This window comes from Myxine glutinosa, chromosome 5, assembly GCF_964187855.1.
Source record: "Myxine glutinosa chromosome 5, kmMyxGlut1.1, whole genome shotgun sequence".
NCBI classification, from domain to species: Eukaryota; Metazoa; Chordata; class Myxini; order Myxiniformes; family Myxinidae; genus Myxine; species Myxine glutinosa.
This window is the reverse complement of record NC_136265.1, coordinates 109,917,911-110,053,260: the sequence shown is the minus strand read 5'-3', so window position 1 is coordinate 110,053,260 and position 135,350 is coordinate 109,917,911. Positions and strand designations below refer to the sequence as shown.

Here is a 135,350-nt window from a genome sequence, read left to right as displayed (position 1 = left end):
GGCGGATGTGTTGCCTTGGCGGATGTGTTGGTTTAGCGGATGTGTTGCCTTGGCGGATGTGTTGGTTTAGCGCAGCGGTCAGGAACCTATGGCTCGCGAGCCATATATGGCTCTTCCGGTGACGGCATATGGCTCCCAGACAATTTTGAGTTGAAAAAAATTTTAAAAAAAAAAAATCAGTTTGGAACTGATTTTAAAATACTTGTGATATTTCTTAATAATACTGTGTCATTTTAAAGTAAACAGAAATTAGTTTTGAAGATAAATTTCACGGGTCACGGGTCACCCGTGGGTCGGGTCGGGAACCAATGGCTCGCGAGCATGTCCGCGTCATTGTAAAGGTGAAGAAATCAATTTTATCAGATAGCCAACTAGTTTATCCGCTTCAACCCTTGTAACGGAAAAGATGGCGAAAAGAAAAAAAGACGATGATTACCGTGCATTCCAGGCTGCGTGGACAGAGGAATTTGCATTTGGTGAGAGAGCAGGATCTGCGGTATGTCTAATATGCAATGATAAAATTGCATCGATGAAACGGTCAAATATAAAGCGGCACTTCGATACGCACCATGCTTCATTTGCATCGAAATGTCCAGCGGGGGACAGCAGGAAAAGGGCATGCGAGGAGCTACAGCGGAGAGTGCAGACGAGTCAGCAGCAACTACGTGTGTGGACCAAGCAAGGTGACGGGAATTCCGCTAGCTTTGCGAGTGCTTTGGCAATAGTAAGGAATGGAAAGCCATTCACAGATGGCGAGTATGCCAAAACATTCATGCTTGATGTGGCCAATGAACTGTTTGATGACTTCCCAAATAAAGACAAGATAATCAAACGAATAAAAGACATGCCCCTGTCAGCAAGAACTGTGCACGATCGTAGCATCATGATGGCAAATCAAGTCGAGGAAACACAAATTAAGGACATAAACGCCGGGACATACTTTTCTCTCGCGTTAGATGAGTCAACAGACGTTAGCCATCTATCTCAGTGCAGTATAATTGCCAGGTATGCTGCAGGTGACACACTGCGTGAGGAAAGCTTGGCTGTTTTGCCAATGAAAGGGACAACAAGAGGAGAGGATTTATTCACGTCTTTCATGGAGTTTGCTAAAGAAAAAAAACTACCGATGGATAAACTTATTTCTGTCTGTACTGATGGTGCACCCTGTATGTTGGGGAAGAACAAAGGGTTTGTAGCGCTTCTCCGTGAACATGAAAAGAGAGCCATCCTAAGTTTTCATTGCATCCTGCACCAGGAGGCGCTTTGCGCTCAGACGTGTGGCCAGGAGCTTGGTGAGGTGATGTCGCTGGTCATTCGAGTGGTCAACTTTATTGTTGCCCGAGCTTTAAATGATCGCCAGTTTAAAGCTCTGTTAGAAGAAGTTGGGAATCATTATCCCGGTCTGCTTTTACACAGCAACGTGCGTTGGTTGTCAAGGGGGAAGGTGCTCAGCCGTTTTGCAGCTTGCCTGAGTGAAATCCGGACTTTTCTTGAAATGAAAGGCGTCAAGCATCCTGAGCTAGACAACACTGACTGGCTCCTGCAGTTTCACTATCTCATGGACATAACTGGCCATCTGAACCAGCTCAATGTGAAAATGCAAGGTATTGGAAATACAATCTCATCCCTTCAACAAGCAGTGTTTGCATTTGAAAGCAAGCTGGAAGTCTTTCTCAGGGACATTGAAACAGGTCGTCTTCTGCACTTTGAAAGACTGCAACAATTTAGAGATGCATGCTTAGCAAGTGACTCCACTCAACATCTGGATCTCCAGCAGCTAGCTGGCTTTACGTCCAATCTCCTGCAGTCATTCAAAGCACGTTTTGGAGAATTTCGTGCGCGCACTGGTCTTTTCAAGTTCATCACTCATCCACATGAGTGTGCAGTGGACAAAATCGACCTGACATGCATCCCCGGGGTCTCTATCAGAGACTTTGAGCTGGAAGTTGCTGACCTGAAGGCATCAGACATGTGGATGAGTAAGTTCAAGTCACTTAATGGAGAGTTGGAAAGTCTTGCGCGACAGCGAGCAGAGCTGGCGAGGGAACACAAGTGGACAGAAATGAAAAATCTTCAACCTGAAGACCAGCTGATTCTTAAAACTTGGAACGAGCTTCCTGTGACATACCACACAATGCAGCGTGTGAGTATTGCCGTATTGACCATGTTTGGCTCTACATATGCATGTGAGCAGTCATTCTCGCATATGAGGAACATTAAGACCAACCTACGCTCACGTTTAACTGATGGAAGCCTCAACGCCTGCATGAAGCTCAACCTCACCACGTTTGAACCAGACTACAAGGCCATCAGCAAAACCATGCAGCACCAGAAGTCGCATTAAAAGTAAGACATATTTAATTTATTATACGTTAAAAATACTATATGGCTCTCAATGAAATATATTTAGAAATATTTGGCTTTTATGGCTCTCCCAGTCAAAAAGGTTCCTGACCCCTGGTTAGCGGATGTGTTGCCTTGGCGGAAGTGTTGGTTTAGCGGATGTGTTGGTTTAGCGGATGTGTTGCCTTGGCGGATGTGTTGGTTTAGCGAATGTGTTGGTTCAGCGGATGTGCTGCCTTGGCGGATGTGTTGCATTGGCGGATGTGTTGGTTTAGCGGATGTGTTGCCTTGGCGGATGTGTTGGTTTAGCGGATGTGTTGGTTCAGCGGATGTGTTGCCTTGGCGGATGTGTTGGTTTAGTGGATGTGTTGGTTCAGCGGGTGTGTTGCCTTGGCGGATGTGTTGGTTTAGCGGATGTGTTGGTTCAGCGGATGTGTTGGTTTAGCAGATGTGTTGCCTTGGCGAATCTGTTGGTTTAGCGGATGTGTTGGTTCAGCAGATGTGTTGGTTTAGCGGATGTGTTGCCATGGCGGATGTGTTGCCTTGGCGGATGTGTTGGTTTGGCGGATGTGTTGCCTTGGCGGATCTGTTGGTTTAGCGGATGTGTTGGTTCAGCGGATGTGTTGCCTTGGCGGATCTGTTGGTTTAGCGGATGTGTTGGTTTAGCGGATGTGTTGGTTTAGCGGATGTGTTGGTTTAGCGAATGTGTTGCCTTGGCGGATGTGTTGGATTAGCGGATGTGTTGGTTTAGCGGATGTGTTGGTTTAGCGGATGTGTTGGTTTAGCGCATGTGTTGGTTTAGCGGATGTGTTGGTTTAGCGGATGTGTTGGTTTAGCGGATTTGTTGCCTTGGCGGATCTGTTGGTTTAGCGGATGTGTTGCCTTGGCGGATGTGTTGGTTCAGTGGATGTGTTGCCTTGGCGGATGTGTTGCCTTGGCGGATGTGTTGGTTTAGCGGATGTGTAGGTTCAGCGGATGTGTTGCCATGGCGGATGTGTTGCCATGGCGGATGTGTTGGTTCAGCGGATGTGTAGGTTCAGCGGATGTGTTGCCTTGGCGGATGTGTTGCCATGGCGGATGTGTTGGTTCAGCGGATGTGTAGGTTCAGCGGCTGTGTTGGTTCAGCGGATGTGTTGCCATGGCGGATCTGTTGGTTTAGCGGATGTGTTGCCTTGGCGGATGTGTTGGTTCAGCGGATGTGTTGCCTTGGCGGATGTGTTGGTTCAGCGGATGTGTAGGTTCAGCGGATGTGTAGGTTCAGCGGATGTGTTGCCATGGCGGATCTGTTGGTTTAGCGGATGTGTTGGTTCAGCGGATGTGTTGCCTTGGCGGATGTGTTGGTTCAGCGGATGTGTTGCCTTGGCGGATGTGTTGGTTCAGCGGATGTGTAGGTTCAGCGGATGTGTTGGTTCAGCGGATGTGTTGCCGTGGCGGATGTGTTGGTTCAGCGGATGTGTAGGTTCAGCGGATGTGTTGCCTTGGCGGATGTGTAGGTTCAGCGTATGTGTAGGTTCAGCGGATGTGTTGCCTTGGCGGATGTGTTGGTTCAGCGGATGTGTAGGTTCAGCGGATGTGTAGGTTCAGCGGATGTGTTGCCATGGCGGATCTGTTGGTTTAGCGGATGTGTTGGTTCAGCGGATGTGTTGCCTTGGCGGATGTGTTGGTTCAGCGGATGTGTAGGTTCAGCGGATGTGTTGCCTTGGCGGATGTGTTGGTTCAGCGGATGTGTTGCCATGCCGGATGTGTTGGTTTAGCGGATGTGTTGGTTTAGCGGATGTGTTGGTTCAGCGGATGTGTTGGTTCAGCGAATGTGTTGCCATGGCGGATGTGTTGGTTCAGCGGATGTGTAGGTTCAGCGGATGTGTTGCCTTGGCGGATGTGTTGGTTCAGCGGATGTGTTGCCATGGCGGATGTGTTGGTTCAGCAGATGTGTTGGTTCAGCGGATGTGTTGCCATGGCGGATGTGTTGGTTCAGCGGATGTGTAGGTTCAGCGGATGTGTTGCCTTGGCGGATGTGTTGGTTCAGCGGATGTGTTGGTTCAGCGGATGAGTTGCCTTGGCGGATGTGTTGGTTCAGCGGATGTGTTGCCATGGCGGATGTGTTGGTTCAGCGGATGTGTAGGTTCAGTGGATGTGTTGCCTTGGCGGATGTGTTGGTTTTGCGGATGTGTTGCCATGGCGGATGTGTTGCTTTAGCGGATGTGTTGCCTTGGCGGAAGTGTTGGTTTAGCGGATGTGTTGGTTTAGCGGCTGTGTTGCCTTGGTGGATCGGTTGGTTTAGCGGATGTGTTGCCTTGGCGGGTGTGTTGCCTTGGCGGATGTGTTGGTTTAGCGGGTGTGTTGGTTCAGCGGATGTGTTGCCTTGGCGGATGTGTTGCCTTGGCGGATGTGTTGGTTTAGCGGATGTGTTGGTTCAGCGGATGTGTTGCCTTGGCGGGTGTGTTGGTTTAGCGGATGTGTTGGTTCAGCGGGTGTGTTGCCTTGGCGGGTGTGTTGCCTTGGCGGGTGTGTTGGTTCAGCGGATGTGTTGGTTCAGCGGATGTGTTGGTTCAGCGGATGTGTTGGTTTAGCGGATGTGTTGGTTCAGCGGATGTGTTGCCTTGGCGGGTGTGTTGGTTTAGCGGATGTGTTGGTTCAGCGGGTGTGTTGGTTCAGCGGATGTGTTGGTTCAGCGGATGTGTTGGTTCAGCGGATGTGTTGGTTCAGCGGATGTGTTGGTTCAGCGGATGTGTTGGTTTAGCGGGTGTGTTGGTTCAGCGGATGTGTTGGTTCAGCGGATGTGTTGGTTCAGCGGGTGTGTTGGTTCAGCGGATGTGTTGGTTCAGCGGATGTGTTGGTTCAGCGGATGTGTTGGTTCAGCGGATGTGTTGGTTCAGCGGGTGTGTTGGTTCAGCGGATGTGTTGGTTCAGCGGATGTGTTGGTTCAGCGGATGTGTTGGTTCAGCGGGTGTGTTGGTTTAGCGGATGTGTTGGTTCAGCGGATGTGTTGGTTCAGCGGATGTGTTGGTTCAGCGGATGTGTTGGTTCAGCGGATGTGTTGGTTCAGTGGGTGTGTTGGTTCAGCGGATGTGTTGGTTCAGCGGATGTGTTGGTTCAGCAGATGTGTTGGTTCAGCGGGTGTGTTGGTTTAGCGGATGTGTTGGTTCAGCGGGTGTGTTGGTTCAGCGGATGTGTTGCCTTGACGGGTGTGTTGGTTTAGCGGATGTGTTGGTTCAGCGGGTGTGTTGGTTCAGCGGATGTGTTGGTTTAGCGGATGTGTTGGTTTAGCGGATGTGTTGGTTTAGCGGATGTGTTGGTTTAGCGGATGTGTTGCCTTGGCGGATCTGTTGGTTTAGCGGATGTGTTGCCTTGGCGGATGTGTTGGTTCAGTGGATGTGTTGCCTTGGCGGATGTGTTGCCTTGGTGGATGTGTTGGTTTAGCGGATGTGTAGGTTCAGCGGATGTGTTGGTTCAGCGGATGTGTTGCCATGGCGGATCTGTTGGTTTAGCGGATGTGTTGCCTTGGCGGATGTGTTGGTTCAGCGGATGTGTTGCCTTGGCGGATGTGTTGGTTCAGCGGATGTGTAGGTTCAGCGGATGTGTTGCCATGGCGGATCTGTTGGTTTGGCGGATGTGTTGGTTCAGCGGATGTGTTGCCTTGGCGGATGTGTTGGTTCAGCGGATGTGTTGCCTTGGCGGATGTGTTGGTTCAGCGGATGTGTAGGTTCAGCGGATGTGTTGGTTCAGCGGATGTGTTGCCATGGCGGATGTGTTGGTTCAGCGGATGTGTAGGTTCAGTGGATGTGTTGCCTTGGCGGATGTGTAGGTTCAGCGTATGTGTAGGTTCAGCGGATGTGTTGCCTTGGCGGATGTGTTGGTTCAGCGGATGTGTAGGTTCAGCGGATGTGTAGGTTCAGCGGATGTGTTGCCATGGCGGATCTGTTGGTTTAGCGGATGTGTTGGTTCAGCGGATGTGTTGCCTTGGCGGATGTGTTGGTTCAGCGGATGTGTTGCCATGGCGGATGTGTTGGTTTAGCGGATGTGTTGGTTTAGCGGATGTGTTGGTTCAGCGGATGTGTTGGTTCAGCGAATGTGTTGCCATGGCGGATGTGTTGGTTCAGCAGATGTGTAGGTTCAGCGGATGTGTTCCCTTGGCGGATGTGTTGGTTCAGCGGATGTGTTGCCATGGCGGATGTGTTAGTTCAGCGGATGTGTTGGTTCAGCGGATGTGTTGCCATGGCGGATGTGTTGGTTCAGCGGATGTGTAGGTTCAGCGGATGTGTTGCCATGGCGGATGTGTTGGTTCAGCGGATGTGTTGGTTCAGCGGATGTGGTGCCTTGGCGGATGTGTTGGTTCAGCGGATGTGTTGCCATGGCGGATGTGTTGGTTCAGCGGATGTGTAGGTTCAGTGGATGTGTTGCCTTGGCGGATGTGTTGGTTTAGCGGATGTGTTGCCATGGCGGATGTGTTGGTTCAGCGGATGTGTTGGTTCAGCGGATGTGTTGCCATGGCAGATGTGTTGGTTTAGCGGATGTGTTGCTTTAGCGGATGTGTTGCTTTAGCGGATGTGTTGCCTTGGCGGATGTGTTGGTTTAGCGGCTGTGTTGCCTTGGTGGATCTGTTGGTTTAGCGGATGTGTTGGTTTAGCGGATGTGTTGCCTTGGCGGATCTGTTGATTCAGTGGGTGTGTTGGTTTAGCTCATGTGTTGCCTTGGTGGATCTGTTGGTTCAGTGGTTGTGTTGCCTTTGGCGGATGTGTTGGTTCAGCGGATGTGTTGCCTTGGCGGATGTGTTGGTTTAGCGGATGTGTTGCCTTGGTGGATGTGTTGGTTTAGCGGATGTGTTGGTTTAGCAGATGTGTTGCCTTGGTGGATCTGTTGGTTTAGCAGATGTGTTGGTTTAGCGGATGTGTTGCCTTGGTGGATCTGTTGGTTCAGCGGGTGTGTTGGTTTAGCTCATGTGTTGCCTTGGTGGATCTGTTGGTTCAGCGGATGTGTAGATTCAGCGGATGTGTTGCCTTGGCGGATGTGTTGGTTCAGCGGATGTGTTGCCTTGGCGGATGTGTTGCCTTGGCGGTTGTGTTGGTTTAGCGGATGTGTTGCCTTGGCGGATGTGTTGGTTTAGCGGATGTGTTACCTTGGTGGATCTGTTGGTTTAGCGGATGTGTTGGTTTAGCGGATGTGTTGCCTTGGCGGATGTGTTGGTTCAGCGGATGTGTTGCCTTGGCGGATGTGTTGCCTTGGCGGATGTGTTGCCTTGGCGGATGTGTTGGTTTAGCGGATGTGTTGGTTTAGCGGATGTGTTGCCTTGGTGGATCTGTTGGTTTAGCGGATGTGTTGGTTTAGCGGATGTGTTGCCTTGGTGGATCTGTTGGTTTAGCGGATGTGTTGGTTTAGCGGATGTGTTGCCTTGGCGGATCTGTTGGTTTAGCGGATGTGTTGGTTCAGCGGGTGTGTTGGTTTCGCAGATGTGTTGGTTTAGCGGATGTGTTGCCTTGGTGGATGTGTTGGTTTAGCGGATGTGTTGGTTTAGCGGATGTGTTGCCTTGGCGGATGTGTTGGTTTAGCGGATGTGTTGGTTTAGCGGATGTGTTGGTTTAGCGGATGTGTTGCCTTGGTGGATGTATTGGTTTAGCGGATGTGTTGGTTTAGCGGATGTGTTGCCTTGGCGGATGTATTGGTTTAGCGGATGTGTTGGTTTAGCGGATGTGTTGGTTTAGCGGATGTGTTGGTTTAGCGGATGTGTTGGTTTAGCGGATGTGTTGCCTTGGCGGATGTATTGGTTTAGCAGATGTGTTGGTTTAGCGGATGTGTTAGTTTAGCGGATGTGTTGGTTTAGCGGATGTGTTGGTTTAGCGGATGTGTTGGTTTAGCGGATGTGTTGCCTTGGCGGATGTGTTGGTTTAGCAGATGTGTTGGTTTAGCGGGTGTGTTGCCTTGGCGGATGTATTGGTTTAGCGGATGTGTTGGTTCAGCGGGTGTGTTGGTTTAGCGGATGTGTTGGTTTAGCGGATGTATTGGTTTATCGGATGTATTGGTTTAGCGGATGTGTTGGTTTAGCGGATGTGTTGCCTTGGCGGATGTGTTGGTTTAGCGGATGTGTTGGTTTAGCGGATGTGTTGCCTTGGCGGATGTATTGGTTTAGCAGATTTGTTGGTTCAGCGGGTGTGTTGCCTTGGCTGATGTGTTGGTTTAGCGGATGTGTTGGTTTAGCGGATGTGTTGCCTTGGCGGATGTGTTGGTTTATCGGATGTGTTGGTTTAGCGGATGTGTTGCCTTGGCGGATGTGTTGGTTTAGCGGATGTGTTGGTTTAGCGGATGTGTTGCCTTGGCGGATGTGTTGGTTTAACGGATGTGTTGGTTTAGTGGATGTGTTGCCTTGGCGGATGTGTTGGTTTAGCGGATGTGTTGGTTTAACGGATGTGTTGGTTTAGTGGATGTGTTGCCTTGGCGGATGTGTTGGTTCAGCGGGTGTGTTGACTTAGCAGATGTGTTGGTTTTGCGGATGTGTTGGTTTGGCGGATGTGTTGCCTTGGCGGATGTATTGGTTTAGCGGATGTGTTGCCTTAGCGGATGTATTGGTTTAGCGGATGTGTTGGTTCAGCGGGTGTGTTGCCTTGGCGGATGTGTTGGTTTAGCGGATGTGTTGGTTTAGCGGATGTGTTGGTTTAGCGGATGTGTTGGTTTAGTGGATGTGTTGGTTCGGCGGGTGTGTTGCCTTGGCGGATGTGTTGGTTCAGCGGGTGTGTTGCCTTGGCGGATGTGTTGGTTTAGCGGATGTGTTGGTTCAGCGGGTGTGTTGCCTTGGCGGATGTGTTGGTTTAGCGGATGTGTTGGTTTAGCGGATGTGTTGGTTTAGCGGATGTGTTGGTTTAGCGGATGTGTTGGTTTAGCGGATGTGTTGCCTTGGCGGATGTGTTGGTTTAGCGGATGTGTTGGTTTAGCGGGTGTGTTGCCTTGGCGGATGTATTGGTTTAGCGGATGTGTTGGTTCAGCGGGTGTGTTGCCTTGGCGGATGCATTGGTTTAGCAGATGCATTGGTTTAGCGGATGTGTTGGTTCAGCGGGTGTGTTGGTTTAGCGGATGTGTTGGTTTAGCGGATGTATTGGTTTAGCGGATGTGTTGGTTTAGCGGATGTGTTGGTTTAGCGGATGTGTTGCCTTGGCGGATGTGTTGGTTTAGCGGATGTGTTGGTTCAGCGGGTGTGTTGCCTTGGCGGATGTGTTGCCTTGGCGGATGTGTTGGTTTAGCGGATGTGTTGCCTTGGCGGATGTGTTGGTTTCGCGGATGTGTTGGTTTAGCGGATGTGTTGCCTTGGCGGATGTGTTGGTTTAGCGGATGTGTTGGTTTAGCGGAGGTGTTGCCTTGGCGGATGTGTTGGTTTAGCGGATGTGTTGGTTTAGCGGATGTGTTGCCTTGGCAGATGTGTTGGTTTAGCGGATGTGTTGGTTTAGCGGATGTGTTGCCTTGGCGGATGTGTTGGTTTAGCGGATGTGTTGGTTTAGCGGGTGTGTTGCCTTGGCGGATGTGTTGGTTTAGCGGATGTGTTGGTTTAGCGGATGTGTTGCCTTGGCGGATGTATTGGTTTAGCGGATGTGTTGCCTTGGCGGATGTATTGGTTTAGCGGATGTGTTGGTTCAGCGGGTGTGTTGCCTTGGCGGATGTGTTGGTTTAGCGGATGTGTTGCCTTGGCGGATGTATTGGTTTAGCGGATGTGTTGCCTTGGCGGATGTATTGGTTTAGCGGATGTGTTGGTTCAGCGGGTGTGTTGCCTTGGCGGATGTGTTGGTTTAGCGGATGTGTTGGTTTAGTGGATGTGTTGGTTTAGCGGATGTGTTGGTTTAGCGGATGTGTTGGTTCAGCGGGTGTGTTGCCTTGGCGGATGTGTTGGTTTAGCGGATGTGTTTGTTTCGCGGATGTGTTGGTTTAGCGGATGTGTTGCCTTGGCGGATGTGTTGGTTTAGCGGATGTGTTGCCTTGGCGGATCTGTTGGTTTAGCGGATGTGTTGGTTTCGCTCATGTGTTGCCTTGGCGGATGTGTTGGTTTAGCGGATGTGGTGCCATGGCGGATATGTTGGTTTGGCGGATCTGTTGCCTTGGCAGATGTGTTAGTTTAGCAGATGTATTGGTTTGGCAGATGTGTTGGTTTGGCAGATGTGTTGATTTGGCGGATGTGTTTGTTTGGCAGATGTGTTGATTTGGCGGATGTGTTGATTTGGCGGATGTGTTGGTTTGGCAGATGTGTTGGTTTGGCAGATGTGTTGGTTTGTTGGATGTGTTGGTTTGGCGGATGTGTGTTCATTTGGTGGACGTGTTGGTTTGGTGGATGCGTTGATTTGGCAGATGTGTTGGTTTGGTGGATGTGTTGGTTTGGCAGATGTGTTGGTTTGGCGGATGTGTGTTCATTTGGTGGACGTGTTGGTTTGGTGGATGCGTTGATTTGGCAGATGTGTTGGTTTGGCAGATGTGTTGATTTGGCAGATGTGTTGATTTGGCAGATGTGTTGGTTTGGCAGATGTGTTGGTTTGGTGGATGTGTTGGTTTGGCGGATGCGTGTTCATTTTTTTTTTTTTTTTTTTTTTTTTTTTGTATACAAGATCGAGGCTCGTGAAAGAGCGAAAATTAATCACACAGAAAGACAAACAGACACACAAAACAAATAACATCGGGAGCGGTAGACAAGATGGGGAGAGAGGGGGAAGGACACAAACACAACATTTGAGAGCAGGGACCGAGAGACATGGAGACATCGAGAGAACTGTGGGAGGGAGAGGGCTTTGGGGGGGAGGCATGGGAAGGGGGGGGGGGGTGGGAGAGGTATAAAACATATGGACACTGTCAAGACTTCCAGGAAAGAAGTTGGAATTTCAAACAAGGTGGATCTGGGGTGAATTAGTGGGGGTAGAAAAGATCAAGGTTTTGGATGGGGGAAGATAAGAGATGGTGGTGAACAGCTGTTTTGAAGACCTGGAGGGAGGAGTGTGATTGAAGTGAGTGTGGGAGTTTGTTCCAGAGGCGGGAGAAAAGAGGAATGAAAGAGTGAAGGTGAGCAGAGAGCCGAGATTTCGGCAGTTTAACCATCAGAGGGTGGCTGGCAGATCTTGTGCGACCTGTAGGAATATTTGGGGGACAGAGCACAGAGAGAGCTGGGGGAGCAAGGCCGGAGAGGAGTCGGTAGAAGACAGAAAGACCACCTACCTGCCTGCGGTGAGTGAGTGAAAGGCCCTCAGAGATAGCTTCATCGCGGGAGATTCCAATGATTCTGAAAGCTTTGGATTCAACAGCGTGAAGCCGAGCCAGGTGTGAGGCAGGAGCACCAGCCCATAGGGGAGAACAGTATTCCATTGAGCTGCGGATGAAAGCCTTGTATGTGGTGAGGAGCTCAGGTGTGCCTAGGAAGGACTTCACACGACGGAGGATGCCCAGTCGGCGACTGGCTTTGGAGGCCAGCTTGGAAATGTGGTTTTCCCAAGAAAGATCATGGCAGATGGTGAGACCCAAAAGCTTGAGCGACAGAACTTCTTGGAGAGGATTGTTGAGAAAGTAGATGGGAGGGTTGTCCAGTCGATCTTTTCGGAGAGACATAGCAAGAGTGTGAGATTTGTCAGGATTGAAAGACATGTTCCACATGTTTGACCAGTCTGTGATTTTGTCCAGGTCTTCAGAGAGTGAGGAGGCTGCAGACTGCCGATCTGAGGGAAGAGGAATGGAGCGGCAGAGAGTGGAGTCATCAGCAAAGAGATACAGAGGATTTTCCAGAGAGTCGGAGAGATCATTGATAAAGACCAGAAAAAGCACAGGGCCCAGCACACTGCCTTGGGGAACTCCAGCCTGAACGGGAAGGGGAGATGAGAGAAATCCATTCAGGGCCACACGTTGACTACGACCAGAGAGGAAGTCCGCAAGCCATGCATGGAGATTTCCATGGATACCATAGGAGGAGAGTTTGGTGAGCAGAGCTGGGTGCCAGACCGTATCGAAGGCACGTGATATGTCAAGGGAGACAGCTCTGATTTCCTGTTTGGCATTGAGGACCTCCATCCATTGTTGAGACAGCAGAAGCAGCATGTCCAGAGTAGAGTGACCTGGTCTGAAACCAAATTGATGATCAGAGATCAAGCCATTGGAGAAGAGGAAAGATTTCATATCCGAAGCAATGATGGATTCCATGACTTTGCTGATAATTGGGAGCAGGCTGATTGGTCTGTAGTTGCAAGGATCTGTTTTTGCACCTTTTTTTGTGTAAAGCGGTAATGTTTGCTGATTTCCAGGATGCTGGCAGATGACCTTGAGCAAAGGATAGGGTGAAAAGAACAGAGAGAGGGTGAGATAGAGCGGCAGAGCAGGATTTTAGGACCCGTGGGCTGATGCCATCTGGTCCAGTTGCAGAATCAGAGTCGAGGTTTGACAAAAACTCCTCCACCTTGTCAGGAGAGAAGGTCACAGAGTCCAGGAGCAGTTTGGTTCGACTGGGAAAGGTGGGAACAGAGAGAGATGGGTTTGGGACTAAGGATTTTGAGGCAAACACAGAGTTGAGGCATTCGGCTTTGTCACGTGCGATGTCAACTGTGTGGCCATTTGAGGTAAGGGAGGGGATGGAGGGGGAACAAACACCAGAAACGGATTTGACCAGACGCCACCAGGATTTGGAGGAAGGAGACAGGTTTGAGAGTTCATTCTTGAGTGAGGAGAGATAGTGCTTCCTGGCACTCCTGAGGGTAGACACACACTTGTTCCGAGCTTGGTGGAAGGAACTGAGATTTCCTTCAGTTGGATTAGCCTTCCAAGAGGCAAAGGCAAGTTGTTTCAGGGCAACTGCCTCACCACAAGATTCAGTGTACCATGGACAGGAGGAAGGGTAAGACAACTGAAGGCGTGTTGGTTTGGTGGATTTGGTGGACGTGTTGGTTTGGTGGATGCGTTGATTTGGCAGATGCGTTGGTTTGGTGGATGTGTTGGTTTGGCGGATGTGTGTTCGTTTGGTGGACGTGTTGGTTTGGTGGATGCGTTGATTTGGCAGATGTGTTGGTTTGGTGGATGTGTTGGTTTGGCAGATGTGTTCATTTGGTGGACGTGTTGGTTTGGTGGATGCGTTGATTTGGCAGATGTGTTGGTTTGGCAGATGTGTTGATTTGGCAGATGTGTTGATTTGGCAGATGTGTTGATTTGGCAGATGTGTGTTCATTTGGTGGACGTGTTGGTTTGGTGGATGCGTTGATTTGGCAGATGCGTTGGTTTGGTGGATGTGTTGGTTTGGCGGATGTGTGTTCATTTGGTGGACGTGTTGGTTTGGTGGATGCGTTGATTTGGCAGATGCGTTGGTTTGGCGGATGTGTTGTTTTGTTGCAGGTGTTGGTTTAGCGGATTTGTTGACTTGGCAGATGCGTTGGTTTGGTGGATGTGTTGGTTTGGCGGATGTGTTGGTTTGGCAGATGTGTTGGTTTGGCGCAGGTGTTGGTTTGGTGGATGTGTTGATTTGGCAGATGTGTTGGTTTGGCCGATGTGTTAGTTTGGTGGATGTGTTAGTTTGGTGGATGTGTTGGTTTGGTGGATGTGTTCGTTTGGCGGATGTGTTGGTTTGGCAGATGTGTTTGATTTGGAGAATGTATTGAATTGGCGAATGTGTTTGTTTGGAGGATGTATTGGTTTAGCGGATGTGCTGGTTTGGCGTATTGGTTTGGCGGATGTGTTGGTTTGGTGTATGTGTTGGTTTGGCGGATGTGTTGGTTTGGCGGATGTGTTCCTTTGGCAGATGTGTTGGTTTGGCGCAGGTGTTTGTTTGGCAGATGTGTGGGTTTGGCTGATATGTTGGTTTGGATGATGTGTCAGTTTGGCTGATGTGTCGGTTCGGCGGATGTGTTGGTTTGCCGGATGTGTTGGTTTGCCGGATGTTTGTTTTTGGATGTGTTGGTTTGGCGGCTGTGTTGGTTTGGCTGATGTGTTAGTTTGGCTGACCTGTTGGTTTGGCGGAAATGTGGTTTTGGCTGTTGTGTTCATTTGGCGGATGTGTTCGTTTGGCGGATGTGTTCGTTTGGCGGATGTGTTAGTTTGGCAGATGTTTGGGTTTGGCTGATGTGTTGGTTTTTCGGCTTTGTTGGTTTGGTCGCAGTGTTGGTTTGGCGCATGTGTTGGTTTGGCGCATGTGTTAGTTCGCCGGATGTGTTGGTTTGGCGGATGTGTTGGTTTGGCAGATGTGTTGGTTTGGCAGATGTGTTGATGTGTTTCCAAGAGTTGCAGAGGAGAAAATTCATGCTGATCTCATCAAGCATTGTACTTGTCGAATTATGACGTCATAATTAAGGCACCGATAACATCATCATTAACATATCTTATTCCCCAAGCCGAGTACTTGACAATGAGCCATGTTTAAATTTTTTCCATGCAGCGGTTTCGGAGATATAGAGATGTAAATTTTTCCGATTTTACCAAGATGGCGCCTGTACCACGTGACCGATAACGTGATAATTATCATTTAAAAAATTCTGCAGGAGGAGCGGCACATATTCTGAAAATTTCGTGTCCGTCAGACTTACAGGTGCAGAGGAATTTTTTTTTTCATACAGATCAGATCAAGCGTTGTACTTGTCGAATTATGACATCATAATGAAGGCACCGATGACATCAGCATCAATATTTCTTATTCCCCATGGTGAGTACTTGACAATGAACCATGTTTCGATTTTTTCCATTGAGCGGTTGGTTTGGAAGATATCGAGGTGCAACGTTTTTCCAAGATGGCGTCCGTACCACGTGCCTTTGACGCCATAATTATGAATAATAAATTCTGCTGGCGGAGTCATTCATATGGTAAAATTTCGTGCCATTCGGACCAACGGTTGCCGAGAAAATGCATTATAAAAATGCAGACACGCACGCACGCACGTACACCACACGAACGTACCCGAATGCTTAACCCCGCTTTTCACTTCGCGAGCGCAGGGTACTGCTTGTCCACTTGGCTACAACAATTTGAGGTCACACCAACATACCATGGTCACACCAACATCCAAAATGCAGGACACGCACAAATAAAATATTTATTCCAAAGTGGATAAAGTAATCCTTTGTGATGAGGAACCAAAACAGGTATCCCTGAAACATCGTCCTTGGAAAAGGGAAGATGACTTTAAATCTTTAGTCGACACTTCAATGAATCGTCTTCCAGCAGGAAAGTCAAAACCTTTCAAACGGAAACGGGAAATGCACAGTGGGGGAAAGAGCGGGGGCAAGTTTCTATTTGATGCATTTGTTTACCCATCTTTGAGATTCCAGGAAAGAGGAAATGAAACCGAGACTCATGTTGTTGTTTTTTTTGTTTTGTTTTTATACAACAAGATCAAGGCTCGTGTAAGAGCTAACATTGATCACAAAAAGGCAAACTGACACAAACAACATATGATAAAGGGAGCAGGAGACAAGATGGGGGGAGAGATGGAAGCACACAAGTACAACATTTAAGAGCAGGGACATCGGGAGATCTGTGGGAGGGAGAGGGCTTGGGGGGATGAGGCATGGGAAAGGGGGTGCGGGGTGGGAGAAGTATAAAACACATTGACACTGCTAGGACTTCCAGGAAAGAAGTCGGTATTTCTAAAAAGTGGATTTGGGGTGAATTAGTGGGGGTAGAAAAGATCAGGGTTTTGGATGGGGGAAGATAAGAGATGGTGGTGAACAGCTGTTTTAAAGACCTGGATGGAGGAGTGGGATTGAAGGGAGTGAGGGAGTTTGTTCCAGAGGAGGGAGAAAAGAGTAATGAAGGAGTGAAGGTGAGCAGAGAGTCTTGATTTTGGCAGTTTAACCATAAGAGGGTTGCTGGCAGATCTTGTGCGACCTGTAGGAATATTTGGGGGACAGAGCACAGACAGAGCTGGGGGAGCAAGCCCCGAGAGGAGTCGGTAGAAGACAGAAAGACCACCAACCTGCCTGCGGTGAGTGAGTGAAAGGCCCTTGGAGTTAACTTCATTGCAGGAGATTCCAATGATTCTGAACGCTTTGGTTTCAGCAGCGTGAAGCCGAGCTCGGTGTGATTCAGGACCAGCCCAGAGGGGGAGAGCAGTATTCCATTGTGCTGCGGATGAAAGCCTTGTTTGTGGTGAGGAGCTCAGGTGTGCCAAGGAAGGACTTCGCACGACGGAGGATGCCCAGTCGGCGACTGGCTTTGGAGGCCAGCTTGGAAATGTGTTTCTCCCAGGAAAGATCATGGCAGATAGTGAGACCCAAAGAGCTTGAGTGACAGAAATTATTGGAGAGGATTGTTGAGAAAGTAGATGGGAGGGTTGTCCAGACGATGTTTTCGGAGAGACATAGTAAATGCCTTAAGAGCACATGTGCCTCAACATGTGCCCCTGCATGTGCCCCTACATGTGCACATCGTCCAACATCTTTTCAAGAACCACGTGCAACTGTCCATATATTGGTTCTTATTTGTCCGACACCTTTTGAACTTTTCTACACTTCCTCTAGACAGGGACATGATGGGCACATACAAATGTTGCAACTACAGTCATGTGAAAAAGTAAGTACACCCCATGTAAAGTTTTGACTTTTTCAACATATTTCAACATACAGCTATTTGATCTTCATTTCAACAATATTGATAGATAAAGGTGATATAATATAACAAATATCATGAAACATTTACATTTTGTAGTCCCTTGTATAATTTAAATAAACATAAATGCAAATTTCGCATGTGGAAAAACTAAATACACGCTTGGCTCTAACAGCTGGTATTGCCCCCTTTGGCAGAAACAAGCTCAAGTAGGCGTTTCTTATAACTGTCTACCAGTCTCTGACATCGACTGGGAGAAATTTTTGCCCACTCCTCCATGCAGAATTCTTTGAGCTGTGCGATGTTTGAGGGGTTTCTTGCATGCACAGCTCGTTTCAAATCCCCCCACAACATCTCGATGGGATCGAGATCCGGGCTTTGACTTGGCCATTCCAGAACCCTCCATTTCTTTCTTTTCAGCCATTCCTTGGTGGATTTACTGGTATGTTTGGGATCATTGTCATGTTGCAAGGTCCACCTTCGGTTGAGCTTCAACTTCCCGACAGATGGCCTCACATTATCCTCAAGCACCCTCTGGTACAATGAAAAATTCATAGTGGATTATATGATGGTGAGCTGCCCAGGCCCTGATGCAGCAAAGCTGCCCCAAACCATAATATTTCCACCACCATGCTTTACAGTTGGTATCAGGTTCTTGTGGTCAAATGCTGTCTTTGGTTTTCGCCAAACATGTCTTCTGGTACTGTGGCCAAATAGCTCTACCTTTGACTCATCTGTCCAGAGCACATTGTTCCAGAAGTGCTGGTCTTTGCCTGGGTGTTCATTGGCAAACTTTAGTCTTTCCCTGATGTTCTTTCTGGACAGCAAAGGTTTCCTCCTGGCACATCTCCCATGTAGATCAAATTTGTGCAGCCTCTTTCTCATGGTAGACTCGTGCACTTTGACATCAACAGTGGCAAGAGCTACCTGTAGGTCCCGTGATGACATTCTGGGGTTCTTAGGGACTTCTTTCAGCATGTTGCGGTCTACTCTCGGGCTGAACTTGCTGGGGCGGCCTGGCCTGAACAAGTTGGCAGTTGTTTGGAATCTTCTCCACTTGTAGATGATCTTCCGGACAGTCGAATGATTGATTTCAAATTGTTTGGAGAACTTTTTAAATCCCTTCCCAGACTCGAAGGCATCTATAACCTCCTTTCTGAAGGCCTCAGAGAGCTCTTTTGATCGAGGCATGGTGACGCCACACACTTCAACAACAAAGAGCAAACCAAACTAAATGTCTGAGGTTTAAATAAGCCAGGTTCCTCCAAGATCCTCTCTAACGATGTTCTAATCATTTGCACCTGAGCAGGTGCACCTGATTCTAATTTTAGGTATTTGAAGTAGTGATAAATGTAGGGGTGTACTTACTTTTTCCACATGCGAAATTTGCATTTATGTTTATTTAAATTATACAATGGACTACAAAATGTAAATGTTTCATGATATTTGTTATATTATATCACCTTTATCTATCAATATTGATGAAATGAAGATCAAATAGCTGTATGTTGAAATATGTTGAAAAAGTCAAAACTTTACATGGGGTGTCCTTACTTTGTCACGTGACTGTATTCTGGATTTCCCTCGCTCACTGTAACCGCACAAACCCTTGTAGACCTCCAGCTGATGCCTTCATTGAGCAGATATTGTTTCTCGTCATCTTCGATTCACCGAATTCAGTACGAAACGCTTCCTCCTCACATTGTGAACAAAAAGTGAGGAACTCATCTGATGGGACAATCAGAGATCGGAAGTTGGACTTGGATGTGGTATTCCCTGTTGTGAATGAAGAGCAGGGCGGGATCATCCAATTGAGCAGCACTTCTTAGAGGATCTTTTCTGCAAACCAGACACGATGACAACAATTCGTGCCCACTGAGGATTCTGTGACACAGGTAACCAGAGATGTATGCAGGTGTGTTCTGCTGAGGAGGCCTGAGTTGAACATTCGGAATTGCAACATTTATTCTACCTGTGCTGAACAGGTGTGACAACCTGCACTGATGGACTCGTTCTTTTCCTGTTGGTGAAACTCTGCAGCCTCAGAATGAATTTGTCCGAGTCTGGTGATCAATTTGCTCCAGCAACCGGTTTGATGAATTCAGCGACCATCACCATCCTCGACGCACACCTGAATTCCTGTGCACATGGATTGTCTCTGCACTCACCTGTAGCTTTCCTCCTTTTATTGTTGAGGAGGTTCTCTACGACTTCCTGGTTCAGATGAAAAGTGGATAAATATTTCATGTCAAAATCTCATTGAAACTGCTCCCACAACTGTGTTACACAAGATATGACAACTTATTATTATTATGTGTTTTTGTGGATGACTTGGCATGGAGATTGAGATTCTAACTTACATTGTCGGCATCGACATTCACCAGGTACATTTCAGGTGGGGGGGGGGGGATTTAAAGGGGGGCACAAATTGTGTGACTTGTCCTGTTGAAGCACCCAGACATGAAGTTCACAAAAATGATAATTAACAACTTTTTGCTGAAGCATAGATAATTCGGTAAATTCTATCCTACTAAAGTGTATAAGAAGGAATTTGCACAATTTTTTGTGACATTTTACATTAAAATCGCGTTTTAAGGTGGAGTGTGCAACACATAAAAGTCGGTTTACATGTTTCAGCGTCGGGGAAAATGGGGAGAGATCCGGGGAGGGGGGGCAGATCTCCCACAATCTCCCCTGTGGACGTCCATGATTGTAGGCAGACCTGTACCTGTAGGGTCTCATGTGGTGTCATTCCCAGCTCTAAACTGGCGTGGCTTGCTCAGTTGATTACTAAAATGGCGGCCGAGCACGCCCATTGGATACTTCTCCTTCACGCCGAGTGGTTCATCTTGCTTTGCTCTTGTGTTTGCTCCTCAGCACAGTTCGTCCACGTCACTACCGGTTACACCACATCCTTTCCGGTTCATATATACTCATTAATATTCATGTAACTCCCAATACCACACACCCCAAATCCACCTTTTTCAAACCATTTTCTTTCCTGAAAGTTCCTGTGGGTCCATCTTGTTAATCTCCTGTACTCCTCCTCCCCAGCTCTCTCCCATCCACAGATCTCCTGATGTCCCTGTTGTCTATTGTTGTTGTGCTTTCCTCTCTCTCCCCCTCATGTCTCCCACTGATTTATTATATATACTGTGGCGGGCACAAGGGGCAATAATTCCACGCACCAGTGGGTGACGCGAGCGTCCAGGCGGGGGACGAAAGCACATGCCCCGCCTTTCGACCGATCAGCCACGCCCGGGGACTCGGGGTGGCCTCGGCACATATATGCGGGCTCTAAGCTCGAGCCCGCCCAGTGCTGAAGTACGAGCTTTGAATAAAGACTCTTTGTTATACAAACGAGTTGTGGCCTACCTCTCTGGCAATCGAGTCGTGTGTGCGCAGCACCACACTGGTGACCCCGATTGGTTCAGCCGTTGCTGACCACCGAACGCGCCATGGCCACCAACGCCGTCGCAGTCCAACTCCCGGAGTTCTGGGAAGCGCAAGCCGACGTTTGGTTTTTGCAGGCCGAAGCTCAATTCCAACTCCGAGGCATAACGGTGGACGAGACCAGTACTACCACGTGGTCGCCGCCATCGGGCCCGGAACTGCCGCCCGAGTCGTGTCCATCCTTCGGCGCCCGCCGGGCAACAACAAGTACGAGGCGCTCAAACGTCTCCTCATCGCCACGTTCGGGCTCACGGAGATCGAACAGGCCGACCGCCTCCTGGACCTTCCCGCCCTCGGCGACACACGACCATCCGTCCGGATGGATTCCATGCTGTCCCTGCTTGGCGACCAGCCCCCGGATTTCTTATTCCGAGCACTTTTCCTACGCCAGCTACCTGCACAGGTACGCCTCGTGCTGGCCGGTTCCAAAATAAAGGAACCCAGCGCCCTGGCCGTAGAGGCGGACAAGTATTTCGCGGTCTGCGACACGCGGTTAGTGTACGGTGCTGCCGTCGTGGATCCCGGTGCGGAGGCTCCAGCACCCCCAGTTTCCCTCGTGGCCGCTGCTACGCCCCGTCCACTACCGCCACCGCCACCACCACCGCCGCCGGCACGGCCACCGCGGCCGTTACCGCCGCAAACCTGGTGCTACTACCATGCCACGTTCGGCCACCAGGCTAAAACGTGTCGCCCGCCGTGCTCTTTTGACGGGTCGGGAAACGACCGGCGCTCACTTGCGGCCATGAGCGTCGGCCATTCCGGCAGCCTCCTTTTCATCACGGACACCTTGTCCGGGTGCTGTTTTCTTTGTGACACAGGAGTGCAGGTGAGCGTCCTCCCCGCCTCCACGTCCGACAAGCAAACCGTGGGCCGGGGCCCCGCTTTGCTTGCCGCCAACGGTACACCCATCCGCACATTCGGGAAGCGTTGCCTCTCCCTGCGGTTCGGAGGGCAGCGCTTTCAATGGTCGTTCGTGACCGCCATCGTGCCAATGGCACTGCTCGGTACGGACGTCCTATGTGCGAATGGGTTGTTGGTCGACGTGAAGCGCAGACGGCTCGTCCAGGCCGAAACCTTTAGCTCGCTCGCTTGTTCGATGAGCGGCTCGTTGAGCGGCTCACCGAGCGGCTTGCTGGAAGGTTCCGTCCAGGCGAGTTTAGTTTGCACGCTTCCGGCAGCGGACGACTGTACCCGCCTCCTCGCCAGTTTCCCGGCCCTCACGCGGCCCACCTTCTCAGCGGTGGCCGTTAAACATGGGGTGGAGCACGATATACCCACGGCCGGGCCGCCGGTCTATGCCCGGGCACTCCAACTCGAGCCCACGAAGCTCGCGGTGGCGAAAGTGGAGTTCGCCACGCTGGAGCGGCTGGGGATCGTACAGCGCTCCAACAGCGCTTGGGCTTCTCCTCTGCACATTGTGCCGAAGCCCGGCGGGAGATGGCGGCCGTGCGTGGACTACAGCCGGCTCAATGATGCCACCACCCCCGACCGCTACCCGGTCCCACATATCCAGGACTTTTCCACCCGGTTGGCAAACACGACCGTGTTTTCCAAGATGGACCTCATCCGGGGCTACCACCAGGTCCCCGTCCAACCGGACGACGTCCCGAAGACGGCCGTCATCACCCCTTTCGGCCTCTTCGAGTTCCTGAGAATGCCTTTCGGGTTGAAGAATGCAGCCCAGGCATTCCAGCGGCTTATGGACAGCGTCTTGCGCGACTTACCTTTCCTGTTTGTCTACCTGGACGACATCCTAGTCACGAGCGCGTCCCGGGAGGAGCACCTGCTCCACCTCCGCACGCTTTTCGAACGCCTGGGCCAGCATGGTTTCATCATCAACCCCGCCAAGTGCCGTTTCGGCGTCGCCACCATCGACTTCTTGGGGCACCGCATCACCAGGCACGGGGCTGTCTCTTTACCGGCCAAGGTGGAGGCGGTCAGGGATTTCCCGCGGCCCCGCATGATCAAGGGGCTCCAGGAGTTCCTGGGCATGGTAAATTTTTACCACCGCTTCGTGCCCCACGTCGCCCAGCTCCTCCGCCCCTTGCACCCGGCCCTCTGGGGCAAGCCGGGCAAAGGTGACATCGCCTGGTCGGAGCCGATGGCCGCGGCGTTTGAGGGCGCAAAGCTGGCCCTGGCCGACGCCACCATGCTGGCGCACCCGGCACCCGATGCACCGATCGCCCTCACCACCGACGCGTCGGACTACGCGGTGGGCGTGGTGCACGAGCAGTGGGTGCGTGGTGCTTGGCAACTGCTGGCGTTTTTTAGCCGGCAGCTTCGCCCGCACGAACGCCACTATAGCACCTTCGACCGCGAGCTGCTCGGGCTCCACCTGGCAGTCCGACACTTCTGCCATCTGCTGGAGGGCCGCCCGTTCACGGTTTTCGTCGACCACAAGCCCCTTGTGTTCGCGATGGCCAAGGTCGCCGAGCCATGGTCGGCACGGCAGCAGCGTCACCTCTCTGCCGTGTCCGAGTACACGACGGACATCCGTCACGTGGCGGGTAAGGACAACCCGGTGGCGGATTGCCTTTCCTGGTCCGTCGTGCACGCGGTCCACCTCGGGGTCGACTATGCCCGGATGGCGGAGGACCAGACCGCCGACCCTGGCGTCCAGGTCTTGCGGACCGCCGTCACAGGCCTCCGCGTCACCGAGGTGCCGTTCGACGCCGTGGGCGCGGCCCTCCTATGCGACGTCTCCCTCGGCCGGCCTCGCCCCATCGTGCCCGCTGGCTGGTGGCGCCCCGTTTTCGACACCATCCACGGCCTGTCCCACCCGGGCACGAAGGCATCCCAGAAGCTCGTTGCGGCGAAGTTCGTCTGGCATGGCCTCCGGAAGGACGTCCGCGACTGGGCCAGGACGTGCCTCGCGTGCCAGCGCGCAAAGGTCCACCGCCACACCCAGGCCCCGTTGGCTCTGTTTGCAGTGCCCGAGCGTCGGTTCGACCACGTGCACATCGACTTGGTGGGACCTCTGCCCCCCTCACGGGGGTTCATCCACCTGCTCACCATGGTAGACCACACCACACGGTGGCCGGAGGCCGTCCCATTGGCGGCGACGTCTGCGGCTGATGTGGCGCAAGCCTTCATCGCCACTTGGGTTGCCCGGTTCGGTGCCCCCTCAGACATCTCGTCCGACCGCGGCCCTGTTCACCTCGGAGCTCTGGGCCGCGGTGGTGCAAGGGCTCTGGGTGAAACTACACCGCACCACGGCCTACCACCCCCAGGCCAATGGCCTGTGCGAGCGCTTTCATCGCTCAATGAAGGCCGCGCTCCGGGCCAGCCTCCGCGACGGCGGCTGGGTCGACAGACTCCCCTGGATCCTGCTGGGCCTCAGGACGGCGCCCAAGGACGACCTGCGCGCGTCCTCGGCGGAGCTGGTCTTCGGGCAACCACTGCGGGTACCGGGTGAATTTATCCCCGACTCCACGGCTCCTTGGTCTGCGGCGCAACAGTGCTCTGCCCTTCAGGAGACCGCCCGGAGGTTCGCCCCGGTGCCAAAGGCACACCACAGTTGCCCGCCTTCCCACGTCACCCCGGAGCTTCGCACGGCAAAGTACGTCTTCGTCCGGCACGACGCCCACCGGGCACCGCTACGGCCCCCGTACGACGGGCCCTTCCGCGTGCTGGAGACCGGGGACAAATTTTTCACCATCGACATCGGCGATGCCCCGGATCGCATTTCCGTGGACCGCCTCAAGCCGGCCCACCTCGATCCGGACCACCCTCAAACTTGTTCTGTATCTTGTAATAAAGCCATACAATTCAATTCTTTATGTTCGGGGAAAAAAAGTCTGGAAAACCACAGGTGGGACGGACGGACAGACAGAGTGAGCACAACCCTGTAGTGCAGGGTAAAACCGGTTTACCTCCGGCAAAACCAGTGAGGGAATAATAAACAAGACCGATCGTCTAATAATGGCGTAGCCGGGCTTGTTTTATACATTCGTTGAAGAGGATAGGATAACCTGGGTGGGGATATCAGTTACCAGTGAACAATTAATGTAAATATATCCGTGAAGCCAATGGCAGCATGATAGGGGAGGTGAAAAATAGGGAAATATTCAGCTGTTTTGGATGAGATAATGGAGAAATATGTAATGATCGGTGAGAATGCCGAGGGGGAAGGCGAAGCAAAGATGGGAGAGTTGGGAGGAGGAGGTTTAGGGGTTGTGGTTAAGCGGGAAAGGGGTCTGGGGTGGGGAGCATGGAGGCTTAGAGTGGGGAGGGCATGAAAATCTCAGGGTTGGGTGGGGGAGGTTAAGTGGGAAAGGGGTCGAGGGTGGAGCAGTAGGAGGCTTGGAGTGGGGAGGGCATGAAAATCTCAGGGTTGGGTGGGGGAGGTTAAGTGGGAAAGGGGGTCGAGGGTGGAGCAGTAGGAGGCTTGGAGTGGGGAGGGCATGAAAATCTCAGGGTTGGGTGGGGGAGGTTAAGTGGGAAAGGGGGTCGAGGGTGGAGCAGTAGGAGGCTTGCAGTGGGGAGGGCATGAAAATCTCAGGGTTGGGTGGGGGAGGTTAAGTGGGAAAGGGGTCGAGGGTGGAGCAGTAGGAGGCTTGGAGTGGGGAGGGCATGAAAATCTCAGGGTTGGGTGGGGGAGGTTAAGTGGGAAAGGGGGTCGAGGGTGGAGCAGTAGGAGGCTTGGAGTGGGGAGGGCATGAAAATCTCAGGGTTGGGTGGGGGAGGTTAAGTGGGAAAGGGGTCGAGGGTGGAGCAGTAGGAGGCTTGGAGTGGGGAGGGCATGAAAATCTCAGGGTTGGGTGGGGGAGGTTCAGTGGGAAAGGGGGTCGAGGGTGTAGCAGTAGGAGGTTTGGAGTGGGGAGGGCATGAAAATCTCAGGGTTGGGTGGGGGAGGTTCAGTGGGAAAGGGGGTCGAGGGTGGAGCAGTAGGAGGCTTGGAGTGGGGAGGGCATGAAAGTCTCAGAGTTGGGAGGAGGAGGTGGAAGACTTGGTCACGTTTTACATTGTGTGGATGTTCCGTGGATCCCTGGTGGTCTTTCGGGGTTCTACCATCTCTCACCTTTAAAAGGGGGGGGGGGGGGGGGACTTAGGTTGAGAAAAATACAATATAAAAAAGAGAAGGGCAGTTGAGAGGAGAAAGGAAGTTTAAAAAAAGGAAGTCACATGGCAGTGAGGTTAAAAACAATTCCACCAGATTTGCAAACTTCATCAAAGCTTTTGCAATGGATAAGTTGGTCAGTCGGATATTCCACAATCAGAATGTATTGGACATCGGTGAACATAAGCTGGAGTTCTGCTGCATTTGTCCAGTCTCCGCTGGAATTGTCCAAGTCGGAAGGCATCCAAGAGTTCCCTCATTTATTTCCTTCCTTCATGTCAAACTTTTCTTCAAACAATGTTTGGAATGGAAGCTCGCTCCCACAAAACTACCTGAAAAGGTAAGAACAACGACTCAAAAAGAGAGTACTCTTGGAAAGTTCATGTATTCCACGACGACCTTGACAGGGGGCCATGCCACGGACCATCGGAGAGCTAGTAAAAATACAAACACGCAGGTGAGACATGAGTGCTTTTATTATTTTTCAAAGCTTTCATCCAGGTACATCCCTGCAGCATGAAAACACATTGACAGGTACACATTCAGGTCCTAATGGATTACTCTAGTCATCAAAACATTGGATGAGGAAAAAAAAAGAAGAGGAAATCATGGAAAAATGTTCCAATTTCTTGAAACAACTTTAAAGCTGCGAGTGTTGTTTGTGCACACCTTGCCTTTGAAGGCAAAACAAACACCACATCCTAAAGCAAGGCCGAGGTCCTCGTTCCGACGACGTGCGCAAAGCCAGCATCGAGGATCCACCTGACAGTGGAAGGAAAATATCCACCTGTCCAGCAAGCGCACCGTCCTCGGTGCTCACGGTTTGTTTCAACTGTGCCTCGCGAACTACCCGAGATTCGCTACCGTCTGGTGCCAGGTAGGTGCAACCGGTGTCCACATTCAGAGCCCCAGAGCATGTCTGGTGTGTACCTGGACGTGCCAGTCGCGATCATAACGGCACGAGCTACCAACATCCGATCGTCGTCAAACACGAAAACCCGCTAAACTCTGACGGAGGTTCAAGGTGGGTCGTCATCACAACACCCTCATGTGACAAAATGGCGCCCACGTTGGGCAATTTGCCATTCCTATTCACAGGTAAACAGAGCTGCTGGGTCAAACCGTTAATGAAACTTACAAATATGGCTTCATTTCAAAAGAAGAAAGAACAAGCATTACGTGGTCTGGAAGTTTCTACACAAACATCACTGAGGTTCAAAAACGAACGAGGGCCGATGCATCCTGGATTAGCAAAAGTGGAAACGTGCACAACTCCACCCTGGATGTGTCTACCACTCTAACCTGGGCAACCTGCTGCCCGAAACGACAGCATTCTGCGACGGAGGTGTTCACCTCTGCAGAGCTCAGCCTCAGCCACAAAAAAGTTATCGACTTCTACCGGGTAACCTGCGATTCCTTCCTGGAGTTCGGGACTTGCAGGCCCAAACCGATCGGGTCATTTGTTTGTTTAATCTTCGATCGGTGTGACGTCACTAACACCAAGTACCAAATGTTGGTCGATATTCCACGTAATATTCACATTCTTCCTTCACAGTGAAAGTTTCGTGGCGGCTCCTGGTCTCTCTCGAGTCTGAACCTTTCCAAGACGTCTCGGACTGCTTTGATGGCCAAGAGGAGCTTTGGGCTTTCCAAACAGAGCAGAATGGAAAGGTGATACTCGTGTAATAAAAAATCCACACCGTACCTACCATACCCGAGTATTGCACCAAAGGCAGGAAATGACGTATTGTCCAAAATGGCGCAACAAGACAGGTTCACTCGGCGCTCGCTTGCAAGTGCAGGAATACATGGCCCCACAATTTGGCAGGAATAATTTCAACTTTTGGAATGCTGTTCCGATACTTTTGGTAATAGTGCGTGTGTGTAGAAATGAGGAAATAAAAAGAGAAGGGGAGGATAATAAGAACAAAATGGAAGGTGGGGCTGAGATGGAAAGGAAAAAGGGACGTATGGGGAAAAAAGGGACGCGAGAGTGGAGCTGTCAAATATTTACACACAGAGTATGTAGATGATCCCTCAGATGATGATTTGGGGGGGGTTTGGTCAGAGAAAGATGATGTATTGTTACCAACAATATGACATAGTTATGAGAATGGGGCTTTCCATTGCACAGGTGAAATGAAATGGATTCAAGATGAGCCAAATAAACATGGATTCAAGATTAGCCAAATAAACATGGATTCAAGATGAGCCAAATAAACATGGATTCAAGATGAGCCAAATAAACATGGATTCAAGATGAGCCAAATAAACATGGATTTAAGATGAGCCAAATAAACATGGATTCAAGATGAGCCAAATAAACATGGATTCAAGATGAGCCAAATAAACATGGATTCAAGAACCAGCGACATGCCCTTAAATTATGCCGAACGTGCATCCTACTTACATTATTGTGCTAAACAACAACACAACAATAAAACGAAATGATAATATTTCAAGTCAAATGGAAAAACCAACAACCTACGATATGCATAAACGTGCGTGAGCATAGGCCTAGTGAAAGAGGCCAAAGATGGAAAAGGAGGCAAAAGCGGCAGCAACAACGATCACGAGGATGACTGCCGGGTGTCTCAGCAGTGCTTCCAGTGAATGCAGAGGACAGATTGTCGAAGGACTGGAGGAACCTGTGTGCGAAGAACATCACAAACCTCAACAAGTGACCTTATGCTTTACCGTGCCGGGTGTAAATACCACCCCAGCTCGAGCCGTTGTATAAAGTACGTACTATTCCAATGTGAGCAAGTCTATAAAGTACGTACTATTCCAATGTGAGCAGGTCTATAAAGTACGTACTATTCCAATGTGAGCAAGTCTATAAAGTACGTACCATTCCAATGTGAGCAAGTCTATAAAATACGTACTATTCCAATGTGAGCAAGTCTATAAAATACGTACGACAGTATTCCAATGTGAGCAAGTCTATAAAGTACGTACTATTCCAATGCGAGCAAGTCTATAAAATACGTACTATTCCAATGTAAGCAAATCCATAAAGTACGTACTATTCCAATGTAAGCAAATCTATAAAGTACGTACTATTCCAATGTAAGCAAGTCTATAAGTACGTACTATTCCAATGCGAGCAAGTCTATAAAGTTCGTACTATTCCAATGTGAGCAAGTCTATAAAGTACGTACTATTCCAATGTGAGCAAGTCTATAAAGTATGTACTATTCCAATGCGAGCAAGTCTATAAAGTTCGTACTATTCCAATGTGAGCAAGTCTATAAAGTACGTACTATTCCAATGTAAGCAAATCTATAAAGTACGTACTATTCCAATGTGAGCAAATCTATAAAGAACGTACGATTCCAATGCGAGCAAGTCTATAAAATACGTACTATTCCAATGTGAGCAAGTCTATAAAGTACGTACTATTCCAATGTGAGCAGGTCTATAAAGTACGTACTATTCCAATGTGAGCAAGTCTATAAAGTACGTACTATTCCAATGTGAGCAAGTCTATAAAATACGTACTATTCCAATGTGAGCAAGTCTATAAAATACGTACTATTCCAATGTGAGTAAGTCTATAAAATACGTACTATTCCAATGTGAGCAAGTTTATAAAGTACGTACTATTCCAATGCGAGCAAGTCGATAAAATACGTACTATTCCAATGTAAGCAAATCTATAAAGTACGTACTATTCCAATGTAAGCAAATCTATAAAGTACGTACTATTCCAATGTAAGCAAGTCTATAAGTACGTACTATTCCAATGCGAGCAAGTCTATAAAGTTCGTACTATTCCAATGTGAGCAAGTCTATAAAGTACGTACTATTCCAATGTGAGCAAGTCTATAAAGTACGTACTATTCCAATGCGAGCAAGTCTATAAAGTTCGTACTATTCCAATGTGAGCAAGTCTATAAAGTACGTACTATTCCAATGTAAGCAAATCTATAAAGTACGTACTATTCCAATGTAAGCAAGTCTATAAGTACGTACTATTCCAATGCAAGCAAGTCTATAAAGTTCGTACTATTCCAATGTGAGCAAGTCTATAAAGTACGTACTATTCCAATGTGAGCAAGTCTATAAAGTACGTACTATTCCAATGCGAGCAAGTCTATAAAGTTCGTATTATTCCAATGTGAGCAAGTCTATAAAGTACGTACTATTCCAATGTAAGCAAATCTCTAAAGTACGTACTATTCCAATGTGAGCAAATCTATAAAGAATGTACGATTCCAATGCGAGCAAGTCTATAAAATACGTACTATTCCAATGTGAGCAAGTCTATAAAGTATGTACTATTCCAATGTTAGCAAGTCTATAAAGTACGTACTATTCCAATGCGAGCAAGTCTATAAAATTCGTACTATTCCAATGTGAGCAAGTCTATAAAGTACGTACTATTCCAATGTGAGCAAGTCTATAAAGTACGTACTCTTCCAATGTGAGCAAATCTATAAAGTACATACTATTCCAATGTGAGCAAGTCTATAAAATATGTACTATTCCAATGTGAGCAAGTCTATTAAGTATTAAGCATGTACTCTTATGAATGCAAGTACATCTGTGAAGTATGTGTATTAAGAATGCGGATGCATTTATAAAGTACGTACTGTTAAACGTGTGCAAGTCTTGAGAGTTAGACACGTTTATTTTATTTTTTTAACCAAGTACGTCTATAAAGTATGTACAATTAAAATGCAAGTACGTCGATAAAATATGGACTATTAAAATGCTAGTACGTCGTAAACGTTTTCTGACAGTTTTAACTTTATCTTTGGGTTCTGACAGGCAAATGCAATTTCAAATTTTGGGTCATGGACAAAAAACATTTGGGACCACTGCTTTAGACCCCTTAGACATTAAGATTTAGCCTATTGGAATGTATCATTTAGACATTAGACCCAAAAGATTCCTTATGACCTTATACACCCTTTGGACCCCTTAGGCTTGCACAGGCTTTCAACCCCTTTATATTGTCAAGTCCCTGGCGGATGAACACCAACCTTGGACGAATAGCCAGACGGTCCTTAATTCCAAGGAGCGCAACCGAAATTATGGCGGTTGGTCCGTCATGCGAGGGTAAAGGAGCCAAAGTGCTTACCTGCACGGAGCTCACGGGGCCTATATGCAAACCCACAAACACAGAAACACAACAAATGAAAAATGCCACAATAATAAATTTAATGAAAGTTAAGCACGTTGGTTTGTTGGTTGGGGCAAAGTAAAGGTTGAGGTAAAGTAAATCCTACAGTGAGCCGTCTCCATCAGACACGAAAACACACAAGGAGAAAGATTTTTAAAAAAAGAAGTTTTTAAGCCGGTCGGCACTCAGATTTGCGTCTTAAATGGCCACTAGGAGCCTGGTGGTCATTGGAAGTCCGTGCAGCCACCCATGCGGGAAACGCTTCAACATATGTCGCCGAAAATGCCCAGGCGTGAGCAAGCAGCCAACCGGACCTTCCTCGCTTCCACCGCCAAGGGAGACGCGGCTGTCTGCTCCCCCAAAAGCACCGAGTCAAACAACAGCCCCTCCTTCAACGTGACAAATGCTCCACAAAGTCCCAAAATGTTCTCTTCAAAGGCGCACACGAGACAAAAGCGACCGCCTCAGATCAAAGCCAGAACAAGAGAGAGACAGTTGGTGCGATTCTTCTTCCTCCTAGCTCTGGAACCTTCTCGCTCTGAGGTCACGCCGACCAACGGCAGAGCGCTATTGGATTACCCCATCTCCACGACCAATGACAAACTTTGGGGCATGGCCTGCTGGCTTTGCTTGGTGTGAGCGTCATTACGGCATAGCTTACCTGCCTATAGAGAATGTTCGGGCTTCAGGGGACGATTGTTGTTGTTGTTGTTGTTGTTGTTCTTGTTGGCGAAACGAGGGTTTTTATGGCCGGCTTTGTTATAAAAAATGTAGGGAAAAACCACAGGGGGCAATCATACAGGGGAAACTAATCTTAACCCCTCTCTAGATAACACAAGCTCCACCCCCATGTAAAGACACATAAACAATCTTAAGCTCAGTTTTCCCCTAATTACAGACTTGGCATTTAATATGGAATATTTTTTTGGTGGGGGTGAACTTACTTTTCAAGATGTCTTAGAACCAAAAGTTCATTGGAATTATGTTGAAATTATTCTAGATTTTGTTAATGTGACCTTTAAAAGAAACAAAAACCACATTTGACATTTCGAAACAAATAAATTGATCCTTGAAAGTGATGTAAACTGATATCTAACTCAATTCATGGACAGTACTGTGTTAAACTTCTGCACGTTTTCCAGAAGTATCTCTTTATTTTGCACATTAGTCAATTTTTTTTTTAACAAAAACAAAAGTTAAATTACGACTGGGATTACGGACAGTAAAATTACAGTTCAGTACTTCGTGTAACCCCCACGAGCATTCAGGAGAGCACGTACACGTTGAGGCATGCTGTTCACGAGATTTGCCAAGGTTTGGACAGGAATGGCTTGCCATGCAGTGACAATAGCTGCTGCAATTCACACACAGAGGTCGGCTGCTGGTCCAAGTGGTCGATTTGACGCGTTAATTCTGCCCACAAGTTCTCTATCGGATTCATATCCGGGGACATGGCAGGCCACTCCATATGCTCTACACCACGGTCAGCAAGAAAGTGTTGGATCATGCGAGCATGATGAGGCCGTGCATTGTCATCTTGGAAGACAAAGTTTCCTCGACAGGCTGCACGAGCAAATGGAAGCAATGTTTCTTCCAGAATGGCCCTGTATTTGAACTGGTTCAGGTTTCCATTCAGAACAACCAGGTCAGTTTTGCCCCCTGCATGAAAAGCAGCCCAAACGGTCACCCCACCACCTCCAGCTTGGACTCTTGGCACTATACAATCTTTGTTGTAGGCTTCATGCACTTGTCTGCGCACTCGGACGCGGCCATCTTGACGATAGACCAGAAATCTGGACTCGTCACAGAAGATCACGTGATTCCAGTGTCCTGGCTGCCATTGACGGTGCTCTCTGGCCCACTGCAATCGGCGCTGGCGGTGTTGTCTGGTCAGGCGTGGCTTTCTCAGGGGACGCCTGACACAATAGCCTGCTTGAACCAGTCGTTGGTTGACTAGCCTTCTGGATACAGGCACATTTGTCAGTTGCTGCCACTCAGCCCCAAGCCGATTAGCTGACTTGGTACGGCCATTGCGGACTAACCGGGTTTAGCTGGCGATCATCCCTCCTTGTGGTTCTGTAGGGACGTCCTGGCCTCGGTATTGGTGTAGGGACACCCCTCTGAGCATTTCGTTTCAGGATCTTTGACACCTGACCTTGAGTGATGCCATACTGCCGAGCAATAGCACGCTGTTTCATGCCGTAATTTCGTAAAGCCACCACTCCATGACAAACAGCATTGTCGAGTTGACGGACCATCTCCAGAGGAAGCGGCAATAACTTTTGGAGACGTGCAGCAGTTGTTTTCCACTAATACAGAACGCAACAACCCTTGTACACCCGACTGTGAAGCCAATCATCAAATGCACCTGTCCGTACATTTTGCCATGCCACCTGTGATATAATCCTGTTGTTGACTTCTTGCTGCGACAGACAATCAGTGACATGGTTTTTTAACAAATAAATCACCAAAGTGTGAAAGAAACTCACCAGATTGATATACTGAGTAAAGAAAGTAAACCAAAGTCCCAAAAAAAAAATCCATATTAAATGCCAAATCTGTAAATACATCGAGATTGGCTTCTGACTCGCATAGGTCCATGCTATCCTACACAGATATATCTCCACTATAGTACTTCATCACCTACCCCCACAAACATAAGAATATATTTCAGACCCTTCAAGACATTTACACCCTTTAGACTGCTTATACCCTTATGCATTTTAAGGGCATTTTCCCTGCTAGAGCAGGGTTTAGCCTTGCGGTCCCCATGACAATCTTCTCCATTTTGCCCTATTTTCTGCATCTCTCCTTGTTAACCCCCTTGCCCGCATTTCTTCTTCCACCATCTTTAGCCAAGTCTTTCTCGGTCTTCCCCGTCCTCTACTTCCTTCGACATTCATTTCCATCACTCTTCTCAACCAGTCACTTTCATCCTTCCTCAACACATGACCAAACCAACTCAACCTGTTCCTCTTCACAGCATCCATCACAGGCTCTATTCCCATCAACTTTCGCAATTCATCATTTGTATTCCTCTCTCTCTCAACGATACTCTGCACATCCACCGAACCATTCGCATTTCCACCCTTTCCAGCCTTCGTTGCTGCTCTACGTTCATTACCCATGTCTCGCTCCCATAAATCATAACACTTCTCACACATGCAGCATACACCTTTCCCTTCAGCTTCAACAACACTCCCCTCCTCATCAGCACGCCACTCAGTTCCCGAAACTTCTTCCATGCACATATCACTCTAGCAACCGTTGCCGAGTCCGATCCACCTTCTCCATTCAGCATGTCTCCGAGGTAGCAAAATGTTTTCACACCTTCCAGCTTCACGCCGTCTCCAAGATCTAACTCAACATTTCCTCCATCTGCTTATACCCTTATGCATTTTAAGGCCATTTTCCCTGCTAGAGCGGGGTTTAGCCTTGCGGTCCCCATGACGATCTTCTCCATTTTGCCCCATTTTGCCCTACCGAGCTCAAAATCCTTAGTCCCAAACCCATCTCTCTCTGTTCCCACCTTTCCCAGTCGAACCAAACTGCTCCTGGACTCTGTGACCTTCTCTCCTGACAAGGTGGAGGAGTTTTTGTCAAACCTCGACTCTGATTCTGCAACTGGACCAGATGGCATCAGCCCACGGGTCCTAAAATCCTGCTCTGCCGCTCTATCTCACCCTCTCTCTGTTCTTTTCACCCTATCTTTTGCTCAAGGTCATCTGCCAACATCCTGGAAATCAGCAAACATTACCGCTTTACACAAAAAAGGTGCAAAAACAGATCCTTGCAACTACAGACCAATCAGCCTGCTCCCAATTATCAGCAAAGTCATGGAATCCATCATTGCTTCGGATATGAAATCTTTCCTCTTCTCCAATGGCTTGATCTCTGATCATCAATTTGGTTTCAGACCAGGTCACTCTACTCTGGACATGCTGCTTCTGCTGTCTCAACAATGGATGGAGGTCCTCAATGCTAAACAGGAAATCAGAGCTGTCTCCCTTGACATATCACGTGCCTTCGATACGGTCTGGCACCCAGCTCTGCTCACCAAACTCTCCTCCTATGGTATCCATGGAAATCTCCATGCATGGCTTGCGGACTTCTTCTCTGGTCGTAGTCAACGTGTGGCCCTGAATGGATTTCTCTCATCTCCCCTTCCCGTTCAGGCTGGAGTTCCCCAAGGCAGTGTGCTGGGCCCTGTGCTTTTTCTGGTCTTTATCAATGATCTCTCCGACTCTCTGGAAAATCCTCTGTATCTCTTTGCTGATGACTCCACTCTCTGCCGCTCCATTCCTCTTCCCTCAGATCGGCAGTCTGCAGCCTCCTCACTCTCTGAAGACCTGGACAAAATCACAGACTGGTCAAACATGTGGAACATGTCTTTCAATCCTGACAAATCTCACACTCTTACTATGTCTCTCCGAAAAGATCGACTGGACAACCCTCCCATCTACTTTCTCAACAATCCTCTCCAAGAAGTTCTGTCGCTCAAGCTTTTGGGTCTCACCATCTGCCATGATCTTTCTTGGGAAAACCACATTTCCAAGCTGGCCTCCAAAGCCAGTCGCCGACTGGGCATCCTCCATCGTGCAAAGTCCTTCCTAGGCACACCTGAGCTCCTCACCACATACAAGGCTTTCATCCACAGCTCAATGGAATACTGTTCTCCCCTATGGGCTGGTGCTCCTGCCTCACACCTTGCTCGGCTTCACGCTGTTGAATCCAAAGCTTTCAAAATCATTGGAATCTCCCGCGATGAAGCTATCTCTGAGGGCCTTTCACTCACTCACCGCAGGCAGGTAGGTGGTCTTTCTGTCTTCTACCGACTCCTCTCCGGCCTTGCTCCCCCAGCTCTCTCTGTGCTCTGTCCCCCAAATATTCCTACAGGTCGCACAAGATCTGCCAGCCACCCTCTGATGGTTAAACTGCCGAAATCTCGGCTCTCTGCTCACCTTCACTCTTTCATTCCTCTTTTCTCCCGCCTCTGGAACAAACTCCCACACTCACTTCAATCACACTCCTCCCTCCAGGTCTTCAAAACAGCTGCTCACCACCATCTCTTATCTTCCCCCATCCAAAACCTTGATCTTTTCTACCCCCACTAATTCACCCCAGATCCACCTTGTTTGAAATTCCAACTTCTTTCCTGGAAGTCTTGGCAGTGTCCATATGTTTTATACCTCTCCCACCCCCCCCCCCCCCTTCCCATGCCTCCTCCCCAAAGCCCTCTCCCTCCCACAGTTCTCTCGATGTCTCCATGTCTCTCGGTCCCTGCTCTCAAATGTTGTGTTTGTGTCCTTCCCCCTCTCTCCCCATCTTGTCTACCGCTCCCGATGTTATTTGTTTTGTGTGTCTGTTTGTCTTTCTGTGTGATTAATGTGCGCTCTTTCACGAGCCTCGATCTTGTATACAAAAAAAAAAAAAAAAAAAAAAAATCTGCAGGTCCCTCTGTGCACACCTTACATTTGAATGTAGCTGCCACACTGGTTAATGACCCTCTCAGACCACTGCATTTTTGATGAACCCACTCAGCGCACATTGTACATTGAATGGAGTTCACTCCAACACCCTTCCGGCACACAGCCACTTCCCAGTTCTTTCCACCTCACAACATGCTTTACCACTTGCCATCACCTTAATCTTTCCGATATTCACCTTCAGACCTTTTGTCTCCATACATTCCTTCCACTTGTTAACTTACGGGGCATTCGCCTAGCAGGCTGAGCTGAGTCGGTCGTCCTGTGTATTTGATTGATTCTGTTGGATTTAGCGTGTGCTGTCGTGTTGTGCTTTGTGTGAACGATTGTGATGGATCCCTGTTTCGTTTCCTGGCTTATGTCGGCGTGTCTGCCCATGACATTTGCAGTACTTTGGTTTTTACTCGCCACCAAGTTGAAAATTTCGAACTGTAAGTACCCGCCATGTTTTTTCGTTGAGCCTCATGCAGCCCCGATGTGCGCCTCTCAACAAGACAGTTCTTTTCCCCGTCTCGCCCCATCGCTCACCCCATCGCTTGCCCCATCGCTCGTTCCACCGCTCGCGCCATCGCTCATCCCACCGCTCATCCCACCGCTCGCCCCACCGCTCGTCCCATCGCTGGTCCCACCGCTCGCCCCACCGCTCGTCCCATCGCCCGGCCCATCGCCCGCCCTACCGCTTGCCCCACCTCTGCACGCACCGCTGCATGTACCGAGCTCGACTATCCGCTCTAACTCCTCTATCCCAAGGCCTATTCGCAACACCCGGCAAAAACTTTTGTCTTTAAACAACACCACTCGATTGACTCCTGGACTCGTGTCAGGCCTCAGAGAACTTGAAATCGGTGTTGGTCTCCCAAGAAAACGCACAAAGCGAGGCGGGAGGAGAAAGCAGAGAAAAATACCGATTGTGATTTCTCTTTGCGACCAGCGACGGCCCGGCCCACATTTTAATAATTCCTGCGAAAAAGTGTCCCCTGTCAACTTCAAAAACCTCATCTATCCCTGTAGAACATACACAGCACCAAAACACCGTTCTGACCTGTATCTCACCTTATTCAACGCTCAGTCTGTAAGTAGTCCTGACAAGCGAACCAAAATTACCTTTTTTATTCAACATAACGATATCGACGTGTTTTTTCTGACTGAAACTTGGCTCCGACCCAGTGGCGACGAAGCGAGATGTGCTGATCTCACCCCACTTGGATACACCCTGCAGTCATTTCCTCACTCCTCCAGGGGTGGGGGCATGGCTGTTATTTACAGAGACAACTTCTCTCCCTTTGTCTCCTTCACCACGACTTTTTCGTTCGACCATTCATCCTACGAGCTAGCCCATGTCACCTTCACTCTGTCAGAAAACACTCTTCATTTCTTCTGCCTCTACCGACCTCCACCTAACCGGAAAAACAAGCTTACTGACTCTGTTCGTGACCCAGCTTCCTAATCTGCCCGACCACTGCAATACTCTTCCTGGTTTCGTCTTGATTCTTGGAGATTTCAACGTCCACTACAACCACCCACAACATCCTCTCACTTCAAAGATCATTGACCTCCTTTCTACTTTTAGTCCGTCTCAGTCTGTCTCCCAACCTACACACGTTAAAGGACACATCCTGGATTGGTTAGTGCACAGATGCGATGATCAGTTGGTGCAGTCCATGTCAGTGACCTGTGCTATCACCTCGGACCACTTCTGTGTCACCAGCCACCTGAGTATTGCTGTTCCTCGTCTTCAGCCCACCTTCATCACTGCCCGCAACATTCGTGCCATCGACCGTTCCGCCTTTAAAGAGGACCTTCACACCGGTCTCTCTGGCCGTTCCTATGTCACTGCAGAAGACCTCGACTGTTGCCTCCGCACAGCGTTGGACTGTCATGCTCCAGCGACACGGCGCGCCGTTCCCAGACGCAGGAGTACTCCGTGGTTCAGCGCAGTCAGCGACGAAGTCAGGGCTGCCAAAAAGGAACGACGACGTGCCGAGAGACAGTGGCTGAAGACTGGCCTCACAGTCCATAAACAGTTGTATAACATAGCTAAAAGACTCGTCATAAAAATCATTCTGAAAGCAAAAACGTCATATATTTCTGATCGGATTACTAGGAGCTCCTCCTGCAAGCAACTGTTCAGCATTACCAACTGCCTGTTTGCCACCAAAAATAAATCCGTTCTTCCCACTGTATTTCCTCAAAACGAACTACCCCAGCGCTTCCTGCATTTCTTTCACAATAAAATTCAGTCAATAAGAAACAATCTTGACAAGCAGTCACTCCTTTCCTTCGATGATGCTGAACACTGCTTTCACGGACGACCTCTTAGTTCGTTTACTCCTGTTACTGAGGAAATTGTCAAATGTACAATCCTCAAGTCAAACACAAAAACATGTGATCTCGACCCCCTTCCCACCGATTTGTTTATTGAGTGTTTGGACACCCTCCTCCCATTTATTACTGCAGTTATCAATGATTCTCTGACTACGGGTTCATTTCCGCTTCTCTTTAAGCAAGCTCTTGTTAAACCACTTCTTTAAAAGCCCACCCTTGACCTTAACGACATGAAAAATTACCGTCCTATCTCCAACCTGTCTTTCCTGTCAAAGATCACAGAGAGAATTGTGCTATCACAGATGAATGACCATCTAGTTTCAAATAATCTTTTCAATTCTCGCCAGTCAGCATATAGACCAGGCCATAGCACCGAGACCACTCTCCTAAGAATAACCAATGATCTTCTGACCTCTCGACTGTGGTAAGGTTTCCGTTCTTGCTCTTTTGGACTTGTCTGCCGCCTTTCACACGATTGACCATAGTGTCTTAATTCGTCGTCTTGAAATCACATTTGGTATAACTGGTACTCCCCTTTCTTGGATGATGTCCTATCTTACTGATAGAGTGCAAACAGTTCTTGTCAATGGCCAGAAATCAGCCCCTTCTCCGCTTTCCTTTGGCATTCCCCAGGGCTCAGTCCTGGGACCTATCCTCTTTCTTTTGTACACTCAGCCTCGATATGATCTTGTTGCCAGACATTCAGTTGATCACCACGCCTTTGCGGACGACAATCAGCTGTACAAAGGAAGCACGATTCAACAAATCGTGCCCACTGTTGAAGTGTTAGAAGGCTGTATTGCCGACGTGAAGGCGTGGATGACCCAAAACAAACTTCAGCTGAACGATGCTAAAACAGAGTCTATGATTGTAAGATCGCACAGATGTCCTCTACAATGTTCACTTCCTACCACTATTCATGTTGGTGAAACCGATGTAAACTTTGTTTCGTCGGCCAAGAACCTTGGTGTGGTTTTCGACTGTAACACGACATTTTCCAAGCAAGTACTTCAAACTTGCAAATCAGCATACTTTCAGCTGTGAAAGATCGCATCCATTCGCCACTTTCTTACTCCTCAAGCTGCTCGAGCTCTGGTCTGTGCCCTTGTCCTCACAAGGCTAGACTATTGTAATTCTTTGTATGCTGGCTGCCCTCAGTTTCTCTTGGATAAGTTACAAAAGGTTCAAAACTCTGCCGCTCGTCTTGTCTGTAAGGCGAAGAAGTCTGACCATATTACTCCGCTTCTTGAATCTTTACACCGGCTGCCTGTCTCTGCTCGTGTGCAATACAAAATTTGCACACGATGTTATAAATCATTGTGTGGAACGGGACCTCACTATCTCTCTGATTTGCTCACTCTCTATGAACCTCGGCGACGGCTTCGTTCAAGCGACGACTCTATGACCTTCGAGCCGCCGCGCACCAGCACCAAGTCATTTGGTGAGAAATCCTTTTCCTTTGCTGCACCTCTGCTCTGGAATGACTTGCCTTCCTCTGTTCGACATGTTGACTCTCTTCCTGCCTTTAAAACCTCCCTCAAAACCTATCTGTTTCACAAGTCTTTCAAAGTCTAAGTCCTGTTTTCCCTTTGGTTTGAGGTGGGACAGAGATCGAGAGTATGTCTGTGTACATGTGCGGGGGGAGGGGAGGAGGAGGGGAAGTACACATCTGTGGGTTTTGAATGGGGAGGGAGAGGCATAGGGCAAGAGTGAAGGTGTGTCTGTGTGTGTGTATTTTTGTGTATGTGTGTGCGGTGTGTGCGCGTTTGCATGATAATGTAAAGCGCCATGAGGGTCGTTTACTCTGCTTGATGGGGCTATATGAGACTCCTTTATTGTTATTATTATTGTTCATCTTTTCCTTCAATCCATCCATACTTTCCGCAATCAACACCAGATCATCTGCACACAACAACTTCCACGGTAAACCCTCCTTTACATTCTGAGCCAGCACCTCCATCACAGCTACAAATAGTAGTGGACTTAGTACCGACCCCGGATGCACTCCCACCTTCACCTCAAACTCACCACTGTTCCCGTCCTTCGTCCTTACAGCTGTGCGCGCTCTTTTGTACATTGCCATCACTACTCTGAACAACCATTCCTCCACTCCTAACTTCCTCAATGCCCATGTCAATACTTCACGTGGAACCCTATCGAATGCTTTCTCCAGATCAACAAACACAAGAAACAACTTCTTCCTCCTCTCCATGTACTTCTCCTGCAACTGCCTCACAATAAAGAGCGGGTCTGTTGTTCCTCTTCCTGGCATAAATCCAAACTGAATTTCGTCGATCTTCACCTTCTTCCTTATCCTCCTCTCCAACACCCTTTCCAATACCTTCATTCCATGCTCCAATAACTTTATCGCTCGGTACAAGGCACAGTCCAGAGGGTCACCTTTCCCCTTGTATAGAGGGACATGTGTACTCAGTTCCCAATCCACTGGAATGCGGCCTTCTTTCACCACCAGATTACAGATCTCTGTCATTCTCTTCACACCCCAACTTCCTGCTGCCTTCAACATATCTCCCACAACTCCTGTCGGCCCTCCCGCTTTTCTCCTCTTCATTGCTTTTATCGCTTCCTCAACTTCCTTCTCAGTTATCTTCTCTGCCGGTCCTAAAACTGGGTTACTCTCTATGTTGCCATCCCATTCATTCTCTGTATTCAACAGCATTTCCATATATCTTTTCCATCTTCCGTTAATTCCATCTGGGTCCACAACGATTTATCCCACTTCATCCTTCAAGCAACTCACCCCCATCACATCACACCTCTCTTTCGCTATCTGCTTTGCAATCCTGAATACCGCTCTCTGACCCTCTTCCGAATCCAAGCGTTCTCCGAACATTTTCCTATATGCCTCCTGCGCCTTTGCTACCTCTTTCTTTGCAGCCTTCGTGGCTGCCTTATAACTTTCATGCTCTGCTTTTTCTGCTCCCATACCCTTCACCTTCTGCCACTTCTTGAACTTCTTCCTCTTCTCGTCAATCCTCTTTCCAACTTCATCATCCCACCACCATATTTCCGAGTGCCTCGGTGGTCCTTTTGTCCATCCACATACCTCACCAACGGCTCCCAACAGACTATCTTTCATTGACATCCAACCACTTTCAAGCTCAACCACATCATCCTCGACCCTACTCAGCCTCTCTTTTAATGCCTCCCTTACTGTCACCTCTTTCAACCTCCACACCTTCATTCTCGGTTGGTACTTCACCCGCCGAGCTCTCCTCGCACCTTTCACCCTTATGTCGCAGACAACCAAGTGGTGCTGTGAAACAGCCTCCTCCCCCGGGATCACCTTTGTGTCTCGGAGGTTCCCCCTGTCTCGCCTACGCACCATCAGGTAGTCAACGGTTGTCGTCGACCCACCTGACGTGTATGTAACAAGCTTATTATCCTCTTTCTGGAACTGAGTATTACAAATCAACAAATCAGCTCCATCAGCAAACTCCAAAATCCTTTCACCTTCTCCATTTCTCACACCATATCCGTAACCCCCATGAACTCCCTCAAAACCGTCCATACTCCTTCCCACATGTCCATTTAGGTCTCCTCCTACCACAACAACTTCCTCATCTTTCACGTTTTCCATCAGCTTCTCTATCGCACACCAGAACTTGTCCTTCTCTTCATCGCTCTGACCAACCTGCGGAGCATATCCCGAGATGACGTTCACCAAGAGCTTTCGAATCATCAATTTCACCATCATCAACCTATCACTCACTCTAGTCACACTCACCACACTGTCTACAAACTCCTCAGAAAACAGGACACCAACACCATTCACACCCTCCAGACACCCTTGCCACACAAACTTGTATTTCTGTCCCTGGCTACCCTTCACCATTCTCACACCACTTCCCTTCCATCTCGTCTCTTGCACACAACATATGTCCACTCTTCTTCTGACCAATACTTCCACCACTTCTCCTGATCTCCCTGTCATTGTCCCTACATTCCATGTTCCAAACCTCAGAAACCTATCTCCACTTCGGGCTGTACCCTGCTCATATGTAGTTGTAATTGTCATGGTTCTCTTGTTGAGGCAATGTTTTCATGGCCGGATGCCCTTCCATGTGCATGACACATGTGCACACAAAATAATTTAATTTAAAACTAATTAAATAATGCAATTATCACAGAAATGGTTATATGGCTGAAAAATAATATTTATGGTATTGCAGAAGTTAAAAAACTTCTGCAAGCCAGGGTAGGCAAGTTATTGCATGGCATTCAAATTCGAACTTGTCCCTGATCCTCTAAATTAATAAAATGTATTGTAATGACAATGAAATAGATTTGAAGAATCTTAACACTTCAGACAAGGCCAGCGAGCCTCGCATGCAGAGGCAGGCATTCAGGTCAAGCTGTAATGCTATCTACTTTTATAACCACGCAGCAAAATAAGCTCAATTAAAGAATAGAGAGAGATAGTCCTTGTTAGCCTGATATTGTATAATAGTACATGGTGTTATGTAGAATTATTATATGTAAGTGCAAAATTTGCTACACTAGTGGAACCAATGTTTTTTTGCATCTATATACCCTTGGCAACAAGACCTGAGTTGGTTCCATTTTTTTCAATGGCGTCTTCGTCCCTAACCCCAAGCCAAGTAGAAGTCCACGCTATGAAAACTTTCAACTTGGTCAGTATCAAGATAAAGTTGTTAATGCAACACAGCAAGACTTTGCATGGCTACTTTCACGGTATTCACAGAGGCACCATGAAGAGACATCAGACGGTATACCAGTTTGGTCAGCATACAATTCTCGTGTGTGCACTCCAGAAGAGAACAAGACACCCAACCTTGATCAAGATCACACAATGCCTATCATTAAGGCACCAGCTCATGAGTGGACAACACTGGTGACAGTTCTTGAGAAGCTTTCGTACCTCAATAGTGTTGTGTGTCCAGAAAACACTGGAACGATCTTAGTTACATTTGACATGGATCTTTACAAGAGGGCCCTAAAGTTAGAATATCTTCATGACCAATATGCTGGGAAATGGATGGTATGCCCTGGTGGTTTCCACACTGTCTTGTGTGCACTAAGGTGCCTTGGGAGGACTGTTGAGCACAGCGGGCTTGATGAAGCTTGGAGCAAGGATCTGTACAGCACTGTGACAGTAAATCAGATACTCAATGGGAATCACCACAATCGTGCTGTTCAAGCTCATGAGCTCACATTAGAGGTATTCTTTGATCGCTGGCTTTCAGAATTTCTGAAAAAGAAGCCTGCAGTTGTAGAAGCTCTATCTGCCTGTATGGATAACTTGATAGAAGCAAACAAGAAAGAGGTAGGCATTCAGGAAGCCCATCACCAACTTCTAATGGAGATTGAACATCTAAACTTGGAAAAGCAGGTGAGTGATTTTGACAGGAGCCACAGTAAATTCCCAATGTATCAATGGGCACGAATGTACATGAGGCAAGTGTTGGCGCTGATTAACTTCACACGTTCACTGAAGCAGCCAGATTTCTTCCTGTACTTGGCGTCTCTAGAAAATTTGTGCATATACTTCTTCAGCTACAACCCACTAGATTATGCTCAAAACAAGTTGTTAGCCAAAGATATTTCTCAAAAAACGTATGTTAACTGGATATAAGTGGTCTGGTGGATTTTCTGTACAAGGAATGACAAAAATGCCAGAAAAAATGGTTAATCAAAGTGTTTTATGTGAAAAGATACAAACAAAATTGCAAAAAATGGCCGCCAAAGACGCCATTGAAAAAAATGGAACCAACTCAGGTCTTGTTGCCTAGGGTATAAGGATTCCAAAAAACATTGGTTCCACTAGTGTAGCAAATTTTGCACTACAATGACACAATGAGTACCAGTTCACTGGTAATTCCCTGTTTGTCGTTAAAGGCGGCAAAAAGGGTTGGCGTCAGGAAGGGCATCCGGCCATAAAACATTGCTTCAAAAAGGGGACCGAAAAACAACAACAACCACGGTTCCCGAAAAAGGCCAACCCCCACTTTGCGGGGAAAAATGGCCTCTAAAGGTGGTTTTTTATATATAATGACACAACACCATGTACTATAAATAGTATAGTTATATATGATATGACTTTTCATACGACACCTATATATATATACAGACTTGGCATTTAATATGGATTTTTTTTTTCTTGTATATTGTTGCGGATTCGGGGGTCGGCTCTCCCCTTATGAAGGGGGGGTTAATCCCCTTGTCTTTTAAGCTGGCCGTCCATCTTCTAATCCCCCAAATTTGCTGTCTAACTTCCCAATTTGGCTTCCCACTTGCTCTTCAAGTTTATTACTCTGAGCATCAATTTTGTTGTCCATCTGCTTACTACTCTTTGCCATCTCCATTTGTATGACCGCCTGTAGCTGCGCCATGAGGGCCTGCATGTCAAAGCCCGCTGGTACAGCGGGCTCGGCTACCATGGCCACGTGCGAGGCGCCATCATCTTGTGCTGCCGCGACCACATGCGAGGTGCTGCCGCGACCACATGCGAGGCGCCGCCATCTTGTGCGCCTGCAACCCCCTCTACCGCACCTTCTTCAACCTCCTCCTCTATCTCCCCCATCTCCTCCCTGGGGTCCTGGGTCGACTCTAACTCTTCCTCTATCTCCCCCACTGGCATCCGACCGCCTTGACCATCCATGGCACGATTATAATTTGGATATTATACTAAAATTTCGGCCGCTCGTAATTTCGACCAAATTTTTCAGATGGTTTAAAAATTTGGTTCGGGTCCAATCCCACTCCCCGAAACCAATTGTTACTGATCTCAGATCACGGCACTCCGCTTACCGAGGGGGGTTTAATCCCCTTGTCTTGTTAAGCTGGCCGTCTCCGGTCCTGGAACTATCCCGCTCTTTGCGGGATGAGATTGGCCAGGGTGATTGCTCAAAGGTTTCCCAAATACCTTCACCAATCTCTCCGCAAAGCAGGGAGATGAGTCCCTGCTCGAACCGCGGATGTGATGGTAATTGCCGAGAGGTCTAGCAATCCACGATCCGAGCCGTTAGCAAAAAGACTAACCCGATTCTGAGCGGTTCCTATATCGTGACACCGATATTCAATGGGGAAAAGACAAAGACGATCGGACGAGAGGAAACCAAAGAATAAGAAGGGTGGAGGAAGAACAAATATGGTTTATTAACTATCTAAAAGAGGAAACGAAAGAAGGGAATATACAGAAGAAAGGAAATAAAAGGACATAGGGCAAGCTTATACACTCTTATATAACACGCCCATGACGATCCAAACACACTTACACAAAAGGTATCTGGTAGGGGAGGAATGTCCAGGCAGATGGTTCCAAGCTCCGGGTCTGCCGCAAAGAATGGCAGGTAGCTGGCGTCGTTGGCGCACGACCGGACCTTACAAATGCGAGGGGCTGGAATGCGCGTACATATAAGCGTGCCGAACGCTCTCAAAACCAACGGCGGTTCGTGTCAAAACCGATCGTCCCAAGTGATCCGCCGCGCAATGTTCTTATATTCATCGCCTCTGCGCTGTTCTCTCATGTTGGCCGATCTTCTCTCCTCGCATCTGCTGATCTCCCCCGCATCTGCTCTCTCCCCCGCATCTGCTCTACATGAAAGGGCTTCGCGCTCGCGCTTTTATCGCAAGCCTCACGTATCAAGCCGCGTCCGCTTCTCTCCGCCTACCGGTGAACACGCCTCGGCCCGGATGGGTCACGAGGGTTCATGGTTACCTTACCTCGTGACGCGTCGATGGGGCCACGCCTATGTTCCTGGCCGCTCCTCCCTTCTTCTCCAACTTGACCACGTGCGTAATGGCGGCGGACAGGAACAAACCAAAAGGCAGCGACGACGGCAATACGGCTACTGGGACTTTGGAGAGAGAGCGAGAGAGAGCGAGAGAGAGCGAGAGCGAGTGAGAGAGTGAGCAAGAGAGAGAGAGTGAGAGAGAGATAGCGAGAGAGAGAGCGAGAGAGAGAGCGAGAGAGAGCGAGAGAGAGAGAGAGAGAGAGAGAGAGAGAGCGAGAGAGAGCGAGAGCGAGAGAGAGCGAGAGAGAGCGAGAGAGAGCGAGAGCGAGAGAGAGCGAGAGCGAAAGAGAGCGAGAGAGAGCGAGAGAGAGCGAGAGCGAAAGAGAGCGAGAGCGAGAGAGAGCGAGCGAGAGCGAGAGCGAGAGAGAGCGAGCGAGAGAGAGCGAGAGCGAGAGCGAGAGAGAGATTGGGGATAATTGAAGGGGCCTAGGTTATTTGATTAATACAATGCAGATTCAACTATTGGAAACAGATCCTTACCTGAAACACATATTAATGAAATAACTGAAAGGTTCCTATGGTGTCCTACGTGTTGCACATGGCCTAACTAGGGTGCGACCTTTGCCCTTTAGACCAAAAATGGGAGTATTTACAGGGGATTATTTACAAGGGAACATTTACAAGGGAACATTTACAAGGGAACAATTATAAGGGAACAATCTGTAACAATATATATATATATATATATATATATATATATATATATATATATATATATATATATATATATATATATATATATATATATATATATATATATATATATATTGTTATATATATATATATTGTTATATATATTGTTATAGATTCGTCACTTCCTTTGTTGTGGTTTTCATCCACTGTGAACATTGTTGGTTCCATGTACTATTATTGTTGTCGTTTAAGGGAAATAGAGATTACTATTTTCAAAAGGTAAAAAAGTTAATGTTTTAAATGAAACCGGAACCGGACGACGACGAAGAGGAAGAGGAGGAAGAGAAGGCGGAGCAAGTGAGTCGGACAAGAAGCCGAGCTGCTTCAAGGTCCTGAGCGAACGTTGGCGAACGAGGGTCACGTGTGAACTTTGGGTTTCCTGGGAAAGGGATTCCTACGACAGAGTTGTTATCGCTGTGACAGATAAACCTGCGTGACAGGTTTTGCGGTCGATTCCGAAGAGAATCATCGAAGTGCTGTTACGCCACGAGAACGGGCTGTCGGCCATTTTGACTCACGCGCTTTGCGCATCACTCAAGATTTTTTTCACTTCGCTTCAACCATTCTCACCGCATCCAGACGTTAATTTGGTGTGTGTGTGTGTAACGTGGCTTCTGAGTGGGAAATCTGCGGTTCACTGATTGAGAGCCGTCAAACGTCCATACCTGAAGGTGTGATTTCCCCGTCGCTTCTCGAGGACACCTTCGCCCATCTTTGGCAGTATAACCTGCCAACCCAACGGGATTCTGCTCTCGATACGACATCGTACGGACGATCACTGGAGTGGATCGACTTTGGCTTGAAACCGGAATCAACTTTGGCTTGAAGCCGGGAATAGAGACATTGGGAATGTTCTTCTTTTCGCTCACTTGGAGCACGGTGAGTTATATTGTACGAACCTGATGGTACCATCATAGGAAATATATATTGGTTGTACAATTGATTACTATTGTTTTTGTGTTGTTATTCTTGTGTGACCTAAATACAATATTTGTTTGTTGGTAACAATTGGTGTGGTTTCACCATTTATCTTTGACACAGAATAACACATCTTTCTGCCGTGACTCCTCTCGGGGCTCGGAGGTACACCGTGACCGGGGTTTGGGGAGGAGCACGTAACAGAAATTGGGGGCTCGACTTTGCTGTTTAAATTCCCTAACATCCTCGTCCGGGATCGAATTCCCTAACATTCCCAAAATTCCCAAATTTGGAATTTTTCTAACATTCCAAATTTTTCAAAAAAAAAAATTTGAAAATTTTTGTGTGTAGGTTAACAGGTGCAAACTAATAGTCACCATGGTGTTTGACGCAGAAACGTTTGCGGCGTCCCCGAATGAGGCACAGTTCCAAGCGTTAAAAAGATCGGAACTCTTGATATTGGCCAAATATTTTAACTTGGAGGTCCGAGTTAATATGAAGAAAGCAGAGATGCAGACATTGGTGGTAGAATCTCTGGTGGGACAAGGAACATGGAAAGAGGTAGCCTTGGATTGGTTACCCGAGGAAAAAGAAAATGTGGAGCTCCGGAAAATGGAGATGCAACTGCAGAGCCAGGAAAGGTTCAAAGCAGAGGAAAGGAGAGCTGAAAAGGCACTTGAGGAAAGAAGAGCAGAACAGGAACGAGAACTCGAGGAGAGAAGAGCAAAGGAAAGGAGAGCTGAAGAAGAAAGAAGAGCAGAGGAAAGAGCAGAGGAAAGGAGAGCTGAAAGGGAGTTAAAGGAACGGGACATGGAGTATCAGAAGGAACTTAAACTCAAGGAGCTGGAATTACTGGGAGAACGGAAAGAAGTAGTATCCATGCCGGCTAGTTCGACAACTAGTCAGAACAGTTGGGATGTTGGTAGGCATGTGAGGCTGGTTCCACCCTTCAATGAAAAGGAGGTAGCCAAGTTTTTTTTACACTTTGAGAAAGTGGCTCAAATGCTAAAATGGCCTGTGGGGTCCTGGACTATGTTAGTGCAAAGTGTTCTGGTGGGTAAAGCTCAAGATATCTATTCGGCTTTACCGATTGACCAATGTGCAGATTATTTAATAGTGAAGAAAGCCATTCTCAAAGCCTATGAATTGGTCCCTGAAGCTTACCGGCAAAAAATCCAGAATGCCAGGAAGAGGGAGAGTGAGACCCATGTGGAGTTTGCCAGAATGAAGGAAACCATGTTTGATCGGTGCTGTGACTCGAAGGGGATTTTTTTTTTGTTTGTTTTTTGTATACAAGATCGAGGCTCGTGAAAGAGCGAACATTAATCACACAGAAAGACAAACAGACACATAAAACAAATAACATCGGGAGCGTTAGAGAGAGGGGGAAGGACACAAACACAACATTTGAGAGCAGGATGAGCAGATGTTGGTAGGCATGTGACATCTTTCTGCTTAACGATTTCTGGATTTGGAAAGACTTCAACCTGTTGCGAGAATTGATCTTGGTGGAGGAATTCAAACTGTGTCCACGCGGACATTAAAGTACATCTGGATGAAAAGAAAGTACCAGAGTTGTATGAGGCAGCAACTGTGGCAGATGACTATGCCTTGACACACAGGATGGGGTTCCACAAACCTAACTTCCTGCCTAGAGTTAGCCAGGGGAGTTATGGTAAATCAGGGGCGGAGAACAAATATTCATGGAGGCGGCCTAGAGATGACTATGGGGACAAATCTGATACCGCGACTTTTAGGGATCAGAAGACTACAGTTCCAAGACAGACTTATCTTCCGGGGGGCCCGAGGCAGACCACGAGTTTTTCCTCCGGGCCTACTTGCGTTTTTTGCAAGAAACCTGGGCATTTGATGTCCCAATGTTACGCCCTGAAAAGGAAAAATCAGGAGCGGAGTCAGACTAGTACAACTCCGAATGCATTGGCTAATGCGAGAAATCGTCCTTGGAGGACAGTGCCTTGTGAAAGTTCCCATGCCAAAGTTACGGCATCACAGAATGCCCTTGTTCAAGAGGGTTACAAACCTTTTATTTCAGAGGGGTTTGTGTCACTGGATGGAGACCTAACGAACCAGGGTCCTGTTAGGGTATTGAGGGACACAGGAGCACATCAATCTTTGATGCTTGAGGGCATTTTGCCATTGTCAGAGAAGACGGCAACTGGTGTTAGTGTTCTTTTACAGGGGGTTGGTGGCTATGTTAAAGCTCCACTTCATGTCATCCATTTGAAGTCTGATTTGGTGTCAGGACCGGTCACCGTAGGGTAGGAAGCGCTCTGAAGAGGAGAAGGTACTGACGTCATGCTTTGTACAGACACCTCTTGTCGAGTACCTTGAAACTAAGTGTCAGCACACACAAGTCATGGATGGAGGCAATGTTGGAAAGCTCTTTGTAGGTGGACTGAACTTTGACACAAGTGAAGATGTTCTGGACTCTATCTTTGGCAAATATGGACCACTCTTGGAAGTGCTGCTGATAAAAGACAGGGAGACGCAAAAATCGAGAGGGTTTGGCTTTGTCACGTTTGAAAACACAAAGGACGCCAAAGATGCAGAAAAGGATTTGAATGGCAAGGATTTGGATGGTCGGACTATAACAGTAGAGAAAGCAGGCCATGGGCGTCGAGGGGGATACAGAGGAGGAAAACGTGGAGGTAGTTTCAGGGGTGGCTATGGCTCCCGGGGTGGGAGTAGTAGTTTTGTTGGTGGCCGCAGTCGTAATTACTATGGAGGCTCCCAGCAGCAGCAGCGCAGTTTTGGCAACTCTCGACGGGATGACTATTACGGTGGTAGCCGAGATGGGGACCGCTACTCACATGACTACAGCACCCGACTCTACAACCGTGATTATGATTTTTATGATCAAGAGAAGAGTTGGAAGCACTGAGTGCTCAGGAGCAGCCGAGCCAAGATTCCTACGCGGATTAACCCATGAACTCCACGTTACCTAAATGCGTCCATGCAGTGAATACTTCCAGGCCTCACCACCCAACCACCATGAAACCTGGCTCTCAGCTCGGCCTCCTTCAAAAAGTGCTATAGATTTGCTTTGCTTTGGATTTTTGATCATAACCCTTAACCTTCATTCAAAAAATGAAAAATAAAAATCAGAGGTTGATGAGATGGAGTTTGGCTTTGCAGGAGTTCAACTTGGAAATTGAGCATGTAAAGGGCAGGGACAATGTCGTTGCTGATGCTCTATCCAGAGTGAACTAACTTTGGAAATTCCTGTAGGTTGTTGGAAGTGTTGTTGCTTTATTTTGGGGAATATTAATTACTAGCGGGGTCACCCGTGGGAATCCCACGGGCATGGATGTGTGTGACATTTCGACATATTGAGTTAGATGCTGCACCTGCACATTCAGTTATATAAAATGGTTACTGGCAATTGATCACATCCACAAATGATGTAATCCACACAATTTATGTACTTTACATAACGTTAATAGGAATACATGCCCGTGTAGATGGGAAATACAGTTTGTTTGAAATAAATCACAAATATCAGAAGAAAGTTTTTAAAATTCAGAACTATTCTCACTCAGAGTTAAACATCACCGTAATATTATGCGGTTGCTTCAACGTTTTCGGTGAATTATATGTCATTCCCATCTACACGGGCATGTATTCCCATTAACGTTATGTAAAGTACATAAATTGTGTGGATTACATCATTTGTGGATGTGATCAATTGCCAGTAACCATTTTATATAACTGAATGTGCAGGCGCAGCATCTAACTCAATATGTCGAAATGTCACACACATCCATGCCCGTGGGATTCCCACCCGTGGGAATCCCACGGGCAATGATGTGTGTGACGAATTTTAAATATATGTCGACTGTTATTTTAGGCGGTGTATTTTCGTTTATCATCATGGCGCGATTTAAAAAAATATATCTCTGCATTTTCCTCTCCAATACCTCCTCACACTTTACACACACACCGGCCCATGTTTACATATATACACACACACACATATATACACCCACACACATATACACATACACGTACATCGACACACATGCACACACACACACGTATGCACATTATACACATATATGCACATTATACACATATCTACATCCACACACACACACACACACACACACACACACACACACACACACACACACACACACACACACACACACACACACACACACACACACACACACACACACACACACACACACACACACACACACACACACACACACACACACACACCAACAACATGCATTTTAAGGCCATTTTCCCTGCTAGAGCGGGGGTTAGCCTACATACACACACACACACACACACATATATATACACACACACACACATATGCACGCGCACGCACGCACGCACACGTCCCACATGTATATATCCCACATCCCACATGTATATACATGTTTAAAGTGTACGTGCCCTTCCCCCCTCCCCTGCCCTGCAGAAGCTGGGTACTTCTGCTGGTAACTAATAAAATAAAAACGAAGAAATATCTCTCGGTTTCATGAAACTCGGTGGAATTGGATGAAATTCGCTCGGTGAATTCACTCGGTGTATTCGGTTCGGCTCGGTTCACTCGGTTTAAAGAAAAAGCGATAATGTCGACATGTTGCTGTCTGTGTCATGTTGGGCGGTGTATGATACTTGTTGGCTGTTGGGTGGCGATATGGTGTATGGTGATATGGTTTTTTTTTTTTTTTTTGTTTTTTTTTTTTTCTATACTGAATCGAGGCTCGTGAAAGAGCTGACAACCGCGAGGGAAAGACAAAAGACAGCACATGGGGACCACGAGGGAAAGACAAAGACAGCACATGGGGACCACGAGGGAAAGACAAAGACAGCACATGGGGACCACGAGGGAAAGACAAAGACAGCACATGGGGACCACGAGGGAAAGACAAAGACAGCACTGGGGGACCACGAGGGAAAGACAAAGACAGTACAGTGGGACCACGAGGGAAAGACAAAGACAGCACATGGGGACCACGAGGGAAAGACAAAGACAGCACATGGGGACCACGAGGGAAAGACAAAGACAGCACATGGGGACCGCGAGGGAAAGACAAAGACAGTACAGGGGGACCGCGAGGGAAAGACAAAGACAGTACATGGGGACCGCGAGGGAAAGACAAAATCAGCACATGGGGACCGCGAGGGAAAGACAAAGACAGTACAGGGGGACCGCAAGGGAAAGACAAAAACAGCACATGGGGACCGCGAGGGAAAGACAAAGACAGTACAGTGGGACCACGAGGGAAAGACAAAAACAGCACATGGGGACCGCGAGGGAAAGACAAAGACAGTACAGTGGGACCACGAGGGAAAGACAAAAACAGCACATGGGGACCGCGAGGGAAAGACAAAGACAGTACAGGGGGACCGCGAGGGAAAGACAAAGACAGCACATGGGGACCGCGAGGGAAAGACAAAGACCAAGACAAAAGACCAAAGATGGTTTAAAATATATCTCTGCATTTTCCAGGGTTGCTGACACCGAGTCGTTCTTCATCAACTGTGTCATTCATTTTGGAAATGGAAGTTTCCACGCAACGCATGAATTGTCACGAGTCAAGAGGAAGTCTCTCGTCATCATCAAATGACAAATATATTACATTGTGAAAATTAAAGATTTCAAATAAACCTATTTAAAGTGTATGCGCAAATAACTAATAAATAAAGAAACGAAGAAATATCTCTCGGTAATTTCCTGAACCATATTTTACTTCCGGCTAATAATGTTGAATGAAATAAAAACGAAGAAATATATGTCGTTTTGTGACGACTGTCATCAAAAGTAAACCGTGAATTCACTCGGTTTATTCGGTTCGGCTCGGTTCACTCGGTTTAAAGAAAAAGCGATAATGTCGAAATGTTGCCGTCTGTGTCATGTTGGGCGGTGTATGATAATTGTTGGCTGTTGGGCGGTGATATGGTGTATTTTAAAAAATATATCTCTGCGTTTTCCCACGTTTCTGACACCGAGTCTAAAACCATGAATAAAAATGAAATCAGATGGTGAGTTAGATTGGAGATAAAGGCGTGAGAGAGACTCAATGGCCTTGAAGTTACAGGCCTTTGAGAATTCATTTCGTTCTATAAACGGCAACTTTCATCGGATTTTCTTCCCGTTTTTTTTCAACCGAGTCTAAAACTATGTTAGCGACTGTGAAAAATGAAATGATATATCGAATTTTTAATATATATCGACACGTTGCCATCGGTGTCATGTTGGGCGGTGTATGATACACCATGACGCGATTTTTAAAAATATATCTCTGCATTTTCCCGCGTTTGTGGAATGTTCTCAATTATTGCCGACACCGAGTCTAAAACCATCGATAAAAATGAAATCAGATGGTGAGTTAGATTGGAGATAAAGGCGTGAGAGAGACTCAATGGCCTTGAAGTTACAGGCGTTTGAGAATTCATTTCGTTCTATAAACGGCAACTTTCATCGGATTTTCTTCCCGTTTTTTTTCAACCGAGTCTAAAACTATGTTAGCGACTGTGAAAAATGAAATGATATATCGAATTTGATTTGAAATAAAACTGGGAGAGAGAGCAAGACACCACGGGCCAACAAAACAGGCCTCAAAGCTATGCGAGTTAATAAAATGGTGGATATTTGTTTATAATTATATGAAGCCTCTCCCAGAATGGGTGGAGCTACTCTGCAAACCGAGTAAGCCACACCCCGGACAGACGCCCAACAGACAGACAGAATCATCTACGGCTATTATAATATAGACTAGCGGGGTCACCCGTGGGAATCCCACGGGCATGGATGTGTGTGACATTTCGACATATTGAGTTATATGCTGCACATTCATTTTTACAAAATGGTTACTGGCAAGTCATCAGATCCAGAAATGGTGTGAATTTAGTTATTTCACATAATATGTGACCCCTCACTCCTCTCCACCTGACACTCTCCTGTCTCCACCTGACACTCTCCTGTCTCCACCTGACACTCTCCTCTCTCCACCTAGCACTCCTCTCCTCTCCAAACCCTCACATCCCTCTCCTTTCCAATCCCTCACCTCTCCAATCCCTCACACTCCTCTCCTCTGCAATCCTTCACACGCCTCTCCAATCGCGCCTCACACTCCTCTCCAATCGCGCCTCACACTCCTCTCCAATCGTGCCTCACACTCCTCTCCAATCGTGCCTCACACTCCCCTCCAATCACTCCTCTCCAATCGTGCCTCAAACTCCTCTCCAATCACGCCTCACACTCCTCTCCAATCGTGCCTCACACTCCTCTCCAATCGCGCCTCACACTCCTCTCCAATCGCGCCTCACTCGCCTCTCCAATCGGCTTTCCCCGTCTCGTTTCTCTCCCTTTTCTCCCGTCTCGTTCTTTTTCTTGCTCCAAATCGGCCCGTCGGAATCGGAAATCGGCCCGTCTCGCCCGTCGGCCCGTCGGAATCGGAAATCGGCCCGTCTTGCTTTTGTGCTTGTGCGTAAATAAATTGTGTTCATGACACCATTTCTGGTGTTGGGCTAGCGGCTAGGGTGCCGGCTTAGGATCCTGGGTTCGAATCTCGGTCGATCGCCGAATTAATGCCAGGGGGGTTGACTCAGCCTGTCATCCTTCCGAGGTCGGCTAATTGAGTACCAGTTCACTGGTAATTCCCTGTTTGTCGTTGAAGGCGGCAAAAAGGGTTGGCGTCAGGAAGGGCATCCGGCCGTAAAACATTGCTTCAAAAAGGGGACAAAAAAACAACAACTACCACGGTCCCCGAAAAGGCCAACCCCCGCTTTGCGGGGAAAAATGGCCTCTAAACGGTGGTTTTTACACCATTTCTGGATCTGATGACTTGCCAGTAACCATTTTGTAAAAATGAATGTGCAGCATCTAACTCAATATGTCGAAATGTCACACACATCCATGCCCGTGGGATTCCCACGGGTGACCCCGCAAGTTTGCATTGACGTTCGTCGATGGACTCGTTCGCCCGTCTCATTCGTTTTCTTGCTGCATCCTGTTCAAGTCTGCGTTCTTCATCGATCGTCTCATTCATTTTGGAAATAGAAGTTTCCACGCAGCGCATGAATTGTCACGATCCTCAAGAGGAATTTGTCTCGTAATCATCAAATGATAAATGGCAAGTAAATTATATTGTGGAAAATTAAAGATTTCAAATAAACCTATTTAAAGTGTATTCGCACATAACTAATTTTAAAAAACGAAGAAATATCTCTCGGTAATTTCCTGAAACATATTTTACTTCCGGCTAATAATGTTGAATTAAATAAAAACGAAGAAATATATGTCGGCATCATTGTTGACGTTTTTGTGACGACTGTCATCAAACGAAAAAGTAATATATCTTAACGGAAAAGCAAAAGCGAATTTTTAATATATATCGACACGTTGCCGTCGGTGTCATGTTGGGCGGTGTATGATACACCATGACGCGATTTTTAAAAATATATCTCTGCATTTTCCCGCGTGTGTGGAATGTTCTCAATTATTGCTGACACCGAGTCCAAAACCATCGATAAAAATGAAATCATATGGTGAGTTAGATTGGAGATAAAGGCGTGAGAGAGACTCAATGGCCTTGAAGTTGAAGTTACAGGCGTTTGAGAATTCATTTCGTTCTATAAACGGCAACTTTCATTGGATTTCCTTCCCGTTTTTTTTCAACCGAGTCGAAAACTATGTTAGCGACTGTGAAAAATGAAATGATATATCGAATTTTTAATATGTATCGACACGTTGCCGTCGGTGTCATGTTAGGCGGTGTATGATACACCATGACGCGATTTTAAAAAATATATCTGCATTTTCCCGCGTGTGTGGAATGTTCTCAATTATTGCTGACACCGACTCTAAAACCATCGATAAAAATGAAATCATATGGTGAGTTAGATTGGAGATAAAGGCGTGAGAGAGACTCAATGGCCTTGAAGTTACAGGCATTTGAGAATTCATTTCGTTCTATAAACGGCAACTTTCATCGGATTTTCTTCTCGTTTTTTTTCAACCGAGTCTAAAACTATGTTAGCGACTGTGAAAAATGAAATGATATATCGAATTTAAAATAGATATCGACACATTGCCGTCGGTGTCATGTTGGGCGGTGTATGATACACCATGACGCGATTTTAAAAAATATATCTCTGCATTTTCCCGCGTGTGTGGAATGTTTGTGGAAAATTAAAGATTTCAAATAAACCTATTTAAAGTGTATGCGCACATAACTAATAAAAAAAACGAAGAAATATCTCTCGGTAATTTCCTGAAACATATTTTACTTCCGGCTAATATGTTGAATGAAATAAAAACGAAGAAATATATGTCGGCATCATTGTTGACGTTTTTGTGACGACTATCATCAAACGAAATAGTAATATATCATAACGGAAAAGCAAAAGCGAATTTTTAATATATATCGACACATTGCCGGCGGTGTCATGTTGGGCGGTGTATGATACACCATGACGCGATTTTAAAAAATATATCTCTGCATTTTCCCGCGTGTGTGGATTGTTCTCAATTATTGCTGACACCGAGTCTAAAAGTAAAACCATCGATAAAAATGAAATCATATGGTGAGTTAGATTGGAGATAAAGGCGTGAGAGAGACTCAATGGCCTTGAAGTTACAGGCCTTTGAGAATTCATTTCGTTCTATAAACGGCAACTTTCATCGGATTTTCTTCCCGTTTTTTTTCAACCGAGTCTAAAACTATGTTAGCGACTGTGAAAAATGAAATGATTTATCGAATTTGATTTGAAATAAAACTGGGGGAGAGCAAGACACCACGGGCCTACAAAACAGGACTCAAAGCTATGCGAGTTAATAAAATGGTGGATATTTGTTTATAGCCACTCCCAGAATGGGTGGAGCTATGGGTGGAGCTACTCTGCAAACCGAGTAAGCCACACCCCGGACAGACACCCAACAGATAGACAGACAGACAGACAGAATCATCTACGGCTATTATAATATAGATTGTTGTTCACGTGAATTGATAATTTGGGTGTGAGTTTTACTTTTGTTTGTTAAAAGAGTTTATGCCTGCAAAGAAGGTTTTCACCATGTTCAAACTTTCTTTCTTGAGGGGGGGGAAGTGTTACGGATTCGTCACTTCTGTTGTTGTGGTTTTCATCCACTGTAAACATTGTTGGTTCCATGTACTATTATTGTTGTCGTTTAAGGGAAATAGAGATTACTATTTTCAAAAGGTAAAAAAGTTAATGTTCTAAATGAAACCGGAACCGGATGACGACAAAGAGGAAGAGGAGGAAGAGAAGGCGGAGCGAGTGAGTCGGACAAGAAGCCGAGCTGCTTCAAGGTCCTGAGCAAACGTTGGTGAACGAGGGTCACGTGTGAACTTTGGGTTTCCTGGGAAAGGGATTCCTGTGACAGAGTTGTTATCGCTGTGAGAGATAAACCTGCGTGACAGGTTTTGCGGTTGATTCCGAAGAGAATCATCGAAGTCCCATTACGCCACGAGAACGGGCCATCGGCCATCTTGACTCGCGCGCTTTGCGCATCGCTCAAGGTTTTTTTCACTTCGCTTCAAAAATTCTCACCGCATCGAGACGTTAATTTGGTGTGTGTGTGTAACGTGGCTTTTGAGTGGGAAATCTGCGGTTCGCCGATTGAGAGCCGTCAAACATCCATACCTGAAGGTGTGATTTCCCCGTCGCTTCTCGAGGACACCTTCGCCCATCTTTGGCAGTGTAACTGCCAACCCAACGGGATTCTGGTCTCTATACGACATCATACGGACGATCACTGGAGTGGATCGACTTTGGCTTTAAGCCGGAATCAACTTTGGCTTGAAGCCAGGAATAGAGACATTGGGATTGTTCTTCTTTTCGCTCACCTGGAGCACAGTGAGTTATATTGTACGAACCTGATGGTACCATCATAGGAAATATATATTGGTTATACAATTGATTACTATTGTTTTTGTGTTGTTATTCTTGTGTGACCTTAATACAATATTTGTTTGTTGGTAACTATTGGTGTGGTTTCACCATTGATCTTTGACACAGAATAACACATCTTTCTGCCGAGACTCCTCTCGGGGCTCGGAGGTACACCGTGACCGGGGTTTGGGGAGGAGCACTTAACAATATATACATATATATGTATACATATATATATATATATGATTTAAAACAATGATGTATTACCCTCACCGATTTGAACTTTATCCAACCCTGTTTTTCTCTTAGTAGATTGAGAAACAGAACCGATATCTGGAAAAGCAGAAGGCTTTGTTTATTTTATAAGATGTTTGAAATCTCTGTTTTCTCGATGACTTGACATTTTATGGCTGGGAGAGTTGGATATGAAGAAAGAAAAGAGCTGATCCAAGGAGTTGAAGAGTCACGCAAGACTTGCTATCTCTGTGAACCTTGTTTGACCTACCGTCTTTGATCTCTGACCATAAATAGCCATGCCACAGCTACCTCGGGGAGCTCTTGGTTCAGTTGTAATGTATTAAATGTAGTGTGTTGATCTGTGTTGAATGTAGCGCAGTGATTTCGTTTTATTCGTGGATGTGTAACTCAAACGGAAGTGTTTTTCTGTAAATATTGTTACGGATCTCGGGGGTCGGCGCTCCCCTTATCAAGGGGAGGTTAATCCCCTTGTCTTTTTAGCTGGCCGTCCTGAGTCCTGGGGGTTATACCGCCCTTCCCGGCGCGGCGTTAGATAGGGTTTGCTAGGCCTAGGGGTTCACTACTACCAAAGTACCAACGCCAGCCGGAAACGAGGGAATAACTCCCGCTCGAACCACGGATATGTTGGAAAATGCCGAGCGGTTAGCAATCTGCGACCCGAGCTGTTAACAATGACTAAACCCGATTCTGAGCGGTTCCTAATCGTGCCACAGGTACTCAATTGAGAAAAGACGAAAGCGAAGGGATTAAGACAAAACCAGAAAGAACAGGTGAATTTATTACAAACAAAAAGAGGAAAGGAAAGAATGTACAAGAAAGGAAGAAGAAGAAGCAGGACACAGGGCAGTCTGAAAGCAGTCTTATTCTATACCCCAGACAAACATACACACTCACACGGGGATTGTAGCTGGTAGGTGGTCAGGTAGAGGGTCCGGTGACGGGGTCCAGGCGAGGCTCCAGTCCAAGCTCCGGTTCAGCGGGCGAAAACCCGGCAGGCAGCTCCGCGCGTAGTTGGACGCGAGCGGACCTTACATATGGCGGGGGGGGGGGGGGGGGGGGAGGCTGGTGTCCCATACGTGTGCGCTCCTGGACAAGTCCGTTAATAAGCGCGTCTCCAACCAAACTTGTGCGCATTTCCCAATCAGACTCGTATAAGCGCGTCTCCAACCCGAGTCCTTTTTACCGCCAACCTTCCACTCGAGTGCTGCCGTATCTCCTCCTCAAAAGAAGTCCGTAAAAGGGCTTTGCGTTCGCGCTTATATAAAGCGCCACGCGATCACTACGCGGCCCTCAAGGCCACGCCTGTCGGTGATGTTACATCAGCCCTGGTTGGCTGGTGAGGGCTTACCGGCCACGCCTTTGACGGCTGGTTGACAGGCCACACCTTCTTCTTGGCGTTCCGCCCCCTTTTTCCTCGGGCCTGACCGCATGGTTCATGGCGGCGCTTGAGCGAACGCTGAGGCACCGACTGTAGGGGCGCATAATGGCGTCGCTTGGAGAGGGAGGTCGCAAAATGGACGGAATGGGCCTAATTTTATTTGATTGACGCAACACAGATTCAACTATTGGAAACACGGCCTTATCTAAAACACATAATAATGAAATAACTGAGTTCTATGATGGCCTAAGTGTTGCTTGTGGCCAACTAGGGGTGCAACCTTTAACCTTTTAATAATGGGATATTTACAAGTAATATTATTTACAAGTGAGGGTTCTAAAACCGCAACAATATCTTTGGTACCAGTGAATCAAGTACTCCCATGTGTCATTAAATTATTCTTCTGATCATTATTATTCTGATTCATGTGTCAATTGTCTTCTGAGATGAGTGTGGACATTTAATTCTCTTGGGTCTTGTCAAATCATTTAAAGGCTAAATTAATTAATTAAAATCCACCACAGTATTTACGGGGAACTATCGCAGACGGGAACTTCAGCTAGTTCAATTAATCAACTCTCCAGCACTCCACCCATCCTTCAGCGTCCTCAAACGTATTTTTGACTCGAAGGTCTCAAGAAACTCATTTTGCAATAAATGTTCATTTCCCATTAATCGTACACTTTTCAAAATCCAATCTCACCCCTCCCCTCCAAATCTTCCCCATCACCCCTTCCCTCCAAAACCTCCCCATCACCCCTTCCCTCCTAAACTTCCCCATAACCGCTCCCCTTCAAAACTTCCCCATCACCCCTCCCCTCCAAATCTACTCCTTGCCCCTCCCCTCCAAATCTCCCCCATCACCCATCTCTTTCAAATATTCCCCCTTGCCCCTCCCCTCCAAATCTTCCCCATCACACATCCCTTTCAAATCTTCCCCCCTTGCCCCTCCCCTCCAAATCTTCCCCATCACCCCTTCCCTCCAAAACTTCCCCATCACCCCTCCCCTCCAAAACTTCCCCATCACCCCTCCCCTCTAAATTTACCCCCTTGCCCCTCCCCTCCAAAACATCCCCATCACCCATCCCTTTCAAATCTCCCCCCTCGCCCCTTCCCTCCTAAACTCCCCTCACACCCCTCCCCTCCTAGACTCCCCTCTCACCCCTCCTCCTCAAAGCGTCCTCCCCGCTTCTTCCCCCTTCCAACTTTCACCTTCATCTCCCTCAACCTTCTGCCTCACTCTTCCCCCTCCTCAAATAACACCTCACTGCCCCTCACCCAATCACCATCAAACCTTTTGTCCGCCCCATTCTTCCCTTTATCCAAGCTATTCTGAAATCTCTGACACACCTTCAACAGCTCTCCCTACCTCTTCCACACCTTACCCTACCGCACCCCCCCCCCCCCCACCTCTGTTCTGTATCCGATGCTCCCCCTTCCTCTTCTTTAACAGTATGGACCTCAAACATCCGGGGCTTTCGCTCAAACTTGACTGATCTCTCCATGCAGGTTGCTTCTGACAAACCAGACGTGATCTGCTTAACAGAAACTTTCCTCCTCCATGATGTCTCTGATTCCTTGGTATCTCTCCCAGGTTACTCCCTCCCCCGGTATGATAGACCTGAGCCTCGTCCTGGAGGTGGGGTTGCTATCTTTATAAAAAACAACTCTTCCTCACTCGCCCTGCACTGCCCTCTCTCCACCTCACCCCCAGGAATACCTTTGGCTACGGCTTCCCCTTCGCTCCCACCTTTTGTTCATATGTGTGTTGTACCGTCCACCAAACAGTAATGACTCCATCTACATCTCGCTGTCTGATAATATGGACCAACTTCTATCTACCCATCCCAACTCTCTCTTCCTCATATGTGGTGATTTCAATTGTCACCATGCCAGTTGGCTGGGTGTGGGTACCTCTCTCACCAGCCATGGCTCCTCAGCAAAGGACTTCTGCGACTCACTGGGACTGACACAATCTGTCAATTTCCCGACCCTGATCTCAGTCAACAGAGCAACTTCTCTTCTGGACTTGGTTATGACTAACTTCCCTGAAAATGTCTGCTGCTCTTCTTCTGCTCCAATCGGCTCATCTGATCATGTGCTTGTTAAAGTTGACATCTCTCTGACCATTCTCAGAGAGCCTCCTCAGCGTCGACGAGTCTGGCATTTCACTCAGGCCAACTGGCACGGTCTTCAAGCAGCCATCAATCATCTGGACTGGTCTCCCATCTCTACCGCCTCTGACATCAACTCATCCTGGGAATTCTTCCAAAGTAAATTGCTCTCTCTCATGCACAGATTTATCCCATCTAGTCTTCAGTTGTCATACCCTTCCTCCCATCCATGGTCCACGGAATCTTGTGGTGAGGCTATTGCCCAGAAACAACTTGCTTTCGTCTCCTGGAAAGCAAATCCAACAGAAGGAAATCTCATTTCCTTTCACAAAGCCCGAAACAAGTGTGTGTCCACCCTCAGGAGAGCCAGGAAACAATATCTCTCCGTTCTCAGGACCGAACTCTCTTATCTGTCTCCCTCTTCCAAATCCTGTTGGCGTCTGGTCAAATCTGTTTCTGGTGTTTGCTCCGCCTCCATCCCCTCCCTCACCTCAAACGGCCACACGGCTGACTCCGCACGTGAAAAAGCTGAATGCCTCAACTCTGTGTTTGCCTCTAAATCTTGTGTCCCAAACCCATCCCTCTCTGTACCCACCATACCCAGCTGCTCCTGGACTCTGTGTCCTTTCCTCCTGACAAGGTGGAAAAGTTTCTGTCAACCCTCGACTCTGATTCTGCAACTGGACCTGACGGCATCAGCCCACGGGTCCTAAAATCCTGTTCTTCCGCTCTTTCACTCCCTCTCTCTGTTCTCTTCACCATCTCTTTTGCTCAAGGTCATCTGCCATCTGCTTGGAAATCTGCCAACATCACCGCTTTGCACAAAAAAGGTGCAAAAACAGATCCCAGCAACTACAGACCAATCAGCCTTCTCCCAATTATCAGCAAAGTCATGGACTCCATCATCGCTTCAGATATTAAATCTTTCCTCTTCTCAAATGGCTTGATCTCTGATAATAAATTTGGTTTCAGACCTGGTCACTCTACTCTGGACATTCTGCTTTCTCAACAATGGATGGAGGTCCTCAATGCCAAACAGGAAATTAGAGCTGTCTCCCTTGACATATCACGTGCCTTCGATACGGTCTGGCACCCCGCTCTGCTCACCAAACTCTCCTCTTTTGGTATCCATGGAAATCTCCACGCATAGCTGGCGGACTTCCTCTATAGTCGTAGTCAACGTGTGGCCCTGAATGGGTTTCTCTCATCTCCTCTTCCTGTTCAGGCTGGAGTTCCCCAAGGCAGTGTTCTGGGCCCTGTGCTTTTTCTGGTCTTCATCAATGATCTCTCTGACTCTCTTGAAAATCCTCTCTATCTCTTTGCTGATGACTCTACTCTCTGTCACTCCATTCTTCATCCCTCAGATCAGCAGTCTGCAGCATCCTCACTCTCTGCAGACCTGGACAAAATCACAGACTGGGCAAACAAGTGGAACATGTCTTTCAATCCTGACAAATCTCACACTCTTACGGTCTCTCCAAAAAGACCGACTGGACAACCATCCCATCCACTTTCTGAATAATCCTCTCCAAGAAGTTCTGTCACTCAAGCTTTTGGGTCTCACTATCTGCCATGATCTTTCCTGGGAAAACCACATTTCAAATCTGGCCTCCAAAGCCAGTCGCCGACTGGGCATCCTCCGTCGTGCGAAGTCCTTCCTTGGCACACCTGAGCTCCTCACAACATACAAGGCTTTCATCCGCAGCTCAATGGAATACTGCTCTCCCCTCTGGGCTGGTGCTCCTGCCTCACACCTAGCTCGTCTTCATGCTGTTGAAACCAAAGCATTCAGAATCATTGAAATTTCCCACGATGAAGCTAACTCCAAGGGCCTCTCACTCACTCACCGCAGGCATGTTGGTGGTCTTTCCGTCTAATACCGACTCCTCTCTGGCCTTGCCCCCCCCCCCCCAGCTCTCTCTGGGCTCTGTCCCGCAAATATTCCTCCAGGTCACACAAGATCTGCCTGCAACCCTCTTATGGTTAAACTGCCAAAATCAAGACTCTCTGCTCACCTTCACTCCTTCATTCCTCTTTTCTCCCGCCTCTGGAACAAACTCCCTCACTCTCTTCAATCCCACTCCATCCTCCAGGTCTTTAAAACAGCTGTTCACCACCATCTCTTATCTTCCCCTATCCAAAACCTTGATCTTTTCTACCCCCGCTAATTTCACCCCAATTCCACTTTTTTGAAATACCAACTTCTGTCCTGGAAGTCCTTGGTGTCCTTGTGTTTTATACTTCTCCCACCCCCGCCCCCCCCTTCCCACGCCTCCTCCCCCCAAGCCCTCTCCCTCCCACACATCTCCCTGCTCTCAAATGTTGCGTTTGTGTGCTTCCCCTTCTCTCCCGATCTTGTCTTCCGCTCCCTCTTTTTATATATTTTGTTTGTCTGGTTGATTTGTTTGTGAAGTAAATGTTAGCTCTTTCACGAGCCTCGATTCAGTATCCAAAAAAAAAATGCTCAACATACCTTGTCCCATATAGTAAGGGCATTTGGAGACGTCGCCTTTTCCATCGTGCAACGGGACTCCGGCTTGGTTTTCCTCGGTTGGCAGAGCTTTCCCCACCTTATCAAGCTCTTCAAACATCTGCTGAGCAATGATAATGATGAAGATAAAAGAAATCATTCAAAACAAACATTGCAAATTCAGTCTGAGGAAGGGTTCCTCAACTGAGTTAGGATGTTTACTTGGTTTGGATTCTCAATATAATACTTTGATCTTCCAATCCAGAGAATGGTCTTTGTCATGTGAGATCTTTAACAATACATTATGGCAGAGCGACGGGACACCCAGGTTAGCATCCGAGGGATGGGGCACCTATTTCTTCAAGGTCCTGCTCGTGAAGCACCGGTCCGACGGTATAGAGTTGGGCCGAGAATAAAGCCCCGACTACATAGCTCGAAGGCAAGCGCTCAATTTCCACGAGATGAACTTATTTGCCATCAGCTAATTAATGAACACATGTCGACCATTACACAACTGACAAATTACTCGACAATTTGCTGAACAGTGCAAATTTTAACAAATATACAAAAAACGTTTAAAGCACTTCAATGCTTTTTATTTGACCTTTCATCCCGATTTGGATATGGCGTGCTTTATAAAGGGTGAACTGCCTGTTGATCTATAGGAATAATAATATGAAATTGAAAAAAAAAATTCAAGGCATGCCCTAATAAACGTACATATCCAAATTTTCTCAAGGTGATTCAGCAAAAATACTGATTATGATGCACACATCAACCCCGCTGTCCGCGGGGGATACGTTCCTGGTAAGTGCCACTAATAGCGAAACCGCAAATGGCGGTGCAATGTTTTAATGGAAAAAGGGGGAATAGGTTCCCGAATCGTGAAAATCCGCGAATGTCAAGGAACAAACTGAATGTCAATGAATATCCCGCGAATGTAAGCAGATAATGATGATGTAAACAGATGATGGGAATAGAGCCTGTGATGGATGCTGTGAAGAGAAACAGTTTGAGATGGTTTGGTCATGTGTTGAGGAAGGATGAAAGTGACTGGTTGAGAAGAGTGATGGAAATGAATGTAGAAGGAAGTAGAGGATGGGGAAGGCCGAGAAAGACTTGGCTAAAGATGGTCGAAGAAGAAATGCGGGCAAGGGGGTTAACAAGGGGAGATGCAGAAAATAGGGCAAAATGGAGAAGATCGTCATGGGGGCCGCAAGGCTAACCCCCGCTCTAGCAGGGAAAATGGCTTTAAAATGCCTGTTGTAAACAAAAATCCAAGAATGCATGCCGTGTCATTGTTTCAATGGGGGAAAAGGGAGACAGCTAATCGCACTAATAGATACTGTGGAGTGTTTTCATTCTGTGCAGTAACTCGTGCGGATGACGTGTTATACAGCTGGTGGAATATCCCGCAAATCAATGTTTACTGTTTGTGGGAAATTCCGCAAAGCAATGTTTACCATCTGTGGAATATCCCACGAAGCAACGTTTACTGTTTGTGGGAAATCCCGTGAAGCAATTTTACCGTCTGTGGGATATCCCACGAAGCAATGTTTACGTGTGAACGGTGGCGGGATATCAGGTGAAGCTGTTCACAGTGTGAATGGCAGGATATCCAGCGAAAGCTGTGAAAACGCGAGGCACAGTGCTGCAAATGCAGAAGCAGGTCAGGCTGGCTGCTCGTAGATTATTTTTTTGCGTATGTCCAGCTGCTTTGTGCGTGGCTGGTGAAATATGGGTTTCATAAATGTGTCATGCTCGCGGCTCGTGAAAAAAAAAACTTTTGCGCCCATGAGAAACCACGAATACACAGGACATAGGGCCACGAATAGAGAGGCAGGTCGCAATTTATCAACCATGAATACGCGGCACCCACGAATAGCCGGGTCCGACTGTAAATATAAATGCTTAAATCAAGAGCATTTAAATATTTGATTCAACTGCATTTAAATATTTGTGGAATCAGTTACTCACTGAAAACCCAACCCAAACAAACTTTCATTCAACCAAAGCAATTAACACACCTCCATGTTAAGGTTGAACACTCGGTTGGCCTCCTTTACGATACGTTCACTCATCTCTTTGTCCAGATCAATGGCATTGAGACGTGAACGGTACAACTGCTTGAAGCCAGCACGATTCGAGATCTGTGGAAAAGAGAAGAACTTGACGCCTTCACCTGAGGCGGGGAGTTTGAGGGCCCTCTGTGCCACCTTCTTCAACACCTGGCCCCCTGAAAGATCCCCAAGATAACGGGTATACGCGTGCGCCACCAGCAGAGCCGGCTCCGTTTGACCGACGTCATGGATCCGCTCCACGTAATGTTGCGTTGCCTGTGAGGGTCTTATCTCTGGGTGCTGACGCCATTCTGGTCCCAGCAGGAAAGCTAGGTCCTGCTCAAGGGCGCTCTTACGATGCAGCTCGGCAGGAAAGTAGAGAGGAGCTAGAGCTGGATGGTCTTCGTTCTTGCATAACTCTTCTTCCATGGCGGAGTACACATGGTAGATAGCAACTGTCGCCAACTGAGGATACAATAAGGGAAGGAGGAAAATAAAATCAATTTCACGATCTAAGAAATTCATTCTAAAATCTCGCACTACATTTCTCGCAATCTGAAATCTCGCAATCTCGAACAATGGACGATTTAGTTCCCAAAGCCGAAGAGAAAAATTCTATAATGGTCTACAGTATTTTGGTTTTCTCATCTGAGCAATTGGCAAATGATTCCTGGAATACCAGAAACAAATCCCATGTACTGTGTTGATTTGTTCATTGTTTACCAATATCCTTGTAATTCTTGCTGAATGTATATCTGGCAATGCGAAACACGCAAAGCGAAAAGCAGGGTTAAGCAATAGTTTCACTTCTGTCTGTCCATCCCTCTGTCCACAAATGAAGGTTGATGCTTGAGGAACAACTTGATTTCAATTGAATATTATATTTTGAACACAAATCGGAACATGAATCGGAAAACGAACTTGAAGTTTAGCAGTACTTTGGCTCAAAATTACTTTGTCTGTCTGTCAAAATTGAAAATCATTCCAAACAGGAAACACTGTTTTTAAGGACGTCATAAAGGACACAAACAACAGGCATGAATTACTAATGTAACATGTTAAATAAGGTGGTGTAATAGACACTGCATCAATGGTGGTAAACTTGCGGAATATTTTTTTTTATACGACCTTCACAATCTCTATTTTTACTTCCGCCACCGAAGGTGGATGAAGGTAATGTGTTTTCACCCCTGTATGTTTGTCTGTGAACAGGATATCTCAAAAGGGAGGGAACGGATTTGGATGACATTTGGTGGAGAAGTTGGTTGTGTGACAAGGACGAAATGATTCTATTTTGGGGAAGATCTGCATCCGGATCTGAGACTTTTTTTTTAAAGCGATTCTTCACCATTGAGAGATAGGGCAAAAACCTTTAACGCGATATCACAAAAAGATATGGACGGTTTACGACAAAACTTTTGCCCTCAGACATCCTGGCCCTGCGCTCAAACCTGATTGATCTCTCCATACAGGTTGCTTCTAACAAACCAGACGTAATCTGCTCAACAGAAACTTTCCTCCTTCATCATGTCTCCGATTCCTTAATCCGTTTCTGGTGTTTGTTCCCCCTCCATCCCCTCCCTCACCTCAAATGGCTACACAGTTGACACCGCACATGACAAAGCCGAATGCCTCAACTCTGTGTTTGCCTCAAAATCCTTAGTCCCAAACCCATCTCTCTCTGTTCCCACCTTACCCAGTCAAACCCAACTGCTCCTAGAGTCTGTTTCCTTCTCTCCTGACGAGGTGGAGAAGTTTTTGTCAAACCTCGACACTGATTCTGCAACTGGACCAGACAGCATCAGCCCATGGGTCCTAAAATCCTGCTCTGCCGCTCCATCTCACCCTCTCTCTGTTCTTTTCACGCTCTCTTTTGCTCAAGGTCATCTGCCAGCATCTTGGAAATCAGCAAACATTTCCGCTTTACACAAAAAATGTGCAAAAACAGACCCTTGCAACTACAGACCAATCAGCCTGCTCCCAATTATCAGCAAAGTCATGGAATCCATCATTGCTTCGGATATCAAATCCGTCCTCGTCTCCAATGGCTTGATCTCTGATCATCAATTTGGATTCAGACCAGGTCATTCTACTCTGGGCATGTTGCTTCTGCTGTCTCAACAATGGATGGAGGTCCTCAATGCCAAACAGGAAATCAGAGCTGTCTCCCTCGACATATCATGTGCCTTCGATACGGTCTGGCACCCAGCTCTGCTCACCAAACTCTCCTCCTAGGGTATCCATGGAAATCTCCACACTTGGCTTGCGGACTTCCTCTCTGGTCGTAGTCAACGTGTGGCCCTGAATGGATTTCTCTCATCGCCCCTTCCTGTTCTGGCTGGAGTTTCCCAAGGTAGTGTTCTGGGCCCTGTGCATTTTCTGGTCTTCATCAATGATCTCTCCGACTCTCTGGAAAATCCTCTCTATCTCTTTGCTGATGACTCCACTCTCTGCCGCTCCATTCCTCATCCCTCAGATCGGCAGCCTGCAGCCTCCTCACTCTCTGCAGACCTGGACAAAATCACAGACTGGTCAAACAAGTGGAACATGTCTTTCAATCCTGACAAATCTCACTCTTACTATGTCTCTCCAAAAAAACCGACTGGAAAAACCCTCCCATCTACTTTCTCAACAATCCTCTCCAAGAAGTTCTGTCGCTCAAGCTTTTGGGTCTCACTATCTGCCATGATCTTTCTTAGGAAAACCACATTGCCAAGCTGGCCTCCAAAGACAGTCGCCGACTGCCCTCTCTCCACCCCAACCCCAGGAGTAACTCTGGCTACGGCTTCCTCTCCGCTCCCACCTTTTGTTCAGATGTATTCTGTACCGTCCTCCAAACAGTGATGACTCCATTTACATCTCCCTGTCTGACAACATGGACCAACTTCTATCCACTCATCCCAACTCTCTCTTCCTCATATGTGGCGATTTCAACTGTCATCATGCCAGCTGGCTGGGTGTGGGTTCCTCTCACACCAGCCATGGCGCCTCAGCAAAGGACTTTTGCGACTCACTGGGACTGACACAATCTGTCAATTTCACAAACTGGATCTCAGTCAATGGAGTATCTTATCTTCTGGACTTGGTTATGACAAACTTCCCAGCAAATGTCGGCTGCTCTTCTTCTGCTCCAATCGCTTCATCTGATCATTTGCTTCTTAAAGTGGGCACCTCTCTGGCCATTTTCAGAGAGCCTACTCAGCGCCGACGAGTCTGGCATTTTACTCAGGCTGACTGGCACGGTCTTCAAGCAACCGTCAATCATCTGGAATGGTCTCCCATCTCCACTGCCTCTGACATCAACTCTTCCTAAGAATTCTCTGGAATTCGAAAGAATACTCTGGTTTCAAAATTTGGAGATTGTGCCAACGCATTTTGTAAACTGTTATTTTTGTGTTCATGCTTCATTAAAGTAATCTGGGTAAATTGCATCCATGTTATATAAAGAGTAAATAATCTTTTTTATTTGGTTGAATGGCTCGTTTCATCCAACCACGAAGATTCCGGGCCGCACCCAGCTCCGTGACTCGGTGCATGGTTGCTGCCTTCTGGGGTGCAGTGATCCGAGTGTGCTCTGTGTGTGGCCATGAGCCCAGAGCACGTCACAATATATTGTTGCGGATCCGCCGCCGGCCTTCTCCCCTTACCAATGGGGGATTAGTCCCCTTGTCTTTGACTGACCAGCGCGACCCGGGACCTATGACGTCCCTTCCGGACAGCGCGAAATCAGGTATTAGGACCAAATTCGCTATTACCTAAATACTCGCGCTGCCCTGAAGCGAGGAGATAAGCCCCGCACGAACCACGTGTGTTGATACGCCGAGCGGTTGCATACACGCGATCCGCACCGTTATCACTTACTAGACCCTGATTCAAGCGGTTCTTATTCGTACCACGCTTAGTCAATGGAGAAATCACAAAGGCGATCGAATTGGGAAGCAAAGGAATAAAAGGTTTAATTATTATTATTTACAATGTACAATGGTTCAAGAGCAGAGACACAGAAAAATCCTTAAAACAGTCTTATACTTAATCCCAAGGACACAGGCCCGTCTTACACACACACACATTCACACGGGGCTTGCAGATGGCAGGATGATGTTCACCAGCTCGCCCAGGTATGGCTTCCGTGCGGCTCTCTCTCCGGTCCCCGGCACGTCCTTTGGAGTAGGTGAAGGCAGGAGCTCTCCGCGTGTCGTCTGAGCGGAGCGGGTTATCACGGGGCGAATTGGTAGGGAGCGGACTTCGATGCGGCTGGCGGTTATTCACTTGCGGCTATGGCCGCGCTTACTCGCGTGGGTGAAAAGCACAATAAGCGTTACCGGCGCGTCTGGCTGCGCCCGGGTACTTGGCACAGTTCAACGCCTCTTCTCCTCTCTCTCTGCGCAAGTCCTCCAGCAACGCGCGTAATCCGCGTATCCTCCGCAAGTTCTCAAACAAGTGTTCCAGCGCTAGTCCTCACATGAAGTCCTCTCCCAACAAGTCCTTCTCAACAAGTCCTGTTCAAGGACTTTGCGCAGCGACTTATATAGGCACGCCCCGCGAACCTTCTCAAACTCACCAGACGTGCCTCACCACGCCCTCTCACGCCATGCCGCTAGAGCCCTGATTGGCTGGTGGCTCTTACCGTCATTGCCTCTGCCGCTCCGATCTCAACGCCGCCCCCACACTCCTCCTTCTCAGGCCTACCTCGTGTTACTCGACTAGTGGACAGCCAATGCTTAACAAACTGGATCGAGGCTAGGGTGGCTGGGAAATCGGTGGCAAGTAAAGCCTATTTTCCTGGCTTTACACAACGCAGGCACTAAGAGGGGAAATGGCCTATTCTTACACATACTAAGACATAACTATACTACAGATGGGCCTTTATGTTGTTCGTGTCACTAACTATGGGGGGGCAACCCTTTAACCTTTAATGACTTAAATGTGCCAATCTCAAAACCGTAGCTATATATTGTTGTGGATATGAGAATTGTGTTTTTTTATTGTGTAGTACATTGTAAAATATCACCCTCCTTCCTCCAGTTGTGTATAAAGGTCAAAGTGCGTCCCATAATTGGTCATAAACAATCACGTTAGCCAATCATAGATTTCCTCCTTGTTGGTAGTTTATTTCCTTATTCTATGTAAGTTAAGGCTGTGTCTTCCATTAATTGACACTCCATTGCACCGAATTCAAATAGATAGATCCCCTTTCATTCCCATTCCCAAAGCCTCTACTGCCAACTGCATTTGCCGCCATTACGGCGTGGTCAGCTCGGGGAAGAAGGGCGTGCCCGCCCATCGTCATCAAGGGTGGAGCCAGAGAGCCCGTGCCCACCAATCGGACTGCGGAGAGCGACCCGATGGGCGTTTCCTGGAGGCCGGCGGCTTGATCGCCTGAGGCATTAGATAAGCGCGCGCGGAAGCCTTTGAAAGAAGAGTCCAGACGAGCTTGGTAAAGGCAGATGAGTTCAAAGTTCCAAGAAAGAGTTGCGCCAGAGACGGCAGATGAGTTCTGAGTCCGAGAGTTGCGCCAGAGACGGCAGATGATCCCAGACGAGCCCTCGGAGAAAGAAGGGAGACGCGTCCTGAGGTGAGCCAGAGAAGCAGTTTTGGCTCCACCAGCAGTTTTGGCTCCACCAGCAGTTTGGCTCCACCAGCAGTTTGGCTCCACCAGCAGTTTGGCTCCACCAGCAGTTTGGCTCCACCAGCAGCTTTGGCTCCACAAGCAGCGTTGACTCCACCAGGCAGCTTCGACCCGTTACCCCGCGGGAACCAGATTGCGGTGGCATCGGTGGCCGTCGAGGTCCAGCCCGACGTCCCGTGCGGGATCAAGCCCGAACCATCTGCCCCAGCTGAACCTTCCCATTCCTCCTTCCAGTCATTCTTGCCTCCATTCCCCAGTCGTGTAAGTGTGATCGTAGTCTGTCTTTTGTCTTGTCCTTGGGTTTCTAAGTAAGACTGTAATAGGTAAGCTAAGTTTCACTGTGTCCTTCTGGTCCGTCCCTCTTTCTGTCTTTATTTTCGTATCCTTCCTTCTCCTTGGTTTCTTTGGTCTTGTAAATAGTAGTAATAAATTATAGTCGTATTTCAAACCCTTTTTGTCTTCTTCTTCTTCACATCCTTGTCGTTTTGGTGATTTCCAAATTGAATATCTGTGGCACGATTTGGCCAACGTTCAGAATCGGGTTAGTCATTGTTAACGGTTCGGGCCGCTGCTGCCATCCGCTCGGCAAATTACCATCTTATCCGCGGTCACGAACAAAGCTGTGCACCGGCCTTTCCGGAGGCCGCGGTGTAGCTTCAGGGACCACGTCGGTCAGTGACAAGCGAGGGGACTAATCCCCCCTCAAAGGGGAACCATAGGCCAACGTTGGGTTCCATAACAATATATATATATATATATATATATATATATATATATATATATATATATATATATATATATATATATATATATATATATATATATATACATATATATATATATATATATATATACATATATATACATATATATATATATATATAATATTGTTGTGGTTCTGTGTTTTTACAAATAAAGGTTAATTTCCCCTCATAGTTAGTCACACTACAACATGGAGCCTCGTTTAACCTCAGTTATTTCTTAGTAGGTGTAAGCGTAGACCTTTCCTATGTTTAGTTTGCGTTGAGTAGAATAATGAGAGTTAGGTCTCCTTCCAATGCTTATGCCGCCTCGATGCTTTGGTTTTTGGCGCAAATTACCACGAGGCCGGCCTGACAAGTCGATCCAGGCCAAAGGAAGGCGGGGCAGGAAAAGTGGGAGTGACCGGTAAGCACGAGCCGCCAATCAGGGCTCGAGGGGAGTGGCTTATGACTGCGGCAGGGGGTGTGGTTTGGAACATTTGATGCGGGCCAGGGCGTGGCAATATAACCCTGTGCCCGAAGCCCCCACCTCAGTTCTGAGAGTGCGTGGTGTTGAATCAAGTTATGAGCCGGGGTCCTCTGTTGAACAAGTTATGAGGAGGACATGCACTGAGTTACGAGCTCGAGCTTGAGTTATCGGTTCGAAGCGCTATACAAGTTGTGAGAGTCCGTTCGGAGCGCCAAGTTGTGGGAAGGGAGGCAGACGAGTTACAAGTTGAGTTCGCGGTTGAGCTTGAGTCAGATCCTCCGTTGAGTTACGAGAGTGAAAGCGCGCCATTGTATTAATCGCGCTGTGAAGGACTGCCATGCCGGGCGAGAAACGCGCATATTTTCCTGCCTGCCTTTGTTCGAGATACGCGCCACGAGGATCCCTCCCGCCTGCCTGCCTGCTTTCGTCAGGGGACGTGCTGTGACCGCAAGAGGGCCACGCCAGGTGAGCTGTTCCTGAACGACCAAGCCGGCACGTTCAGCGCATGAACAATCCTTCCTTCATCCCCCTGTGAGTGTGAATGGGCCCATTGTCTGGAAAAAAGTTAAGACTGACTAAGATCTGCCCTGTGTCTCTGCTTCTTCTACCAATCCCTGTGTAAATAATAATAATTAAACGTGTTCTTTCTTTGATTGGACCGTTTCGTCCCTTCCATCATTGACTGAGCGTGGTACGAATTATATCGCTCCAATCGGGTTCCAATAACAAGGTAATAGCACGGACCACGTGGTGCGCCATCCACTCGGGTGCACTCAAATTACACGTGGTTCGTGCGAGACTTGATCCCCGCTTCTGCAGCGGCGTGGGTACTTAGGTACGCGCGAACATTGTCCCGAAACCCTATCCCGCGTCTGACCGGAAGTGGCGACTCAAGTCTCGCGGTTGCGACGACCCAAGGAGAACAAGGGGCTTAATCTCCCCTTGGTAAGGGAACAAGGGTCGCGCAAAACCGTAACAATATATATAAATATATTTATTTATATATATATATCTAACCCCCGCTCTCGTAGGGAAAATGGCCTTTTAAAATGCATGTTGTTGTTGTTGTATATATATCTATATATATATATATATCTGTGCAGCGTCTGTCCTGTCCTGTGTTGTGTTGTCTCGTCACTGAACTACTTTCTCAAACGTTTGTGAAATCGTACCAAACTTCTGGTATGCACATATCTCTCCCGTCGGTATATCCTAAGGGTATTATTTTAGAAAAAATTTCCCAATTTTTTTTTTATGGGGGGGAATTGTTTTTGGGGGAAAAAAAAAATTTTTTTTGGTGGTGAGGTGTTTTGAATTACTTGGTGGTGAGGTATTTTGAATTACTTGGTGGTGAGGTATTTTGAATTACGTGGTGGTGAGGTGTTTTGAATTATGTGGTGGTGAGGTGTTTTTAAATGACATGGTGGTGAGGTGTTTTTAAATCACATGGTGATGAGGAGTTTCTCAATCACATGGTGGTGAGGTGTTTTGATTTACGTGGTGGTGAGGTGTTTTGATTTACGTGGTGGTGAGGTATTTATAATTACGTGGTGGTGAGGTGTTTTGAATTACTTGGTGGTGAGGTGTTTTGAATTACTTGGTGGTGAGGTGTTTTTAAATGACGTGGCGGTGAGGTGTTTTTAATTTTGTGGCTGAGGTGTTTTTTTTACGTGTTTTATGGCTGAGGTGTTTTTAATTTTGTGGTGGTGAGTTGTTTTTATTACGTGTTTTATGGCTGTGAGGTATTTTTATTACGTGTTTTATGGCTGTGAGGTGTTTTTATTACGTGTTTTATGGCTGTGAGGTGTTTTTATTTCGTGGTGGTGAGGTGTTTTTATTACGTGTTTTATGGCTGTGAGGTGTCTTTATTATGTGTTTTATGGCTGTGCGGTGTTTTTAATTTAGTGGTGGTGAGGTTTTTATTACATGTTTTATGGCTGTGAGGTATTTTTAATTTAGAGGTGGTGAGGTGTTTTTATTACGTGTTTTATGGCTGTGAGGTGTTTTTATTACGTGTTTTATGGCTGTGAGGTGTTTTTAATTTTGTGGTGGTGTGTTTTTATTACATGTTTTATGGCTGTGAGGTGTTTTTATTCCATGTTTTATGGCTGTGAGGTGTTTTTAATTTTGTGGTGGTGAGGTATTTTTATTACGTGTTTTATGGCTGTGAGGTGTTTTTAATTTCGTGGTGGTGAGGTATTTTTATTACGTGTTTTATGGCTGTGAGGTGTTTTTATTACGTGTTTGATGGCTGTGAGGTGTTTTAAATTACTTGGTGGTGAGGTGTTTTGAATTACTTGGTGGTGAGGTGTAATCGTCCCAAACTTCCAGTCTGCACCTACCCCTACCCTATGTGTGTGCTGAGGGGTTCTTTCTTGAAAAAAAAACATTCAACCTAAATCTTCAACCCAAATTGCTTATAAAAATGTCATATCACAAACACAACAAATACATTTGTGCAAAGTAGTTGTTTGTATTATGATTGGTGTAAATCATGACAACACAACCACTCAGGTACAGTCATTATCCTCAGCTAAAATAAGCCCGTCCTCTGTAACGACGCTATATATATATAGAGTCGTGTCCCCGGGGTTAAGACCCCTGGGTGACGGATGGCCAACCGAGCTTTAACTCCGAGGCATCTGAGCCGAATCGCTGGCGGTGTTATCTCTTTAGCACGTGTGGGAAACTGAGTTCCCTGGTCGTATTTGCATGGACGGATGCAACGAGGGTTTATCCGGACCCACGAACAAATAAACGTACAAGACAGGCACGACAAAGGAATTCAATAAATAATGAATTTGATGAAAAGAATGCCAGGATAACAAATAAATGAACGCATGGCAAACTAAAGTTCCTAAATGAGGGACCCTCCATTGTGACTCATATGCAGACACAGGGAGAAATAAATAACATAAAATGTGGTGTGGTGCGTTGGCCGGTACTCAGCTCCAGTATCCACACACGACCCTCGAACCCTGGCGGTCGTCGAATGGGTCCCTGAGGCCTTGCGAGGGAACGCTCTGGATGGCGCGAAGTCACGCCCGTATCAGCCACCAACCCGCTGAGTAGCAGCCAAACTCCTTCCGCCTCCGATCGTTCCACGCTCCACACAGCTCCGATGTTTCTCAAGCGCACACAGCACGCAGAACAACCGCCATGAGCCAGCACCAAGAGAGAGAGGGAGAGAGAGAGAGAGAGAGAGAGAGAGAGAGAGAGAGAGAGAGAGAGAGAGAGAGTTGCGTCCACCTTCCACACAGCCCAGAACAGAGAGAGCACGTGAATGCGACCGCCTGCGACCAAGCCCAGAACGAGAGAGAAAACACAAACTGCGACTGCTGGTCACGAACCCCAGGACAGAGAGAGAGCAAAAATGGCGGTCGCTTCGACTTTTTGATCCAGCGCTAGAATGTTCGATGATGACGTCACACTCCAACCAATCGTGCAGCACGGTCGCATCGCCCCATTGTTCCTCAACAAATCGTCCTTCGGGGCATGGCTTCACGGCCATTCTTGACGCCCAGAGAAGATTCGGCTGTGTGGTGTCGTAGTGTCTGGGTACTGTCGGCAATTTTATTATTTGAATCGTGTGCCGATCGCATGGCTAGATGAGCGTGCTATATAAGAACAAAGGGGAAAAACACAGAGGCGATTACACACTGGGAATTTATCCATATGCCCCAACTAATTAGCATAGCTCCACCCCTCGCATGGAGACACATAACACTTACACGGACATCCGGCCCTGAGTTAAATACACGAAGGTTTCTTCTTTGCGACATTCGGAGCATGCTACTCTATACAATTCTACATCGACGAAGGTATTTCATTACCTACCCCCATACACGTAACAATATATATATATATATATATATATATATATATATATATATATATATATATATATATATATATATATATATATATATATATATATATATATATATATATACACACACACGAACACACATTCCTCAACAAGCCGAAAACATTGCAGACAAACAAACAGGTGATTCCTAGATTCCATGATGGCAAATAGAGGAAGTTATTTGTAAGCAATTAATTTATAAAAGAATAAAAAACAAATAAAATAACGAATGTACAAATGTCAAGACAAGTTAAAAAAGCATCAAACGAGGAGTTTGACTTGAGAGCAAGGTTACGAATAACACAAAGTACTGACTGATGTCTTTCACTTTACCAAGAAGCATTCAGAACCGAGTGAGTGTCCATTTTATTTAGCAAAGTAATTATCCAACTTCCAGCATCTCAAGATACCCAATGAGTTCAGCTCCAGGAAGAACAATAAAGCCCAAGAACAAGCCTTTGGAGAAAACAAAACAACAAAAATCCAACATACCGAATAAGGTGAGATGCTCTATAAAAAGGCCTCACCCGGAAAACCTTCCGTTTTATGTTGCCTTGAAGGAAGTTCTTCACAAATGGAGTATTTTCAGCCTTTGTATGGGAATCCTTTGTGCCTTCCTTGAGCATCTCTGACAGATCTCTGCCGTTAACGTGTGCAAAGGGAAAAACATCAGGCCAGAGGTTAAAAAAAAGAGGACGCACGAATAAGCAAACACGGCACAGCTGGAGAATGCTCTCATCCCTCCAATTTCACCAACACCTGCACGACCTCACCACCGGGCCACCACCCAACAATTCAAGTAATCTTAGGACATGCATCCCACATGGTTAAATATGAAAGCTACGCTGTTACTGAAACGTCAAATCATAACTCGGATTTTCCCAATTTTCGGCTGAGCATCTGAATGTTGATCAACAGTGATGTGACCACACAAGGTACTGTTATGAATTTTGGGTAGGGGGGATATATAGATCCAGGTAGATCTGCATAGGTATCATGCTTCGATTGTCATGCTAGAGAATCTCGATGGAATAAGTTCTTTCTCGCCAGGTTTGTCGGAGTCACGTATCTGCGTATCTGTGTCCCAGCCACGAGGGACATTCAACTGTCTCATTCAACTGCTCCTCATAGCTTCGTGTACTCGGCCCAGAATCAAATAAAGTCCACAATGGCTCGACATTGAACCCTGTCTATGGCAGCCATGACCTTCCTCGGGATGTTGAAGAAGTAAGAGGTCAAAACTTTAATCCCCTTGACGATCAGAACCATTAAGAGAAGCCTTAAATTCAATTGCCTTCACCCCAAGAAAAAAAAGACGAAGGAGGAGACTATGAGGAATACATTTTACATTTCATCAAGCAACTCACTCAGGTGTGGACAGCTCCTCCGGATCAGCATACAGGTCGTCATAGGCAGGGGGCAGGTCAGATACGACCAACCCATTCTCTGGTGCCTCCGTTTCCAGCATATTGCTAACAAACGACACGATTAATAATAACGACCATATCAAATATCAACAGCACAATTCGTAAGGATAGCTTAGGTAGTAGTAGTAGTAGTAGTAGTATTAGTATTAGTAGTAGTAGTAGTAGTAGGTAGTACTACTACTACTACTACTACTACTACTACTACTACTACTACTACTAAACATATTGCTAACAAATGACACTATTAATAATAACGACAATGTTGTCGTGCGACTCCGGTTAACACCAGAGACCGCGGATAGACCTAAACGGTTTTATTCGGAGGCAACAACCAATATGGATTTTACTATGGTCGCACGGGAGGAAGAAGGAAGATGGAAGCTGCGTAAGCGCTTAACTGTGGACGGCGATCAAACTCCAATGGACACTCCGGTCCTGTAGGGAAAATTAACTCGACCCTGGTGTTGGGCTCACGGCTAGGGTGCCGGCTGAGGATCCAAGGATCCTGGGTTCGAATCCCGGTCGATCGCTGAATTAACGCCAGGGGGGTTGACTCAGCCTGTCATCCTTCCGAGGTCGGCAAATTGAGTACCAGTTCACTGGTAATTCCCTGTTTGTCGTTAAAGGCGGCAAAAAGGGTTGGCATCAGGAAGGGCATCCGGCCGTAAAACATTGCTTAAAAAAGGGGACGGAAAAACAACAACAACCACAGTTCCCCAAAAAGGCCAACCCCCGCTTTGCGGGGAAAAATGGCCTCTAAAGGTGGTTATTTTTTATTTTACAGGCACAGGTGTAACAGGGAATACAAAATAATACAAGGGTTTATTTACAAAGGAATCGCGGGACAGGGAAATACACGTTCGGTAATAAAATGTCCGAAATCGGGATCCCACACACCAGACTCAACAACAGACACAGGAATGGATTAAAGGAAAATAATTGTCTCGTTGTGTAAAATGTAAAATGGTGCGTGCGGCCTTATCTGTCCCTCGTCTTGTCTTGTCCGCCGTCCAACACGGCTCCGTTCGGCCCTGATGCACCCACGAGGTCCCTCGCTCCAGCACGACAGCACCGAGCACCGCTCCAAGCACACGCAGATGGCGAGCCAATGCCCGCGAGGTCCATACACCACTCCACGCTTCAGAAGCACCGATCGCACACGACAGCCAGGGAAGGATGTGCTGCAAGAGGAAGCTGTGCAAGCAAGAAAAACCTGACGTGCTACGAACTGCTGGATCTCCAAGAGCACGAACCGCAGGAGAGCAAATGGCGTTTGGCACTCCCTTAAATAACCTTAACGCGGTGGTGGCGTCAGCCCTGGCGCGCCACCCAATCAGTGCCCTCCACCGACTCATTGGCTGGAGGTTCGCACCTACCGCGCCACCCCAACACTCGTTCCCTGTAGCGTGGTCATAGCGCGTGCTACCCGAGGTGGCTAGGCCTGTCGGAGGTGTAACTGGCGGCAGCCATGCGGCGGTGTCCTGGCCTGGTTTCCTTGCCTGTTCCTTCCGAAGTCACTGTCAGGGAAGGGAGTTATTTAATGTTGCGCTAGGGACCTAACTAAATGTCTATGTTGGTGTGCATTGCCATAAGGGACAAAGGTTTGATGACCAGGTTAGACACACAGGGGCGTTATTCTTAATCCCTAACTACTTATCACTTGAACATCCTGGTATGCTCACAGGTATACATCTTCACCGACAAAACGCCTACACATGAAGAAATTACAGGGCGGTTTCCTTACCGCGACAAGCTAAGCACGCTACCTATTCAGATCTATCTGCTCTACGTATCACTACCCTACCGACATAACAATATTGTTGCGGTTTTGAGAACCCACACTTGTAAATATAACATCATTAAAGGTTAAAGGTTGCACCCCATAGATAGGCCACAAGCAACACGTAGGTCACCTTAGGACGGTAGTTATGTCTTAGTATGTGTTTAGATAAGGCCATGTCCAGTAGTTGCATCTGCGTTGTGTCAAACAAATAAGAGTAGGCCCCTCGTCCATTTTGCAGCCTCCCTTCCAAGCGACGCCATGAAGCGCTCTCCAGTCTATGCCCCATCGGCCCTCCCAATTTGTTACACTCCTTGGCCAGCAGCCTTCGCTGCCCTTGGGCTTCCGCTCGAACCAGCCCAAAAGCCATGAGGTGAGGCCCGAAAAGGGGGCGGAGCGCAAGGATGGAGGTGTGGCCACGTCAAACAGCCATCAAGGCGGAGCCGGTAAGCCAACACCAGCCAACCAGGGCAGAGGTGAGATCGCCTGACCGGGCGTGGTTGGGGCTTCGAGAGCGTTTGCTGGCTTGGTTTATAAAAGCGCGGACGCAAAGCCCTTCGAGAGGACTTGAGAGTATATGCGCTTTACCAAGAGAGGACTTACGCAGCAGCGCTCATTACAAAGGACTGTGCGGAAAGGACTTACGCAGCAGCGCTCATTACAAAGGACTGTGCGGAAAGGACTTACGCAGCAGCGCTCATTACAAAGGACTGTGCGGAGAGGACTGACCGGGCGAGCTCGCATGATAAGGGCTGACGCAACTGCACTCGTTATATGAGGTTGACCTTCAGTTCTGAGCGTGGAGGGCTGATGCGCTTTATTCAAAAGAACTGGTACGAGAGTTGAGTACGTGAGGGAGAGACGCGCTGTGGCAACCAGCTTACAAAGGACGAGCGCGCGGCACACATTGCCGAGAACTGCAGCGTGAAGGACATTGGGGAATGGGCGCTTGGAGCGAGTAATACCGGGAGCGCGTGTACAGGCGCCGGTACAGATATTACATACGCGGACAAGAGCCACGAAGTCGCGCTAGCCCAGCTTACCCTGTCCCCGTCACAATAATTGTCCGCTCGCGCCTACGCTACGCGGAGAGCTGCCTGCCAGGTTTCCACGATTGCCTGCTGGTGCGAGTCAAGGACCGGGACGAGCTGTGAACGCCATCGCCGGACCTTCCACCCTATCATCTACATCCCCGCGTGAGTCTGAAGTCTGAGACCGAGTCTGAGAGTGATCGGGCCCGAGTCCAAGGGATAAGTAAGACTGTGGTTAAGACTGCCCTGTGTCCTTTTTCCTTCCTCTTCCTTGTACATTCCTTTCTTTTCCTCTTCTTTGTATATTGCAAATAAATTACTTGTTCTTCCTGGTTTTCCTCTTAATTCGATCGTCCTAGTCTTTTCTCCATTGGGTAAACGCGGCACGATTATAACCGCTCCAATCGGGTTAGTAATTGTTGACGGCCCGAATCGCGGCTCGCTTCGCTCGGCGTGTCCACTAACGCCGTGGTTCGGGCATGAGTTATTTCCTTGCTTCACGGTCGGTGTTAGTATTTAGGTAATAGGACTAAATTCGACCAACAACCCGATTTAACACCGACCGGAAGGAACGTGATAACTTCAGGATCGTGTCGGCCAGATAAAGGACAAGGGGATTAATCCCCCCTTGATAAGCGGCAGGCCGACGTTGGAGATCCGCAACAATATCAACAGTACGTAGTAGTAGTAGTAGTAGTAGTAGTAGTAGTAGTTAACATATTGCTAACAAATGACACGATTAATAATAACGACAATATCAACAGGTAGTGGTAGTGGTAGTAGTAGTAGTACATATCGCCAACAAACGACACGATTAATAACAACAATATTAACAGTATTTCAAGTAGTAGTAGTAGTAGTAGTAGTAGTAGTAGTAACTAACTATTACTACTACTACTACTACAACTACTACTACAACCCAGGCCTTTATATATTTCTTCATTTTAATCCTAATCAAGGATAAAATTGTGAAATCATCATTTTTCCTAAAAGAGAAAGACAATACAACAAACAACAACATGCATTTTAAGGCCAGTTTCCTGCAAGAGCGGGGGTTAGCCTTGCGGTCCCCATGACAATCTTCTCCATTTTACCCTATTTTCTACATCTCCCCTTGTTAACCCCCTTGCCCACATTTCTTCTTCCACTACCTTTAGCCAAGGCTTTCTCGGTCTTCCCCGTCCTCTACTTCCTTCTACATTCATTTCCATCACTCTTCTCAACCAGTCACTTTCATCCTTCCTCAACACATGACCAAACCATCTCAACCTGTTTCTCTTCACAGCATCCATCACAGGCTCCATTCCCATCATCTTTCGCAATTCATCATTTGTCTTCCTCTCTCTCAACAATACTCCGCACATCCACGGAACCATTCGCATTTCCACCCTTTCCAGCCTTCGTTGCTGCTCTACGTTCATTACCCATGTCTTGCTCCCATGAATCATAACACTTCTCACACATGCAGCATACACCTTTCCCTTCAGCTTCAACGACACTCCCCTAGTCGTCAGCACGCCACTCAGTTCCCGAAACTTCTTCCATGCACATCTCACTCTAGCAACCGTTGCCGAGTCTGATCCACCTTCTCCATTCAGCATGTCTCCTAGATAGCAAAATGTTTTCACACCTTCCAGCTTCACGCCGTCTCCAAGATCAAACTCAACATTTCCTCCATCTTCAGCTCCCTCTGTGCACACCTTACACTTGAATGTAGCTGCCACACTGGTTAATGAGTGACAAAGACAATGAGTAACAAAAATGTAGGAAGCAGGAAGAGAGGAAGAGACAGAGAGATGGGATGAGGAGACGTTAACCTGCAGCTAAAAGGGTTCAGTTATGTTATGTGGGGTTAATAATGGGGTGAGGTTGCCTTGTAAACATGGATTTTTGGAGTTTAATCGCAAAGAACCTATGTGTATGGGTGTGTATGTATGCGTATATGTGTGTGTGTGTGTATTTATATGTACAAGTATATGTGTGCGTGTATCCATGTGTGTATGTATGTATGAATGTATGTGTATGTGCATGTATGTGTGTATGTATGTATGAATGTGTGTGTGTGTGTGTGTGTGTGTGTGTATATGTGTGTATATGCATGTGTATATGTGTGTGTATGTGTGTGTATGTGTGTGTGTGTATATGTGTGTGTGCGTATATGTGTGTGTGCGTATATGTGTGTGTGCGTATATGTGTGTGTGCGTGTGCGTGTGCCTGTGCGTGTGCGTGTGTGTATTTATCCACGGCAAATGATGTAGATAGATACTCGTATTTTCAAACACTTTGCCTTGGAGATGAGGATGCGTTTTTGCTCCATTTTTATGTAGTGCAGTGATGTTAGCCGATTTCCAAGCCGATGGAAGATGACCCAGCACAAAATGTAGGGTGAAAAAGAGCTCAGAGTTTGTGCAAGAGCAGCAGCGAAGGTTTTTCGGACACGTGAGCTGATCCCGTGTAGTCCAGTGGCAGAGTCGAGGGTGAAAGAACCTTGTCCACCTTCTCGGGTGCAAAAGACAATACCGACAGTGAGGTAATTCTTTGTACAGAGTGAGGTCTTGGGGACACAAGATTTGGAAGCAAACACGGATTTGAGGCAGTCGGCCTTCTCATGAGCAGTCGGCTGTAGTTCCATTTGAAGAATGGGAAGGGATGGAGGGGGAATGGAAACATACTCTTGCGTCGCCCGATGATAAAGATCACACGGGGAATGATAACTGAGCCAGCCTTAATTAACTCCCGAGGCGACTCCCAAAAATGGCGGTTCTTTTTGTGCACGGGAAGGAAGAGATGCGAGATGTTTAACTGAACGGAGCACACGGGTTTATTCCGAAACCACAACAAGTAAACACGACAATAAAATGCAACACAAATGATTTAATGACAATAAAGCACGGGTGGAAATAAAAGTTGCGGTAAAAACTAATTCCTACAGCGGTACCTCACATACCGACTCACAAAACACGATAGGGGAAAGATAATAAAAATAAAATGTACCCTTTTTGTGCCGTCACTTATCTGTGTCCCAAATGGCCCTTTTGATGAGATCAGCAGTGCAAGGTGGCTCAGAGCCGCTCGAGCGGGGAAAATCGGCCAAAATGGCGAAGTCGTACGCCGCCCGCCAAAGGCACCGTGGGTGCCCAGGGATGAGGCAAGTCTTGAAGATGGCCCTCTTGTTTTCTCCACTGTTCTTTTATTGTTGCCCCTGCAGGGGAAGGACAGCGCGGCCCCCAGCACCCCCACACGCCGGTCCCCAAAGAAAAACTGCTCTCTTTCTCCACATATAAAATGGACAGCGTCTTCTTCGATGAGAAAAAGCACTCCTCTCCCTCACTCCCGAGAGCCAATCCCGGGCCTCGGGGCATGGCCTGCCTGCCTTCCTTTCCGCCCCTGAATCTTCGCCTCTTCTAGGCGGGGCCATTGCGTTATTACTCATTAGGTCCATGGGGCGGGGTGTAGTTTGACCGGCTCATTCTTGGCTTTTGCCGGCGGTTGTTGCAATTCAAGAGTGTGTCAGCAAAAACGTTCAGGGAGCGCAGGCGCTTACAAAATTACAGAGGGAAGGCACGCACTGAGGAAAACTATGCTTAAACCTCATTATTAGAGGGGAGAGATGTCAAGGGAGAGAGGGGAGAGATGTCGAGGGAGAGAGGAGGGGCAGAGAGAGGGGAGAGATGGGGGGGGGGGGGAGAGAGAAGGGGGCGAGAGGGAGAGACGGAGAGCAGAAGAGGTTTGTGGAAGAATTTCCAGGCCAAGTTAACATCAGGTGTGGTGGATATGGGAGACCAGTCCTGTTTGGGACACGAACCAAGTGGGATTCATCTTTCAAAGTTTCAATGGCTTTTCCTTTTGTTATATCAATCAAATCTCTTTTTGAACTTGTGGAAAATCACTTGGGCAAGTGAAAGACTTCCATCCTTCAAGTACAAATGTAGCTTTTCTCTAATCATTTAGTGTATTAACAATACAACAACCTTCGACCATCATTTCCTGCTGATGGCTTTCGTTATTTATTGGAAACAACCCTCCACACCTCTGTACCTCCCACCTCCGTACCTCTACACCTCCGTACCCCTACACCTCTGCACAATCCAATTCCCACCTCCACACCTCCGTACCTCCGCACAATCCAAATCTCACCTCCGCACAATCCAAATCTCACCTCCGTACCTCTACACCTCCGTACCCCTACACCTCTGCACAATCCAATTCCCACCTCCACACCTCCGTACCTCCGCACAATCCAAATCTCACCTCCGCACAATCCAAATCTCACCTCCGTACCTCTACACCTCCGTACCCCTACACCTCTGCACAATCCAATTCCCACCTCCCACCTCCGTACCCCTACAACTCTGCACAATCCAATTGCCACCTCCGTACCCCTACACCTCTGCACAATCCAATTCCCACCTCCCACCTCCCACCTCCGCACAATCCAAATCTCACCTCCGCACAATCCAAATCTCACCTCCGTACCTCTACACCTCCGTACCCCTACACCTCTGCACAATCCAATTCCCACCTCCCACCTCCGTACCCCTACAACTCTGCACAATCCAATTGCCACCTCCGTACCCCTACACCTCTGCACAATCCAATTCCCACCTCCCACCTCCCACCTCCGCACAATCCAAATCTCACCTCCATACCTCTACACCTCCGCACAATCCACCTCCCACCTCCGTACCTCTACACCTCCGTACCTCTACACCTCCCACCTCCACACCTACGACCCTCCACACCTCCAACCTCCCACCTCCGTACCTCTACACCTCCGTACCCCTACACCTCTGCACAATCCAATTCCCACCTCCACACCTCCGCACAATCCAAATCTCACCTCCGCACAATCCAAATCTCACCTCCGTACCTCTACACCTCCGTACCCCTACACCTCTGCACAATCCAATTCCCACCTCCCACCTCCGTACCCCTACACCTCTGCACAATCCAATTCCCACCTCCGTACCCCTACACCTCTGCACAATCCAATTCCCACCTCCGTACCTCCCACCTCCGCACAATCCAAATCTCACCTCCGTACCTCTACACCTCCGCACAATCCACCTCCGTACCTCTACACCTCCGTACCTCTACACCTCCCACCTCCACACCTACGACCCTCCACACCTCCAACCTCCGTACCTCCAAACCTCCCCCCCCCCCCCCCCCCACCCCCACCCCCACCCATACTCCCCAGGCCGTCTCTCTTTGACCCCTGAACTTGGGACCCTGTTTAACAACGGCAGAAACCACGGATATGCGATATTCCTCGAGAAGGGAAAATGTCCAAGTCGGTGGTGAACAAAGACGCCATAAACACACGTCATGTTTCTCTATATAGTGAACAAGCTTGGGGGTTGCCGGTTTACTTTGTCTTTAGGGCACAGACATGTTATATAGTTACAGTTATACTTACAGACAAATGTTGCTCAAAAATAATGTGTATGGATATTGGATGGACCTTACCGTTACCCGGAACACACACACAACGCTTCCTTGGATTGGAAACCCCAGGAAAAGATCCTTCACGACACCAAGTGCGTCACATTCTCGGACCAAACCGACCCGAACTCGTACGTCAGTACGTGACCGTGTGCCCTTCACTTTGTTTTTATTATTATTATATTTCCCTCGTGTTATTTAATTTAAAATCTTGTATGTATATGTGCGATATTCGGAAATATCTACACCATACAGATTGCTCATTAAATTATTTTCTTCAACTTTGCTGTAAAACAGCAAAATGATAAATAAATAAATAAGGAAGATCACAGCCAAGCTTCATTCTACGCTGCAATACAACTTAAATACTATGGGTGTAAAAGAAACGACCGGGTGTATAAGAATGGAGAGAAACGATAAGGAGGATTAAAAAAAATTTAAACTTAAAAACGAAAAAAGAGGAAAAAGGAATTGTCAATTTATTTCCCTTTCTGAATAAAATTAATATTTTGAATTTGCATCTTCCACATCAATTAAAATTTTTATAAACTATGCGGGTTTGTGTTTAATTACCGCTTTATAATTACAGATAACGAAAGTATCGTGATCACGGCGATAATAAGCAAATATGTAATTACACCGCCGTTTAAAGCGACGCCGTCTTCATTGAAAATTTATTGTGAAATGAGAGGAAGGAAGAAGAGAAAGATAAGGAGAAAAAAGAAAAGAAAGAAAGCAAACAGAAGAAAGAAATCAGTTTGAAAGAAAAGACTCGGTACCATAACGTTGACACATGACTTGGCATCACAAAGCATTAACGGACAGAATAAATGACCGTGAAGTGAAAGTGCAAAGATATTACCGTACTTTTACATTATTACCACAGCAAAGATATTACTTTTACATTACAGCAGAGCAAGATGAACCACTCGGTCGTGAACGGGAAGTATCCAATGCGCGTGCTCGGCCGTCATCTGACCATAATTCACCAAATGTCCGTCCGTCTGTCTGTCTGTCTATCTGTCTGTCTGTTCGAAGGTACCGTAAAAACTGCTGAACCGATCTAAACGATATTTTGGGTGGATAATCCTGGGATCTCCAGGAGTAAAATAGGCTATTTAGTTTTCCCAATTTCAGCTTTAGTCTCCAGCATTCTAAGGTTTGGACTCACGCATAACATCCGCATTCGCATAACGTCCATTGCTCTCATTGTGACGATGTTGTTTTCCAGGGTGCCGCACAAACGGCTGCACCGATCGCTGCACGGATCGAACTCGGTGACCTCAGACAAAGACCATTTATAAGGACACGGGTTGAATCCCTGCTTGAGAGATTTCTAACCCATTTCAAATGAAGGAAACACGTATCGGGAGTACATACGACATGGCGATTGTGAACACGATTAGTTTAATCTCTCCATGAGAGAATTCCACATAGCTATTTGGGCGGTGTATAAGCTAACAGATCGCTGTCTCCATCGATCTTGCCAAGGCCGTAACACCTATTGGCTCAAAATCCTTTTAACTGTTGATTGGTAGTTTTTACAATGAAGGAAACGCGTATCGGGAGTACATACGACATAGCGATTGTGAATGTGACAGCTCTGAGGCATCTTTCGCTTCGCATCGCAGTGACTAAGCACCAACATGGTGGCTGTAATATTAAAATCTGGCTTCAAGCCCCCTCACCACCCAAAGCCTTCAAACAGACATATTAACACGCTCCTCCCCCTTCATTCCCGTTCTTCAAAGCAAAGCGGTAAAAATGGTTGTATCGCCATTATATATATGACGAGCACCGGTACCCGCCCTAAGGGCGGGGCTTCAATTGGGAGGCGCGATTTATATAAACATCCGTTAAATATCACACGCAAATCATCAAAATCTAAACAGTTTGTATAATTTCAATAAAAAAACCACATTGTGGCGGACACGAAAGCACTGACGTGGTGACATCACCCCGCACACCAAGTGGGGGTGGGCCACGCCGGGGAGAGAGGCGTGGCCTCAGGATATACACGGGGCGCGCAGCCCCGAGCAGCTCAGTGCTGCAGTTTGAGTGCTTTGAATAAAGACTCTTTTGTATGAACCGGGTTGTCCGCTTGCTCCTTTCATAAGCCTTAGCGCGCGCAGCACCGCGCTTCATTTGGTGACCTCGACGTTGGATCTGCCGTAGCGATCCTTCCGAACACGACGCCATTGCAATGGCAAACAACGCGATGTCGGTCAAACTTCCCGAATTTTGGGAGGCCCAGGCCGAAGTTTGGTTCGTCCAAGCTGAAGCCCAGTTTCAGCTTCGGCGCATCACCAGCGACGACACGCGCTACTGCCACGTCGTCGCCTCCCTCGGGCCCGGCACGGCCGCTCGTGTTGTGTCCGTCCTTCGCCACCCACCGGACGGCCACAAGTACAAGGCGCTCAAGCGGCTACTCCTAGCCACGTTCGGCCTCACGGAGGACGTACGGGCCGACCACCTCCTGGATCTCCCCGAGCTTGGCGACACGCGCCCGTCGGTCCGAATGGACCATATGCTGTCGCTGTTGGGCGACGAAGCCCCTGGTTCTCTATTCCGGGCGCTTTTCCATCGCCAACTACCAGCACAGGTACGCCTCGCGTTGGCCGGGACCGTGATAACGGAACCCCGAGCACTGGCCGCCGAGGCAGACAGGTACTTCGCGGCTTCGGACACACGGGCGAGAGTCGGTGCGGCCGTCACGGATCTCGAGGCTGATGCTGCTGCACACCTCGTGGATCCTGAGGCTGATGCCGATGCACACCTCATGGCCGCCGCCACGCCCCGCCCATCACCGTGGAGAAAACCGCCACCGTGGGGAAAACCGCCGGCTCCACCAGCCTGGCGGAGCCAGCCGCGCTCCTCCAGCTCCACCACCTGGTGCCGGTTCCACGCCAGATTCGGCCATGAGGCTCGACAGTGTCATCCGCCGTGCTCCTTCGACAGGTCGGGAAACGCCCGGGCCGGCGCTCAATAGTGGCAATGAGCGCCGGCCGTTCGAACAGCCTACTGTTCATAACGGACACCTTATCCGGGCGCCGTTACCGGTGCGACACGGGAGCGCAGGTGAGTGTCGTTCCTGCCGACACGAAGGTGGACCTCATACGCGGCTACCATCAGGTCCCCGTCAGGCCAGAGGACATCCCGAAGACGGCGGTCATCACGCCATTCGGACTCTTCGAATTCCTGCGGATGCCCTTCGGTTTGAAGAATGCGGCTCAGGCGTTCCAGCGGCTGATGGACAGCGTCCTGCGCGACTTGGATTTTGTATACGTCTACCTGGACGATATCCTCGTCGCCAGCGCATCCCGCGAAGAGCACCTACACCACCTCCGCACGCTCTTCGAACGCCTGGGCAAGCATGGCCTGATTCTGAACCCCGCAAAGTGACGGTTCGGCGTCGCCGAAATCGATTTTTTGGGGCACCGCGTCACCAGGCACGAGCCGTCCACCTGCCGGCCAAGGTGGAGGCGGTGAAGGGGTTTCCACGCCCCTGCACGATCAGGGGGCTGCAGGAGTTCCTGGGCATGGTGAACTTTTACCATCGGTTCCTGCCCCGTATCGCCCAGCTCCTGCGCCCCCTGCACGAAGCTCTCCGAGGTAAGCCGGGCAAAGGTGACGTTACCTGGACCGAGCAGATGGACGCAGCGTTCACGGGCGCGAAGCTCGCCTTGGCTAACGCCACCATGCTCGCGCACCCGGCGCCCGATGCACCGATCGCCCTCACCACCGACGCCTCGGACTACGCAGTGGGCGCGGTGCACGAGCAATGGGTGCGTGGAGCTTGGCAACCGCTGGCGTTCTTTAGCCGGCAGCTTCGCCTGCCCGAACGCCGTTACAGTACCTTCGACCGCGAGTTGCTCGGGCTTCACTTGGCGGTCAGGCACTTCCGCCAACTGCTCGAGGGCCGTGCGTTCACGGCCTTCGTCGACCACAAGCCGCTGGTCTTCACGCTGGGCAAGGTCACCGAGCCGTGGTCGGCCCGGCAGCAGCGTCACCTCTCGGCCGTGTCCGAGTACACGACGGACATCCGGCACGTCGCAGGGAAGGACAACCCGGTGGTGGATTGCCTTTCCCGGGCCGTCGCCCACGCAGTCCACCTCGGCATTGACTATGCCCTGATGGCAGCGGACCAGGCCGCTGACCCCGACGTCCAGGCCTTGCGGACCGCCGTCACGGGCCTCCGCGTCACCGAGGTGCCGTTCGACGGCACGGGCGCGGCCCTCTTGTGTGACGTCTCCCTCGGGCGGCCTTGCCCCATCGTGCCCGCAGGCTGGCAGCGCCAGGTGTTTGACGCCATCCACGGCCTGTCCCACCCGGGCACGAGGGCCTCCCAGAGGTTGATCGCCGACAAATTTGTCTGGCATGGCCTCCGGAAGGCCGTCCGCGGCTGGGCCAGGACGTGCCTCGCGTGCCAGCGCGCCAAGGTGCACCGGCACACCCAGGCCCCATTGGCCCCGTTTACGGTGCCGGAACGCCGGTTTGACCACGTCCACGTGGACCTGGTGGGACCTCTGCCCCCCTCGCGGGGTATCACCCACGTCCTCACCATGGTGGACCACACTACCCGGTGGCCGGAGGCCTTGCCCTTGGCGTCGACGACGGCGGCGGACGTCGCACAGGCGTTCATCGCCACCTGGGTCGCCCGGTTCGGTGCCCCCTCAGACATCTCGTCCGACCGCGGCCCCCAGTTCACCTCGGAGCTCTGGGGGGCGGTCGTGCGGGGGCTCGGGGTCCGGCTGCACCGAACCACGGCCTACCACCCCCAGGCTAACGGCCTGTGCGAGCGATTCCACCGCTCATTGAAGGCCGTGCTCCGGGCCACCCTCCGCGACGGTGGCTGGGTCGACAGGCTCCCCTGGGTCCTGCTGGGCCTCCGGACGGCGCCCAAGGATGACCTGCACGCATCCGCGGCGGAGTTGGTCTTCGGGCAACTGCTGCGGGTGCCGGGCGAGTTCCTCCCCGACTCCACGGCACCATGGTCCGCGGCACAGCAGCGCTCCGCTCTGCAGGAGACCGCCCAGAGGTTCGCCCCGGTGCCAACGGCACGCCACGGGCACCCACCAACACACGTCGCCCCGGAGCTTCGCACGGCGGAGTACGTCTTCGTCCGCCACGATGCCCACCGGACACCACTGCGGCCCCCGTACGACGGGCCTTTCCGAGTGCTGGAGACCGGGGTGAAGCACTTCACCCTGGACATCGGCGGTACTCCTGACCGCGTTTCTGTGGACCGCCTCAAGCCGGCCCACCTCGACGTGGACCATCCACCGCCAGTGGCCCGACCCCCGCGTCGGGGCCGCCCCCCTGCGGGCGGACCCCCGGCACCGCCCAGCCCTGCCGTCACGCTGCCCCCCGGTCCTGCACCCATCCCAGGGGCAGCCGGAGGCATCCCAGATGGCATCCCTGCATCCCGGACGCCGCCAGTCGCCAGGGGGCGCTTTGGCCGGGTCATCCGTTTGCCTCGCAAACTGACCCTTCAGGTGCGCGGGGATTCTGGGGGGGGGGGGGGGCGCGTGTGGCGGACACTAAAGCACTGACGTGGTGACATCACCTCGTACACCAAGTGGGGGTGGGCCACGCCGGGGAGAGAGGCGTGGCCTCAGGATATACACGGGGCGCGCAGCCCCGAGCAGCTCAGTGCTGCAGTTTGAGTGCTTTGAATAAAGACTCTTTTGTATGAACCGCGTTGTCCGCCTGCTCCTTTCGTAAGCCTTAGCGCGCGCAGCACCGCGCTTCAACATCACTGTTCATATCAGTAAATATTATTCCATCAGGTTTCAAATCGTGATATCAACTGTACGCGTTTCTTTAGGAAAAAAAATGGAATGAATTTTTTGTTCCTCTTCTTCAGCTTAGAACTTCAGGATAGACGACATTGCTGATAAAAGCTCCTTTTCTCTCTTTGAAGTTGTTGGCAAACATTTTTATATTGTCGCTGCTGCCAACGCGATGCCATGGCATTATTCATAACATTCATTTAATGATCATTAAACATTATTCTTATGCTCATTAAACGTTCATTAAACATTAAACGTTCATTAAACGATTACGAAAATAAAAACGAAAAACATTACGAAATTACGTTCACACCGTCACATCAAACACTACCGTGAACACAAACATCGTCACAATGAAAACATCGTCACAAACGTTACGTTAAGTAATTCAAACCGTGAACACATGGAATGTTGGAGATCCCATTGCGCAAACGATTTGTCTACAAATACTGTTTAGATTTTGATGATTTGCGTGTGATATGATTTAACGGATGTTTATATAAATAGTTTAAAATTAAAAAAGCCTTCAATTTCTGATATTTTGCCTTTTCATTTGGGCCTCCCAATTGAAGCCCCGCCTCCCAATTGAAGCCCCGCCCGTAGGGCAGGTACCGTTGCTAGTTTTAGTAATCAACTGAGCAAGCCACGCCAGCTTAGAGCAGGGAATGACACCACATGAGACCCTGCAGGTCTGCCTACAATCATGGACGTCCACAGGGGAGATTGTGGGAGGAGATCTGCCCCCCCCCCCCCCCGGACCTCTCCCCATTTTCCCCGACGTTGAAACATGTAAACCGACTTTTATGTTGTGCACACTCCACCTGAAAACGCGATTTTAATGTAAAATGTCACAAAAAATTGTGCAAATTCCTTCTTATACACTTTAGTAGGATAGAATTTACCGAATTATCTATGCTTCAGCAAAAAGTTGTTGTTAATTATCATTTTTGTGAACTTCATGTCTGGGAGCTTCAACAGGACAAGCCACACAATCTTTGCCCCCCTTTAAATCCCCCCCCCCCCCCCCCCCACCTGAAATGTACCTGGTGAATGTCGATGCCGACAATGTAAGTTAGAATCTCAATCTCCATGCCAAGTCATCCGCAAAAAAACATAATAATAATAAGTTGTCATATCTTGTGTAACACAGTTGTGGGAGCAGTTTCAATGAGATTTTGACATGAAATATTGATCCACTTCTCATCTGAACCAGGAAGTCGTAGAGAACCTCCTCAACAATAAAAGGAGGAAAGGTACAGGTGAGTGCAGAGACAATCCATGTGCACAGGAATTCAGGTGTGCGTTGAGGATGGTGATGGTCGCTGAATTGATCAAACCGGTTGCTGGAGCAAATTGATCACCAGACTCGGACAAATTCATTCTGAGGCTGCAGAGTTTCACCAACAGGAAAAGAACGAGTCCATCAGTGCAGGTTGTCACACCTGTTCAGCACAGGTAGAATAAATGTTGCAATTCCGAATGTTCAACTCAGGCCTCCTCAGCAGAACACACCTGCATACATCTCTGGTTACCTGTGTCACAGAATCCTCAGTGGGCACGAATTGTTGTCATCGTGTCTGGTTTGCAGAAAAGATCCTCTAAGAAGTGCTGCTCAATTGGATGATCCCGCCCTGCTCTTCATTCACAACAGGGAATACCACATCCAAGTCCAACTTCCGATCTCTGATTGTCCCATCAGATGAGTTCCTCACTTTTTGTTCACAATGTGAGGAGGAAGCGTTTCGTACTGAATTCGGTGAATCTAAGATGACAAGAAACAATATCTGTCTCAATATCTGCTCAATGAAGGCATCAGCTGGAGGTCTACAAGGGTTTGTGCGGTTACAGTGAGCGAGGGAAATCCAGAACAGTTGCAACATTTGTATGTGTCCATCATGTCCCTGTCTAGAGGAAGTGTAGAAAGGTTCAAAAGGTGTCGGACAAATAAGAACCAATCTATGGACAGTTGCACGTGGTTCTCGTAAAGACGTTGGACGATGTGCACATGTAGGGGCACATGTAGGGGCACATGTAGGGGCACATGTAGGGGCACATGTAGGGGCACATGTCGGGGCACATGTCGGGGCACATGTAGGGGCACATGAAGGGGCACATGTAAGGCATTTACTATGTCTCTCCGAAAAGACCGACTGGACAACCCTCCCATCTACTTTCTGAAGAATCCTCTCAAAGAAGTTCTGTCGCTCAATCTTTTGGGTCTCACTATCTGCCATGATCTTTCCTGGGAAAACCACATTCCCAAGCTGGCCTCCAAAGCCAGTCGCCGACTGGGCATCCTCCGTCGTGCGAAGTCCTTCCTTGGCACACCTGAGCTCCTCACCACATACAAGGCTTTCATCCGCAGCTCAATGGAATACTGCTCTCCCCTATGGGCTGGTGCTCCTGCCTCACACCTAGCTCGTCTTCACGCTGTTGAAACCAAAGCTTTCAGAATCATTGGAATCTCCCACGATGAAGCTAACTCCGAGGGTCTTTCACTTGCTCACCGCAGGCAGGTTGGTGGTCTTTCTGTCTTCGACCGACTCCTCTCCGGCCTTGCTCCCCCAACTCTCTGTGCTCTGTCCTCCAAATATTCCTACAGGTCGCACAAGATCTGCCTGCAACCCTCTTATGGTTGAACTACCAAAATCTAGGCTCTCTGCTCACCTTCACTCCCTCATGCCTCTTTTCTCCCTCCTCTGGAACGAACTTCCTCACTCTCTTCAATCCAAATCCTCCCTCCAGGTCTTTAAAACGGCTGTTCACCACCATCTCTTATCTTCCCCCATCCAAAACCTTGATCTTTTCTACCCCCGCTATTTCACCCCAGATACACTTTTTCGAAATCCAACTTCTTTCCTGGAAGTCCTTGCAGTGTCCATATGTTTTATACCTCTCCCACCTCCCCCCAAGCCCTCTCCCTCCCACAGTTCTCTCGATGTCCCTGCTCTCAAATGTTGTGTTTGTGTCCTTCCCCCTCTCTCCCCATCTTGTCTACTGCTCCCCTTATTTTGTGTTTTATGTGTCGGTTTGACTTTTTGTGTGATTAATGTTAGCTCTTCCACGAGCCTCGATCTTGTATACAAAAAAGAAAAAGAAAAAAAAAGTCGCAAAGAGGCATTTATGTTTTCGGGTTGTCCGTCCGTCCGCGCTAAACCTCGTTTTTCTCAGCGACCATATGTCCGATTGAGACAACTTTCAGGGTAGGAGTGACACCCATTCACAATGTTTTTTATGATAATTGTGACATTTTGGATTAATAGCACCTAATTAAAAAATTATTTCTCGGAAACCACTGAATGTAAAAATTTGAAACCTGGCACATTTTCAAGTACTCCCAATGGGGAACAAAATCATGATGATGACGTCATAGGGGAAGTGGTGTACCAGCCAAAAATGTTTTAATTGAATTCCTTTTCCAAAAAATCTGAAATTGCATGCACATGATCTATGACCCATTTGTATTGAAATATTAAACTTATGACATCATAGGTCACATGGTTTGGCAGCCATTTTGGATTGAAGGAAAATATTAAATAATTCTCTCTCTCAAACTGGTCACCCTATCTTTGCGAAATTTTACAAATATCATCTCACAGCACTGTTGCATATAGTTTGAAAATGATGATGTCATAGGTCACGTGGTTTGGCAGCCATCTTGGATAGAAAAACGAACATTATCCGATCAACACGAAACTTCACAAACGTGATCCACTCCCCATACACATGCAGAGTGATGGCATCTACCCATTGTGGGACTATGCCGAGGCATATCGGCGACACGGTCGCATTGTTCTAGATTTTTTTTTTACAAGTATGTTGATCAATCCGGTTTGTGTGTTCATCTGCCCGCTCACTTATACTTACCGACAGGTCACAAATTTGAACCGATCTTCACAAAACCTCACCAAATGGTAGAGATCGTGGTCTGACAAAATCCTATATATTTTTGAGGTCAAAAGGTAAACATAGGCCAAAGGTCAACAACAATTTCAAATTTCTAAAATCCTCAATTTTCATCCGATTGACTTGGAATTTGAATGTGATTTCCATATCGGCTAACTGAATTCAACCACCATCTATTTTTGAGATCAGCATAGGCCAAAAGGTAAACATAGGCCAAAGGTCAACCACTTTTTTTCAAACTTCTAAAATCCTCAATTTTCATCCGATTGACTTGAAATTTAAATAGAATTTCCATATCGGCTAACTGAATTCAACCACTAACTATTTTTGAGATCAGCGTAGGCCAAAAGGTCAACATATGCCAAAGGTCAAACACTTTTTTTGGATTTCTGAAATCCTCAATTTTCATCCAATTGACTTTAAATTTGAAGAGCATTAACATATCGACGAACTGAATTCAACCACCAACTATTTTTGAGATCAACATAGACCAAAAGGTCAACATAGGCCAAAGGTCAACCACTTTTTTTCGAATTTCTAAAATCCTCAATTTTCATCCGATTCACTTGAAATTTGAATCGAATTTACATGTAGGCAAACTGAATTCAACCACCAACTATTTTTAAGATCAGCGTAGGCCAAAAGGTCAACATAGACCAAAGGTCAACCACTTTTTTTCGAATTTCTGAAATCCTCAATTGTCATCCGATTGACTTAAAATTTGAAGATTTACATATCGGCTAACTGAATTCAACCACCAACTATTTTTGAGATCAGCACAGACCAAAGGGTCAACATAGGCCAAAGGTCAACAACAATTTCAAATTTCTAAAATTCTCAATTTTCATCCGATTGACTTGGAATTTGAATGTGATTGTCATATCGGCTAACTGAATTCAACCACCAACAATTTTTGAGATCAGCGTCGGCCAAAAGGACAACATAGGCCAAAGGTCAACCACTGTTTTTTTTAAATTTCTACAATCCTCAATTTTAATCCGATTGACTTGAAATTTGAATCGAATTTACATGTCGGCAAACTGAATTCAACCACCAACTATTTTTAAGATCAGCGTAGGCCAAAAGGTCAACATAGGCCAAAGATCAACCACTTTTTTGAAATTTCTAAAATCCACAATTTTTGATTAAATTCAATTGATTGGATATGATTTGGAAAGGCACACACCTGTCTATATAAGCATAAGGTCTCACAGCTGACAATGCATATCAGAGCAAAAACCAAGCCATGAGGTCGAAGGAACTGCCTGCAGAGCTCAGAGACAGGATTGTGTCGAGGCACAGATTTGGGGAAGCCTACAAAAAAATCTCTGCTGCATTGAAGGTTCCCAAGAGCACAGTGGCCTCCATAATTCTTAAATGGAAGAAGTTTGGAACAACCAGGACTCTTCCTAGAGCTGGCCGCCCGGCCAAGCTGAGCAATGTGGGGAAAAGGGCCTTGGTAATAGAGGTGACCAAGAGCCCGATGGTCAATCTGGCTGAGCTCCAGAGATCCTGTGTGGAGATGGGAGAAACTTCCAGAAGGACAACCATCACTGCAACGCTCCACCGATCTGGGCTTTATGGCAGAGTGGCAAGGCGGAAGCCTCTCCTCAGTGAAAGACACATGAAAGCCCTCAGAATCTTGTTTCTCACAGTCAGAGTCCTTTAGGTGCTTTTTTGCAAACTCCAGGCGGGCTCCTCCGTTGTACCCTAACCCGTACCCGCATGGATCGCGGGAGGGGGGGGGGGGGGTGTTTTGCTTGTGGTTGTTCGCTTCCCTCGAACTGTTTGTGAAAGCTGCAATAAAATATATAACACTTCCATGTTCAGGCCTCGAGTGAGTGTGTTGCTTATACACTGCCTGGGTTTTTTTTTTCCCAGGAGCGATCAAGTGATATTTGTAATTTAATGGTAATTATTTCAGAAAATGAGAGCACAGTGTGAACAAAAACCTTTTGAAGGCAACAAATTAAGCAATAAATACTTGATAAACACGTATATCTGCATTCGCACCGCCTCCATGACTAATAAATAAACAACATATTGTTATGTCAAGGGGGAGGGGTAGAGGAATATCTAGAGCCAAGTAGATCTGCATAGGTAGGTACTCGACTGTCATGATAGGGAATCTACCTGTAATAAGTTCTGTGTGTAGCCCAGATGTCGGAATAAGTTGTATCTGTGTCCCCGCCACAAGGGGGCGGGGCGTGCTAAAATTAGACGGATTATGGGTAAAATTCCCTCGTTTATCGTTCCCTCTGTGAGCAACCCGGTGTCCCTTATGGCAATACATCCTATAGACACGTAGATAGATCCCTTAGTGCACACATTAATTAATTCTCCTCCGCCACAAAAATACTTACAGGAAGAACAGGCAGGAAGCTGATTGGGGCACCGCCGATGGGGCCGCAGCCAGCCACATCACCAGCTGGCATAGTAACGAGCATCGTGCAAGGCAAGCAATAGACACGCCCAGGGAACGCGTGGTTGGCTGGGATAAGGAGCTGGCCACTGATTGGTGAAAGGAAGGTGGAAGGGATTGGCGCACTGATTGGCCACCGACCATGGACACCTCGGCCAATCAGTGCGGAAGGCGCGAACACTTGGCCATTCAGTGCGGAAGGCGCGGAAACACTACTTAAAAGCAGCTCGCTAGTTGGGGGACAAGTGCCGGTGACGTCAGAAGGCAGGAAAGACCACAAAGAAGGGCGGGACTGATTGGTAACGTGGGAGAATTGACGTCAGACCACGGGGGGACAAAACGACTTTCTGCGCGGGGGCATTCTGGGTTCGGTCGTCGGCTTCCCTGGTTTGGTCATCCACTTCCCTGGTCGTCTTCCCTGCATTCGTCCCTGCGGTCTTCCCAGCATTCTTCCCTGGTTCGGTCGTCGTCTTCTTCCCTGCGTTCCTCCCGGCGTTCTTCCCTGGTGGTTCGTCATCTTCCCTGGGTTCTTGTCGTGGTGCTTGGAGCAGTGCTTGATGCTTGGAGCGGTGCTTGGTGCTTGGAGCGAGGCGTGGTGCTATGAGCAGACGGGACCTCACGTGCGACCGACGAGGGGCGAGCGAGGTGTGCTGCTGAGCGGGTCACTCAGGGCATGGCAGGGCCTGAACGAGGCGGACGGAGGCCTGCTTCGCGCGAACACCGGAGCCTGGACGATTCCTGACGGACGCTACAGACTACCGACACAGATAAGCTCGCACCCACAAACGCGCACAACGTGACGATTTCTTTATTTCATTCATCCCCCTGTGCTGTTGTCGAAGTGAGGTGTGCGGGATCCCAATTTAGAATTAGGTTTTATCGTCGCGTTCCATTGTAATCGGGTTCCATAATAAATCTTTATTTTTGTACCTTTTACCCCCGTGTCCGTTTTAAATTCATTCCCTACAGGATTGAGGGCTGCCGCCGGGGCGTCAGGTAAGGGCTTGCCGCTTCTTCCTCTGCCTTCTTCCTCCCATGCTTTTATAGTCGAATCCGCAATTGATCGTCGCCTCGGAGTTAAAGCCCGTTTGGGCATCCACGATCCTACGGTATTAACCGAGGGATTTGCGCGACAATACACCCCAGCACGCCTTCGGGTCCAGGCAATGCCGCCTTGCAGCACATGGAGACGGCACTTGCAGCGCATGGAGACGGCACTTGCAGCGCATGGAGACGGCACTTGCAGCGCATGGAGACGGCACTTGCAGCGCATGGAGACGGCACTTGCAGCGCATGGAGACGGCACTTGCAGCGCATGGAGACGGCACTTGCAGCGCATGGAGACGGCACTTGCAGCGCATGGAGACGGCACTTGCAGCGCATGGAGACGGCACTTGCAGCGCATGGAGACGGCACTTGCAGCGCATGGAGACGGAACTTGCAGTGCATGGAGACGGAATTAGGAGGGAGCAGTGTACAATAAATTGATTGATCAATTGTGCAATTAAAATTAATAAATAATCGTAAAATAATTGGGGATGTGGTGTTCCACCCCGTGCTTGACGGCCCCCGCCGAGAAGGTGGGCCGCGTGAGGGCCGGGAAACCCGTGAGGAGGCGGGTGAATTCGTTCGCTGCCGGAAGCGTACAGATGAACCTGGCCGGAACCGAACCGCTCAGCAAGCCGCTCGGCGAGCCGCTCCGGGAGCTGCTCAACGAGGCAGGCAGCGCGCACGCGAGCGAGCTGAACGTCTCAGCCTGGACAAGCCTTCTGTGCTTGACGTCCACCAGTAGAACATTGGCACACAGGAAGCCCGCGCCGAGCAGTGCCATAGGCACGTCGGCAGTGACGAACGACCACCAGAAAACCTGCCCTCCGAACCGCAGAGAAAGGCAGCGTTTTCCGTACGTGCGAATGGGCGTACCATTGGCAGCAAGCAGCGCGGGGCCCCGGCCCGCGGACTGCTTGTCGGACGTACCGGCGGGAACGACACTCACCTGCGCTCCCGTGTCGCACAGGTAACGGCGCCCGGATAAGGTGTCCGTGATGAACAGTAGGCTGTTTGCACAGCCGGCGCTCAGTGCCACTACCGAGGGCCGACCCGGGCGTTTTCCGACCTGCCGAATGAGCACGGCGGGCGACATTGCCGAGCCTCGTGGCCGAACTTGGCGTGGAAAAAACACCAGGTTTGCAGCGAAGGCGGCGGAGGCCGTGGTTTTCTCCGCGGCGGCGGCGGTGGGCGGGGCGTGGCGGCGGACACGAAATGCGCATCAGCCTCGAGATCCACGAGGTGTGGTGCATCAGCATCAGGGTCAGCCCCGAAAGCCGCGCCAAAACTCGCCTGGGTGTCCAAAGCCGCGAAGAACCTGTCGGCCTCGGCAGCGAGAGCTTGGGGTTCCGTCGTCGCAGAACCGGCCAACGTGAGGCGGACTCGTGCCGGCAGCTGGCGTCGAAACAACGCCCGGAATAGAGCGTCCGGGGTTTCGTCGCCCATCAATGACAGCATATGGTCCATGCGGACCGACGGTCGCGTGTCACCGAGCTTGGGGAGGTCCAGGAGGCGGTCGGCCCGAGCGTCCACCGTGAGGCCGAACGTGGCGAGGAGGAGACGCTTGATCGCCTCGTACCTGCCGTCGGCCGGTGGGTTCCTCAGGACCGACACGACGCGGACGGCCGTGCCGGGCCCGAGGGAGGCGACCACGTGGCAGTACATGGTCTCGTCCACCGTGATGCCTCGAAGTCGGAACTGGGCTTCCGCCTGCAGGAACCATACTTCAGCTTGCGCCTCCCAGAACTCGGGGAGTTTGATCGTAACCGCGTTGTTTGCCATTGCGATGGCGTATTCGGTCGGTCAGCGACGGCTGATCCAACGTCGGAGGGTCACCAATGAAGCGCGGTGCTACGCGCGCTTACTTGTATAACAAGAAGGAAGCGGACAACGCGGTAAGTTTAAGTGTCTTTATTATACGAGCTCAACTGTAGCACAGGCGCGCTCCGGGCTGCGCGCCCAGTGTATATCCCGCGGCCACGCCTACCCCTCGGGCGTGGACGCCGCCCACTTGGTGCGCGGAATGATGCCCTCACGCCAGTGAGCTTTCGTGTCCGCCACATGCTCACTATTCTACTGTGCCTAAATGTCAGCTTCCGAGCTCAAAGGATGGCTGAGATATCGCCCGGACAAACAAGAAAACAAACACAGTGAAACGTGAATACCTGTACAGTGTACACCCTTTCGCTGCGCGTCATCTGGAGATGGAAAAGGGAGGGGCCGAGTGCAATACTTTGAATAAATACTTGGAAGGCAATAAATACTCCACACTATTTAATCACTGTTGTTATTGTGATTCGTTTATTGTGTCTACATAAAGTTAAACGCATTCCTTTGTTTTGCCGCTGGTCAATTGTCTTGATCGGTTTATGGAAGCCATGACAAAACGAAACGCAGCATTGCCTTAAATCTCTCCCTTCCTATATCTTTACACTGTTCCGTACCACTTGATTCTTATGAAAATTGAATGAAGAAGACTTTTTCATGTGAACGTTGATGTATAAATATACTTTGGATTGTAAAACGAGGTTATGTTACTTTGAACAAAGTGCATTAGTTAAGTTTCCGCTTCCGATCACGTGGTGCACCATGGCTTTGTTGCCTGTCACGATGGCACGAGGCTCATCAACGCCTGCGCTGTTACCATGGAAAGTAGCACATATTTAAATGGCAGGTAACAGGTACTGTTTTTATTCCTTGGTACGATTGTGCCGGATTCGAAGCGACCACCACTCCCACCTCAGAGCGAACACGAACCGTCCGTGAAGGATTCATATTGGTAAGAAAGACACAGCGAATCGTGCTTTTTCTCTTTCATACATGTCGCATTGAATGTATCATGTGTGTGCGCTCTGGAGCTCGCAGGTTTTCATCGTAATTGTACAAACTCGAGCTCGTAATGAAAATTAGCACCGCCGTTCCTCAGGCTCATCTGGATCAGGAACAGTCAATGACGTCATTAACTATGGACATTTTGTTAATGCGCAGAAGCTGGTCACGTGATTGGTTGAATGGAAGCCCTCTCCATGCTGATTACGGATACAGATAGTTTTATTGCCATATGTAACATGCATGAATATCACAGAACGACATTGGAACTCTTTCAATAACGAGTTCTTTCAATTAAAAATATAATTTAACAAAATCGAAAAGAAAAGCAGAAATGAAAATGAAGATTCATGGTATGGTTTAAAAGTTGGACCACACTCGGATAAAAGGTATTCCATGTTAATCGCAGGATGACCTGGATCTTTAACAATATTTGAGGTTTTGCCAAACACCTGGACGTGCAGATAACACCTGGACGTGCAGATAACTTTTAGTGCAGGTAGGTCAACACCAATGATCCTCAGCGCAGCACGAACACCTCTTTCCAACAACTTGAGATCGTGTGCAGTTTTATTGCCGAACCAAACAATATAATCGATCCCGTTAAAATACTTTCAATAACTGCGGTAAAGTTCAGTAAAACATCGCGATGTTTTTCACCAACGTTTTATCATCCGTCTAACCAAATACAGGTGCTGCTGGTCCTTTTTTTTGCCTTCGCCCCCAAAGGTGGACAGACGCATGATGTTTTCGGGTTGTTCGTGATACTTCCAGTATTCAGGGTTCAGGACATAATCAGATGAAATGTGGATGGACAGGAATTTGAAAGAACTGTCTCAACATCTCGGCCGTTAATGCTGATATGGGCATGACTTCCTCAAATCGCAACGCTTCCGGGAAACCGCAACGCTTCCGGGAAATGCGGCTTCCGACTTCCGGGACTGTATTCGGTGGGTACAGAGAGAGACGGGTTTGGGACACAAGATTTTGAGGTTATAGAGGTCTTTGGGTTATGGAGGGTCTTAATGGGTTTAATGGTTCTAAAGGGTCCTAATGCTCTAAGGAAATGAATGTGCACATACTCACGTCTGTGCGGACAAACAAACCATGAAAAATCACTCGTGGTGCGACACTTTGCGAAACCAAATGGCATTCAGTAGAGTGCATACCCAGCCAGGATGAACAGTTTACGTTTTGTGTTCCACTGATGGGCCGGATCTTCACCAAAATCAAATCGATTCCTCCTTGTCGTACATCCATCCTGTCCACCAAGTTTCATCCGAATCCATCCACAACAAAACATTTCGTAAAATTCAAGCAGATCGCTGAATTCGACACCGGAAGCAGTTTTGGCTCATTGATTATTTGGTTGTTTGTTTTGATGTCCATTGTTTGAGTATAATATTTTTGAAGTGGAATTGATTTTTTTTATTTTTAGAAATTATTACAAAATAATAAAAATGAAATCGAGAAATATGTAATTCGACATAAGTATTCAAAACCCTGAGTCAATACTTCGTAGAAGTGCCTTTGGCAGAGATTACAGCTTCAAGTCTTCTTGGGTATGTCTATCAGATTTGCACATCTGGATTTGGGGAGTTTCTCCCATTCTTCCTTGGAGATTTGCTCAAGCTCTGTCAAGTTGGATGGGGAGCATCTGTGAACAGCAATATTCAAGTCTTTCCACAGATTCTCAATGGGATTCAAGTCTGGCCTTTAGCTGGGCCACTCAAGGACTTTCTCATTCTTCTTCTGAAGCCATTCCAGTGTTGCTTTGGTTGTATGATTGGGGTCAATCAGTTTCCTGTTGAAACGTAAATCTTCGCCTTAGTCTAAGGTCTTCTGCACTCTGAAGCAGGTTCTCCTCAAGGATTTGCCTGTATTTGGCTCCATTCATTGTTCCCTCTATCCTTACATCTCTGAGTCCCTGCTGCTGAAAATCATCCCCATAGCATGATGTTGCCACCTCAATGTTTCATAGTAAGGATGGTGTTCGATGGATGATGAGCTGTGCTCTGTTTCCACCAGACACAGCGCTTTGCATTCAGGGCAAATAGTTCAATTTTCGTCTTGTAAGACCACATTATATTTTGCCTCATACTCTGAGTCTTTCACGTGACTTGTTGCAAACCCCAGGTGTGCTGTCATGTTCATTTTCTCTTCGGAATGGCTTCAGTCTGGCCACTCTCCCTTGAAGTCGAGATTTTTGAAGTGCTGCAGAGACTGTTGTCCTTCCGGCAGGTTCTCCCATCTCAGCCAAGGAACTCTGTAGTTCTGTTATAGTGCTCATTGGGTTCTTGGTCACCTCCCTGACCTTGCCTGGTTGCTCAGTTTGGTCAGACGGCCAGCTCGAGGAAGAGTCTGGGTAGTTCCATATTCTATCCATTTCCTAATGATGGAGATCATTGTGCTCTTGGGAACTTTCAACACTTTAAAAATTGTTTTATACCCTTCCCCAGATCTTCGCCTCCTCGGAGTTCTACGGACAGTTCCTTGGACTTCATGGTAGAGTTTCTGCTCCGACACGCACTGTCAACTGTGGAACCTTTATATAGTAGAAAGGTGTTTTTCTTTCTAAATCATGTCCAATCAATTCAGTTGGTGACAGGTGGACTCCAATCAAGTTGTAGAGATGTCTCAAGGATGATCAAAGGAAATTGGATGCACCTGAGCTCAATTTGGAGTGTCATAGCAAAAGGGGTTGAATACTTATTGACTCGAGACATTTCAGCTTTTCATTATTTCATTATTTTGTAAAAAATAAAATAAAAGAAAAAAATTCCACTTTGACATTATGGGGTATTTTGTGTTTATCAGTGACAAAAAAAATAATCTCAATTTAATCCATTTTAAATTCATGTTGTAACACAACAATTTGTGGAAAAGTCAACGGGTGCGAACACTTAAGGCAATGTGTATGTATATACGAGTATTTATTAAAAAAATATATAAAATACTTGGGTCAAACATTTTCTTTGGTTTGACTTTCTTTTTTTTTCTTTTTTTGTATGCAAGATCGAGGCTCGTGAAAGAGCGAACATCGATCGCTCAAAAATCAAACAGACACATACAACATATAATGAGAGCGGTAGACAAGATGGGGAGAGAGGGGGAAGCACACAAACACAACATTTGAGAGCAGGGACATCGGGAGATCTGTGGGAGGGAGGAGGGGGGGTGGGGGGGGGGGGGGAGAAGTATAAAACACATGGACAATGCAAGGAATTTCAGGAAAGAAGTTTGTATTTCAAAAAAGTGGATTCCACAAAAGAAGATTTGACATCCTTGCCAAATATAGGGTAGGTTGGTTTTATTGTCCCCCGTCGCACCGCGGAGCGAAAGGGGGACTATGGTTTTCCCCTCCGTACGTGCGTGCGTAAGCGAAGGACCGAATTCTAATTTGATGTGTGGGTGCAACCCACGTCAAAATCCAAGATGGCCGCCGCCATGTATGTCTGATGCCATGTATGGCTGAACCTTGTGAGCAGAATATGTTGAAAAATAAACGAACTACTAACGTCTAATCTGGTGTGTGGGTGTATCTAGGCATAAGGAAGAACGATAGTGAAAATTGGGTCACCACGTCAAAATCCAAGATGGCCGCCACCATATATATGTCTGAACCTTGTGAGCGAAATATCTTGAAAAATAAACGAACTACTAACGTCTAATCTGGTGTGTGGGTGTATCTAGGCATAAGGAAGAACGATAGTGAAAATTGGATCACCACGTCAAAATCCAAGAATGCCGCCACCATATATATGTCTGAACCTTGTGAGCGAAATATCTTGAAAAATAAGCGAAGTACTAACTTCTAATCTGGTGTGTGGGTGTATCTCGGCATAAGGGAGAACGCTATTGAAAATTGGGTCGCCTCGTCAAAATCCAAGATGGCCACCTTGTGTCTTCCACTTTGTCAACTCGCATCACTTCACCGACGGGGGACCTTGGCGTAACGCTTGTTTACTTTAATAGACACCATAAGATTTTGTTTCAGATTAACTGTCATACGAAATGCCCATCTCTCACAACCTGCCGGTCAAACAAATGACGTAACATGTAAACAAAATGGATCTTCCAGAGCAGGTGCAATTTTGATGGTTGGCCAGGTAACCAGAATGTTCTTTAAAAGCATTGTTTTGATACTAACTTTCCTAACCTTCCATTTACCCCTTCCCCCCCCCCCCCCCCCATAGGAAATTTCATCACCAACTTGAGCGGTAAGTTGGTTTTTATTTTCTCACAACATATGATTCTTTGGCCAATGATGAAAGGTAAAAGGTCTGAGTTGTTGCATGCTTGGAGCTTTGTCCTTCCCTGTCTGTTTGGCCCTGTCTGTTTCTTGGAGGGCAGTTTTGGGCAGTGGCAGGTGGCACCAAATTAACATTTTGGCACGGAATATCTTTGGTTGTGATGGAGATTCAACTCGACCTGCAATTTTGTGCCATACATGCTACACACACTCACTGCTTACATTTGCTTACATTGCTTACATATCATTTGTAGCTCCATTGAGTGACAATGATCACATGTTTTCAATCTGAGGCCTAATATCTGGCGAGTTCTAGTGTGAACAGTCAAAACTTGTTGATGCATCTGTGTATACTTTGGTGTGTGTATGTAGAAGAAAGGTGCATTGATCAAGTGGCAGAGAGAATGAGTCTTCCTTGGTCACATTATCTTTTGGTGGGAGCTGGGAGCAACATCTGTGGCTTTGCTGTGAAGAGCAGGGCAGATTCAGAGGGTTTGAGTTTACACCCCACCCCCAACCCCCCATCCTCCCTCCTCCTTTACCGATGAACACCCAAAGAGTACCCAAGTTTGAAATATCTTGTGCCATGTAACCATGATGCTTCTCTCAACCGCTCCCATCGTGAATAAAAGATGTACCATTAGCTGAGAATGATTGTCATAGTTTAGAAATCTCGGAGAACAACCTGGTTTTGGTAGGTCATCTGTAATCGCCCGTTGAATAGCAACACGTATGGAATTTGCATTATTTTTTCGGGTCTGCCCTTTTTCTTTCCGTTGTGACGAAACTTCAAATCCGACCTAAAATCCGTGTGATGGGTCTTAGCTATTATTGCCTCTGGTACCCTCGAATGTTGTCATTCAGATCAGCTTGCTTGTAGATTGTTACCCTGCGCTCACGAAGCCAAAAGCGGGGTTAAGCATTCAGTTGCGTACGTACGTGTGCCGTGTGTGTCCATCTTACTATAATTCACCAAATGTCCGTCCGTCTGTCTGTTCGAAGGTACCGTAAAAACTGCTGAACCGATCGCAAAGATATTTTGGGTGGATAATCCTGGGATCTCCAGGAGTAAAATAGGCTATTTAGTTTTCGCAATTTCAGCTTTAGTCTCCAGAATTCTCAGGTTTGGGCTCCCGCATAACATTCGCGTTCGCATAACGTTCATTGTTCTCATTGTGACAATGTTGTATTACCGGGTGCCGCACAAATGGCTGCACCGATCGCTGCACAGCTGCACCGATTGAACTCGGTGACCTCGGACAAAGACCTTTTATAAGGACACGGGTTGAATCCCTGCTTGAGAGAATTCCATCCCCCTTGCCGCTATCACGGCCGTCTCTCCAACTTACAATCCCACGAGATATGCGGAAAGGACGACCCAAAACCAATATAAACATCATTCGTATATACACATCATTAAAAGTAAATAATGACCTCGGCCAAAGTTCAAACGACATTTAATCTCCACATGAGGGAATTCCACATAGCTATTTGGGCGGTGAATACGTTAACAGATCGCTGTCTCCATCGATCAGGCCAAGGCCATAAGACCTAGCGGCTCAAAATCCTTTTAACTGTTCATTTGGTAGTTTTTACAATGAAGGAAACATTAACAATGTTGTTAAAAGTTTATTTTGTGATTAATTGGAGTTATGTTGTTTGGAATGAAAAAAGAGATATCGAGTTCAAGTGAATGACAACATGCCGTGATGGTTTCTACTTTCTGAACGTGACCTTCGCGGATCGCCATATGCAGATTCGCCAGGGTCCCACGGTCGATGTTTCTATATGTGAACGTACCCGTTTGTTTGCGAACGGGTACGTTTTTCATGGAAGTCCTTCACGAACTTGCTGTCCATGTCTGACGTGCGACTGAAGGTGCTACAGGAGTGTGGAATTTTTTGGTTTCATGCTTCAGCATTCGCCATATCTGCATTGCCTGTTTGCTTCTGGCCTCCCACCCGTGCGTAGCACGGGTATCTCCCTAGTTGTAACAATTCATTTTCTCGGCAACCGTTGGTCCGATTGACATGCGATTGTCAACATGGGAGCACCTACTCCTGTAGAATATTCTCCCCCTCCCCCCCCCTCCCCCTCCCCCTCCCTCTCCCTCCCCCTCCCCCTCCCCCTACCCCTCTTCTCCCCTCTTCTCCCCTCCCCCTCCCCTCCCCGCCCTTCCCCCTCCCTGCCCTTCCCCCTCCCCGATTTGCGCCTACTCCTGTAGAATATTTTATTGATTATTATGATGTCATAGGTCACGTGGTACAGGTTGCCGACCTGGAAAAACTTCGCACCTCTATATCTCTGAAACCACTCCATAGAAAAAATTGACACTTGGCTCATTGTCAAGTACTCCCCATTAGTAGGGGAGCCAGAGTGAGCTATCGTGCAAAATAACGGTTGGAGGTGGGGATGGATGCTATACTTTCTTTGAATGGATTTTCTGGTAGATATATTCATTCCGCATAGATTCTAGGTTGTGTGCTCTGCGAAAACTCTTGCGAACTGAAATTATGGCCATAACTTTGAATTTTTGCATGCAACAATTTTGGTCAAAAAATTAGGGGTAGGGGAAATACATTTGGGATTTAGATAGGGTCAGCTTTGATGAAAACACACATGTTAGGCATCAGTTGAAAGGTATTGGCCCAGGCTACAATTTGGTAGTAAAATTATTTTGATTACATCACCGATGACATCAGAGGTCAAAAGGTCACCGATTTGGAAGGGAAGTGAAAATTAAGGTATCTCGTCAATAGATTGCCCCATTTCAGACATTTTTTGTATACTTTTTTTATTTTTTATTTTTTGTATACTGAATCGAGGCTCGTGAAAGAGCTAACATTTACTTCACAAACAAATCAACCAGACAAACAAAACACACAAAAAGCGGGAGCGGAAAACAAGATGGGGAGAGAAGGTGAAGCACACAACACAACATTTGAGAGCAGGGAGATGTGTGGAAGGGAGAGGGCTTGGGGGGAGGAGGCATGGGAAGGGGGGGGGGGGGTGGAGGGAGAAGTATAAAACACAAGGACACCAATGACTTCCAGGACAGAAGTTGGTATTTCAAAAAAGTGGAATTGGGGTGAAATTAGCGGGGGTAGAAAAGATCAAAGTTTTGGATGGGGGAAGATAAGAGATGGTGGTGAACAGCTGTTTTAAAGACCTGGAGGGTGGAGTGGGATTGAAGAGAGTGAGGGAGTTTGTTCCAGAGGTGGGAGAAAAGAGGAATGAAGGAGTGAAGGTGAGCAGAGAGTCTTGATTTTGGCAGTTTGACCATAAGAGGGTTGCAGGCAGATCTTGTGCGACCTGTAGGAATATTTGCGGGACAGAGCCCAGAGAGAGCTGGGGGGGCAAGGCCAGAGAGGAGTCGGTAGAAGATGGAAAGACCACCAACCTGCCTGCGGTGAGTGAGTGAGGCCCTTGGAGTTGGCTTCATCGCGGGAGATTCCAATGATTCTGAATGCTTTGGTTTCAACAGCGTGAAGACGAGCTAGGTGTGAGGCAGGAGCACCAGCCCAGAGGGGAGAGCAGTATTCCATTGAGCTGCGGATGAAAGCCTTGTATGTGGTGAGGAGCTCAGGTGTGCCAAGGAAGGACTTTGCACGACGGAGGATGCCCAGTCGGCGACTGGCTTTGGAGGCCAGATTTGAAATGTGGTTTTCCCAGGAAAGATCATGGCAGATAGAGAGACCCAAAAGCTTGAGTGACAGAACTTCTTGGAGAGGATTATTCAGAAAGTGGATGGGAGGGTTGTCCAGTCGGTCTTTTCGGAGAGACATCGTAAGAGTGTGAGATTTGTCAGGATTGAAAGACATGTTCCACTTGTTTGCCCAGTCTGTGATTTTGTCCAGGTCTGCAGAGAGTGAGGAGGCAGCAGACTGCCGATCTGAGGGATGAAGAATGGAGCGACAGAGAGTAGAGTCATCAGCAAAGAGATACAGAGGATTTTCAAGAGAGTCAGAGAGATCATTGATAAAGACCAGAAAAAGCACAGGGCCTAGAACACTGCCTTGTGGAACTCCAGCCTGAACAGGAAGAGGAGATGAGAGAAACCCATTCAGGGCCACACGTTGACTACGACTAGAGAGGAAGTCCGCCAGCCATGCGTGGAGATTTCCATGGATACCAAAAGAGGAGAGTTTGGTGAGCAGAGCGGGGTGCCAGACCGTATCGAAGGCACGTGATATGTCAAGGGAGACTGCTCTAATTTCCTGTTTGGCATTGAGGACCTCCATCCATTGTTGAGAAAGCAGAAGCAGCATGTCCAGAGTAGAGTGTCCAGGTCTGAAACCAAATTGATGGTCAGAGATCAAGCCATTGGAGAAGAGGAAAGATTTCATATCTGAAGCAATGATGGATTCCATGACTTTGCTGATAATTGGGAGAAGGCTGATTGGTCTGTAGTTGCAAGGATCTGTTTTTGCACCTTTTTTGTGCAAAGCGGTGATGTTGGCAGATTTCCAAGCAGATGGAAGATGACCTTGAGCAAAAGAGAAGGTGAAGAGAACAGAGAGAGGGAGTGAAAGAGCGGAAGAACAGGATTTTAGGACCCGTGGGCTGATGCCGTCAGGTCCAGTTGCAGAATCCGAGTCGAGGGTTGACAAACTTTTCCACCTTGTCAGGAGGAAAGGGCACAGAGTCCAGGAGCAGCTAATATACTCTTTAGCTGCTCCTAAAGCATACCAATAAAGTTAGAATAACAAATATACTCTTTATATAAGAAGATATATCGGCAAAGTTTTGAATATAAATAAAGTTTACAAAAGATGCGTATTTGTTATGTAAACCCATTTCAACGGAACGGTAATTTTTGGAAAAATCACCAAAATTGGGGAATTCTTGAGATACAGATAGCATTCATTATTTTCACTTGATGGTGTAGCAGCATAGATTCTATCTTGATCTAGCTTCATAATGCATTCAATAACAATTTTATATCAGATAACACTTTGGGTATTAAAATTCCTTTGATTACAGCATCGAAGACGACACCAGAGCTTCTTTTTTTTTTTTTTTTTTTTTTTTTTTTTTTTTTTGGATACTGAATCGAGGCTCGTGAAAGAGCTAACATTTACTTCACAAACAAATCACAAACAAATCGACCAGACAAACAAAATACACAAAAAGAGGGAGCGGAAGACAAGATGGGGAGAAAAGGGGAAGCACACAAACACAACATCCGAGAGCAGGGAGATGTGTGGAAGGGAGAGGGCCCGGGGGGAGGAGGCATGGGAAGGGGGGGGGGGGGGGAGGGAGAAGTATAAAGCACAAGGACACCAAGGACTTCCAGGACAGAAGTTGGTATTTCAAAAAGGGGAATTGGGGTTTTAATTAGCGTGGGTAGAAAAGATCAAGGTTTTGGATTGGGGAAGATAAGAGATGGTGGTGAACAGCTGTTTTAAAGACTTGGAGGGTGGAGTGGGATTGAAGAGAGTGAGGGAGTTTGTTCCAGAGGCGGGAGAAAAGAGGAATGAAGGAGTGAAGGTGAGCAGAGAGTCTTGATTTTGGCAGTTTAACCAAAAGAGGGTTGCAGGCAGATCTTGTGCGACCTGTAGGAATATTTGCGGGACAGAGCCCAGAGAGAGCTGGGGGGGGCAAGGCCAGAGAGGAGTCGGTAGAAGACGGAAAGACCACCAACCTGCCTGCGGTGAGTGAGTGAGAGGCCCTTGGAGTTAGCTTCATCGCGGGAGATTCCAATGATTCTGAATGCTTTGGTTTCAACAGCGCGAAGGCGAGCTAGGTGTGAGGCAGGAGCACCAGCCCAGAGGGGAGAGCAGTATTCCATTGAGCTGCGGATGAAAGCCTTGTATGTGGTGAGGAGCTCAGGTGTGCCAAGGAAGGACTTCGCACGACGGAGGATGCCCAGTCGGCGACTGGCTTTGGAGGCCAGATTTGAAATGTGGTTTTTCCAGGAAAGATCATGGCAGATAGTGAGACCCAAAAGCTTGAGTGACAGAACTTCTTGGAGAGGATTATTCAGAAAGTGGATGGGAGGGTTGTCCAGTCGGTCTTTTCGGAGAGACATCGTAAGAGTGTGAGATTTGTCAGGATTGAAAGACATGTTCCACTTGTTTGCCCAGTCTGTGATTTTGTCAAGGTCTGCAGAGAGTGAGGAGGCTGCAGACTGCCGATCTGAGGGATGAAGAATGGAGCGACAGAGAGAAGAGTCGTCAGCAAAGAGATAGAGAGGATTTTCAAGAGAGTCAGAGAGATCATTGATGAAGACCAGAAAAAGCACAGGGCCCAGAACACTGCCTTGGGGAACTCCAGCCTGAACAGGAAGAGGAGATGAGAGAAACCCATTCAGGGCCACACGTTGACTACGACTAGAGAGGAAGGTGCGGCCAAAACTCAAAGGACGACTCAAAAGGTCATTGATCTAAAAGGGAAGTGAAAATCTGTTTTTATGTTATTCATATATCGAATAATGTGTCATTCATTTTTATTTCAGGCTTGTTGCTACAGCCATCTTGGAACATCTATAGGGGACTCATCGATTCAAGTTGGTCAGAAAAGAAAGACTCTTAATGGGACAAATGTGAAAATCTAGGTACCTCTTCAATAAGATGTCTTATATCACATAAACCATGAGAACTAAAATAACAAACATATTACTGAAGAAAGTGAACTCACGAACAAAGTTTTTGATAGCGAGATATTCATCAAAAGTAATATAGTCATTATGTTGACCCCTTGTGTTGTTCGAGCCAAATTTGTGGAAATTGCTAGAAAAAGATGTATCCTGCATAATTTTACATTATAATGTTTTTTGTTATTTTACTCATCGGTACTCATGATGTGTTATTCATGTTACAGGTTTGTTGCCACAACAATTATGGAACCTCTGGGGGACTCATCGATTCAAGTTGGTCAGAAAAGGAAGACTCATCATGAGACAGATTACGACTCCTGTCTAATCTGCCAGAAGAAGATATCATCTCCCCTTCAGAAAATCACAAGTAGAGGTTATGCATCATTATTGCAAGCTGTAACGCAACGGGGTGATAGTGTCGCATGCCGTCTCATAGACGATGCCAAAAAGAAGGACTCATTCTTGCACAGAAATCCCAAGGTTCACGCTGACTGCCGCAGTGCATATGTCAACAACAAAACCGTAGAACAGAAAAGGGTGAAGTTGCAGGCAGAGATCGATTCAAGTGAAGCACCTGTTGGCTTATCAACTCGCTCAAAGATTGTTTCGAAATTCGATTTTAAAACGACATGTTTTGTTTGTGGTAAAGAGAGAGACAGAAAAGGTGATAGAAAACTTCGTCTTGTTGCCACTGAGGATCGACAGCAATCGATATGGAACAAAGCGAAAGAACTACATGACGAAACAATGTTGCATTTATTGCAGGGAAGTGGTGATGATATGATTGCTAGTGATTTCAGGTATCATAAACTGTGCTTAGAGAACTTCTTAACGAAACGTGTTATAGCAAAAAATACTGATATGGGGTTAACGTCATACGAAGAAGGATTTCTATGGGTAATTTCTAAGATTGAACCGAAATTGTTCAACGATGGTTGTGTTTATTCAGTTTCTTATTTGCGTGATATGCTAAGAAGTTGGTTACTTGATAATAATGTTGAAAATGCAATGTCAGTTGGTAGTGATATGCGGCTCTTGTCTAGGCAGTTTCAAAACCATTATGGCGACAGGGTAATTATTGTTCCACAGGTTGGAGCTTCCAATCTTTTATGCTCCTCTGAGCTAAATTTGGCAAAAGTACTTGCAGAAGTTAAAAAGGTAAAGAGTCAGTTAAAAGATTTTGATTACATTGAGCTTGGCACTGAAACTGAAAATGAAAAAGTTACCACAGAGTCTGAACAGGTAGGTGTAGGTCAATACTGTGTGTCTATGAAAGAATCATTCCATACCGCGAAAGCTATTCGTAGTCGAGTGAAATATATCAGTATTAAGGATAAGATGCAATCAAGTATGTCATCAGAACAAATTAATGTTCAACAGACTAACATGGCCATCTCTTATGAGTCTGCTGAGAAATGTGTCCCAACTGATCTTTACAACCACATTGCATGGATGATAACAGGAGCAGATGAAGAAATAGGGTCTGAAGGGCGTGTTGTACTAGAAAAGAAACAGCATGAAAATGTTCTTAACCTAACTCAGGATATATGTGCTGCCATTTCCAATGTAAAAACTCTGAAACTTGTTCAATATCAGAACAAGTTAAGATGATGGCAAATCTGAAGAACGATAGCTTGTCTGGAGGAGAAGAGAGGTTAAAGAAAGAAAAGGAAACGGTCACCAAAATTAAACATCTAGTCAAAGAGAAGATGATCAATCCCTTCAGATATAATACTACAGACCTCACAAACATTTCAACAGGCCAATTAGCTTCATGCAACGAGCTAGTGGAGGCAAAAGAGAGGGGACTGAAAGCTCTCAACGTAGCACAAAATGCCAATAGCCACAAAGTGGAGCCTATACGCCTGAAAACATTCATTGAAAAAGGAAAAAAACAAACGACACCCGCACAGAAGACTAAACAACTACAAATGCAAGAAAGTGCAGTGATAAGAAGTCTGTGCTTTGCACAAAATCTAAATGACTCGGGAAAAATGGAAGCTTTTTCACATGAATAGGCAAACTACCCCAGCTCACTGTTTGACCCAGATGAAGGACACCCATCCGGATACGGGATGAGAAAAGGCAACAAGGCAGATTATGTTATGGCTTGGAAGAGTACAATGGGCTCTCACTGGGAAGAGATGAATGAACTGCCTCCTTCCAAAGAAAAGACAGCCATGGTAGTTGATATGATGGCATTTATTCAACGTTGTCAAGGTATGGGATGCACCGATTTTGATCAACTACAACAAAAGTACCTTCACAAGATTCTCAGTATGAAACCAGTAGGTTGTGATGTGATTCATGTCATTGGTGACAAATATGACATCAATCCATCAAGTAGCCTGAAATATGAGGAAAGATACCGCAGGCGAAAAGGTACACAGAATCTCAAGACCTTTTGTCCCCACTCTGCTCTGTCTGTACCACAGTGGAAAAACTTCATTTCTAAAATGGAGAACAAGGAGAAGCTACTGAACTTCCTTCAAGAGTCTTGGTCAAAGAACACCCAACATATCCCAGATCAGTGTCAAGTCATCATTGGAGGATTTTCACCTGGACCAGCCATCCAGTTAACAAAAAATACAGCCTCTGAATTGTCCGATTTAACTTGTCAACCCCATGAGGAGGCCGACACACGGATATTTGCGCATATTTCCCACTGCGTGCGAGAAGATAAATGCAACAGAGTGGTGATTGTAGCCAATGATACAGATGTCGTAATCATGGCCATCTACCATGTATCACACATGCCTGAATTAGATGAACTGTGGATATGTAAAACTACCTCATCATGCTCCAGTCCAATCGAGAGAACCAAAGTACTCCTGCCATGCCACAGAATAGCAGATTATCTTTCCTCTTCCTACCCAGCAGTAGACATAACAGCAGTACTCTTGGCTGCATATATAATAACAGGATGTGACACTGTCAGCTACCCTTATTTCGTTGGAAAAAAACACGCACTCAAAATTGCTTTGGACTGTGCTCCCGCTCTTGGGCCCCTAGCAGAATATGCCAACATTGGGGACACCTTAGATATCACAACAGATGTTGTCATTTCAGCCAATAAATTCTTTTTTGCACTGTATGGAAAAAAAGATTTCTCTGGGAATTTAAATGAACTCCGTTGCCACCTCTTCATGACAAGGAAAGCGGATATTCGTTCTCTGCCAGCAACAGAGGATGCATTCCATCTCCACCTACTGCGAACCGTACACCAGCTAGCCATTTGCAAACGAGCATCCCAGTCTCAACCAACCCTACCAGATCCAATCAAATTTGGAAGGAAAGTAGAAAATGGCATCCTAATTGCAAACAGAATGACAAAGCCCCCAAAACCCAAATTAGTAAACACTTCCTGCAAATGCCAGAAAGGTAGATGCAAACGGCATTGCCCTTGCAGGGAGGCAACTGTTAAATGTACCATTGCTTGCTTGTGTTGTGGTGATCCACAAAAGTGTGATCTATCATCAGATAGTGAATACTGAATTCATGAAACTACAAATAGCTTTTGGTATGATTAAAACTAGAGAAGTTACTTTAGTCGAGACTTCCTTGCTACCCAGTGCCCAGAATTACAAATCCAGATCGTGCTTATACGTTAATTGCCACCTTCTGAAGATCGCGTAAAAATGTCTCTTTGGGGTTAACATTACGACTATTTTACTGAATGATGATTGTCTTGCTATCAATAATGTTTATGAGTTTACATTCTTTGTAATATTTTAGTTATCTAATGGAAGAGGTGCCTAGCTAGATATTCGCTTCCAGGGACATTTACGATCGATGACCTTTTGAGCTCTTATGACGTCATCGATGATGTAATCAAAATAATTGTACTACTAAGGTACAGTTCAGTGTTATGTCTGATTTAAAATAGTTATTGAGTACATTATGAAGCTGGATAAAGTTAGAATATATGCTGTTACACCATAAAATGAGAAGAAATGAAGGATATATGTGTTTCTAAGAATTTCCCGATTTTGGTCATTTTTCAACATTTTCCCTTTCTGTTGTAAGGGGTTTACATAACAACTATGTATCATCTATAAACTTTAATGATATTAAAAACTTTGCCTCTAAGTCTTCTTATATAAAGAGTATCTTTGTTATTCTACACTTTATTGGTATGTATGAAATGGGGCAGTCTGACAAGATGCCTTAATTTTCACTTCCCTTCCAAATCGGTGACCTTTTGACCTCTGATGACGTCATCGGTGATGTAATCAAAATAATTTTACTACCAAATTGTAGCCTGGGCCAATACCTTTCTACTGATGCCTAACGTGTGTTTTCGTCAAAGCTGACCCTATCTAAATCCCAAATGTATTTCCCCTACCCCTAATTTTTGGACCAAAATTGTTGCATGCAAAAATTCAAAGTTATGGCCATAATTTCAGTTCGCAAGAGTTTTCGCAGAGCACACAACCTAGAATCTATGCGGAATGAATATATCTACCAAAAAACAGTCAAAGTATAGCATCCATCCCCACCTGCATCGGGATTTTAGGGCTTTGGCTCCCCTACTACATGGGGAATAAGATATGTTAGATTGTCATCGGTGCCTTCATTGTGACGTCATAATTCAACAAGTATAACACTTGTCTGATCATTATTTTTAAAATGGCAGCAACCTTTGGTCTGATGGACACAATTTTCACCAGAGGAGCGCTTCCTCCGTTCGAATATTTTAATGGTAATCATGACGTCATAGGTCACGTGGTACAGGTGCCATCTTGGAGAAACCGAAAAATGTCGCACCTCTGTCTCCAAAACCGCTGCATGGAAAAATATTGAAACATGGCTCATTGTAAAGAACTCCATATGGGGAATGTGTTAACGATGACGTCATTGGTGCCATAATTATGACATTCGACAGGGACAACGCTTGGTCTGATCAGTTTGAAATGTATTGAGCGTGATCTGAGCAACAATTATATTGGAGAATATAAATTTATGATGTCATAGCTCATGTGGTCTGGCAGCCATATTGGATCAAAGAAAAAAAATGTTCAAAAAGAGAAGAGTTGGTTTACACCAAGTTGACTGCACAGGGTAAGTATTCTATGAATACCATCTAGTTGGTAAAGTGATGTGGTCTTACCATGCAATGATAGGAATGTCCGTGGAATTTCATTTTCGTAGTCGTCAACAACAACGTTGTCTCCAGTAGTGGTGTTTGTCCATCTCGGCTCTCTGCTCACCTTCACTCTTTCATTCCTCTTTTCTCCCGCCTCTGGAACAAACTCCCACACTCCCTTCAATCCCACTCCTCCCTCCATGTCTTTAAAACAGCTGTTCACCACCATCTCTTATCTTCCCCCATCCAAAACCTTGATCTTTTCTACCCCCACTAATTCACCCCAGATCCACCTTGTTTGAAATTCCAACTTCTTTCCTGGAAGTCCTGGCAGTGTCCATATGTTTATACCTCCTCCCCCCCCCCCCCTTCACATGTCTCCCCCCCAAAGCCCTCTCCCTCCCACAGATCTCTCGATGTCTCCATGTCTCTCGGTCCCTACTCTCAAATGTTGTGTTTGTGTCCTTCCCCCTCTCTCCCCATCTTGTCTACCGCTCCCGATGTTATTTGTTTTATGTGTCTGTCTTTCTGTGTGATTAATGTTCGCTCTTTCACGAGCCTCGATCTTGTATTAAAAAAAAAGAAGAAAAAAAGACAGCCGTAATTTGCATCTCAGTTTTTGATGTTCCCGTTGAATGGATAATAAGCCCAATTCTTGCATAAAACCTTCCACACTGTGCACAGGTGAACTCAGGGATTGGTGATAACCTTACAAATTTGATCAATAATCAATTTGGTTTGGCGATAACCTTACAAGGCAATAACCTTTCAAATCGGTCTCATGAGAACTCTGTTCCCAACAACTGCCGATTGGTGAACTCTGTTCCCAACAACTGCCGATAAATTGTATAATCTTTGGCTGCTTTTGGGATAATAAATTTTTTTTTTTTTTTTTAATCCTTGCATTGTTTATGGATTTGTTGTTGTTCTTTAAATATTTTCTAATTTCATTTCATTGAAACATTATGGTATTGGTTTTGAAATGATCATTTTTTTTTTCAGTTGAATTTTCATTTACAATGGAATTTACGTGAAGTTTGATGTCATTGTGATACGTAGAATTGAATAAACCATTTTTATTATTTTGACCTTTGGATGACTTCTTTATTTATTTTTTATTTTGTTTACAACATTGAGGCTTGTGTAAGAGCAACAACAACAACAACATGCATTTTAAGGCCATTTTCCCTGCTAGAGCGGGGGTTAGCCTTGCGGTCCCCATGACAATCTTCTCCATTTTGCCCTATTTTCTGCATCTCTCCTTGTTTAACCCCCTTGCCCGCATTTCTTTTTCCACCATCTTTAGCCAAGTCTTTCTCGGTCTTCCCCGTCCTCTACTTCCTTCTACATCAATTTCCATCACTCTTCTCAACCAGTCACTTTCATCCTTCCTCAACACATGACCAAACCATCTCAACCTGTTCCTCTTCACAGCATCAATCACAGGCTCTATTCCCATCATCTTTTGCAATTCATCATTTGTCTTCCTCTCTCAACGATACTCCGCACATCCATCGAACCATTCGCATTTCCGCCCTTTCCAGCCTTCGTTGCTGCTCTACGTTCATTACCCATGTCTCGCTCCCATAAATCATAACACTTCTCACACATGCAGCATACACCTTTCCCTTCAGCTTCAGCGACACTCTCCTCATCAGCACACCACTCAGTTCCCGAAACTTCTTCCATGCACATCTCACTCGAGCAACCGTTGCCGAGTCTGATCCACCTTCTCCATTCAGCATGTCTCCGAGATAGCAAAATGTTTTCACACCTTCCAGCTTCACGCCGTCTCCAAGATCCAACTCAACATTTCCTCCATCTGCAGCTCTCTCTGTGCACACCTTACATTTGAATGTAGCTGCCACACTGGTAAATGACCCTCTCAGACCACTACATTTTTGATGAACCCACTCAGCGCACATTGTACATTGAATGGAGTTCACTCCGACACCCTTCCTGCACACAGCACACGGCCACTTCCCAGTTCTTTCCACCTCACCACATGCTTTACCACTTTCCATCACCTTCGTCTTTCCGATATTCACCTTCAGACCTTTTGTCTCCATACATTCCTTCCACTTGTTCATCTTTTCCTTCAGTCCATCCATACTTACAGCAATCAACACCAGATCATCTGCATACAACAACTCCCACGGTAAACCCTCCTTTACGTTCTGAGCCAGCACCTCCATCACAGCTACAAATAGTAGTGGACTTAGTACTGACCCCTGATGCACTCCCACCTTCACCTCAAACTCACCACTGTTCCCATCCTTCGTCCTTACAGCTGTGCGTGCTCTTTTGTACATTGCCATCACTACTCTGATCAACCATTCCTCCACTCCCAACTTCCTCAATGCCCATGTCAATACTTTGCGTGGAACCCTATCGAATGCTTTCTCCAGATCAACAAACCCAAAAAACAACTTCCTCTTCTCCATGTACTTCTCCTGCAACTGCCTCACAATGAAAAGCGCATCTGTCGTTCCTCTTCCTGGCATAAATCCAAACTGCATTTCGTCGATCTTCACTTTCTTCCTTATCCTCCTCTCCAACACCCTTTCCAATACCTTCATTCCATGCTCCAATAACTTTATCGCTCGGTACGAGCCACACTCCAGAGGGTCACCTTTCCCCTTGTATAGAGGGACGAGGGTACTCAGTTCCCAATCCACTGGAATGCGGCCTTCTTTCACCACCAGATTACAGATCTCTGTCATTCTCTTCACACCCCAACTTCCTGCTGCCTTCAACATATCTCCCACAACTCCCGTCGGCCCTCCCGCTTTTCCACTCTTCATTGCTTTTATCGCTTCCTCAACTTCCTTCTCAGTTATCTTCTCTGCCGGTCCTAAAACTGGGTTACTCTCTATGTTGCCATCCCATTCATTCTCTGTATTCAACAGCATTTCCATATATCTTTTCCATCTTCCTTTAATTCCATCTGGGTCGACAACGATTTGTCCCACTTCATCCTTCAAGCAACTCACCCCCATCACATCACACCTCTCTTTCGCTATGTGCTTTGCAATCCTGAATACTGCTTTCTGACCCTCTTCTGAATCCAAGCGTTCTCCGAACATTTTCCTACATGCCTCCTGCGCCTTTGCTACCTTTCTTTGCAGCCTTCCTGGCTGCCTTATAACTTTCATGCTCTGCTGTTTCTGCTCCCGTACCCTCCGCCTTCGGCCACTCCTTGAACTTCTTCCTCTTCTCGTCAATCCTCTTTCCAACTTCATCATCCCACCACCATGTTTCCGAGTGCCTCGGTGGTCGTTTTGTCCATCCACATACCTCACCAACGGCTCCCAACAGACTAGCTTTCATTGACATCCAACCACTTTCAAGCTCAACCACATCATCCTCTACCCTACTCAGCCTCTCTTTTAATGCCTCCCTTACTCTCACCTCTTTTAACCTCCACACCTTCATTCTTGGTTGGTACTTCACCCGCCAAGCTCTCCTCGCACCTTTCACCCTTATGTTGCAGACAACCAAGTGGTGCTGTGAAACAGCCTCCTCCCCCGGGATCACCTTTGCGTCCCGGAGGTGCCCACTATCTCGCCTACGCACCATCAGGTAGTCAACGGTTGTCGTAGACCCACCTGACGTGTATGTAACAAGGTTATTATCCTCTTTCTGGAACTGAGTATTACAAATCAGCTCCATCAGCAAACTCCAAAATCCTTTCACCTTCTCCATTTCTCACACCATATCCGTAACCCCCATGAACTCCCTCAAAACCATCCATACTCCTTCCCACATGTCCATTCAGGTCTCCTCCCACCACAACAACTTCCTCATCTTTCACGTTTTCCATCAGCTTCTCTATTGCACACCAGAACTTGTCCTTCTCTTCATCGCTTCGACCAACCTGCGGAGCATATCCCGAGATGACGTTCACCAAGAGCTTTCCAATCATCATTTTCACCATCATCAACCTATCACTCACTCTCATCACACTCACCACACTGTCTACAAACTCCTCAGAAAACAGGACACCAACACCATTCACGCCCTCTGGGCACCCTTGCCACACAAACTTGTATTTATGTCCCTGCCTACCCTTCACCATTCTCACACCACTTCCCTTCCATCTCGTCTCTTGTACACAACATATGTCCACTCTTCTTCTGACCAATACTTCCACCACTTCTCCTGATCTCCCTGTCATTGTCCCTACATTCCATGTCCCAAACCTCAGAAACCGATCTCCACTTCGGGCTGCACCCTGCCCATATGTACTTGTAATTGTCATGGTTCTCTTTTTGAGGCAATGTTTTTATGGCCGGATGCCCTTCCTGACGCCAACCCTCTTAGTCGTCTCCTACGACACGCAGGGATACGGTGTACCTATTCTGACCAGGGTACACACTGGGAAACGTTTAAAACATGGAAATTCTGGGGGGGGGGGGGGGGGGGCGTCAGCATCACGGCTGCGGTTTAAACATATTCCAACAATATCCAAACAGAACCATGAAAAACAATCTGGGAAAAGTGTCCAAGCGAGAACGTGGATTTGAGAAGGAAGGAGCAGAGGCGGAAGAGAAACGAGATACAGGGGGGCGGGGCACAAGTCGAGACGAGGAGGAGAGCGAACAAGCACGTGTCCGGGAGGAGAGAAAGAATCAATATCGAATTCTTTGTCTCGGGAGGTGAGGTGAGGGGGAGAAAATAAAATAAAAGAAACAAGCAATACAGCGAAGGAAATAACCCAAACCGACAAAACACCGACGGGGGGAGGGAAGCCCCAAGTCACCAGGCCACGCACGAGGTACGACCCAGAAAACGATTAACTACACAAGTTTGTACGAATTACAAACCAATTCCAACCAGAAACACACAATAACACGTACACAGCAAAATAACCAGTGGAAATTTGACAAAGACAAGAATGGGAAAACACTTAAACTTCGATGACGTGGAGAGCTCGAAGTACGCTTCACTCGCCCGAGGAACCAGAAACCCGATTCTTGTAAGAGCGAGCACATTAAACACACATTAGCACATAAAATACAAACAAACGGACACATAAAACATAATAAAGGGAGCGGGAGACAAGATGGGGAGAGAGAGGGAAGCACAAGTACAACGGTCGAGAACAGGGACATTGGGAAATCTGTGGAAAGGGGGGGAGGGGGGGCAGTGAAGGGGTACACGGTATAAAACAAATTGACACTACGAGAAATTCAGGAATGAAGTCGGAGTTTGAAAGAGGCGGATTTGGGGTGAATTAGCAGGGGTAGAAAAGATCAAGGTTTTGGATGGGGGAAGATAAGAGATGGTGGTGAACAGCTGTTTTAAAGACCTGGAGGGAGGAGTGGCATTGAAGAGAGTGAGGGAGTTTGTTCCAGAGGTGGGAGGAATGAAAGAGTGAAGGTGAGCAGAGAGTCTAGATTTCGGCAGTTTAACCATATAGTAAGGGAAACATATGAAAATCTGTTAACTAAATTGTTACCAAAAAATTTCTTCACCAATATGTTTGTAAAGGTGTGTAATAACATGTGTTAAAATGTTGAAGGTCAACTCCCGTGGGAAACCCAGAAAAAAAGCTGTTGAATTCGGGTACCGAAAAATTATTTTCGAGAATTTTTATTTTTTTTAATCGGCCCTTAAGTAACTTATGAGGGGTCAAATAAGGGTTTTTCATGATTCTGAGTTGATTGTTAACATTTATATTTCACCACAGACACTCCTTTGTGGAAAAATAATTTCTAAATATATCTCATTTTCTACTTTGCAGGACATGGAGTCTAGCAATATGGATGAAGACGTTACTCCACCTGTGCTCAATTGCTTCATCTGTGCACGCTCGGATACACCAGCTGAAAGGCTCATACAGGCAACTCCAAAGGGATACTCAACTTTATTGAAACAAGCAGAAACTGTCGAAAATGTTACTGTTGTGGAACGTATGAAGGAGGCTCAAAAGGAAGGAAAACTGAGGTACCACCAGAAGTGTAAAAATGATCTGTACAACAACTTTGTTGCAACCACCAAGAAGTCAGCTCAAGCATCAAAGGCAGAGAAAGAGTCATCAAAGTTGAAGAGAAGACGCACTACTTGTGAGTTCAGTTCATCAACTGGCTGCAGTTCTAGAAGATCACAGTCAGTTGACCCCCTGTATAAGGATGTATGCATTCTTTGCAACCAACCAGCCCAGCTCTACAAAAATAATCCAGCACAAGCTAGAAAGAAATACAGAGTGCCAGATAATTTGACTGCAGATACACTGAAGGCAAGCTTGCTGAAGACAGCACGGAGTCGCGGGGATGACTGGGGCACTGAAGTCACTGGACGCCTGGAAGGGATCAACGACTTGGTAGCAGAAGAAACACTGTACCATTTGCGATGCAAACTTATGTTTGCGAGAGGTGACAGTTTGTCCAAGACTGATGAGGAAGGAAAAAGGAAGAGAGGACAGAGGAGTATTGATGAGGAGCGAGAGGCAGTTTTTATTGAATTCTGCGAATGGTTAGACTCAGAATTAGAGCATGGGGTAATGAACATGGACCAAGTCCATGAAAAGCTGCAGGAGTTTGATCAGTCACCAGAGAAGAGCCTTTCTTATTCAAAGCATTGGCTAAAGATAAAACTTCTAGAGAAATACGAAGACACCTTGTATTTCACAACACAGGAAAGAAGGGCAGATGTACTCTGTCTCAAAGATGGCACCGACAATATTCTGCGAGTGCATCATGCTAATCTTGACCATGGAGATGAGAAGACTCAGATCATAAAGACGGCACTCAAGTTCATATCCAATGATATTGCCTTGATTGATTTAGGTCCAAAGTCATACCCCACCACACACAGTATGACTGACATCGATAGTCAGCTGACACTTGTTCCTGCAAGCCTTCAGATGTTCTTGAGACCGATTGTGAAGACAGACCAAAGAGTTGCCGTTTGGGGGCAGAATTTTATTAAGGCCTGTCGACCTCGGTCTGGAGTATTGCCACACCAAATGGGGCTTGCCATACAACTTGATCATAGATTTGGGTCAAAATGGATGCTCAACAAGTTCCACCGGCTGGGATACACTGAGTCTTACACGGAGACACAAAACTACAAATACTGCTTCCTTAATAGTAGGAGTGGAGATGATGTTCCAGATACTTCTGGCACTCTTGACACCATTGTGGAGGAAACCGATGAACAGATCAATGATGAGGTTGCGGTTGATGCTGCGCTTGAGGATCAATCAGTGATGACAGCCAAAGTGCCAGCCAGTGAAAGTGAATTGTCAAGTAATGATCAGGTGGTCTTTATGGAGGTTGGGGAAACAAACAATGCAGTCACTCAGTTTGTTGGAGACAATATAGATTTAAACATGGTCTCTATTCACGGAAACACTCCCTTTCACTCAATGGGTTGGATCGAAGTCACCTCTCCGGCACCACCTTTGCCAGATCCACAGACAACAGCAGCTTTCCCCCGGGTGAAGTTGAAGGCACTCGACAAAGCTAAGATCCTGAGAGGAACTGAAGTAAAGATTATTCCATTTACGAACAGGAAACAGATAGGAACGAACGCGATCATGTTTCTCCCCCTCGCTGAGCTTTCCTCCTCCCTGGCTCATGATCAGCCACTCCTCACTCCAGGTGACACACTCTGGGCAGCGGGGTGGGTGATCAAAGCCAAGATCAAAGCCACCAAGGAAACAGTGATTCAGGCTGGTACTGCGATTTTCAAGTACATTTACCATGGACGAGATACTACATTGGGTGAAATTCGGTACAACATGTTCTCAAGGAAGGCAGCGGCAGGAGTGATCAAACCAGAGACTCTACCTCCAACAGAGGGTGCAGCTGCACAACATTCACTCCGTGCCTACCTGCAGACCCGGGACTGGATCCTTCTACAGAGCATGTCTCTGAACCCCAGTGACTATAGATGGACAATAGGTGTGCATGGGTATGAGCCAGTTCCAACACTGGACCCCACGGCTCCTGAGGAGCTATTGCAGTTCACGAGCTGTAATTGTCATGGAGATTGCAGCAACCGGCGATGCAGCTGCAAGAAGAATGGGGTCACGTGCATCTCGGCCCGTGGAGTCTGTAATGGCATTACATGCAGAAACTGCAGTCATGATGTTGTTGAGTCTGAAGAAGACATAGACAATGACTGTTGAAACTTCTGACATTGTGAATGAGAAATAACTCTTGAGTATTATATATGTATGTGAAATAAAAGCTACTTTGTGTGTAAATGTAAAAGTGAAAATATAAATGTTAACAATCAACTCAGAATCATGAAAAACCCTTATTTGACCCCTCATAAGTTACTTAAGGGCCGATTAAAAAAAATAAAAATTCTCGAAAATAATTTTTTGGTACCCGAATTCAACAGCTTTTTTCTGGGTTTCCCACGGGAGTTGAACTTCAACATTTTAACACATGTTATTACACATCTTTACAAACATATTGGTGAAGAAATTTTTTGGTAACAATTTAGTTAACAGATTTGTGAAATATCTCATAAAATGCCCTTACTAATAAGAGGGTTGCTGGCAGATCTTGTGCGACCTGTAGGAATATTTGGGGGACAGAGCCCAGAGAGAGCTGGGGGGGCAAGGCCGGAGAGGAGTCGGTAGAAGACAGAAAGACCCCCAACCTGCCTGTGGTGAGTGAGTGAAAGGCCCTCGGAGATAGCGTCATCGCGGGAGATTCCAATGATTCTGAACGCTTTGGTTTCAACAGCGTGAAGACGAGCTAGGTGTGAGGCAGGAGCACCAGCCCAGAGGGGAGAGCAGTATTCCATTGAGCTGCGGATGAAAGCCTTGTATGTGGTGAGGATCTCAGGTGTGCCCAGAAAGGTCTTCGCATGACGGAGGATGCCCAGTCGGCAACTGGCTTTGGAGGCCAGCTTGGAAATGTGGTTTTCCCAGGAAAGATCATGGCAGATAGTGAGACTCAAAAGCTTGAGTAACAGAACATCTTCAAGAGGATTATTCAGAAAGTAGATGGGAGGGTTTTCCATGCGGTCTTTTCGGAGAGACAAAGTGAGAGTGAGTTTTGTCAGGATTGAAAGACGTGTGTCCCCCCTCCCCCTTCCTCCTCCCCCAGCCTTCTCTCTTCCACAGCCCTCTCTCTTCCACAGATCTACCGATGTCCCTGTTCTCTGCTGTTGTGCTTGTATGTTTTCTTCTCTCTCCCCCCCTCTTGTTTCCCGCTCACTTTAATTATTGTATGTTTTATGGGTTCGTGCATGTTCTGGTGTGTATTGCGTTTGTGCTTACACGAGCCATGACTGCATATAAAAATATAAATATTATTTCCTCCCACTTTCTGAAATCCGCAAATGGAGATAACAACCAACGGGTGCCAACTTGCCAACTCAACAAGGACACGTAGAGTATTTGGAGGGGTACAATGATGCTGCTCAGATTTGGAAGAAAATTACAACAATGTTTTGCCGTTGGTAGTAATCACAGGTATAAGAGCAGGATGGACAGCTTTGGTCTTAGATTTCCTGGGCCTTATGACATTAGCACTGACAATATGACCAAGGAATGAAACCTCCGGTATCATAAATCTACATCTGTGTTGTTTCACTTTAACATACAGATTGGCTGGTGTGATGCTGAACAGGCCCGTGATTCGCTTATAGTCAGGTTCACTATGTTTTTTCGTTCAAAATCATGGTAGATTAGCAAACCTATACATTTTTGGAAACGTTATTACGTGGAAAATCTGAAAATCAATGTTTACATTTGCCAATTCCGACCAATTCGATTCGACTAATTCGACCAATTCCATTCGACCATTCGACCAATCGCTTCGATCGACCATTCGACCATTCGACCGATTCGATTCGATTCGATTCATCGAATTCGATTCGATCGACCATTCGACCAATTCGATTTGCCAATCAATTTGACCGACCTTTGCTTGTGTGGAACGGACTGTGAAAACGATGCGGACTATATTGTCGGATACGACACACGGGACAGTGATGACGAACTCTAAATGGCATATTCTGTAATCGTGTATGTTTGATGCCATTGACTGCCTGTGTATATTTTGTCATTGACTGCCTGTGTAGATGTGAAGTTATACTGACTGCATGTGTATATATGATTTTGCTGACTGCCTGTGTATGTTTGGTGATATGAATTATTGTGACACATTTTGATGTTATTAACTGCCTGTACAAAATGATAACATGGATTGGATTATGCAACTTATCGCGAATATAAAGACAGTATTTTGCAATTCAAAACCTTTGATTCGTGTCTTACCATTCCCCATAGCACTAATTTGATACTTTCATTGGATTCCTTGTCCCTGAAAATATAGGTTTAGTATATTTTAAAAAGTTTTTAGGGTAATTAGAGGCAGAAATAGAACAAAATATGTATTTTACAGTGGCCATTTTGAAAATCCAAAATGGCCGCCATACAGGTATCTCTCCAAATGTAAACATTGATTTTTAGTTTCCTTATGCTATAACCTTTCCAAAAATGTATAGGTTTGCTAATCTACCATGATTTTGAACGAAATATAATTTATTGACATAGTGAACCTGACTATTAGTGCATCTTAACCTGAGGTGCATTAGCTTAGCCAGCTGTGGGAGAAGAATATCTCTTTACAAGGTGATCTTCCGAGGTCAAATCTTCCACACACACGACCCCCAATTTAGCGACGGATCGTCGAAAGAGACTATAGGATACACCGTCCGCCGGGAAAGCGAAATTGATCTTTACTTTGGTTTTCGTTGTACAGATAGCAGCACCACCGACAATGTGAGAATCTCACTCTGTCCGGATTGCTCTTCGAAACAGGATGGACGCCCGTGCGGTGGCTCGGGTGATCGGCAGTAGTTTTATAAAGCCTCCTTTGAGACAATGACACCAATTCCCCACGATTGTGATTTTTAACCACGCTGGGATCAACAGCTAAATGATGAACCAGGCGACCCAAGTTAATTGAAGCAATCAGATTTAATAAATGGGAGAGGGAAGATTGAAGGAGAGAAAAACATAATATCAACAGCAATTACAGGATCAAGGTGCAGTAGTGTACTATAACAAGACCGAAAGTCTAACAGCGGCGTAGCCGGGCTTGTTTGAAACTTTAGATGAAGATAGACGTAATGACGCAGCGCGACACAAAACTGCCGATACTTTAATATTGTGGCGGGCACAAGGGGCAATAATTACGCGCACCAGTGGGTGGCACGAGCGTCCAGGCGGGGAACTAAAATGCATGCCCCGCCTTTCGACCGATCGGCCACGCCCGGGGGCAAGGCGTGGCCTCGGGACATATATGCGGGCTCTAAGCTCGAGCCCGCCCAGTGCTGAAGTGCGAGCTCTGAATAAAGACTCTTGTTGTACCAACGCGTTGTGGCCTACCTCTCTGGCAATCAAGTCGTGTGTGCGCAGCACCACAATATACTAGTGCACCCGCACACTACGGGAGGGGCAGGAAAGGTCATTCCTCTCTGGGATGTATAGATTACAGTCGATCTATGGTCGGGTCTCAACAACATTGGGTGTGTGTTCATTTACCAAGTTTCTTGTGGAGAGATCGCCAAGTGGTTTAAGCATTTGAGCAAGCACTCCATTCAAAACCATTAAGGAATGGCTGGCTTGGCAAGCGCAAGCCAGCTGCTTGGTAAAGGAACACAACCCGAGCTTCTCCCTTTTCAGATTTGTGTTAAACAGCAGGAGCGAGTTTCAAAAGTTCACTACCAAAAACGCCACGGCAGCGGAAGAAAGGGCCATGGTATTAACCCAAAATTTGTGGGTTGTATAGAGTACAGTAGATCTTCCCTCAGTTCTGTAAGTAAACCTTACTTCACGGATGTCAGGATTCCTCCAAATTTCTTCATTTAGTGTTATAAAGAACATTAGCGACTGTTTAAAAAGCTAAGCATACGTGTTTGTGGTTTATAATATTTTTTACTTCCTGTATAAGCCGTTGCTCCCACAGAAATGCCATTAAAACTATAAGCCATTTATACACGTTATCACTGCAGGAAAAACGCTTTGGGGGAAGTGGGACATTATTAGTATTAATATTGTTTTGTAATAACATTAATAATATGCGATTATCATTAATTTTGTTATTAAAAGCGTCTTTCGAAAAATGCCATGATAAATCTTCTTATTTGGAAAAACGCCACGATAAAGCTAATTCAACATTGATATACACCTCCACATGCAACCCCATTGACGGAAAAGGCGGGGAAACCCCACTTGGGGGAGAAAACCCCCTTGGGGAAGGGGGCAAATGAATGTGCTACAACCTTCATTATGTAACCCTTCATCATCCTGTCAGGTTTGGTTGAGATTGGACACGTAACGACGGAATGTATTGGCGTCAAAAATTCATCAGACAGACAGACATGAAATCGCGTATTTTAGTAAGATGATGATGATGATGATAGAAGATATATTTTAACATTGAGTAACCTTGGTCACTGCGAAGGGATTAGTGTTACGATTACATTTACTATAATATTGTTGCGGATTCGGGGGTTGGCGCTCCCTTTATCAAGGGGGGGTGGGGGGGGGTTAATCCCCCTGTCTTTTAAGCTGGCTGTCCCCTGATCCTGGAAGCTATGACGCTCCTTCTGGTCAGAATCAGCTTGGGTGATTGGTCAATGAAGTCCCAAATACCTACTTACTAACCCGACCGTAAAGCAGGGAAATAACTCCCGCTCGAACCGCGGATAGGATGGTAAATGCCGAGCGGTTAGCGATCCGCGATCCGAGCCGTTAACAATAAAACTAACCGGATTCTGAGCGGTGTCCAAATCGTGCCACAGGTACTCAATCAAGAAAAGACTAAAGCGATCAGATAAGAGGAAACCAGAGTAAGGGAAGAAAAAAGAGTGGGTTTATTAATTATTTACAAGCAAAAGAAGAGGAAACGAAAGGAATATACAGGAGGAAGAAGAAACAAAAGGACACAGGGCAATCTTATCTATACGGTCTTAACTTATAACCCCAGGACAAACAGACACAAGTTTTGCGAGATTGTAGTGGTAGGGGAGGAAGGTCCAGGCAGATGGTCAGGCTCCTCGTCCGGTCCCGACTCGTGCAGTGGTGGTGATGGAAGCAGGCCGGCAGCGCGCCGCATGTCGTTGACCACGAGCGGACGTTACATATATCAGGGGGGACTGGGATGCTATGCACGGGATAAACGTATAGCGTGCCAACGCTCTCTCTCTCTCTCTCTATTAATGTTCGTCTCAACAAGGCAGTGCGTATCAAAAGGGCACCCTCACGCAGTTCTTCTTGCATGCAGTCCTTCAAGTCCTTGCAAAAGGAGGCCGCCGAATGAAGTCCGTTACAATCGATGGTCCCCTGCACAGTCCGTTACAATAAGCAGTCCGTGGCGCAGACCTTATCAAAATGTACTCGCTGGCCAGACCTCCGCACAGTCCATAAAAGGGCGTCGCGCTTGCGCTTATATAACGCGCTTTGAGATCAATGCACGCACTTCGAAACCACGCCCGCCAGTGAGCTCACCTCAGCCCTGGTTGGTTGGTGAGGGCTTACCGGCTCCGCCCTTGACGGCGAGTTGACAGGGCCACGCCTCGTTCTTGTGTCCCGCCCCCTTTTTCCTCGGCCTGAGACCGCATGTTCAATGGCGTTTGTTTGAGCAAACTTCAGCTCAACGCAGCGAACGCTGCTGGCAAGCGGAGGCGTGCAATATAATTGGGAGAGAGAGGTTGGAAAGGAAGCGAATGGGGCCTATCTTATTTGATTAATGCACCGCAGATTCAACTATTGGGAACACGGCCTTATCTGACACATAATAAGGAAATAACTAAAGTTCCTATGGTGGCCTACATGTTGCATATGGCCTAACTACTGGTGCGACCTTTAACCTTTTAAATGATGGAATATTTACAAGAATTATTTACAAGTGAGGGTTCTAAAAACCACAACACTATTAACGTTACATTATCATCATCACAAAAATGTAATTACTATAAAACAAGACCGAAAGTCTAACAGCGGTGTAGCCAGGCTTGTAAAATACTATAAACCACAAACACATATTATTAAGTTTTTAAACCGTCACGAATGCAGTAAAAAAAATTTGTTTGTTTTTTGTATACAAGATCGAGGCTCGTGAAAGAGATAACATTAATCACACAAAAAGTCGAACCGACACATAAAACACAAAATAAGGGGAGCGGTAGACAAGATGGGGAGAGAGGGGGAAGGACACAAACACAACATTTGAGAGCAGTGACATGGAGAGAAATTTGGGAGGGGAAGGGCTTGGGGGGAGGTGGGAGAGGTATAAAACATATGGACGCTGCAAGGACTTCCAGGAAAGAAGTTGGAATTTCAAAAAAAGTATATCGGGTGAATTAGCGGGGGTAGAAAAGATCAAGGTTTTGGATGGGGGAAGATAAGAGATGATGGTGAACAGGTGTTTTAAAGACCTGGAGGGAGGAGTGGGATTGAAGGGAGTGGGGGAGTTTGTTCCAGAGGCGGGAGAAAAGAGGAGTGAAAGAGTGAAGGTGAGCAGAGAGCTGCCAATTTAACTACCAATTGTAAAAACTACCAATTTATAACATTAAACAAAGAAATTTGGAGGAATCCAGACATCCGTGAGGTAAGTTTTACTTGCAGAACCGAGGGAATATCTACTGTAATCTATATACCCCACAAGGGTTGGGTTAATAACATTCTATCAAAAAACCGAGGCAAATTCCGGCTACACCGTGTCTGTCTTCAATTTCTGCGATTGTTTGTACCGTAAACCGCTTATCAAGGAATCATAAACCATACACCGCTTCGATGCATTGACTTTGTATTCATGACATTGGGATTAAAGTGTTATGGTCATATTTACTATACCAGGGAGATACCCGTGCGACGCACGGGTGGGAGGCCCGAAGCAAACAGGCAATGCAGATACGGCGAAAGCTAAAGCACGAAACCAATAAATTCCACATTCCTGTAGCACCTTCAGTCACACATCAGACATGGACAGCAAGTTCGTGAAGGACTTCCATGAAAAACGTAACTGTTCGCAAACAAACGGGTACGTTCACATATAGAAACATCGATCGTGGGCCCGTGGCAAATCTGCATATCGCGATCCGCGAAGTTCACGTTCAGAAAGTAGAAATCATCACGGCATGTTGTCATTCACTTGAATTCGATATCTCTTTTTTCATTCCAAACAACATATCTCCAATCAATCACAAAATAAACTTTTAACAACATTGTTAATGTTTCCTTCATTGTACAAACTACCAAATCAACAGTTAAAAGGATGTTGAGCCGATCGGTGTTACGGCCTTGGCAAGATCGATGGAGACAGCGATCTGTTAGCGTATTCACCGCCCAAATAGCTATGTGGAATTCCCTCATGTAGAGATTAAATGTCATTTGAAATTTGGCCGTGGTCATTATTTACTTTTAATGATGTGTATATACGAATGATGTTTATATTGGTTTTGGGTCGTCCTTTCCGCATATCTTGTGGGATTGCAAGTTGGAGAGACGGCCGTGATGGTGGCGAGGGGGAAGGAATTCTCTCAAGCAGGGATTCAACCCGTGTCCTTATAAAAGGTCTTTGTCCGAGGTCATCTAGTTCGATCGGTGCAGCTGTTCAGCGATCGGTGCAGCCGTTTGTGCGGCACCCGGGAAAACAACATCGTCACAATGAGAACAATGAACGTTATGCGAACGCGAATGTTATGTGGGAGTCCAAACCTGAGAATGCTGGAGACTAAAGATGAAATTGGGAAAACTAAATAGCCTATTTTACTCCTGGAGATCCCAGGATGATCCACCCAAAATATCTTTGTGATCGGAACAGCAGTTTTTACGGTACCTTCAAACAGACGGACAGACAGATGGATGGACATTTGGTGAATTATAGTAAGATTATTAGTATTACTATTTGGTGAGGTTAAGTTTTGCGAAGATTGGCGAGGTGCATCTCAGCAGTTCTCTCTGCAAATTTGGCGAGGTGAATCTCAGCAGCTCGCTCTGCAAGTTTGGTGAGGTGCATCTCAGAAGCTCTCTCTGCAAGTTTTGTGAGATGCGTCTCAGCAGCTCTCTCTGCAAGTTTGGCAAGGTGCATCTCAGCAGCTCTCTCTGCAAGTTTGGCGAGGTGCATCTCAGCATCT

General features: G+C 47.1%; 2 protein-coding genes across 6 annotated transcripts; one reads left to right on the top strand and one right to left on the bottom strand.

Moving 5' to 3' along the window:
• Window positions 1-25,843: 25,843 nt before the first annotated feature.
• On the bottom strand, window positions 25,844-87,493 carry LOC137414068 (heme oxygenase 2). Of its 4 annotated transcripts, none has more exons than XM_068099538.2 (6): window positions 87,327-87,493; window positions 78,987-79,091; window positions 78,147-78,258; window positions 66,860-67,357; window positions 64,836-64,953; window positions 25,844-28,033 (listed from the first exon to the last, which is right to left on the bottom strand). In XM_068099538.2, exons 2-6 carry the CDS (start codon window positions 79,085-79,087, stop codon window positions 27,903-27,905), a joined length of 960 nt encoding a protein of 319 aa, XP_067955639.1. In that variant the 5' UTR covers window positions 79,088-79,091; window positions 87,327-87,493; the 3' UTR covers window positions 25,844-27,902. The 4 variants fall into 4 exon arrangements, with proteins under 4 accessions (XP_067955639.1, XP_067955637.1, XP_078634636.1 ...); XM_068099536.2 differs by having other exon boundaries at window positions 64,836-64,956; window positions 87,327-87,463; XM_078778510.1 differs by lacking the exon at window positions 87,327-87,493 and adding an exon at window positions 83,488-83,583.
• Window positions 87,494-103,010: 15,517 nt separating this feature from the next.
• Window positions 103,011-120,322, top strand: LOC144892354 (uncharacterized). 2 transcript variants are annotated; one of them, XM_078778509.1, is made up of 5 exons: window positions 103,034-103,248; window positions 107,495-107,518; window positions 107,923-108,042; window positions 114,008-114,106; window positions 114,373-120,322. In XM_078778509.1, exon 5 carries the CDS (start codon window positions 116,224-116,226, stop codon window positions 117,640-117,642), a length of 1,419 nt encoding a protein of 472 aa, XP_078634635.1. In that variant the 5' UTR covers window positions 103,034-103,248; window positions 107,495-107,518; window positions 107,923-108,042; window positions 114,008-114,106; window positions 114,373-116,223; the 3' UTR covers window positions 117,643-120,322. The 2 variants fall into 2 exon arrangements, with proteins under 2 accessions (XP_078634634.1, XP_078634635.1); XM_078778508.1 differs by lacking the exon at window positions 114,008-114,106 and having other exon boundaries at window positions 103,011-103,248.
• The last annotated feature ends 15,028 nt before the right edge of the window (window positions 120,323-135,350 follow it).

Excerpts from the sequence above, each read along its gene's own strand:
- LOC137414068 (XM_068099536.2), bottom strand. The coding sequence starts at position 79,087 with ATGCTGGAAACGGAGGCACCAGAGAATGGGTTGGTCGTATCTGACCTG. Across the intron at positions 78,259-78,986 it reads GAGGAGCTGTCCACACCTGA|AGATCTGTCAGAGATGCTCA; the intron begins GTGAGTTGCTTG and ends CGTTAACGGCAG. Across the intron at positions 64,957-66,859 it reads TGTTCAACCTTAACATGGAG|CAGATGTTTGAAGAGCTTGA; the intron begins GTGTGTTAATTG and ends ATCATTGCTCAG.
- LOC144892354 (XM_078778508.1), top strand. The coding sequence starts at position 116,224 with ATGAGAAAAGGCAACAAGGCAGATTATGTTATGGCTTGGAAGAGTACA.